The sequence below is a fragment of the Scardinius erythrophthalmus genome (genome assembly GCF_964197995.2).
Source record: "Scardinius erythrophthalmus genome assembly, chromosome: 1".
NCBI lineage: Eukaryota > Metazoa > Chordata > Actinopteri > Cypriniformes > Leuciscidae > Scardinius > Scardinius erythrophthalmus.
The window spans coordinates 21,448,753-21,592,931 of record NC_138221.1 but is presented as its reverse complement, the minus strand read 5'-3'; the positions used below and the strand labels follow the sequence as shown (position 1 = coordinate 21,592,931).

Sequence of the window (144,179 nt, the reverse complement as noted above, 5' to 3'; positions counted from 1 at the left end):
ATTTTGAATTTTGACATTTTGAAATCGAAAGCAGCCGTCTGTCATTGAGTTTCATATTTTTAATCCCACTGCATTCTCAACGACATAAATGATGCCTTCGTAGAGCATTTTTAAGGAAAATACCGTCCGGGGAGACGGTAGACACTAAAACCTTGCCCTCTGTTCAATATTCCCTTTCACGGGGAAATACGTCACAATACTGGAGGAAACTCGTTTGCAACTTCCGGTTCACAAAGACTTTAATATGTGTGATTAACCCTTTTCATTCCAGCTAGTACTTTGTAATGTTGTAAGAATTCAGTTTTAAGTGCACTTAATACTTTGTTGGTCTGTCTTAGCATTTCTCTATTTATTTTACTTATTCCTTTTTTTACTCTTTGTCTTTTACCTTTTTTGTAATTAGTATTACTTATTTATACCTGTTTATTTATTTGTTTGGTTGTTTACTTGTTTTCTTTTCATAGAAATTATAAATAAATCATAAAAAAGAAAAGAAACAAATTCAGTGACCATAACTCGTTAGTCAGCTAACAATTAAAGGGGCAGTTGAGTATGATTTCACTGTATCTCACAACAGTTCCTATACAGCGATTTATAGATTATCATGACAGAATATGCTCATTGAAGATAGTTAATTCCACATCAGCAACATAAGTTTATCAACTAACCATTAAGAGACGTCCTGTTGCATTCTACGTGAGTCTCTCTATATTTGTCTGACTATAAAAGGCAGAACAGTTTCTGTCATTGTAGTGTGTGTGTCAGCATGAGGTAATCGGAACTGCTAACACACACACACACACACACACACACACACACACACACACACACACACACACACACACACACACACACACACACACACACAGGAGCTATTGAAGCTCCGCCCTCTGTGTCGGGAGCAGCAGCTCATTTGCATTTAAAGGGCCAGACACAAAACGGTGCGTTTTTTGCTAACCCTCAAAAAGTGACAATTTTACCATGCTATATAAAAATACCTGTGAGGTATTTTGTGCTAAAACTTCACACACACACTCTGTCACATCAGAGATTTATTTTACATCTTGTGAAAAGGGCATTTTACCACCCCTTTAATTCTAGAGGAGCATTTTGATAATTATATGCACCACGTTACATATGCATTATAATTTTGTAAGGTTAAATATTTAATGCATGTTTGAATAAATCAGTAAAGTTTTTATGACAGCCACCATGTAAATGTTTATATTTAAAGTGGAAATATGATTATGTAATTGTAAAGTTAGTATAACTTTATTATTATAAAAAAAACATCCTTGAATGTAATTGAAGTGTTTGTATACAAATCAGTAAATGTTAACCTTCAATATTATAGTTTTTATATTATAGATATTATAGTTTCCTTGAGAACATTTGCCATGTACTTTATCTGATATATACAGTATATCCAAAACAATCAATATCGAATCGAATCGCAAGCTTGTGAATAGAAATCGAATTGAATCTTGAAAATTGTGTCAATACTCAGCAAACTATATTGAGTAATGTCAAGATGTTTGATAACATGGTTGCAAAAAAATGTGAGCCAGTTATAAATGTAAAATAAAACAGCTAAAATATTTAGTTGGACCTGTGGTTGACATTCAATACAACAGATTCTCAAACCTCCCTTTACAGACCATTTTCTGAAAACAAACAAAAAAGAAAATATTCTTCTATGTCATAGTTTACCTGTTTATGTAAATGTGGTGAAGTGCTTGAATGTTTCTAACATGAATGTTCTTCAGCATCATGAATGAATGAAGTAGAAACACTAACCTCTTTGTTCTTCAGGATCTTCAGTGTGTTTCATTCTGCAGGGTTCTGGATCACTCATGTTCTCACTGTCCTCTTTAATAAACTCAGTCTTTACAGATTTCAGCTCTTCCTGATGCATTGTGCTCGTCTTCACTTGTAGCTGATGGGAATATTCCAGCATGTATTGGAGAATTGCAGTGGGAGGAGCTTCACTGACCATGTGACTGATGTGGGAGGAGCTTCACTGACCATGTGACTGATGTGGGAAGAGCTTCACTGACCATGTGACTGATGTGGGAAGAGCTTCACTGATGATGTGATTGCTCTGGGACGGGCTTCACTGATGATGTGATTGTTGTGGGAGGAGCTTCACTGATGATGTGATTGTTGTGGGAGGAGCTTCACTGATGATGAATTTCACTAGGAGAAGCTGATCTGCAAAAATCAAAGTTATCAGTTGCTTAGTTTATTTTAATTCTAAATGTAAGCATTTAAGTCTGTATCTCTATATAGCAACCAACAATTACTCTCAGTCTATTGACACCAATGAAATGAGCTTTAAGTGTCAATGTACAGGAGATCTGAAGACATCAGCATAATAAATGAGGTGAAAACAGGAACTATTGTCATGAAATAAAGAGTGTTTTCAGCAGATCTGTTAATATTGATGAGCCTCAGACTATCAATGACTATGCTGTTAGAAACACATTATTTGAGATAGATGGATAGATGACAAAGGATAGATGACAAAAGACTATAAAACTGCTCAATTGAAAGATGATACAGTTATTTCTCTCAATATGACATATATAAAAAATCAATAATACAAAAACAAACACTAATGGCACTCATCTTCAAACACTACAGCTACATGACTATGATCTGAAACATGGTTTTGCTTTTATGATAACTACATTCATAGTATGTAGGTATTTAGATCTCTAACATAACAGTTTTTATGTGCAGAGACTGAATCATTAAATGACAATTAGATTATCTTTGCTTAAGGTGAGACACTACAGGTGAATGGGGTAAATTTTTTAACTAGCACCAAGAGAGAGATCAGCAAGCAAGGTAAATATATATATACAGGATATATACCTCATTTAAAGTCCAACAAGGAGATCATATATAGTTGTATGAGAAAAAATAAACAAAGTAAAATCTGTTAAGGTAGCACTAGTATTAAGTGCTCAACCATCTCAGTCTGTAACGGGCGCTGGCGTGTTCATGGAGTGTTCATGCCTGCCTATGGCTACAACAAAAAGGAAGATTAATCCAAGTCTAAACGACAAGGTAGCCTAGCTACATACGTTGTATTAAATCTCCAAAACAAAATAGACCATTGAAGTTATTTTCCAAAAATGCCACATGAACAGTGGGCTTATGTGTACTTTAATACCTTTGGTAAAAGAAGATGCTCAGCCAACGAGGCTATTCCGGACAGTCAATAACTTTTCCATTGATGACAGCCGAAGCACCTCAGAATGAAGCCTTTTTCCCTTCATCATTGATCAAAGGCCAGAGCTTCTCCCGAGCCGCACTGTCCTCCGGAGAAAGAGCTTCAGTAATCCTGAGACGATTCTCTTGCTAATACTGAGAGTTTTTAGCTTCTTTCCAGACGGCATCACGAAGGCGACGCAAGGCAAACAAAACTATAGTTGATCTCGCAGCGCCGTCATCTCTCAGTTTCCCCACGCGATGGACGATGTCAATGCCTTGTTTCAAGTCTTCACGAAGCTTTGGTGCCATTTTCCCAAGGATGTCGATTATCTTGCCTCTGATGTCTTCATCTCTTGACTCCCTTACGCCGTGCATCTTAAGCGACCACCTTCTACTGTAGCGTTGACACTCAGCAACAGCTTCTCTCAGGTGCTTATTTTCTTTTTGGAGCTTTGTATTGGCAACTTTCATTTTCCCCAGTGTTTGCTTGTGTTGTTGAACATCCAGTGACAGCTGTTTGACAGTTGTTGTCAGCTCCTCAACACGTTTGGAAGTAGCTTCAGTAGTTATGCCTATAGCAGAGACTCTCCGGAGTGTTTCATCCTGCTTGCTGATCATGGCTCGTATTGCCTCCATGAGTTCAGCATTAGCCGTCTCCCAGTTTTGCCCACCTGATTGAGATTCACGATTCCTTTTCTTGGCAGGCTTCTCTGGTGTCTCCACCGCCAAAATGGGAAATAAACCGTTGTCTGACAATGGCTCTGGGGTGGTTTCATACCAGCACATTTCGTCTCCACTCAAAGGATTCTGGGCTACCGACTTTTGAGACTGGTTATCTTCCATGTTTAGCGGCACGTGTTGAGAAATCGTTAAGCTTTCAGTGTTCCTCTTTTTCTTTTTAGACTTGGGCATTCGTGGTAGCCTACAATTACTACGTCTTGCTATATGTTAGTTTTTTTTTTTTTTGGTTCTGCCATCAAATTATTTAAAGTGTGCGACAAGCACACGTCCTCCTACAACACTGCCATCTTGGGAGCCCTCGAACCAAATATATTGTAACAACGGCATGAGAGAGCGGTGAGGTCATCGGCCTCCAACGTACGCGCATACGGGACAGCCAATCAGGGCACGCAGATTCACATATTTACTAGTAGCCTTCGATTATTATTATTTTAGAACTGAAGTGACTCCAGTCCATTTACTGAATGTGAAAGGAACATTTTCAAGTGAAGCACAAAATAGGCAGAATAAGCAGAGGAGGATCACCTCCATCCACTCTGAAAAGTGTTTTCGCCTGTAAAGTCTGGTATGGTAATGGTAATGGTAATGCAATGTTGGTAGATATGCACTGTAGAATTTCCTTTTGTTGAAACCCCAGATAAAAGTAAAAAGCTACTATTATGTTTAGATCCAGGTCTGAGACAGTTTAACTCAGTGGTCTCAAACTTGCGGCCCGCGGGCCTCGTTTGGTGATGATATTTTGTGGCCCCCTATTTGACATCAAAATGTAATGTTAGTGCGGCCCGCGCGTTGTTCTGAAACACACTTTTTTTGCTGAGTCGTTGCGTGCAGCGCGTTTTTTTTTTTTTTTTTTATCACTTATGGGCTACCATAGATAGTCTCGTGACAGCTTCCCAGGGCATTTGTTGTCAGCAGTTGTCATAGCCAACCGCGAACGGAAAATATATGCAATCACCCAGTTCCAGTCATGTCTCTCTCAAAACGTGCCGTGAAGAGAAAGGTTGGCGACGAGCACAGGCAATTTCAGGAAAAGTGGGAGACGGAATATTTTTCTGTCGAGCACAGGGGAACCCCTACGTGTCTCATATGCACAGAGAAAGTTGCGGTGTACAAGGAATACAACATCAGATGTCATTACTCAACTAGACATGCTGAGAAGTATATAAAATACCGGGGAGATGAGAGAAAGAACCGGGTCGCCAATCTTAAAAAATGTCTATTGAGGCAACAAGATTTATTCAAGAAAGCAAAGAAAGAGAATGATGCAGCAGTCGAAGCTAGCTACGTGGTGAGTGAAATGATTGCGAAGGCCGGTAAGCTGTTCAAGGATGGCGAGTTCATCAAAAAGTGCATGTTACTGCAAGTAAAGTCTGTCCAGAAAAGACGGGTCAGTTTAGCAACATCAGCCTTTCAGCTAACACAGTGGCAGAGCGCATTTCTGACCTGTCAGAAAACATATATGACCAACTGAGTGAGAAAGCCAAACGTTTTTGTGCATACCCGGTTGCTCTTGATGAGAGCACAGATAACACTGACACCGTGCAGCTCGCAGTATATGTCCGTGGTGTTGACGACAATTTTGAAGTGATCGAGGAGTTGCTCGCTGTGATTCCAATGCATGGTCAGACTGTGGTGCTATTGAGGATGCAGGTTTGCTGTGGAAGAGTTTTGCTGGAATAACGACCGACGGAGCGCCATCAATGACAGGAATGAAAAATGGACAGGTGGCACTTGTTCAAAGAAAACTGGAAGAGGAGAATGTGGAGGAGGCCATTGCTCTGCACTGCATTATCCATCAGCAGGCCCTTTGCAGCAAATGCCAGAGGTTTTACAATGTGATGTCTGTTGTTGTGAAATGCATCAACCATATCAGATCTAGGGGCTTAAAGCACCGGCAGTTCCGTGCCTTTTTGGACGAAATAGAGTCAGAATATGAGGATGTGCTCTACTTCACAGAGGTACGCTGGCTCAGTAGGGGAAAAGTCTTGACGAGGTTTTTTGAGTTGAAAGCAGAAGTGAAAGCCTTCATGGAGAAGGATGGGATGGCTGTTCCTGTGTTAAGTGATCCCAAATGGTTCATGGACTTAGCTTTTCTTGTTGACATCACACAGGAGCTGAATGTAGAAGTTACAAGAACAAGAACAAGAAGTTACAAGGCCAGGGGCAGCTTGTGAGTTCTGCCTATGACAATGTGAGGGCATTCTCCACAAAACTTGTGTTATGGAAAGCCCAGCTCTCTCAGACAAACCTCTGCCATTTTCCAGGATGCAAGGCACTCATGGATGTGGGCACATTGGTGAGAAGTATGCTGATGCCATTATGAAGCTACAGGAGGAATTTGATCGCAGGTTTGCAGACTTCAAGACGCACAGAGCCACTTTTCAAATTTTTGCTGACCCCTTTTCCTTCGAAGTGCAAGATGCTCCTCCTGTCCTTCAAATGGAGCTCATTGACCTGCAGTGCAATTCTAAACTCAAAGCCAAGTTCAGGGAGGTGAATGGAAACGCTAACAAGTTTGGACATTTTTTGAGAGAACTGCCACCCACCTTTCCTGAGCTCTCCAGGATGTTCAAGCGGACCATGTGAAAAGCTCTTCTCCACCATGAACTTTAATAAGTCAAAGTACAGATCCAGACTTACTGATGAGCATCTTCAAGCCACACTGAGGGTTTCAACTGTTTCCTCCCTCAAGCCAAATGTGTCTCAGCTGTGTGAGAGGAAGCGCTGCCAGGTCTCTGGCAGCAAGGAGTAGGCAAGAGAAGCCTATGTTCATGTTCAGAAGGACAGCTCATAAAGAACTGTTCATGTTCAGAAAGGATTGTTCCAATTCAGAGGGACAGTTCATGTTCAAAAGAAACATTCATGTTGAAGAACTGTTAATAATAAAGATTGAGAAGATTGGAACACCTGTGCTCCTTTTTTTTTTTTTTTGTGGAATACATGATGCGACCCAGCCTGACCCAGACTCTACCTCCAGCGACCCCTGGGTAAGTTGAGTTTGAAACCCCTGGTTTAACTACAACATGTCTTTACTAATTTTTTTATTTATTTTTTTAAATCCTATAGACTTCTCGTAATTTTGACATTATTCTACTAAAAGCTTATAATTACAATTTCAACACTGTAATAAGATTACTGTAGGGTGATATCAGGTAAAATGGGCCATCAGGTAAAATGGGCCATTTAAGGTTTAGGGGTCCCAGCCCCTCTGGAATTTAGAGCCAATGACTGCAAGGGATTTTAAACTGTTGTCATAACTGTGCTTGACAAGTAACATGTGATTTTATTGGTTTATGGTTGCTATGGTGGGCTAGGCAATAATTCATATCAAGACTGCACCAGAAAGCTGCATGGTAAGTAGCCTGGCATACCAAATCTAACTAAACTATTATAAGGATGATAAATCTATAAAAAAACAAACATGCACATAAAAAAACTATGCATAATATCTGTCTTGATGGCATCAATCAGAAATAATGTTGTTAGTTTGTTATATGAACATATTTGTTGAAAAAATTATGTTTTTCTTGGTGGCCCAATTTACCATAACCCACTAAGGTAAAATGGGCCATATGGTTTCAGCTAAAATGGGCCATCATCTGTGTCACTCACAAACACACATACACATGTGTTTGAGTGTGTGTGTGTGTGTGTGTGTGTGTGTGTGTGTAACTAAATAACTATATTTAATTAAATAATAATAATTATAATAGTCACACGTTTCCATTTATGTCCCCTAATTACATACATACATACATTACACACACATATATGTGTGTGTGTGTGTGTGTGTGTGTGTGTGTTATGTATGTATGTATGTATGTATGTATGTAATTAGGGGACATAAATGGAAACGTGACTATTATAATAATTATTATTTAATTAAATATAGTTATTTAGTTACACACACACACACACACACATATATACATGTGTGTGTATGTATTATATATATATATATATATATATATATATATATATATACACACACACACATGTATATACACATGTATATATACATACTGTATATATACACACACATATTGATACATCATCATCCTCTGCTAAACTCATCTTTAAATATATTACAATTTAACAGCTAATGCACACTGTCTTCAAGAGTGGCATATTACTACATCTTCTTACCCTGCTTAATGCATCTAAGGTGTTTTACATAGATATATTTTTCCAACCCAACCCAAGCCAACCCAAAAATTTATATTTTTAATTAAATATAGTTATATAGTTACACACACACACAACTGACAGCAGTTCACTGATCTATGCTGTTCCAAAATGGACTTTTTTAATTGCACATTTGAATAAGTGTTCTACTCTATAATTGTCATGATTCCTGTCCTGTGTTTCCCTTGTCTTGTGTGCCCTTTTGTTATTTCCTGTTCTGTGCCATGTTTTGTAGTCCTTTGTAGTTTTTCATATTGATTAGTCTCCCCAGGTGTTTCCAATTAACCACACCCCCTTGTTATCTTGTTTAGCTTGTTTAGCTTGTTATCCCTGTGTATTTATAGCCCCTGTGTTTCACGTGTTACTTTGTCAGTTGTTGTACATGTAAGGGTTGCTTCTAGATCTTGTCTTGCTCATGGTTTTGTTTCTTTGTCCTTCGTGTTCTTTATTATATGTACTACATGTTTCTCTATTAAAATCCTGCAAATAGATCCTCGCTTTCTCCAGCATCATTACAATAATGATGTTCTAGTTAAGGTCATTTGTAGCATACACTGAGAAAACGGGAAAATGCTTTTTGTCTGATTTACTAAAACATTCTAATTTCAGTCTACCTAACAAAATTGTGCTCCTCTTCTAAACTTGTTTTCTTTGTTTAAGATTAACATTATTTACTTAAATGCATGCTCTACTAGACTCGCTTATGTAGTGCCAGGGCCGTCGCTAGTGGCCCCAGACCCCTCAGTTTTGCCCTGATTGTATTTATTTGTGCTATTGTTTGTAATTTGTTACTTTGTTCTTTTTCTTTGCACTGTTTACTTGTCTTTATATTTATTAAAATACTTATAATATTATTATTTATTTGTAGTGAGTCCAGTGAAAATGTTTGCAGGGAAAGTAAAAATCTGAACCAGAATGAACCTGTAGAAAAGCTCATTTGTGTTGAGCCCTGCAAATGTCAAGACCTGCCTCTTTTGTTATAAAGTTTTGTTTTGAAAGAATTAAAACTAGGAATTGTACTTGGTCCACCCCACATCTCAAAGCTGTAGTTGTTTGACATTAATAGTAATTGTTCTGACTTCATGAAGCCTCATAGTGTGAATGAAACATCAAACTGACTAGAACACATTTGAAATGTATATATGATACTGGATATCAAGGGTGAGACTGTTAATAATGTAGACAGACAGCAATCTCATTCAGTGTCAGTCATGTGTGGGTGAAATATAATTTATTAGGCATTTAAAAGCTCTATTGAAAAAATTATAACATGGGAAACTCAAAAAGCAATCATATCAGGATACTTCATGACTTTCAGAACTAAAATTATTCCTGATTCAAGCAGAATCTGCAGAAAATAAGAAGATGGACAATAACAATGAGGTGTTGATAAAATGAATCAATAGTTTAATTAATAATTACATGAAGCAAATACAAACATTAAAAGTGAAAGGGAATTAGACAGATCTCTCTCTTTACTGACTTATAAAAGCCATAGCATCTCAAGAGAAGAAGGGAAGAAAAGTGTCCAGTTTAAGAGGAACATGAAAGTATATCTTGTGTTTGTATGGAAATCTCCTTTAAGTGATTCTTCAGGTGTTTCTTCAGGACTGATGCTCAATGAAACTGTTTACCGCACTGATCACAGTTAAAGGGTCTTTCTTCAGAATGAGAAGATGTGATTTCAGAGAGAAAGCCTGAGCCGCTTCTTCCCAGTGTGAACTCTCATGTGAATCTTCAGACTTGATTTTCATGTTCTGTTTTTCCTTTCTTGTTCATGTCCATCGGGTCTAAATGAAACATTAAATCAAGTGGGTTTTAATGGACTATTTTATGCAAACAACTTGCTAATCATGTCTTACTCATGTAGTTAAAGTAGTGATGGGCGATTTCGAAACACTTTTTCACGAAGCTCGGAAACCTTAACGAATATTTTGTTTCAAATCAGTGGTTCAGAGCGTGTATCAAACATGTGTTCTGTAAAATACAGGTTTGTTTACATATTTCGTATTGGCAAAATATTCGAAATTTTAGCCAATATTAGCCAAGTGTGCTGGGAATTCAGGGCCCAGAACGGTTTGTAATTTTGTGTAAACACAACTGGAACCTTTTCCGAATGTGGAAAAGCAGCTTTTGCCTCTCAGATGAACTACTTACCGTGATCTCAGACGGGGTGATGTGGTTCCTCCACTGCATGGATCTTCATGTGTATCTTCAAGTGATATATCACACATTCATGTTCGGTTGAACACGAGTTAATCGAAACCAATCAAAGAACAAAATGTCCGTTGCTCATCGTGGCTGTTAAGAAACTAATGAATGAGGCATTTATATAGCGCTACTATTTACTACTGTACACACCAAGCGCTTTACAATCACATCAGGTGTCTGCCTCATTCACAACCTGGATGATTCAACAGCAGCCACTGTGAAACAGCGCCAACTATAGGTGGAGAGGAGATATTTGACTGTGACTAACTTACACAGAAGAGATTTTGTTGCTCAGCACATAAAGATGAACTTCTTACCGTGATCTCAGACTTTGGTGATGTGCTTTCTCCACTGTATGGATCTTCATGTGTCTCTTCAGCTGACTTTTAATAGAGAAACTCTTTTCACACCGATAACACGTGTGCGGCTTCTCTCCAGTGTGGATCCTCTCATGTGTTTTCAGATTTGATGGCTGACTGAATCTCTTGACACAGTGTGAACACTTGTAAGGTTTTTCTCCAGTGTGAATCCTCTGGTGCAGTTTTAAACCGTTCGCTGTAATGAAAGTCTTCCCACACTCAAAGCACATGTACTCTCTCACACCAGTATGAGTTTTCTGATGTCTTTGTAAACTTTGCAGCTGTGAAAAACTCTTTCCACATTCAGAACATGAATGTGGCTTCTCCTTTGTATGAACTGTCAGGTGTGCCTTCAGGTTTGATGCCCTGAGAAATGTTTTGCTGCACTGATCACATGTGAACGGCTTCTCTCCGGTGTGGATCCTCATGTGTTCTTTAAGGGATGATGATTGACTGAAACTATTCACACATTGATCACATGTGAACGGTTTCTCTCCGGTGTGGATCCTCATGTGTTCTTTAAGGGATGATGATTGACTGAAACTATTCCCACACTGATCGCATGTGAAGGGCTTCTCTCCGGTGTGGATCCTCATGTGAGCATTAAGGGCTGATAATTGACTGAAACTATTCCCACATTGATCGCATGTGAAGGGCTTCTCTCCAGTGTGGATCCTCATGTGAACATTAAGAGATTCTTTGTCTGTGAATCTCTTTTCACACTGTTCACACATGAACGGCTTCTCTCCGGTGTGAATCTTCATGTGACGATTAAGGTTTGATGATTGACTGAAACTATTCCCACATTGATCACATGTGAACGGCTTCTCTCCAGTGTGAACTCTCATGTGAAGCTCAAGACTTTGTTTGGCTGTGAAACTCTTTCCACACTGAGTGCAGGTGAAAGATTTCTTGTCTTTTCTTTTATTTAAAAATTTATTTTTAGTCTTTGAGCAACTCGAAGGGTTTTTTTCAGGTTTGACATGATGTTCCTCCTTCACTTCACTCAGTTCTTCCCTCTCCTCCTTCACTTCCATCAGGTCTGACACGAAAGAAAAACTCACTTTCAAATTTTCTAAATAAAATAATTCAAAGAGGGAAATATGTGAATGGAGATTAAAAAATATCACAGATGTAACAGACAATTGCAATGAAATATGACAATAATTTGTCTTTTTATAAATTAATTAAACACTTTTCATGAATGATCCTCCAGTTATTATGTTCTTCAGCATCATGAATGAATGAAGAATAAACACCAACCTCTTTGTTCTTCAGGATCTTCAGTGTGTTTCAGATCTTTACAGATTTCAGCTCTTCCTGATGCTCTGCACTTGTATCTGATGGGAATATTCCAGCATTTATTGGAAAATAACAGTGGGAGGAGCTTCACTGATGATGGGACTGCTATGGGAGGAGCTTCACTGATGATTAATTACAGTGGGAGGAGCTTCACTGATGATGAATTACAGTGGGAGGAGCTTCACTGATGATGAATTGTATGGTGAGGAGTTGATCTGCCAAAATCAAAAATATATCTTTACTGAGTTTGTTTCTATGCTCATGGACAACAGAATAAAATAATGTAAATTCTTCCAAATATAAATAATGATAAGAAAAACAGTTGAAAGCATAAACAGAAATAAACATAGGCTACTTATAGTGACCAACATCTGTTTAACACCAATGAAATGAGCTCAAAGTGTCAATTAACAGGAGATCTGAAGACATCAGCATAATAAATGAGGTGAAAACAGGAACTATTGTCATGAAATAAAGAGTGTTTTCTGCAGATCTGTTAATATTGATGAGCCTCAGACTATCAACACTCATTCAACAAGCCATTCAGGATCATCAGCAGATCATCTCACTTTACTCTGAGTGTTTGCTGTTAGAAACACATTATCTGAGTCAGGATAGATGATAAAAGCCTGTAAAACAACTATATTGAAAGCAGATAACATGCTTTCTCACAATATAACATGGACAAATCATCAATAATAACAAAATAAATAACCTATCTTTACGAACCTTTACAGGCAAATAACCATAATATGTTAATCTAAATTTAGTTCTGACTATATAATAACTATTAATTCCACTAAATTAATTCAACATGTTACAGATTTGTATAAACTGACAATGATCATAAAAAATGTCAATAGCAACACTTGATATCAATTCCCCTCACAGATCTCAAACTTTGACTTGACATTCAGTAACAGAATGTCACTTTGACAATTCAGACACTCCAAAAATCTAAACAATCACACAAATGTACACAAAATCGCTCAGTTCTGAATGAACTCAACAGCTGTTTCCCAATGTGCATTCTTCGAAGGACGCGCCATGTAGCCTTCATAGGATTTCTTAATTGCCCAACCAGGTGTTCCCGATTACTGCTCCTGGCACCAATAAACGGTGCGAAAGGACAGCTGCCATCCTGATAATTAATTTGATATAACTGTGTAAACAGCTATGGAGCCCAAATTGGCTATTGTCATTTTTATGTTTTACATTTTACTGGAGGACATGGTGAGGATGTTTCAGCCTCAGCGCTGCCGGGTCATGTATTTTTGGCTTAGCCAATACCATGGCCAGATAAATTAAGCTGGTTTGCTGCGCCCCTATTCAGAGGCTGTGTCCTGAATTGGCGGATTACACTTTGAACTGGATTACATGTGTACTATTTATGTTTTAGTTTAGTTTCCGCCAACCCTGGGTTTTAGGTACTATGAAAGTAGCTTGGCTTTAATCGGTGTTCGTTGCCATGGTATCTTACGCTGCACAGCTAATCAGCTGAGAGCAAAGAAAAATATGGGTGACGTAACTTATTCCCAGTGTCTGTTGCAATGACTTCACCTTTTCTTCCAAATCCGGTGGACATATCAGCGCAAATTGTTGTACGAGCACTTCGTAGAGAAAGAGTTTTTAGCCAGACAAAATCCCCTTGCCTTTCCTGATAGTTATTATACTATTTTCCTCGGAAGGAATGTCTAGGAGACTTTGCTTCCTGCTCAGCTACTGTTCGGACGCTCTTGCTTACTGCTCCGCACTTTGCTCGAGAGATTCTAATTATTGGACTGTAAGGGTGTGGCCAAGAACAGGCAGGAATGGATTCAATTTATTTCTTCCAAAAAATAAATTATATACAGGGGCAGATATAATGAAAGTAATTTCCAAAAATAAAGTCCATATAAAAATCAAAGACTTAAGATGGAAGATAACTGAAACTAACAAAAATAAACCAGACCAAGAAAATAAATAAAAAATCTCCCCTGTAAACAAACAAACAAACAAAACAAAACAAAACAAACAAAACAAAACAAAACAAAACAAACAAAACAAACAAAACAAACGAACGATCTACAGCTCTTGATGTTATTGCAGACATCCCAACCCACACAAAGTCATTTCCGGGAGTCAAGAAATATCCAACGGGGGGGGGGGGGGGTTGTATTCGGTTCGAGAAATCTCCAACGGGGGGGGGGGGGGGGGGGGGTTTGGGGGTTCTGATAAATTCGGTTCGAGAGTAGAGATAAAATCCCGAGGCACACACGCACACACGCAAGGTCTCTCGCTCCGATATCTATGTCTCGCTCCCTTTCTCTGCCGTGCGCGCGCTACGCTTGCGCGCTCTTGCTTCCGGGAGATTTTAACTGATTTGCGGGCATCAGGGAGCCGCTATCAATATGCGGGAGACTCCCGGAACTTCCGGGAGACTTGGGATGTCTGTTATTGTGGCTGGACAGAACTGACCCCCTGGTATTTTCAACATTGCTACATATACCCCTTAGCCTCTACCAAACAAAATTAGAGGTAAATATCAAAAGAAAACGTTCCCCAATTAACAATAATATTTACCACAAAACATACACTGTATTGTACATAACATAATGCAATCAAGTACTTAAAGCACAATACAAAACTACTCCAAACAAACAAAATGAAATGAAACTGAATGAAATTAAATAAATAATCCCCCTCTGATTTGGATCATAATGGTACAGTCCAATTTCCTCTGGAACGGTACAAGTTTGGAGGCTGATGCCCCGCCTCTCCCTTTGTTTGCTGACACATGGAATGCGGCCGTTCACTCCATGGACCAGAGGAATCTAGGACTCAGGTAGAGTTTAACAGCAAAGAAGAATATAAGTAGTGTGCACTAGGGATGGGGAAATGAAGCCTGAATCACTGAGGCTTTCCCATGACTGTTCCGGGAAAAGATTCAAAGCTTCGAGAGTGTCGAGAACAGCGCCACCTGGTGCTTATTTAAAATAAAGCAGCCAGAAGCCTGTGTTAGAAGCTCTGGCCGGATGAAGCAACCACAACACACTCCATAGTTTCAATGTTATGTGTACAAATAAAAGCCTTACATGTTTGTGTTTGATTTGTTCATTAAATAAATTCATTTTCCCTTTAAAGTGTGACAATAAAATATAATAGCTTATAAGCTTATATGATTCAATAAGATTTAATGTAGGTCTCTCTCTCTCTCTCTCTCTCTCTCTCTCTCTCTCTCTCTGTGCGCATGTGCGGAGTGAGTGTGGAAGGAGCCGTTTGTTGGGAGTGAAAGTGTCTCCTTGGTTGAGTGAGATTTATTTATTTATTTTCTTTTCACTTATTTATAGTTATTAGGTTTAGGTTAGTTTTTGTTTTGTTTGTTTTTTTTTCCCCTGACTTCGGTCAGAGAGGGCGGATCTCTCACAGTTAACCATCAAACATGGTTGTAAGTGTATGCCTGAGGCCGCGGTGTCAGTGGAGGATTGTCTGATAGCTGTGAGTGCGGCGATCGGTGGCGCAAATATCAAATCTGCCTCCCGTATGAACAAAGCAATTGTGTTTTTTCTCAGTGAAAGCCGCATGGTGAACGAATTAATTGAAACAGGGTTGATAATCAAAGATATCTTTGTGCCTGTTTTGCCTTTGTCAAGCCCAGCCAAGAAAGTCATTTTATCAAACATACCGCCGTTTGTAAAAAATGAACAACTAGAGCAAATACTCCAGAGGTGTGGAAAAATAGTAAGTTCAATTAAAATGATTCCTCTTGGGTGTAAAAGTCCGGAGATTAGACACATAATGTCGTTTCGGCGTCAGGCTTTAATGATTCTGATTTCTCAGAGTGATCCATTGAATCTGTCAGCGAAGTTGAGTATTGAGGGAAAGGATTACACTGTATTTATAAGTTCAGAGTCAATGAAGTGCTTTGTGTGCGGTGAGTTTGGACATGTCAGACAAACTTGCCCGAGGCGAGATAAACCAGCTCCGGCTCTGGTACCGGCTGTCGGTGCGGAGAACAGTGAGAGGGCGGCCGGCGCGGATGATGCTGCGACCGCTGTGGCGTCAGAACCGCAGCGGGACGGAGCGATCTCTGCGCCCGGTGATCTGCCCGAGGGGACTGGGGTGCTGGAGGCCTCTGGAGACGGCCTGGAGGAGGCTGTTGAGGAGGAAGCCGGCCCGAGTCATGCTCCCGCCGCAACGCAACCGGAGACGAGCTCGGGACAGGTGGGTTTGCAGCCCATGCCCGAAACCGAATTGAGTTGCGATGGAGGACAGGCGCAGCCTGGTAAAATGGAGAGTGATACTACTACTGAGGAATTGTCTAAACAGGGTAAAGATGACTTCATCTCAAGCCTCGTTGGATTTAATGGATGACTCTGAAAATGAGCATGATGATACGGATCTAATGAGTAATTACGGGGAGGATTCGGAGCTCATCTCTGGAGGTAAGATCAAACTTTATTCACTTCAGCAGATTAATCACTTTTTAGATACTACAAAAGGACTGCGTAAACCGAGAATTGATTAGTTTTTCCCTGATGCAAAATTGTTTTTATTGTCCGGCGCCTTGGCTATGAAGAAGGCTTCTTTTGATGAGCTTGATAAACCAAAACGGTACCGTCTCAAGAAACTTCTTAGCAACGTTAGAAGTTCTTTGAAATTGCAAAGTAAAAAATGAGTATGTTTTGGTTGTCAAATAACCCTTGTGGAGTTTTTTTATTGTGTGGTTATCTTTTACTCTTTTTCATGGCACCTTTGAAATTTAGCTCTTTAAATGGGTGACGTGAGGCTTTGAAAAGGACTAGTCTTTTTGAGTATATTTTTATGAAAAAGAGTAGTGTTCTTTTTCTACAAGAAACTCACACGGATGTTAATAATCAAATCCAGTGGCAGAGTGGATGGAATGGACAGGTTGTTCTGAGTCATGGTTCAAGTAATAGTGCAGGAGTGGCTATTCTTCTTGGAGCTGAGTTTAAGGAACAAAATGTGAACGTTTTTGAAGTTCTACCAGGTAGAATGCAGAGAGTAGATGTTGCGTTACATGGGCTCGATTTTTCACTTTTCAATGTATATGCCCCCAATATTGGGACTGAACGTATACTTTTCTTTGGGAAACTTCATACAGCATTAAGCAGAGTCCCACAGGGGAGAATTATTGTTTTGGCTGGAGATTTTAACTGCACTTTAGATCACACAGTGGACAGAAATCATGAAGAACCTCATAGGCCGTCAGCAGAAGTTTTTAGAAAATTGATAATTTATCATGATCTCGTGGATGTTTGGAGAGAAGCTTTTCCTGATGTAAAACAATATACGTGGACAAAAGTAAATTCAAATAGGGTTTCTGCAGCAAGACTTGACAGAATTTATGTTCAAAGAAGTTTTTGTGAAAAGTTTCTTGATAGTTCTATTATTCCTACTCCTTTTTCAGTCCATCATTATGTGTCTGTCAATATCACTTCTGCACAGAGCACATTTAAATGCCCCTATGGCGCTTTAGCAATAAGCTTTTGCAGGATCACCACTTTGTGCACTCTTTTACACTTTTCTGGGAGATGTGGAGAGAGAGTAAGTCTCAGTATAAATCCCTGAGTCAGTGGTGGGATATTAGTAAAGTTCAAGTTAAGATGTTTTGCCAGAAGTATACTGCACATAATAAGAATACTCTTGGAAGTGAAATGAGAAAACTTGAACAGGACATTTTGCAGCTGAACATTGAACAATATGATGGAAGTACTGTCGAAGTGTTGGAAACTAGGAAAATTCTTCTCCACAATCTCCTGGAAGAGAAAGCAAAAGAGACTCTGGTCCGGGCAAGGTTTGCATCCTTTAATTGCATGGATGCCCCAACATCTTTTTTTTCAATTTGGAGAAGAAAGTTGTTGATAGAAAAACTTTAAGTCGTCTGAAACTTCCTGAAGGAGGTGAAACAACTGATGAACATGAAATAATTGCTCAAGCACTGCTTTTTTATGAAAACCTTTACAAAGCAGAGCCATGTGATGGAGAAATAACAGAAACACTTCTCCAGGATCTGCCTCATCTGATGGAGAGTGATAAGGCCAAGCTTGATCAGCCTTTGCACTTAAGTGAATTGACTGTTGCTATTACAGACATGTCTGCTGGAAAGGCTCCGGGATTGGATGGCTTAACGGCAGAATTTTATAAACAGTTTTGGTCAGTGATTGGAGAAGACTTGTTCTAAGTTTTCTTAGAGTGCTTTGAAAGAGGCACCTTACCGCTGAGTCTACGAAGAGCACTTATCACGTTGCTACCCAAGAAGGGCGATCTTGCGGATATAAGAAACTGGCGACCAGTGTCTTTGCTTGGAGTGGATTATAAGATTCTGTCAAAAGCATTAACTAATAGATTAAAACTCCATATATCGACAATAATTCACCCAGATCAGTCATTTTGTATTTCAAAACGCACAATATATGATAATTTGTTTCTGCTTCGTGATTTGATCTCATTCGCCAGAGACAATAATGTTAATGTGGGTTTTTTATCTTTAGATCAGGAGAAAGCTTTTGATCGTGTGGATCATGAGTTTCTTTTTAAATGTTTTGAAGCTTTCGGTTTTGGTTCTGTTTTTAGTTCTTATGTTAAATTATTGTATACTGATGTTTATAGTTTCTTAAAAATAAGTGGTTCACTTACAAGACCTTTTTCAGTTGGCAGAGGCATACGGCAGGGATGCAGTATGTCAGGTATTTTATATGCCATAGCCATTGAACCATTGCTAACTGTTCTGAGGCGTCAACTTTGTGGAGTTTCAACGGCGGGCGTTTTTACATCAGAGATGGTATCCGTTAAACTCAGTGCTTATGCTGACGATGTCACTGTCATAATAAGATCCAATGAAGATGTGCGTGAGCTGGAAGTGGCTCTTGACATGTATCAAAAAGCCTCCTCAGCTCGAGTCAACTGGGAAAAAAGTGCATCGTTGTTATTAGGCCAATGGGAGGAAGAAGGTAGACCTGTTCCTAAACTTCCTCAGCGCTGCCCCTGGAGTTCAGAGGGGTTTAAAGTGCTGGGGGTCTTTCTTGGAACAGAGCAATACATGCAGAAAAACTGGGAAGGTGTTTATGAAAAGGTGGCTGGTCGTTTACAGAAATGGAGATGGATTCTTACTCAATTGTCATACAGAGGGAGGGTTCTTGTTATTAATAATCTAGCAGCATCTATGCTGTGGCATCGCTTGACTGTTATCGACCCCCCGAAGGAACTATTACAAAAACTACAGAAAGACTTTGTGGGTTTTTTTTGGGATGGTTTCCACTGGCTTCCTTCAGGAATCCTATATTTGCCAGTAAATGAAGGAGGTCAAGGACTGATTGAACTATCAGCTAAAATCAGAGCCATGAGACTAAAATCTGCCCAGAGACTGCTTTTTTCTAGAGATTTTATCCCTTGGGTGTCTTTTGGACTAACTTTACTAAGATCCCTTTGTAGTGGTGATCTTGATAAGCAACTGTTTTTGATGTCACCGTTTATTGAAAATGTCACATTTGGTGCTAATTTTTATGCATCGGTTTTGAAATCTTGGGAAGTGTTTAGGTTGTATAGGTCTGAAAATGATCATTATGGCTTGAATGAACCACTGTTTTTTAATCCTTTTTTAGGAAATGTTTGCGTGTCTAATAGTATAGTTAAGTTATGCATGAAGAAAGGCTTTACTAAAGTGGGGCACTTGATTAATGTAGACTCAAAAGAGTGAAGATCAGCAGAAGATATTGCCAGTCAGGTGGATTTGAGGTCTGTGAGGGTGGTAGAGCAGCTGATTTCAGGGTTGAAAGCTGCTCTTCTTTTTCCTCTTTTGCAGTTTGTAGAGCTTTCTCTAGAGGGTGGGCCTACACATCTTGATTTTCCTGATTTAGGTGTGTGCCCTGGAGTTTGTCCTGAAACCAGGCAGATTGGAAAGCTGCTAAATTTTGAGAGATTAAAAGGGCTACTTTTCCACTTTGTGGGGAAAAAAGACATGTATCAGGTCTGTGTAAAAACTGCGTATTTTAAGGATCTTCATGACAGAATTGATACAAAATGGAGAGAAAAACTCACAGTTGCAGATGATATTTCTCCTTCTTGGAGGCTCTTTTATAAAAGTCCTCTTCCAAAACGTTCAGGTGATTTGCAATGGAGAATATTACATTGTGTGAGAGCCACTAATGCTTTTGTGTCCAAACTCAACTTGAATGTTCTGCCCTTGTGTCATGCCTGTAATAGTCATGAAACGGTCTTTCATGTTTTTATTGAATGTCCAAGGTTAGTGCCACTTTTGGAAGTGCTGGAAAGAATTATTGATGGGCTGGGTTTTGAGTTTAACAAAGTAATTTTTATTTATGGCTGTAAGTATTCTAAAGTGAACAAGGATCGCTGTACTGTTGCTAATTTTATACTTGGGCAAGCAAAATTAGCTATGTGGAAGACTTGCAGACTTGCTCTGGAAGGAAGAATTGTTAAAGTTTTGACTCTGTTTATAGCATTTGTTGAATCAAGAATAAGGGCAGAATATATATTTTTTAAAACTACTGGAAATATGGGTGAATTTATGAACAAATGGTGTGTAAATAGCGGTTTGTTTATGTTTTGTGAAGAAAACTCTTTATCTTTTGTTTGGTGAATACTTTTGAACATTTATTGTATTAATGTTGAGTGTGTAATGTAATTTTTGATTGAGTAAAGAATTTTAAACGTCTCTCTCTCTCTTTCTCTCTCTTTCTCTCTCTCTCTCTCTCTCTCTCTCTCTCTCTCTCTCTCTCTCTCTCTCTCTCTCTCTCTCTCTCCCTCTCTACACACACACACAATGAATAAGGACATTGTCTGATAGGATCATCTGTTATTAAATGTCTATCAATAATTGTAAATATCAACCAGACTGAGGCAACAATGACTCGTTAAATACGATCTGAAGTTCGAGCCTTCTGACACCCAAAGTGAAACGCGCATGTGACTGGACAGAAAGTGAGGCTTCGTTTGTCATCGATCACGTGACTCTAGTAAACCAATAGACGCCTCGATACGGGGCTTCGCTACAAATTGTGTCGCTTATGTGATACACGCATCGAAGCTTCAGTGTCATGTAACATCACTAGTGTGCACTCTTCTATACCTTCAAACTTTAATAAACTCTTAACTTGATAACTGGTCCTGTGGTTATTTCTTTTACTAGGGGAATTTAAAATAATGTAACAAACCATATTAAATTAAACTTCAAAAACAATTTAAATCATGGTAGAGGTAAATGTGAGGTGAGCTACGCACCCGTCACATGGACAAAAAACGTCCTCACGTAATAATCTAGAATACTGTCTAACACTTGATGGCTGCTCTGTTAAGTCTTCGTTGTCGGTTAGGAACCTGGGTGTGCTCTTTGATATCTTTCATTTGAAAGTCACGTGTCTAGTATCTGTAAAACCGCATTTTTCCATCTTAAAAATATATCTAAATTACCTTATATGCTCTCATTGACAAATGCGGAACAATTAGTTCATGCTTTCATGACATCAAGGCTAGATTATTGAAATGCTCTACTGGGTGTTTGCTCTGCACGCTTAATAAACAAACTACAGCTAGTTCAAAACGCAGCAGCTCGAGTTCTTACCAGAACCAAGAAAGTATGACCATATTAGCCCAGTTCTGTCAAAACTGCACTGGCTCCCTATTAAACATCGCATCAATTTTAAAATATTGCTGATTACTTACAAAGCACTAAATGGTTTAGCTCTGCAGTACTTGAGCGAGCTCTTAACGCATTATAGTCCGTCACGTCTATTGCAATCTCAAAATTCCGGCCAGTTGATAATACCTAGAATTAGGGCTGGGCGATATGGAGCAAAAAATATATCTCAATATATTTTGCTATATCTCGATATACGATATATATCTCGATATCTTTACAGGAAAAATAACCCCCCGAAAACTACTGCAAAAACAAATATGCCAAATACCACAAAGTCTTTTTTTATTGAAGTGCAAATAGGTAGGCAGTTCATGTAGGAACAAAGTGCTTCTGCGACATTTAAAAAAAAAAAAAAAATCCCTGTATACAAAAATAATAATTTAACTGTAAAATAAAGGAAGAAATAATACATATTGCACTATTTTTAATAAACCTGTATAGAAATATCATTACTAATTTTGGCAAATAAATAAAAAAAAAATGCCACATATCCCCCCAAAACTGCACAACTGTAGAGTAAAACATTAATTTAAAAAAAAGTGATAAAAATGCATCTAAAAATTGACATGATTGTTACAAAATCACACTGTCTGGGGCCTCTGGGGAACTCAGAACAACTGCTAGCATAAAGTTTAAGGTAAAAATAACTGCCATTAAATTACAGTATCTTACTACTATGCACTTAGATAAACTGTTCATTCATTACATCACTTTACCTCTGTCTTTATCCACCTTTATCCTCTTCTCTTCTTTTTGACACTGTATATAGCAGAATAGGTAACTTAGGCTAATGCTAATTTATAATGTGTCATGTAAATTCGGCCATCCGTCACAATCAGGAAACGTTCACCGTGTCTAGACCTGGCGCGAGCTGCCAGGCCCGTTTCTACAGGGGAGCATGTTAAGTGTGAGTGTTTTAAGCGCCCTCAAACAAAAGCAATGCGGCGAGAGGCGACGCTACACAAAAAATTACCAACAACAACTGATCGCGCGCGCGCTGTTTCTGACGCACTTCAAGCACTCGCTGGGCGGGGAAAGATTGATGTGCCTGACCGAACTCGGGGGACTTGGTTGAATGAGACAACACGCGAGGGGAGGGGGAACAAAAGCAAGGAGGCGGAGGAGGGCGAGGGCGAGGGCGAGCGCGAGCACAACACAGAGAAGGCAAACAAGCAAATTGGCGAAATCAGAATTAAATATAAACAATATATCGATATATACGATATGTCAAAATCCATATCGAGTTTAAAAAATATCTCGATATATCGTAAATATCGAGATATCGCCCACCCCTACCTAGAATATCAAAATCGACTGCTGGCGGTAGATCCTTCTCCTTTTTAGCACCAAAACTTTGGAACAGTCTTCCTAACATTGTCCAGGAAGCAGACAAACTCTGTCAGTTCAAAGCCAGATTAAAGACACATCTCTTTGACCTAGCTTTCACATAATACATTACAAACTTCTATAATTTAATGTTAGGCTGCATATAGTAGGTCAGCCGGAACCGGGAACACTTCCCATAAATCCTGATGTACTTGTTACATCATGAGAAGAATGGCATCTACGCTAATTTTAGTGTCTTTGTTTATCCCGAGGTTCTCCCGCAGCCTGCCGGATCCAGGCCGTATCCAGATCTGACGAAGGACCTTTGCTTGGACCCGATGTCAACGCAGTGCTGCAGAGCCAATTAGTCTCTCCCTATGGAGGATCCCACTACCACTCTACAGATAAAGTGTCGTCGGGAATACTCCATTTGCGTATCTACCCCGAATTAATAAAATAAAATAAAATAAAATTCTGAATCAAAAGGAAACACCAGTAATTTGTTTAGGCTTAGTTTGTAGGGAATTACAAACCTGCACACATATATTCAAACGCACATAACTATGGAACCAATTCTTAATGCGCATGTGAACGCCATCAGCGTTTCTCACAGGATCGCGTTTAAAGTTTGTGTAGAGAGAATGGTGTCGTCTTGGTGGTCCCTATTTAACAACAAATGATCGTTGCGACGGAAGCGAATCAATCAAAACTAACTTTAGCTGGAAAATAACTTTATTAAAGAACCGCTATAAAGCCAAAACAGTCGTATATTAAATGATACGTTTTAGATACGTTTATACGTAATCTACATTGTTAAAAGTGCTATATAAATGAAGATGACTTGACTTGACTTGACTCTATCGCTTTTACATTTTATCTCCTATATTTTTATATTTTATTTCCTTTTATCACCTAATTTTAACCTCAGCAAATCAGCACAGTGCTCAGACGACAAAGTTAGGATTACTACAAAAACGCAGAATTCTTTTACCCGACCAGCTTACATTTCGGGGAAAGGAAAACACAACTGCCTACTGTTACGTCCAAGGACGTATTCATTTGTGTATTGTATACCAAGAGTGTTATTTGCCAGTGCATATGTTTCTTTCTCTCTCTCTCTCTCTCTCTCTCTCTCTCTCTCTCTCTCTCTCTCTCTCTCTCTCTCTCTCTCTCTCTCTCTAACTGTGTCTGATTAGTAGAATTGATGGCTACCACCTGTGCTCGTTACCTATGAGCGCTGCCCGCGCACTGATTGGTGCGTGTCCTAAGGAGTCTAATATAAAACCGCAGAGAGAGCGCTGAGGAAGGAGAGAGACAGCGCAGCGTTTGAGATTGTTCCGCTCTCCAAGTCCAGACGAGCGAGTTGCGCTCTGTGGTGTATGTTCACAATGTGTGTGAGAATGTGCCTCTGTAGCTTTCGTTATTTATGATTAGACAAGTTTTTATGGGTAATGTAGGGGGGAGAGGATACCCATTACTTTTCTCCTGTTTATGGATTAGTTGGGAGTAGGGAGTGAGGGAAGTTATATGTTTTGTTTTGCTTTTCGTTTTGTATAGGTAAGTTAATGTTATCCCCTTTGTAGTTAGAGGTATTGTTTTGTTTTCTTTTGACTTGGGCCCTCCTCCCGAGGTAATACTTTTGTTTGAATTTATTTTGTAATATGTTTCTCTACTTTATATCTTTCTTTTTATAAACGCCTGCTGACATTAAATAAAAGGCAGACACGCCATGATAAAATAAACTTGTTTTATTAATTTTTCTGTGACTCTGGGACTGGAGAGCTGGAGATTCTCAAAGTCTCTCCACTTTTTTTGTTCGTCGTTCCCTATTTACCCCTAGATTAAGGGGAAGACGTAACACTACACTCATAAGGATAAGAGAGAAAATGCCTCTTCTGGAATCTGCTTGCGTCACTAACTGCCACAGACTTTTACAAAGGATTGCAGTTCTTGAAACAAAGTTACTTACGGGACCACCAAACCAGACGGAGCACACAACAGAGTTTCGTCATGCCCTCAGCATACCGGTGAGTCCCATGAAACTAGTGCTCCTCGACAGGTAGAGAAACAAGCCGATTGACTTACAAATCGATGGCACAAACAGGGAGCGAGACCCAAAGGCACTCGAGACATCAGACTGTCATGAGCCTCACATATTACCGCAATAGCATCCTCTACCACCTACCACCGCCTATACTTCTTGAGAACAGATTTGAAATACTAATGAATGTAAATGAGGAATCCCCAAATGTGATGAATGTGATCGAACACAGACTGATTGGGCCAGTAGCTAACACTGATGCTAACTGGCGCTCAAGGTCGAGCAGACAGCGGCACTCAGCTCAGAGCGCAGCCGAGCCCAGGACTCTGATAGTGGGGGACTCCATAATCATAATAATACATTAGCGGCAGGGATACAACTACGTGCTGCCTTCCACAAGCAAGAACTTCTGATATAAACAGGGAACTTCAGAACATTCTGATGAAACATAAGACTGCAAATCGACTCATCATACATGTGGGGAAGAATGATATTCATAAAGAGCAGTCAGAACTCCTTAAGAAGGATTTCCATGAACTTTTTGAAACACTTGAAAGACTGAAAGTTTAAACATTCATCAGTGGACTACTCCCAGCAAGAGGAACAAACAGGTTTTCACGACTGCTTGGGCTTAGTACATGGCTGCAAAAAACCTGCAATATAAAAGGAGTGAACTTCATTGACAATTTCAATCTTTTCTGGAGTCAGAAACAACTATTTCATCGGGATGGCCATCACCCAAACAAACTTGGCTCAAGAGTGTTAAAGGACAATATCTAGTTCTCCCTCAATCATCCTTCTGCAGTGTGAGTGTTTGATTATAGTGTAAAACATCCACGTTTGGTAATGCTGATCAATAGTATTGTTGATTGATTAAATTAAGTATCCCCAACTGAGCAAGCCAAAGGCAACAGTGGCAAGGAACCGAAAAACTCCATCAGGTGACCTAATGGAGAAAAAAAAAAAACCTTGGGAGAACCCAGGCTCAGTCGGGGGCCAGTTCTCCTCTGGCGTTTATGAAGTAGAGACCGGATTTAACTGTAAGATTAAAAATTATATAAATGCCTGGCTGAAGAGATGCGTCTTTAATCTAGTTTTAAACTGGGAGAGCGAGTCTGAGCAACGAACAGTATCAGGAAGGCTATTCCAGACTTTTGGAGCTAAATGTGAAAATGATCTCCCTCCTTTGGTTGATCTGGATATCCTAGGTATGACCAAAAGCCTCAAATTTAGTGATCTTAAAGAGCGTGATGGATTATAGGGCGATAGAAGATCCGTTAAATAAACTGGAGTTAAGCCGTTTAGGGCTTTATAAATCAGAAGCAATACCTTGTAATTAATACGGAACTTTATAGGTAACCAATGTAGTGATGATAAAATTGGTGTTATATGATCATATTTTCTTGATCTAGTAAGAACTCTAGCGGCGGCATTTTGGACTAACTGTAGCTTGTTTATTGAGGATGCAGGACAACCAGCTAATAAAACATTACAGTAATCTAATCTCGAGGTCATGAACGCATGAATAACTTTTCTGCATCAGAAACAGATAGCATATTACGTAGCTTAGCAATATTTCTAAGGTGGAAAAAGGCTATTTTGGTAACATATGAAATATGATTTTCAAAAGACAGGTTAATATAACACCCAGGTCTTTTACTGTAGAGCAGGGATAGACAACTCCGGTCCTGGAGGGCCACTGTCCTGCAGAGTTTAGCTTGAGCCCTGATAAAAACTCGCCTGCCTGTATCTATTTAGTAATCCTGAAAACACTGATTGCCTTGTTCAGGTGTGTTTAATTAGGGTTGGAGCTAAACTCTGCAGGACAGTTTAAAACTAGATTAAAGTGGCTATCCCTGCTGTAGAGGATAAAGTAACAGGACACCCTACTATGTTAAAGTTGTATTGTAAGAGGTTTTGTGGGCGATTTTTTGAACCGATAAGTATAACCTCTGTCTTTTCTGAATTTAATAAAAGAAAATTGCGCATCATCCAATCTTTTATATCTTTAACACACTCTGTCAAATTGGATAATTTAGCGTTTTCATCCGGCCGTGATGAAATGTATATTTGAGTGTCATCAGCATTACAATGGAAACTAATTCCATGTTTCCTTATAATATTTCCAAGTGGCAGCATATATATTGAGAATAATAGAGGGCCTAACACAGATCCTTGCGGTACTCCATAGTTTACTGGAGTTATGATCGATTTTTCTCCATTTAAATAGACAAAATGGTAGCGGTCAGGTAGGTATGATCTGAACCAGCTTAATGCTTGTCCTTGAACACCGGTATAATTGTGTAGTCGATCTAAGAGTATTGTGTGATCTATAGTATCGAACGCAGCACTAAGATCAAGTAAAACTAATATTGAGATACAGCCTTGGTCAGAAGCTAAGAGTAAATCATTTGTGATTTTAACGAGCGCAGTTTCAGTGCTATGGTGCGGCCTGAATCCAGACTGAAACTTTTCATAGGTGTCATTTTCTTGTAAGAAAGAGCCTAGTTGGGCAGACACAACTTTTTCTAGTATTTTGGACATAAAAGGAAGATTTGAAATGGGTCTATAATTTGCTAGGTTATTTGGGTCTAATTGAGGTTTCTTAATGAGTGGTTTTATAACTGCCAGTATAAATGTTCTTGGAACATGACCTAAAGTTAAAGATGAGTTAATAATATTGAGGAGAGGCTCTTCCACTATAGGTAACACTTCTTTCAGTAGTTTAGTTGGAATGGGATCTAATAAACATGTTTTTGTTTTAGAGGAAGTGCTAAGTTTATTTAACTCTATTTGTTCTATAGTTGTAAAGCACTGTAATTGTTCTTGCTGGGTGATAATCGAGGCTGAATTATAAAGCGCGATTGAGGATTGAATGTTTACAATTGTGGATCTAATGTTTTCTATTTTCTCATTGAAAAAATTCATGAAATCATTACTACTAAACTGTAACGGATTATTTTGTTCAGGTGACGCTTGTTTATTTGTTAGTCTAGCCACGGTGTTAAATAAAAATCTTGGATTGTTTTGGTTATTTTCTATTAGTTTGCGGAGGTGCTCAGCCCTGGCTAATTTTAGGGCCTTTTTATAACGTGACATACTGTCTTACCAAGCGATTCTAAAAACCTCTAAATTAGTTTTTCCATTTACGCTCTAAATTACAGGTTTCTCTCCTTAGAACACGCGTAGTATTGTTGTACCATGGTGCTTTAATTTTATCTCTGACCTTTTTTAGTCTCATAGGTGCAACAATATCCAATTTTCCAGAGAGAATGGTGCTTATAGTGCTGGTTAGTTCCTCTAGTTCATCTGTTTGTTTAGGTTCAGGCAGCAGCTGAGACAGATCCGATAAGCAATTTGAAAAATTATCTATGGTGGATGGAAGGATTGTTCTGCCTAATCGATAACGCGGCGCAGCATGATATATTACCGGGGTACGTAATATGCAAGTTACTATGTAATGGTCAGTTACGTTTTGAAAGTTGTGAAAACACTATGGAGGATTTTTTTCTTTTGCTATTTGAGCAAATTGGAACACAAAATTATTTTAATATATTATCTCATTCACCGCTATAGAATTTAAAAATATTTTTACAAATATTATATACACACCCCGAGGGCCTGTGGTCTTTCCCGACTCCGCCCCTGGCATTAGTTCAAGTGTACTTAGGCCCCGTTTGCACAATGGGAAAACGCAGATATTTACCTGCGTTTTGGCCTGTCATTTATACGAAAACACCGTTTTTATCGCAGAAAACGATTATTTCTAAAAACTCCGGCCAAAGCGGAGATTTCTGAAAACGCCGGTTATGTGTTGCCGTGTCAATTGGGAGAAATGGGGTTTTAAGTTCTCAAACGTCACATTATGCGCCAGAAAATGCTTACGTCATGAACCTCGCGCCATGTCTGTTGTTTTGAAAGGAACAGGAAGTCACTTGTGCTATTCGTTGTTGTCGACTTTGAGGATTCTGATTGGCTTGCATGGCTGTATCCTTCTCCCTACACTGCCGCCCATAGGTTTGGCATAGTTATGATGGCGCTCGACGGCGTATTTATGCGGGTTAATGTAAACGACAACTTTTTGTCGTTTTGTCGGGGGGGGGATCCCCCAATTTTGCGAGCCTCTGCCAATTTGCTGTTGGCTGATTAGAAGTCAAAAGTTAATTTCAAAACCATAATTAAGAAATGTAACAGGTTGGATTAGATAACATTTAATTATGTGAAATAAGCATTAGACTTCGTCAGGGTTTCTCAATAGGCGGCCCGTGGGCGACATCTGGCCTGAGAGGAACAAGTTTGTCCCGCGCTAATTTAAAGGTTGTCATGGTAACGTCAGAGTAAGCACATCACTGGCGCAAAAATTAAAACGCAGTATCTGCGTCAAAGCTGTCAATGGTTGGACATCACAGAGGCCTGATAAGCAGGCTAGCTGTCAATCCAAGACCCGTTTACATGTTCATGGTTATTTTGAAAAAAAGACATTTCCCTTTGTTTGTGTCCTCCGTTTACACGCAAATGGAGAATTGCCTCTAAAAACGATTCTTTCTAAAAACTCCAGCCAGAGTGGAGATTTTGGAAAACTTTGCATGTTTGCATGCGTCAAAAGTGTGACCTATGTTTACATATTCATTTGGCTATAGTGATCATGGATGCATTCAGAGTAGCAGTCGCATTTATGTTGGTGCAAACCCTTTTCGTCTGTTTGCATTTGCAAGCAGTGTTGTGTGTAACGCGTTACAAAGTAACGCGTTACAGTAACGTAACTACTTTTTCGGGTAAAAAGTAATGTAACGCGTTACTACAAAAAATTTGGTAACGAAACGTAGTTCCTTTTTCAATTCGGCGCAACGTTACTTTTCCCATGGATATATTTGACAGCGACACTGCCTCCGCTGCGCGCTTGAGAGAAGAGAGCGGTTGAGATCTGAAGAGAACGATTTAGTTTCATATTTATGTTTAAATTAAATAAAATAACAATTTTGTGTGGAGACATGATTTTGACCACTTTATTAAGTTTGTTTTTGTAGAAAAGCTGTATTTAAAGTGAATTTCGTTTTGTATTAATTGTATCTTAATTTTAATAAATGTCTTATCAATCAATTGCCTGAATTTAATAAGAAGTAAATTAAAGAAAACTATTTAGTTTCATATTTATGTTTAAATGAAATAAATAAATAAATAATTTAATCTATGTTGATTATATGAAAAGTGAAAAGCATGAGTAAGATCATAATTTTGTGCAATATATCGGGAGATAAATGGAGTGGGCAGACATGATTTAGACCACTTTATTAAGTTTGTTTTTGTAGAAAGACTTTCTTTAAAACGAATTTCGTTGAGTATTAATTGTATCTTAATTTTAATCAATGTTTTACCAACCAATTAATTGCCTGAATTTAATAAATAAGTAAATATGGCATGCAAAATAATCATGACGGCACCAGCGCGTGAACTGGAGCTCGTCTCCATACTGTAAATGAACCGAAACTCAGATAAGCTATACTTGTCTCACAGACCTGAGAAATATATAGAAAGCTTGAATATGTGTACTTTTAAACAAAATATTTTTTTTTTCTCTCAAAATCTCTTTTTTTTCTCCTACTCCCTTAGAGTGAGTCGTATGTCTGAAAACTAAGCTTATGTCTTCTATATCATTTTGTCCTATGCTATCAAGACGCGATTCTGTTGCCGAAATTTAAAGTTCGGTGGATAGGGAGGGGGAGCGGAGCGGAGAGAAGTGGTGCGGGCGCGCTGCTCATCGCGGAGTGTCGCACTCTACCCCATGATGCAGAGCCGGCTGAGAATAAAAGTTGCCGCACACAGCAGCGCCAATGAGAAGGACTTTTTTTCTTTCGAAATTGATACTATTTTTTTATAATAAAGAGCACAAAATAATTACCTGTTATGTCCTCCATTGTATAACTTTATGTCTACATATTTAGGAACAGATATTGGGTTCTGCCCAAAGTCAAGCAACATAAAAGTAACGTAATAGTAACGAGTACCGTAAAAAGTTACTTTCCAAATGGGGTAACTAAGTAAAGTAACGGATTACTTTTTTAAAAAGTAACGAGTAACGAGCAAACACTACTTTTTAAAAGTAACTTCCCCAACACTGTTTGCAAGTACAGCTGCTCTATTATGTCAAGGAGCAGAGACAAATGAGTGCTCGGAGGTCAGCACACCAATCAGAATCCCTAAAATAGCAACAACGGCATATGTAAACAAGCACTTTTCTGAAAACTGACAGGTGTGCACAATGTTATTTTTAAACGGAGAGGGTGAAATGACCGTTTATGAAAATAGCCAGCCACGTGTAAACCAGTGGGGATTTCTTTAAGACTGCAAGGGAAGCTCGGCTTGTCAAAAAAATTCATGGACAAATATGTACTGTGTTAACATTTTATTGACTAAAAATGCGTTAGAACACATTCATCTCAAAGACGAGATCGTTCAGAATCCGCTACATACAGCAGGTCGACTGACACGATTTACTTCTCATACATTCCCGTAGCGTCACAGACAGCGCATTTCCCTGTTGAAGCCCAGCGACCACTGACTTCAATGGGGCTGCTCTCGGGTGCGTTTCCCGAAAGCATCGTTGGCCAACTATGGTCGCAAGTTCATCGCAATGTCCATTGAACTCTATTAGTAACGACGGAACTTGCGACCATAGTTGGCCAACGATGCTTTCGGGAAACACACCCCTGAACAGTTTTTTTCAGCGCTTCGAAACTAGACGGTCATTGGATAAATGCTGCGATTATGTCCCGCCCACTCTGGGGGTGAATAGAGAGCCTAAGTCCCGCCCCTCCGCTTCCGGCTCATGGGACCTTATTTCGGAAAAAATATGTATGGAAGTCAATGGCGAGAGATAACTTATCTTTTTATTCCGTCTGAACTGTGCACTGAACTACACATATGATGTTTGTCAATTCAAAAGGTAATTATGAAAGTCAAGAAAGTCGCAGTTTGTCATAAAACAGAAGAGTAACGTTTAGTTTTATGTGAAAATCGCTCAATGAACTACATCTCTCGTCTCTCACTATGTACGTCACAAGATCCGTTGCTCGTATGTGTGTATTCTGGCTCAAAACACTCAGGCATGACGGCGTAACGTTACGATTATAATGTAAGACTATAGAAAAAATTACAGACGTTAGCTTCAGTAAAGTTAGCTTCATTTATTGAGAGAAAAGGTATGACGTCGCATGTGCGCCTTCTGGGTTTGTAGTCTTTGTAATTACGTATTTTCACAGTCTTATACCTCAGCAGTTTTACATCAAGCTGCGACTTTCTTGACTTTAAAATGTATCTTTTAAATTGACAAACATCATATGTGTAAATCAGGGCACAATTCGCCTTTGGCTAAGCCACACCCTAGAATGTAGATTGACCAATCACAGCGCAGCCAAGAACGAGTTCCGACAGAGGTCCGACACTTTTTCACAGCGCTCCATTGACTTTAACGCAGGCGTCTCATATTTTTGGTCTCGGCAAGCTATTACCGTCGTAGTTATATCAAAAATATGGTTAAACGTTGTGCCTGGGGCATTTGTAACACAGATACGCGTTTCTTAAAGGTAAATTTTGCTTTTAACCTTAACGTTACTGTGAAGTTATACCAGTTAGACAGTTTTAGGCTATGATTTCGGTTCTCTACCCTAATTAATGAAGAATCAAGGTGCTAGCAAGCAAGTGTAGTAGGTTGAAAAAATGTAGGTATATGTAGGTATATAAAATAAAAAGAGGAAAAAATGATACCCCTTTAAAATTTTGTTTTATTCATAAACATTCACCTATTGATGTGTAAATTCACCAGTACATTCTCTGTTGTGGGTAATTAAAATCTTGATGTTATTATTTTCTCCTGTAGAGGGCGTTTAGCGCTGTTGAATTAAGGTACTGCTTCGGGGGCTTTAGAGTTAATTAAACTTTTCCAGAGCTTGCAGCAAGTACTCCTGTCTCACAGCGTGTCTGTTATCATTCTACAGGAGTGGTTAATTCACATCACCCATTCAGGCTTCCCAGTCCTGAAGCGGGTAACAATTTGGGGGCTCGTCCGGGATCAGCGCCACCTGGTGGTCGGGTGCTGATCAGTAAAGAACCACAGTGGTTAAACGTCATTCGTCCCAGACCAGCGAGTTTGAACGGCAGACACCAGCAGTCCAGTCATGGCTACTCTTCGAAAACTACGGTGGGAGATCGAGAAGCAGCTCCACCTGCTGGTCAGCTCTTCAAACTGCAACGCACTCTACAAGGTAGCCCGGTGTTGCGCGGAGGAGGAAGGAGAGGGGGTCCCAGACGCGGATGCAACAGAAGTGGAACTCTACGACTACATCGTTGATTTCATGCGAGGAGAACAACTGCAGAGTCTAGAGGACCAAGGAATGGCCCGCTTGCTGACCCTTCATGACCTCGTTCGTGAGATGACTGCCACAGAACCAGATTTTGCTACGGATGTCGCAGAAAACGAAGAGAGTGTGGGACTGGTATCGCAATCTGCATCGACATCAGCGGCTGCAAGGGTGCAGGTAGCACAAACTACAGGTCTGACATCACATTCAAGAGCTGAACAAACTGTTCCACTGCCTAGAGTGTCTGAACAAATGACTGGTCTGATCAAATTCTCTGATGTTGCATCATATCTGCCACGTAGAGAGTTCAAAATTTACGGTGGTCAAATTTCTGATTCAAATTCAGACTTGAGTTTCAACAGCATTTGTAAGCAAATTGATGAAGGTATAGCAGAAAATTTCTCAGAGTCAGAAGTTATTAGAACAGTGTTAAAGGTTATCAAACCTGGTACCTTCAAAGAGATGCTTATTACAAAAGACAGCCTTACCGTAGCTGAGTTGAAACGGTTCCTTAGAGCTCACCTTAGGGACAAAAGCATTACTGAATTATTCCAAGAACTGAGCAATGCAAAACAACAGGACAGGGAATCCCCTCAACAGTTCATGTATAGGTTAATGGGGCTTAAGCAGAGGGTGTTGTTTGCTTCAGAACAAACAGAATCTGAGTTTCAGTATGACCGTAAACTGGTCCAAGGTGTTTTTCTACACTCACTGTATCAGGGTCTGAATGAAAAATACACTTTTGTCCGGAGGGACATTAAAGCAGCAATAGGTACACAGGAAACCTCAGATGATCAGATCCTAGAACTGATTACACAGTCTGTTAGTGAGGAAACTGAAAGACAAAAATGAATAGGTCACACCTACAAATCCAAAGCTACAATTGCAAGTGTGACACAGCAGGAGGATGTGAAGGGGCAATGTTCTTCCCTGAATCATGCCGAAGTTAAAGCCAATCGTGATGCCATTCATGAACTTTCTGTACAAGTATCTGCATTGACCAAGAATCTAGAGAAAGTTGTCATGTCAATGGGCCCTGGTGTTCAACAGCAAACCCAAACAGTCACTGCAAGTGCACAACAACCAGTAAAGTCAGAAGCAAAGGGTAAATGCCAACAGTGTATATCCCAAAATGTTGAAGTGTGTACTCACTGTTTCTTCTGTGGTCAAGCAGGGCACCGAGCTGTGGGCTGTCTCATGAAAAGTCGGGCGTTAAAAGAGAGGAGGTCACTGGGGAGGGACCACCAGTGACCGAAGAAGATCTTGTGTCCCAACCTTCCTTCCATGCACCCAGAGGTGAGCAACCTGTAACACAGAACACATCCAACAGAGCAGAGGAAATTGGAGGGAAACGTGTCGCACAGCTGATTGGCAGTCGCTGCATGATAACTTGCCATTTAAATGGTGTCCAGACTCAAATGCTTTTGGACAGTGGAGCTCAGATCAGTATGGCTGGACAGATGTGGCTAAAGAAGAACTTACCAAACATCGAAATCCAACCACTAGAGTCTCTATTAGCAGATAGCCAGCTACACGTCACTGCAGCAAATGGGACAGCTGTACCGTTTGATGGGTGGGTTGAGGTTTTATTAGAGATCACAAGTGGCAAACAAAACAAAATCGCCATCCAAGTGCCCCTTTTGGTGAGTCGAAAATGCATGGACTGTCCACTGCTTGGGTTCAATGTAATTGAGGAGATCATAAGGGAGAATAATGACTCTGCAAATAACATGAGCCTAATTGATCTTCTGTCTGAAGCCTTGCAGATGCAAAAAAGTGCCGCTGAAACCTTGGTGTCCACAGTGAACTCTAACCTCCTCCAAGAATGTACTGCCAGCTGTATAGTAAAGACTGGGAAGTCAGGAGCCACCATCCTCTGTGGTCAGGTCCTAGAGGTAAAATGCAGAGTAAGAACATGGCACGAGGGTGGGACCATGATGTTCGAACCAGCATCAGAAAGCTTCATCCCCGAAGGGTTGGAGTTATTTCCTGCTGTTGTAAATGTGCCTCCTGGCTCCTCAAAGACGGTGAAAATTCCAGTTCAAAATTCCACAAACCATAACATTTACCTGCCTCAGAGACTTGTCTTAGGTAATATCGAACCCATCAGCGAAATTAGACCAGTTTGCTCTTCCTCCAGCATTTCACATCCAGATCAACAGATCAATGGTGCGTTTTTGTGTTCATCCCAGCTCACGTCAGCGGACGATGTCTGTAAAAGGGAACATCATGAGAGGAGAGTTGGAGAAAAATGGCACCCACGTGTTGATCTTGAACACCTCAATAACCAGGAACAAGATATTGTGAGGAAAATGTTGTTTGAGGAGTCAGATGTGTTTGCTCAGGATGAGGGAGACATCGGGTGTATTCCTGATCTGCAGCTGAAAATCCGTTTGTCAGATAATGCACCAGTCCAGAGGTGTTATAATTCCATCCCAAAACCCCTTTATAAGGAGGTCAAAGACTATGTGCAAAATCTGTTGAACAGAGGTTGGATCAAGAAGTCATCCTCATCGTATTCGTCACCAGTGGTATGTGTTCGAAAAAAAGACAGTAGCTTGCGCTTGTGTCGATTTTCGAGCTCTTAACCGCAAGACCATCCCTGATCGACATCCCCTCCCCAGGATTCAAGATCTGTTAGACAGCCTTGGGGGAAATTCATGGTTTTCCATTCTGGATCAGGGAAGCGCATACCATCAGGGATTTGTGAGTGAGGACTCTAGACATGTCACTGCCTTTAACACTCCATGGGGACTATACGAGTGGGTGCGTATTCCCTTTGGGTTAACGAACGCCCCAGCTGCATTTCAGCGATGCATGGAAGGAGTATTAGAGGGTATTAGAGATGAGTGCTGCGCACCCTATTTAGATGATGTACTGTGTTACTCAAAGTCCTTCAGCGACCATGTTGACCATCTTCGAAATGTATTTAGTAAGATGAGAGAGCATGGAATTAAACTTTCGACCAAAAAAGTGTGAGCTATTTAAAAGGCAAGTGCGATACATTGGTCGTTTGGTGTCAGGAGATGGAATCCAGATAGACCCAGCAGACTTGGAGGCTGTCAGGGCCCTGAAGAATAAGGAACCCCGCACAGTGGGAGAAGTGCGGACGCTGCTGGGATTCCTGAGCTATTAAAGGTCTTACATCCAAGACTTCTCGAGATTGGCCAAGCCACTCTTTGAGCTTCTCCTCACGCCACCTGGAACAAGTGAGAGTGCGCAAAACCCCCAAGTTCCCAATCGTCGAGGTGCACTAAGAAAGAATGAAAAAGGGCAGCTTAACTCGAGAACCCCAATCGTTTGGAATGCAAAACATCAGGCTGTTGTTTCCAAATTTGTCGATATGTTGACAAGCCCGCCAGTGCTAGCTTACCCAAATTTTGACCTGCCCTTTGTATTACACACTGATGCTTCGAATGAAGGGTTAGGAGCTGTGCTTTATCAGCAACAGGGCAATAAACTCCGTGTCATTGGGTATGGGTCCCGCACATTAACCCCGGCTGAAAAGAACTACCACCTACACTCGGGTAAACTGGAATTTTTGGCACTCAAATGGGCCATCTGTGATAAGTTTAGAGACTATCTCTACTATGCCCCAACATTCACAGTTTACACCGATAACAATCCGCTGACCTATATCCTCAGCACAGCAAGGTTGAATGCAGTAGGGCAGCGCTGGGTGGGTGAGTTAGCGGACTTTCACTTTGACATCCGATACCGACCTGGTAAAGCCAATGTCGATGCTGATACACTGTCCAGACAGCCCCTGAAACTGATCGAAGTCATGGGTGAACACACAGAAACCTTATCACCTGAAACTGTGTCTGCTGTTTGGCAGGGTAGTAAAGCTGTGGCCGACAGTGATGTTCCGTGGGTTGCCGCCTTAGAGCTCAATAGTCCAGGGGAAGATGTAATATGCACTGAAGGTAGTATCTCCACAGTCACCCCTGAAAACATCAAAGCTGCACAACGAGATGATCCAGCAATATGTGAGATAATCACGTTGAAAGAACAGGGCTGGACACCAAACGGAAAAGACAAGAGTAACATGAAAAAAGAAACAAGGCGACTTCTCTTTGAATGGACCAAATTGGAGCTAGAGGACGGGATCTTGTACCGTAAGACAGGACAGACCAGACAATTAGTTCTCCCTCCACGGTTCAAAACCACAGTACTTAAAAAGTTGCACAATGAAATGGGACATGTAGGAGTGGAGAAAGTGCTCCATCTTGCTCGTGAACGCTTTTATTGGCCCTCAATGAGGAAGGAGATTGAGGAGTATGTAACAACTAAGTGTGCTTGCATAAAACAAAAGCATCCACATGTCCACCAACGAGCACCCATGGGATCCATTACATCTAGTTCCCCATTTGAGCTGGTGAGCGTGGACTACTTACATCTTGAGCCAAGCAAGGGTGGTTGTGAGTATATTCTTCTGCTGGTAGACCACTTCACCCGCTTCGCACAGGCGTACCCTACGAGAAACAAGTCCGGTAAGACTGCTGCAGAAAAGATTTTCCAGGACTTCATTCCTCGCTTTGGGTATCCCGAAAAACTCCACCACGACCAGGGTAGAGAGTTTGAGAACCACCTGTTTCAGAGGTTACAACAGTTGTCAGGAATAGCCCACTCCAGAACCACACCATATCATCCTCAGTGTAACCCCGTGGAGAGGTTAAATCGGACAATTCTGCAAATGCTCAGGACTCTGGAGGAGGAAAAAAAGAAGGAATGGAAGGATTATTTACCTCACATTGTGCATGCTTATAATTGTACCAGGCATGAAGCAACCGGCTACTCTCCATTCTTCCTTTTGTACGGCAGATCACCCCGATTGCCTGTCGACTTGCTGTTTAACCTGGAAAACAAGACAGAGGGTTCAAATCAACAAACTTTTGCACGGAAATGGGAAGACAGAATGAGGCAAGCATATCAGATCGCGAAAGAGAACAGTCAAAAATCTTCAGCAAAGGGGAAGAAATACTATGACCGAGCAGTAAGAGGTGTCATTCTGCAACCAGGAGACCGGGTGTTGGTAAGAAACCTTTCGGAAAGAGGTGGCCCGGGAAAGTTACGTGCATACTGGGAAAAGGACGTACATCGTGTCCTAGAGCGTATCGGTGATGGCCCGGTGTACAAGATACAATCCGAGACAGGTTCCAAGACCCTTCGAGTGCTTCAAACGTGGATGTTTTACACCAGAAACATACACTGATGTACTATTTTATTTAATACTGTGAAGCTGCTTTGATACAATCTGTATTGTGAAAAGCGCTATATAAATAAAGTTGACTTGACTTGACTTGACTTCATCGCAACCTCTTGCTCGCTGTCAATGATTTACCTTTGGAAGATCCCATGGCTGAAGCTAAGGAGAAAAGGAAAGGAAAACACAGAAAACAAGTGAGAAATCAGCTGGAGAATGAGTCAGACTCAGATGCCTCAGATGAGGAGGAACATACTTACCGGTATAACCTTCGTACGAACATACCTTGCTATAGATTTGTGACAGTTCCACCAACAGAAAGTGAACTTGAAACTCAAACAACCCAAAACCATTCTTACCTCCGTCCAACTGCAACAGAATTTTATCCTGGCGAAAGAGGTGAATAACCAAGGAACCAGGGTCAGGAGTTGGAACAAATTCTTGAGTCTCCATCTGTTCCTGGGAAAAATCAAAGGTCTGTGATGCCAGATGAGGAGAGGCGAAGGAATGAAGGAGAAACAGTTGCAGAAAATGAAATAGAAAGGGGAACTACAGTGATGGAGGAAGGAAATGTGAGAAGGACACAAAGAGTGGGAAAACCAAGAGAAATGTTCACATATGACACTCTGGGTGTTCCATCTTACCAACCCTGGAGAGCAGAGTTACTCTCACTACAACTCACACAACCCTATATATCTCAAAATGGGACACATTACTTTCAGTATATGCCCACTAACCCTTGTTGTCATTGTTGTCATAAGGTGTACTGAGGTAGTGATTCAAAGAAGAGAATGAAAGCAAATAACACATTTTCAGAGGTTATTCAGATGTCAGGAGTCATCAAAAAAAAAAAAAAATAGGGGAGAGTGTAGTAGGTTGAAAAAATGTAGGTATATGTAGGTATATAAAATAAAAAGAGGAAAAAATGATACCCCTTTAAAATTTTGTTTTATTCATAAACATTCACCTATTGATGTGTAAATTCACCAGTACATTCTCTGTTGTGGGTAATTAAAATCTTGATGTTATTATTTTCTCCTGTAGAGGGCGTTTAGCGCTGTTGAATTAAGGTACTGCTTCGGGGGCTTTAGAGTTAATTAAACTTTTCCAGAGCTTGCAGCAAGTACTCCTGTCTCACAGCGTGTCTGTTATCATTCTACAGGAGTGGTTAATTCACATCACCCATTCAGGCTTCCCAGTCCTGAAGCGGGTAACACAAGCTTGGCGATAGTTTAGTTATCACGTAAGTTAAGTCAGGATTGTATGTTTTGACTAGCGGCTGGATGTTAGCTAACTTTGTTATTCAAGATACAGAAACATAACGTTAACGTTATCCTATCTTGAATAACAAAGTATCTTGAATAACAAAGTTAGCTAAAACAAACAGCATAAAACTGTCTAACTAGTATAACTTCACAATAAGGTTAAAAGCAAAATTTACCTTAGAGCACACAAAAGTGCGCTTGTTGATCCTAGAGGGGTTTAGCTGACTGTGAGGACGTCCACACACACAGTTTAATCCAAAGACGACACTTGTCAGGATTTGACTTCGGTTTTGGGAAGGGAAAAAAACGGACACCCCCCTCCAACCTCTCTGGGAAACGCGTATCTGTGTTACAAATGCCCCAGGCACAACGTTTAACCATATTTTTGATAAAACTACGACGGTAATAGCCTGCCGAGACCAAAAATATGAGACGCCTGCGTTAAAGTCAATGGAGCGTTCTGAAAAAGTGTCAGACCTCTGTCGGAGCTCGTTCTTGGCTGCGCTGTGATTGGTCAATCTGCATTCTAGGGTGTGGCTTAGCCAAAGGCGAATTCAAACGAGATCAAAATATTTGTTGTCTCTCGCCATTGACTACCATACAATATTTTTCCGAAATAAGGTCCCATGGTGGTCGACCGGAAGGGGAGGGACTTAGGCTCTCTATGAGGAGTGGGCTGGCCCGGACTCCGGGCTTCCGCGTGATGATTGGAGGGGCTGCATCTCCTTTTGATTGACAGCGATTTCATACAGTAAAAAGTCGCTGCCGCTGAAGCTATTGGAGAGCTCAGTCCCATCGTGGATTTTTCAAGTGATAGTCAAAAGAAAAACTGCTGCTACCTCTTTCTTGGTATTTGCTTGTCGAAATTGCTAGCCATTTTTCATAATACATTTCACACAATTATACATTTATACCTTTATTATATTATTACTTATCCTATTATATTTTTATAATATTATTAGTAATAATTAAAACAATAATTATGAAAATAATTAAAAATAGCCTATATATTATTAGTAGTATTATTATTATTATGTTTTTTTTTTTGAATATTTTTTATTTTTTATTTTGACCAACACAGAACAATACAAAAAAGCAACAACAACTTATAAGGACAAAGAAGGAAAAAAAAAAAAAAAGGATTTTAAAACCATTGTTACATCAGTTCCTCCAGTTTTATACATGGGTTAACTATGTTACACATATATTTCTGGGCCAGTGGGCACAGGCAATATGATTATCTCACGAACAATGAAAAGGTCATAACTTCAAACTGTTATCCTTGACATTTGACAGGTAATTAACCCTCAGACGGTCCTCGTCATTTCTGACCGAACAATTTTCTGTTTTGAATTTCTAAAAATCACAGCTTCATCAGAATGTTATGAAACTTGGTGACTTTTGTGGCATTAGGTATGTGAATACAAAAAAAAGTTTGGGTCATGATCCGAGCATGCTAAGTGGTCGTAAAAAAAATAGTCACACTACAGGCCTTCGTTCAAAAATGACCTACCCATAGGAAATGAATGGGAATTTGATAAAAAAATAAATAAATCTCCGAATTTTTGTGTGTACAATCTACAAATCGGCCACAATTTTTAAAAAAAGTACACCGCTGTAAAGGGGTGACACTCTACAACATCAAGAGTGCAAAAAAGACACACACACTCATACAAACACACTTTTATACACATACACACCAATAATTTTGATTACAAAAAAACTGTTTTGAATTTTTAAAAATCACAGCTTCATCGGAATGTTACAAAACTTTTTGACTTTTATGGCATTGGGTATGTGAACACATAAACAAATTAAGGTCATGATCTGAGCATGCTAAGGGGTCGTAAAAAAATAGTCACACTCATGGTCTTCGGTCAAAAATGACCCCCATAGGAAATGAATGGGAAATTGACCAAAAATGTAAAAAAAAAAAAAAAAAAAAAAAAAAATTTTAAGTGTTATAATTGAATGAATTGCATTTTTTGTTACAAATTCTGTAAAAAAAAAAAAAAAAAAAAGTAGTAAATGTGTCCACAAACAGCTGGGGAATTCACATGCCTCTCCATAGAGAGCCATCTAGTGGTTACACCATGGTTCTACGCTTTCTCTCCCTACTCTCACCAGATGGTGTTAATCTGCTTAAAACATTTTTTTTTGAAGGCCTAGACTCTATATTAAACAAAAATACTGCATTTAAAAAAAAAAACATATATATATAAAAAATGGTTTATTAATTTCAATGGCAAAAATAGACCATAAATATTGCATAAATATTAATAAATTCAATCAAATTCTCTCAAAATACAAAATTAAAAAGAATAAATATTATAGAACAAAAATAAATTGCATTGGTTTTACTGGGATGGAGGAAGTTTCATTTTTAGGTGTCCGGTCACTTCTGACCGAGAAGGCCCAGGGTGTGACTCCCAAAGGAAGACCTTCTGAAGGTTAAAAAAGGGTTCCCAGGTGGATTCGAAGCCAGCAATGCTATCAGAAAAATTGTGTCTAAGTCTCTCTAAATGCAAAGTGCTAGAGAGTTCAGAAAGCCAGGATTTAAAAAGTGGTTTTGATGCCTTTTTCCATAGACAAAGAATATTTTTTTTAGCTATCACCATTCCATATTGGACTGCTTTTTTAATTTGATGACTGAACCCACGAAGTGAGTCAGACCAACCAAAAACAGCAATTGCTGGATCAGGGGCAAGGATACAAGAATAAGCCTTAGAGTAGAATCTGAAAATTTCGCTCCAAAACTCATAAAGTTTTGGGCATGACCAGAAAAGATGTCCCAAGGATCCCTCTGCAGATTCACATTTGTTACAGTTAGAGGAGATGGGGGGGGGGGGGGGGGGTAGAATTTGTTAAACTTAACCCGAGAATAATGAAGCCGATGGACTACTTTATATTGGATAAGTTGGTGTCTTGAGTTAATAGAGCATTTATTTATGACCTTGATAGACTTTTTCCAATCCTCATTAGTAATTTGAATACCTAAATCCTTTTCCCAGGAATCTTTCGAATACAGGGTAGATATGTCTAACTGACCAATAAAAACATCCATAAAATGAGAAATCAAATTAGAGGCATCAGGGGAGAAAGAAAGTAATTTATATATATCATGTTCATCTGCTAATAGTTCAAAGTGGGAGATAGATGTACGAACATAGTTTCTCAGCTGTAGATATCTAAAAAAGTGTGATGGTGAAAGATCAAATTTCTGTTTCAGCTGAGGGAATGTGGCAAATTTACCATCCATGTACAAGTCTCTGACAGTGACCATTCCTTTACTGGACCAAATCGAAAATGTGGAGTCAATGAGTGATGGCTTAAAGGCTTGGTTATAAGCAATAGGGGTGGACAATGAGGTTGATGGCAACTTAAATGCCTTCCGGACCTGACACCATATTTTGAGAGGGCTGCTTACTATAAAGTTTGTGTTGACCACTTTTATGGATGGTACAGGCGTAGTATTATTATTATTATTATACTTTATTATATTATTATTTATACCTTTATTATATTATTACATTTATACAATTATAGCTAACTCTGCTGGCCATTGAGAGGACACTGGTCAAGTCACTGGAAAAGACGCCTAGTTGGAACGATATAGGGTCACAGAGCATTTTCTTGAAAAGGAACGTTGGGAAGAATTTACGTATAAATAAATGGACAATTTTTATGATGTAGGCCGAAAATGAGCTTCCCCCCTTTGAAAGACCAGCAGCCGCCACTGGTGTAAACGTAGCCCAAAACTCATAGCATTTCACTGCATAATTCATGAATTGTGCGGCAAATTGTCTGGAAAATGAAAGAGACAATGGATACTGTGACTTTATTTGCGCAAGTTCTGGTCTGCAACATCGCCTTTTCTTAGCCTTCATGGAGGAAATGTCTGCAGAACGGCATGATCTTTTGCTGCACAATAATGTCCGATGGCTGAGCAAGGACCGTGGCGTGTGCTGGAAAGAGTGTGTGAACTTCAAAATGAACTTTGTTGAGGAACCCTGGACTACGTGGAAACAGATGCTACACATTGAAATAGACGGAATGATATTTATTTAAAGGGGTGCTATCATACTTTTTCAACTTAAGTTAGTGTGTAATGTTGCTGTTTGAGCATAAAAAAGATCTGCAAGGTTACAGAGCTCAAAGGGAGATATTTTAATTAAAGGTGCTCTAAGCGATGTTGGGTGACGTCACTTCTTGTTGACGTTCGAAGTATTGTCAAACAAAACGGTGGCTAGCTCGACCCTCCCCCCTCCTCATCCCGTCCCCTCCCATCCCTTCCATGCTTCCTGAAACAGACATGAACCATTTAGATAAAACAAACTGGATTTACCCACCTGTAAAAACCAGCAAAAACAGAGCCACCTGCATGTCGTATTGGATGTGGTCCAGGCTGGGCCAGTTTGTTTTTCTTGCCGTTTGTGAAGCCTGGGGTGTCTACAGAGACCACTTTTTTTTACAGTGTGTTCAGGTGACAGGCAGCGGATAGTGATGTTTGCTGGATGTGAAAAAAAAAAGTTTTGGCCTAAAAAACGTGTGACATCACTTAGAGCACCTTTTAACAGAGTCCACGTCCCAAGAACTACAACGTGATTTTTTTGGGACCTTATGAAGTCTGGATGTTCCTCATTAAAATAACCCCCGCCCATGGAATATGCAAAAAGACTAAAAAAAAAAGGTACATTTAACAAAAAGTTAAAATGTTTATCTGTTTGCTTCACATTTCACGAAGGACAGCTTCCTGAACCACAATGCAGGCTATACACACAAAAGCTTCTAAAAACTTGGTGTGTTTCCACCGCAGGAATCAGGGTCAAAATGAAGTTGTGGGTAAATATTTCTCCCTCAGAAAGTCCCTGCTTGTGATGTAGTACTTTTTCAAAGTTCAGGAACTTTCAGGGGTGGGACTTTGTTTCCAACATGCTGATTGGATGAGTTCATCCCGCGTTTTGATTGGTTGACTCCATGCAGCATTTTATTTCAACCACCATTTGTTTTAAATCTGTCGCGGTGCCTTTAGTAACAGTTTGCTATTCAAATCAACAATGGAGTTTAAAAAAATCACCGATTGACTGAAGACGAGGTTCAGGGTTTTTTTAAGCTTAGTAAGGTTTTGTAAGGTACTTACAGTGTGTTTTATGTGGGTCCCATCTCACGTGAAATAGAGGGTAATGAAGCAGCTGATCGTTTGGCTAAAAAGACTCTTAAGTCAGACCTGCAATGGACAGTTCCATTGAGTAAATGGACATGAAAAGTGTCATTAAAACAGGAATCAATAGGTTATGGCAAGGACAATGGGAAAAGGAGACCAAAGGTCGTTTTTTATATAAAGTACAGAAACAAGGGTGGTTGGAAGCGAAGGGGAGAACGATTACAAGGCTTAGAATTGGACATGCAGGTCTCAATCATCATAATCTCAGTCGTTTAGGTAAACACGAAACAGGACTATGCTGTGACAAGAGAGAAACTGTAGATCATGTATTATTAGAGTGTGAAGCAGGACAGGAAGAATAATACTGTTAGAACAAGTTATCGAATTTAAGAACAACCAAGAATATACAAATGTATTACTCATTTTATATATATGTGTGTGTGTGTGTGTGTGTGTGTGTGTGTGTGTGTGTGTGTGTGTGTGTGTGTGTTAGCTTATAAATCCGCATTGAAGCTCCACACCCCAAACAGTTGGTGGCGGTAATGCACTAAATTGGTATGCCAACCGCCAATAAATTTAAAGAAGAAGAAGAAGAAGAAGAAGGAGAAGGAGAAGGAGAAGGAGAAGGAGAAGGAGTCGTCTGAGGTGAGGAGAGCGGTTTACGGTATTTCTCATATCTACACGACCATCAAACACACTTTATACAGTTTGATTAAGCGACAGACTCATTTCTGTATTATTTTTATCGATCACAGCGATACTTGTGCGTCTTTCCTGGCGTCTTCCTACTGAAATAAACATTTAGTGCAGCAGCAGCGAGCATGAGGAGAATATGTGGAGTTCATTCAGACCTGAGCGATTTTGTGTTCGTACGCGAGAGTAAACCTGTATCGCAGATGAATCATCCACTTGGCATGCTACGCATATAGGCCATATTTATGTGATATTGTGTCATAGATTCTCTCCAACGATGTTTCTCCTCTCTTATGTCTGAGCTTAGTTTTATACGTGATGACTTGTGTGTTTTTTAAACAACCGTATTCTGCTTGCTTCTAATTCATCTCTCTCTCTCACACACACACGACACCACTCGTACCTTACGAAAAATAATATTTAATAAAGTTCGGTCAAGTTGAAGCGAATTATAAAGACATTCGCAGCCTTCATTGCACAAGATAACCCAGTAAACACAGAACGTTCCCATATGGTTCCCATTTGGTTATTTTTTTGGGAACCAAATAAGAACGTGGAACGTTCTCTGTAGGTTTTATTTTTTATAACCTAAAGAGAACCTTCCCAGAACGTTTCCTGCAGGTTATTATTGTAATATACGTTCGCAATACATACATGATATGGCATAAATCCAGCAAAAAGCGCTCCCTAGTGGTTTACATCTCGTAGAAAACACTTGTGCTGAATATTATTACTATTTCTAAACATTTTGTTAACAATTACTACATTAAATATAAAAACATTAGACATCACAGTAGTTTGAAACACCGAAACAACAGCACTTAAATAGCCTATTAATAACTGCATATTAATATATTCACATACTGTATATGAAGCACTGTTAAATATTGAAATACATTTTGTATATTTGAAATGCATTTAAAAAATACTTAGAACATATAAGCTTATCAATTGTTCCTTGTGTTACTGTAAATTTGTGTATGAGAAAATGTTTAAAATCATATGTAGTTTTTGCTGTTTTGTTTCTACACCACGTTTAGCATTTCTAAAGGTAGACCTATATTATATTATAATGTAGCCTATATAAATGACTTCATTGTTTTACATTTTCAATGCTTTCATATTCTCATTCCATTTACAGTTTGCGATGGCCACAGACCTATCCACTTGATAATGTATCAAGTTTCAGGATATTTTAGCTGATTATCAAATAATTCACTCCATCAATTAAAAAATTTATGCTGCGTGACTCCTACCCCCAGATAGCAAATAGTAATTGAAACGATGTTAAATCAACGTCCCACTGTCAACGATAAAATCATTGAATCAACGTCGAACTCTGATGTTGATTCTTCATCATGTTGCACCCTCTATTATCATTGAAACAACGTTTAAATCATACCTAGAGATCAACAGAATTTCAATGGTATTTCGATTACAATGGATATTGAAACAATGTTGAAATCCCAGCATATCAACAAAACTTCAATGGTGTTTTAGCCTAGTATACCACAGGTTTAATCTGAAGGTCTGTAATTTTAATAGCCTATAATATTAAAAACATTATTATTAGGCTATAATCCTGCTTTATCGACAGCCATGGGCTAGCAAAATATTGAAAATAGAAACTATACCTTTAGGCTATAACCTAGACTAGCACAAATGACACCCCACGCATTCTTTAAAAATTAAACAATCATTTTTATTGTATTATTTCATTTTTTCTTTTTCTTTTAACGTGCTAAGTCCTGCTGCGTCTGTCTTCCTTCTTCCAGCTCCTCCCGCTCGGTCTGGGGCGTAGCGCAGCCACTTCTGTACAGCTTGAGCGAAGTCATAGTGTTTGCCGTTGTAAGACGTTGAGGCATCTAGAATACAAGTAAAAAATCATGTTTATTATTTTATTAAATCAGAACTAATTGTTAACTCAACAAATTAAATATAAATAACTGGATACGTATAACTAATTAAATAGCAAATGTATTGATTAGAGTTACCATAGACAAAAGATTTTTCTGGTTGACTAAATTGCACATTAATTTCTGCTTAAATACTGGTTGCATGGAGGAATATGCATAAATCTCACCGCAAAAACAGGCTAATAATAAGGCTATGTCTTTAAAATTAACGAGGCATTTTAATTTTCTAAATGAAGTATGTGGGGCTAAGCCCCCCCTTGACGCCGCCAGGCCTGGTTGTCAGGCGCTGTATAATAACAGTGCGCTTCCCCGCGCTCAGAAAAGGTGCAGAAGATCATCAAAAATCATGATATCGCATAAGCACTAGTATAAAACGACTGTTATCATCTCTGAAAACAAACACAATGGAGTTACAAAACTGTATCGCACGCATATCGCAGCCCTGCTCGAGGATTATTCATATTTTGGATTTGTAGGCTATTACGACGAGATGGTCTAATCGGCATTTCCAGTTAACGTTACAACTCGAGACAGTTCTGCATTGAGTAAAGTAAAGGTAAAACATGTATTTTGTGTAATTCTGGCCCGCCACGGTCACTGCTGTGGGTATAGCGCTAGATAGAGCACTATGCTAGCGTTGGTTCCGCCGGTGTTCTCCAGCGGTCAGAAGAAATAGCGGTGCTGTGTTAATAGATTTCACGACACTAGCAATGGGTACAGACATGCATTTTGAGCTAGCTGTCACAAAAATAGACTGGACCAGTGAGGTTTTGCTAACTTTATAACCTAGAAGAGAACCACAAAGTACTTTTGGCAGATTTTGACACATTGGTAAAACAAAAATCTATTTCAGTGACTGCAGCACTGCGTCGGTTACTACATTAACCATCATGTTAACGATCAACCTAACAGTATTTGATTTGGTACAATTCATTCATATCGAACATTAAGCAAACTTACCTGTACGCTTGTGCCAAGGTCCAGAAATGAGCTGTGTTCGGTGCAGTACGTTGGTGTTGATCTACCGGTCAAACAAAAATCGATGGATTTTCAATCATATTTCCCGGTCAACTATATGCGATGACTCTTCAACAACAGCATCGTTTCCCGGTCAACTATAAATCAATGACTTTTCAACACATTCAGCGATCGCCCGGTAAACCAAATATCAATGCTTAATCAATCATAAAGATAACTATAGATCAATGTTGTTCCAATATTGTTGCCATCAACATTAATAACATCAGGTTTTCATCGATATGGTAATGGTGATTCAACATTTATTTTGCATTGAAATTTCAACATCAACCATAATGATGATTCAGATGGAAAAACAATGTTTATTCAATGTTGGCTTGCTGTCTGGGACCGTGTTTTGATGGGCGCGCGCGCTGAAAATTCAAGCCGCATTTGAACTGGAGCGGACTGAGGGCGTTACCGTGGAAACGAGGCAGCAGCTCAACTGACAATCAGCAAAACTCCGTCTCTCACTGTTGTTTTAACTACTTTAAGGTAAGTTTAGTCCATAAAATTACACAAATAGTAGCCTACATACAAATGTTTCTGAGACTTTCTTTGATGTAAATTACTCGCTTCCGTTGAATATTTAGTTTATAGAAATGGTTTAGTGTCTTCGCAAAAGTATGTTAGCATCTCAACTGTTAGGCTAACTAAAGGTGACGTTAATGTAGGTAAACTAATAGACTTGAGCTGTAATTTTGGGCTTTTAATCACATCTTATGTGTAGATGAGAGATTTTGTAGTTTGTAGGTTTTGCTGACAATTGGTCAATGGATGAATGGAAATAAGCTAATTTATGTAACGTTAATCTAAAAGTAACTTATGCACTGTATGGTTAATTCATAGTTATCACGTGACGTCACACCATTACGCCCACCTGGAGGGCAAAATAAGGCTTTCCTCCACTGCCCAGTCATTTTATCAGGTTTGTAGTTAAAACAGTGTTATTTAAAGATCAAATTAAATATACCGCTTATTCATGATGCATACTTTGTACAGGTAAGCAGATGAACACAGAACAAATTATTTATAACATAATATTGTTTGTCTTCTCCCCTTTACAGAATTGTTTGCCATCTAGTCCTGATCACAGAGTTCAGCTCCAAACCCAATTAAGCAGACCTGAGCAGCTGATCCAGGATCACCAGAAACTCTGCAGGACTTTGGTCTGGACACCAGTGTTGTAAGTTCAGAAGATAATGCAGGAGATATCAACATTGTCTCTCAAGGTCCACTTACATGCAGATGTTTACTCCAACCTAGTCCAGCACACCTGAACAAGCTAATCAAGGTGCTAAACTCTGGGTGCATATCACTCAGGTCTCTAGCTCAGTAGTCAGTATGTTATCGGAAGTTCTGAAGCTCAAAACTTTAATCACACGAGACAGTTCGCTACAAAATGACATGTGATAGCTGATTTTAAAACACAAACCATATTTTATTTCAGCATTTATACGTCGCTAGACAGCTAATGTCTAATCAAGCAAACATTCACACTTTATCTATGACTTAAATCTTGCACAAATATGTAGAGGGAAAACTCAAGAAAACCATTGTTTTTTTACATTTACATTTTGGTTATTGTTTTCTTTCTCACTTTAGATGCTGGAGAAAAAACAGCCAGGCTAAAGCATTCAAAGTGGAAACTTCTGTCGTGGCTCAATAATCCAGGATTGGGACGGTGGAAGGAGCAGATCAGAGATCAGGAAGAGATCTACTGGTGCTCCTCAGGAACTGATTTACCTAATGCGTCAAACATTACCAAACATTTTCATCACTCACCTTCATGTCGTTGCAAACCTGTAAGACTTTCGTTCATCTTTGAAACACAAATGTAGATCTTTTTAATGAAATCTGAGAGCTTTCTGTCGTTCCATTTCACAGTTTATGCAACTACAACTTTCAAGGTGGTAAAGACATTATAACAATAATCAATATGACTAGTGGTTCAACCTCAACTTTATGAAGCGACGTGAATGCTTTGTGTGTGCAAAAAAAAAAAAACATTGCATCTTTATTCAAAAAATATAGCCTACATCTCTGACACGTGTTCACGGAGCACCACGATTCATCAGGGTTGTGTTGGCGAGAGAGCCGGCCATCTCATGGTGTAACATGCGTCGGAGATACATCATTTGTGAATAAATACGTAATTGTTTACGCACACAAGGCATCTGTTAAAAATATCTTCATTTGTGCTCTCCACAAAAGTCTTATGGGTTTGGAGCGACATGAGGGTCAGTAACTAATGACAGAATTTACATTTTTGTGTGAACTATCCCTTTACTGTTTTCTAATTTGGTTATAATTGGTCATTGTTCTGTTTTATAAACATTTTCAATATTTTTAAGATTTATTGTTTTGAAAAAATGTTTATACAGAAAAGAAAAATTTGATAAGTCACAATAAAAACTTTAAAATTGTTAAAAAAATTATGTTTCAAATAAATGCTGCTCTTTTGACAGTTCTATTCAAAGAATACTGAAAACTGTATCGTAGTTTCCACTAAAATATGAAGCCGTACAACTGATAGTAATCAATTTTTTTGAGAATGAAATCATATTATAATGATTTCTGAAGGATCATGTGACACTGAAGACTGAAGTAATGATGCTGAAAATTCAGCTTTGCATCACATGAAAAAATTACACATTACTATATATTTACATGTATATTTATGAAAAGTTATTTTTATTGTAGTAATATTTCACAATATAACTGTTTTTAGGGTATGCTTGATCAAATGCAGGCTTAAATTGTGATCAGGAGTTTTTTTATGTGAAAGATGTATCTGATGTGTCAATAAACGGTCTGCAAATATTTTATGAATTGTTTTATTATAAATATTAAATATAATAATTTATTCACGGTTGAAATTAGGCAAATTTTGAAATTTTTAATTTGTTTTTTATAACCTTCCTGGAACCTTTCGGCAACGTTCCCGGAACGTTCCCCTAACCTATAGGGAACGTTCTATTAACGTAAAGAAAACTTTCCTAGCTAACTAACAGGGAACGTTAGAATTTTTGTTCTGAGAACGTTCTGGGAACCTGAAAATAACTTTCTGGGAACCAAAAATTGTTAACTGGGAAGATACGCGCGGTCTGCATGATGTACTTTTGCAGTGCGCGGTCTCGCCCGCCAGTATTTTATTTACAAATGTTCTACAAAGGCATCATATGTCTTGGAATGCAGTTGGCTTAAGCCTATATTAAAAATATGAAAATCCCCGACAGAAGCTGCTTTCAATTTCAAATACTCACGCACGCTTTGCGAAGAGTGCTTGAGCATGCGGCTGGGAGTGACTCTGTCTGTGTGGTTAACTTGCATCTCAAAATGCTTTAATGATGCAAAATAAATGTGACACAGTCAGTTATATCTTAAGTTCTTAAACAGACAGGGCAAACCACATCTTATAATTTCAAAAGAGATAAAGACGTTCAGACAGCCTACTCTTAAATCCTGAAAACACTGTTTATTGCTTGTAATATTTTTTCCCCCCTCTTTATTTATTTTGAAGCTATATTTGTTAAAATTATTAACATGTAATTGTATTTATTTAGTTTTTTAATGTGTAATTATTGTAAGTAGGCCTACTCATAATTATGTAATTCAATATTTTAAGTTTATTAATAAGATCAATTAAAGAAAACAATGTGATCGGCTCATGAGATGAGCTGCCTAAAGATTCCATTTCCTATTTTACAATGATTGATTGCTTGTTTTTGTTGAATAATAGAAAAGATAAAGAGCTTAAAAAAGAATTGCATATTAAATCGCAATGTTGGTAAAACTAAATCACAATTTAATTATTTTCCAAAATCGTTCAGCCCTACTTTTATCATATCCAGACTCAAATAATGTGTTTCTAACAGCAAACACTCAGAATAAAGTGAGATGATCTGCTGATGATCCTGAATGGCTTGTTGAATGAGTGTTGATAGTCTGAGGCTCATCAATATTAACAGATCTGCTGAAAACACTCTTTATTTTATGACAATAGTTTCTATGTTTAGCCTATGTTTATTTCTGTTTATGCTTTCAACTGTCATTCATGTTAGAAACATTCAAGCACTTCATCACTTTTAGATAAACAGTTCAACTATGAAGTGGCTGCATAAGTTTCTGTTTTTTTATTATTATTATTATTCTTTTTTATTGAAATGGTCAGTAAAGGGAGGTTTCATATTGATTGTCAACATCAGGTCAAACTCAAATTTATTTTTTTAACTTACATTTTACATTTACATTTATTTATATGGTTGATCATTTGTAACAATTTTACCAACAATGTACCTGAATTGTGTGTGTATTTTTACAAACATGTATAACAAATGATAATAATTCCAAAATGTACAAATTTACAATCTACTCTGCTTTACTGCAAACATTTGTGTATTTTCTCGCAGTGAAATTCACTTGATCTTGTGTTTCTTGTGTCACACTTTTCACATGTGTGAAGTCAATGGAAGGAGAAGTTTAGTGTGAAACAGCCCAGCCCTTAATAATTAAAACGTTTTAGTAGTTTTTAACATAACTGTATATCAATCTAAAACTTGGTGTCAAAATGTGGCAGCATTGTGTATTTTAATGTTCATATCATGTTAGATAATTGTGTCATTGATGAAACATATTTTATAGTTCTCATGAAAGAAACATGGGATTGGTGGCTATAATGTTTAAAAAAATAATAACTGGAAGATCAGTGCACCTCATTCATGGAAAGTTTCAGGGACGTATAAATAATTTATAAAAAAATAAATAAATTGTAATATTTTAAAGCAGTTGTCGGTTACATCTGGGATAATTTGTATCTCCATTCACTCCATATTTCTCTCTTTTAATTATTTTGATTACTTAGAAATTTTGAAAATGAGTTTTTCTTTGATTTCAGACCTGATGGAAGAGAACAAGGAGAGTGAAGAACTGTGGGAAGTGAACAAGGAGAGTGAAGAACTGAGGGAAGTGAAGGAGGAGAGTGAAGAACTGTGGGAAGTGAACAAGGAGAGTGAAGAACTGAGGGAAGTGAAGGAGGAGAGTGAAGAACTGGGTGAAGTGAAGGAGGAGAGTGAAGAACTGGGGGAAGTGGAGGAGGAACATCATGTCAAACCTGGAGAAAAATATTTGAGGCGCTCAAAGACTAAAAAGACATTTTTAAAGAAAAGAGCCAAGAAATCTACAACCTGCACTCAGTGTGGAAAGAGTTTCTTACGCAAACAAAGTCTTGAGATTCACATGAGAGTTCATACTGGAGAGAAGCCCTTCTCATGTGATCAATGCGGGAATAGTTTCACAACCAAACATAGTCTTGAGCGTCACATTAGGATCCACACCGGAGAGAAGCCATATCCATGCAATCAGTGTGGGAATAGTTTCAGCCGATCTACACAGCTTGATATTCACATGAGAATCCACACAGGAGAGAAGCCGTTCACATGTGATCAGTGTAAAAAGAGATTCTCAGACAAAAAATCTCTTAAGATTCACATGAGAGTTCACACCGGAGAGAAGCCTTTCACATGCAATCAATGTGGGAAAAGATTCAGTCAACTCGCACACCTTAATGCTCACATGAGTGTTCACACTGGAGAAAAGCCATTCCCATGCCAACAATGTGGGAAAAGTTTCAGTAAATCTTCATACCTTAATTTTCACATGATGATCCACACCGGAGAGAAGCCGTTCACATGCCATCAATGTGGGAAAAGTTTCAGTAAATCTTCATACCTTAATTTTCACATGATGATCCACACCGGAGAGAAGCCGTTCACATGTGAACAGTGCGGGAAAACATTTCGCTGTGCATCACACCTGAAGAGACACCTGAGAGTTCATACGAAGGAGAAGCCACATTCATGTTCTGTGTGTGGAAAAAGTTTTTCACTGCTGCCATACTTACATATCCATCAGAAAATTCATACTGGTGTGAGAGAGTATGTGTGCTGTGAGTGTGAGAAGACTTTTACTAGAGCTGAACATTTAAAACAACACCAGAGAATTCACACTGGAGAAAAACCTTTCAAGTGTTCACACTGTGACAAGAGATTCGGTCAGTCATCATATCTGAAAACCCATGAGAGGATCCACACTGGAGAAAGACCTTACAAGTGTTCACACTGTGACATGAGATTCAGTCAATTAATAAATCTGAAAACGCATGAGAGGATCCACACTGGAGAGAAGCCGCACACGTGTGATCAGTGTGGAAATAGTTTCTCTAATAAAGAACACCTGAAACGACACATGAAGATCCATGCAGTGAAGAAATCACATCACCACAGTCTGAGGTCAAAGTAAGTAGTTCATCTTTATGTGCTGAGAAACAAAAGCTGTTTTTCCACCTTCAGAAAAAGTTCCAGTTGTGTTTCCACTTGAGCTGGTACGGCACGACACAATTTACAGTCTAAGGGCCAATCTCATTTCTCTGTCTTACCCCTTCCCCTTCCCCTTCCCCTACCCCTTCGTCTGCGTCTTCCCCTTGCCCTTCGATACCGAGTGAAGGGGGGTAGGGGGAAGAACGTTTCTCTAAGAAATGAGACACCACTCGATTACCGTTTGCGTCATCTTCCCTTTCCGCTAGCTGGCTGCTACGTCAACAGAGGCGATACGCGTTGATATAAACAAACGAAGATGCCGTCGTCTCGGGTTGTGATATCGATTGCCTGGTCTCCCTTTATCTTTGCTCGCTTGTGTGCCATCAGTCAAAGACATTGTTTTATTGTATTTAACGGCGGCGCCGGCGACACCATAAGCAAAACATTAGCAAACGGCAAACAGCGCATAGCTGCTAGCTAGCGGTTAACTAGTGATTCAAAACAAAAACATTACAATTAAAACCGCTTGAACGTTTTATTAAAGGTATCATAAAACACGAGTGTCATTGAACTGCTGAAAATACATACATTTGTGCGACTCACTTCTGGGAAATTCCTACCCCTCTCTTTCAAGTGTGGTCCTCCGCAGACTTCGTTTCAAGGGCTATGTAGCCCTACGCCTTGGCCCTAGCCCTTAGTCAAAATGAGAATTGGGACACCACTTCCCCTCACATGAACGCGCAAAACCGAGGGGAAGGGGTAAGAGTAAGGGGTAAGACAGAGAAATGAGACGCAGCCTAATTGGTAGTCTTATGTGTTACTGTATGTCTTAAGTCAACAAAAATATTAACTTGTAACAACAAAATTATTTGGCTTCATTAAAATGTGTGCCTAATTTAGTCATTAAAATAATCAAATAAGTCGAAATAAGTGGTTCAGATGACCAAAGCACAAGGTTTTCCTCAATAATTAACATTTTAGCTAGTCGTCCACAGAGCTACTTGGTTCACTGAGCTGCACATGCACTGCTAATATGTGAACAAGAACGATTCGTTCACCTAAAGATTCTTTCAAAAAGAACGATTCGTTCACAAATGAAACATCACTATTGTGTAGTGACATCGCCACTAAGGATTGGTCACTTGCCTGTTGCCTGGCTAAGCGACGTTAAAGCAATTTGAGCAACTTAAACACAAATGAACCCCTTGAGGTCGGCAAACGCGGGCGCATTTTGCTAGATTATTTTTCACATAGCAGCAAAATAAACTTAAAATACTCTGTTATTTATGGTCGTTTATACAGACTTAAGAAATATGAAAAAATAAACTGTTAAATGTCTACTTTTTTTGTGTGTCCACCTACAAGCGAAAAAAAAAAAACATTTTGTTTTTGTAAAATAAAGACAATAAACAGGTCTTTATGGTCGCCTGTCCGTCTCTGTGAACTTTTTTTTGGAGCACATCTTTAAACTTAAACAAAACTCAGCGAATACTATTCACCTAGGCGTGAGCAATATGTTTTTGATGATCATTCAAGTGTGTACTTTTAAATTATCTAATTCAAAACTAAATCAAATATTCTCTGTTTATGTAATCTGTACGAAAAGAGAGAGATGTCAGTCGTTCTCATCTCAGCTCATTATTTTTAATGTGATCCCGCCCACGGAGAGCCCATGCAAACTGTGAACGCCCCCAAATCAGCTCGAGAAAAAAACGTATAAGCAATGTATCAAACCTCAAATTAACATTTATATTCCCTATAATAATATTCAACCAATTGGTTCACAGTTGGAAGCATCTCAATTTATTTATTTATTTTTTTTTTTCACAAATTGTGCTCGCAAACTGTATAATATCCAAGATAAACATGTCCAGTAATTGTGTGTTAATTCTCATACTGTATTTTCAGTTTTGGAATATGTATCCTCTCCCAAAATTTGTCACTAATAAAACACAATAAAATTATTTCAAGAAAAGGCTTATATTTACCTTTTAATAGTTTGTTTTCATCTACCTTGTAAATATATTTTTGTATTAAAAATGTTACAATTACAACAACAATTCAAGTGTAATCTTTCTTCGTAAAAACTAAAGTATACATTTTATCATATTTAAAAGTTAACAATGCATTACTTCGAATATAGCCTACATTGGAACAAACACTATAATAACATATTATTTGATTATTTTTGACAAAACATACTATATTTAACTGAGCAAAAATTGGCAAACAAAAGCTTGTTCGATGTGGCAGTCTATAGAAATGTATAATCTATCCAAAACTAGTCAATGAAACTAGTCTCTCTCTTTTCACACAGATTACATAAACAGAGAATATTTGATTTAGTTTTGAATAAGATAATTTATAAGTACACACTTAAGTGATTATAAAGATATATTGCTCATGCCTGGGTGAATAGTGTTCGCTGAGTTTTAAGTTTAAAGATGTGCTCCAAAAAAAAAGTTCTATCAGTTGAACCAAATTTTTTTTTTCTTTTTTTTTTTTTGCTGCTGCATGGTTAAAAAAAAATACTATATATAGCCTATATTTGTTAACTCACTGGGTGCGTTGAGCCGCAACCACACGCCTACAAACATATTTGTATTGTATATTTGTACAAACGTATTTAGATGAGAAATCAAAATTAGGTGAGCAAAAAGAAGTAGGCTACTATGTGGGACCATTTCGACAGAAAGGGTGTAACTAGTAACGTAAGTAACTAGCAAAATATGCTATGCGGTATTAAAATAAAGCATTAGTGCAACGACGCAATCTCTTGCGATGCAAACATCAACAAGCAAATGAAAGGCGCTTCCCGAAGCTGGTCACTCCAGCGAGACGTTATCTCTGTTTTCCCGAACATCTGTTTTCTGCCTCGGGTAGAACTGTCCGCAGTGCTTCACTCCAAACTAATGTTTTTTAAATAAAAACTAGACAAGGTGTGGATTGAGGTAGGCCTGCTATTTTTATTTGACGAAATTTTTTTTCAAAGCTTCAAACTGAATATAATCAATACACGTTGCATGAACCACATTTGTGTGGCTATCATGTTTAAGATTTCTTTAAATGAAAACGAAAAGAGTTAGTGTGGTGTTTTATCACATATTTCGTTGTCTCTAAAATATACAGAGATAGCCGGAGTAGCAGAGCGAGCTGAGTGACTCGCGCTGCGTCTGAAGGTGGGCGGGGTTAGGATTTCCCAAGATTTTCCATGATGAAAGTGACCAATCATAAGAGGGTCAGTGCCCTCCTTGGTTTCCGCCCCCAAATTGTCAAAAGTCATGTAGACTCGAGCGAGCAGAAATCAGCTGAGCGAGTAGAAATCCACTGCGCGAGCAAAACAGCACTCCGCGAGCAGAAGCCCGCTGCGCGCGAGCAGGATTCCACTGTACAAGCATGAGAGTATGCCAGACGCTCGCTCGCAGCTACCTGTACACCTCTCGGTTGTTGAATTTGTGCGCGAGTACTTTTATCATGCCAGCTGAAGGTTCATTTTTGCGCGTGTGAAATAACATAATGTGCTCGTGAGCATGTCTTACACGCTCATAACATTTGACTAAAAAATGACGCCATAAAACTGATTCAGGGCCATATTTTAACAATCTGAAACGCAAGTGTCCAAGCACAAAGCGCAAGTAACTTTGTGGGCGGGTCTTAGCGCTGTTGCTATTTTCCCGGCGGGATAAATGACTCTTGCGCCAGGCGCAAATCTAAAATGGGTTGGTCTGAAGTAGCTTCATTATTCATAGGTGTGGTTTGGGCGTAACGTGAAATAAACCAATCAGAGCGTCATCTCACATTCCCTTTAAGAGCAGGCGCGCTTGTTCTATAGCGGATTCCTATTATAACGGCGGATTTGCTAAGCGCGCGCCAGGAGCGGTTCACAGCCGAGGAGAGCAACACTCTCGTCAGAGACGTTGGGGATGGAGAAACCCACCCAAATTAACTTCGGTTAAAAAGGCGTATGATAATTAATTTGGGTAAATGTGTAAGCTAGATGTATGCTTTTATAATAAATTATCTATCTATCTATCTATCTATCTATCTATCTATCTATCTATCTATCTATCTATCTATCTATCTATCTATCGTTCCTAATAATGTATGATTTGCAAAAATGAAAACTGCTGCTTCTGTGTAGATGAGAGAATCAAAGTGTATGTTGTGCACACGCTACATTGATTATGGCCAAGCATGCTGACTTTAAAATATTTTTTTCCTGGTTAGTGGCGCAATTGTTTTCTAAACCTGCAAAATAGCATGAGGGTTTTTTGCGCTGAACCGCCCAGGGAGCGCAAGTTCATTCCCTAGTTTAGCGACGTGCTTCTGTGGAGGGAAAAGCGCGCTTTGCGCGGGTACAAAATAGGAATGATACATCGGTGTAACAACATGATTAGCAATTTTTTTTGCATAAAATGGTCCATTGAAACTCACTTGATTTAATGTTTCTTTTAGACCTGATGTACGAGAACAAGAAAGGAAAAAACAGAAGCCAAAAAATCTGTCTCCTGCCCTCAGTTGTAAAAAGCACTTCACATGAAAATCAAGTCTGAAGATTCACATGAGAGTTCACACTGGGAAGAAGCGAAACGCAGGAAGTCCTTCACTACAGACGATGAACTGAAAGAGCACCAGAAAATTCACACTGGAAAAACCGTTGAAGGCACAGTTCAGGAGCTGAAGAAGAGGCCATAACATTTATGAGAGATATGAATCTGATGTTCATTTTTTACTCGTTTGTCATTGTTTTTCATCAGAACATCTAGTGTCTCTTCCACTTCTACTCTTGGAATCACAATAAATAGTTTCATGTATCTTTGAAACTGGACTCTTTTTCTTCTCTTCTTCTCTTGAGATGCTTTGGCTCTTATAAAGAGTCAGTAAAGAGAGAGATCTGTCTCATTCTCCTTCACTTTTACTCAATGTTTGTATTTGCTTCAATGATTGATTAAACTCTTTACTCATTTTTATCATCTCATTGTTATTGTCCTTTTTTGTTTTCTGCTGATTCTGCTTGAATCAGAAATAATTTTAGTTCTGAAAGTCATGAAGTATCCTGATATGATTGCTTTTTAAAATTCTCAATAGAGCTTTTAAATGCCTAACTAAATTATAGTTTACCCACACATGACTGACATTGAATGAGACTGCTGACATTATAAACAGTTTCACCCTTGATATCCAGTATCATATACACATTTCAAAGAGTTTGTTCTAGTCAGTTTGATGTTTCATTCACACCATGAGGCTTCATGAAGTCAGAGCAATTACTATGAACTTTAAACAACACTGGCTCCAGCTCCGGCTTTGAGATGTAGGGCGGGCCAAGTAAAATTCCTTGTTTTAATATTACTTTATTTTTTTTCCCCGTAACAAAACTTTATTTTATGATAAAAGAGGCAGGTCTTGATATTTGCAGGGCTTAACACAAATAAGCTTTTCTACAGGTTCATTCTGGTTCAGATTTTTACTTGGCCTGCAAAAAATGTCACTGGACCCACCAAAAAAAAAAAATATATATTTTAATAAATATGAAGACCCAACATCCCAAAAAAATCCCAACATCTATGCCACTTTTCCTGAATTTTCATCCAGATTTGGGCCTTAGCTTCTGCTTTACTAATTGAAATTGACATTTCAACAATTTCCCTTTTACTGGCTTGTTTTGCCAAACCATCTACCATTTCATGTCCTTTGGCGCCAACATGTGCTGGAACCCATGTAAACTATATTATTATGCGGACACCTCTTAGACAGCCAGCAATTCAGTGAACACAATCTACTAACTATCTCATCACACCTGCGAACAGGAAGGGGGACAGAGCAAATTACAGTGCCATTATGTGGCATTTCCTTCCTTATAATGACGGCCGTCAATAGCAACGCATTATAATACCACGCACATCCATTGTTACGGCCGCCTAGTGTTAAGTAGTGTTCATGACACTGATGTTGATGTGCCAGATTTGGGCCTTAGCTTCTGCTTTACTAATTGAAATTGACACTTTAAGATAACTACTTCTGTGGCGTGACGTTAATGTATGTGTGCTGTTTTAACCCTTATGCTGCATTTGACCATTTTTGGTCATTTTCAGTTTAATTTTCTTTGACCATTTTGGCTGTTTTAATGCCAATGGTATGTAATTTGGCAAAATTAACAGTATCATATACACATTTCAAAGAGTTTGTTCTATTCAGTTTGCCGTTTCACACCATGAGGCTTCATGAAGTCAGAACAATTACTATGAACTTTAAACAACACCGTTTTTACTAAATAAACTGAAATGATTGCTGTCTCCATCTCACCACAGCTTTACACAACCAGCAGAAAGAGGGCAGCTGGAATAAGTTTATGCACATTATTAGCACACTATATTAGTTTATAGACTTAAATGCTAATTTTATTGTATAATTTCTACCATTTTATGGTAGGGTGACCATATTTATGCTTCGAAAAAAGAGGACACTCGAGACACAAATTCAGACAGGATTCTCAGAGGTTAATGAACATGCTTTATTATGCCTCAATGGTACAAAAATAACTTCAGTAATAAAATAAAATAACCAGTAACAAAAATAATAGCTCTCTTTTTAAATAAAAAAAAAGAATATGAAACAATGTTCTGAATATGATTTCTTCTGCACTGTAAAAAGTGCTAAACCCACAAATTAGGTTTTATGTATTTTAAATAGTTGTAATCTAGTTTATTTTATTGGTTTTATACTAAAAAGTATCAAAATACTTCCTCTTTACTTAAAATATGTCAGTTTTTATATAACAATATATTTTAAATAAAACATGCAATTTATTTGGGTGGTTATTTGTATGTGGTTGTTGTGTACAAGAAATGTTATAAAAGTGAGTTGACAATGCACAATTTATTTGAGCAGCTGTCTATGTGGCAGGTGTGTTCATCAAACATAAATATTTAAAAAAAAAAATTATAAGTTGGCATTATCCATTTTTCACTGGCGGGGACTTTCCCAGTCAGATGCTACCTTCCTTTGCACTTCAACTGTTTGTTCGCTGCAGCGGATCTGAATTTCAGGGACTGATTAACACAGTAAGTTGAGCAAATTAAGCCTAATGACTGGTGATGTAAAGTCACGCAAAATCACTTACCCAACTAGGGAGCTTAGGTTAGATTTGCAAATTGTTATGTATAGCTAGCTATCCAGCACACATGGCAAGCTAAGATGTCTGCACAGTGCTAGGCAGTGTGGTCGATCGGCAGACAACAGCGATTTTTCTGTTTTTCTGAATTACTGACTTAATTATCTCAGAATTCTGAGATAATTAAGTCGTTAATTCAGAAAAACAGAACAAAATATTTTCTTATGAAAAATGTTCTCATAATTCTGAGATAATTAAGTCATTAATTCAGAAAAACAGAGCAAATATTTTTATTTCAAAAAAATTATCTCAGAATTCTGAGATAATTAAGTCATTAATTCAGAAAAACAGAACAAAAACTTTTTATTCATGAAAAATTATCTCGTAATTCTGAGATAATTAAGTCATTAATTCAGAAAAACAGAGTAGATTTTTTTTTCCTCAAGTGAATGCAATACGCTTCCGTACTAGTGTATATAAGACAATATCTATAGAACAAACAGGACAATTATTTTACCTCGGCAAATGTGCCAGTCTTCAGAGGTAGAAATAGTCAATGTCTGGAAAACCAGCTCTCTTCAACTAAAAACATCAATTGCTTATACAAAAAGCATCAAAACATTCAGATTATATGACATAATGGAACAGAAAGAGAGGGAGTATAATTCAACTTTTTTAAAGCAACACTCCTTAAATATAGTGATTGTCATGACTGTTAGTGTTGACAAGGACAAATACCACAAATCTTCCATTACAAATCTGACTCTGTATCAGGCTTGTCCTGTGTGTGATCCAGTCAGACTATCCCTACTAGCAGGGTTGGCGCCAGGACATACGGAACGAGGGGGCCTGGGGGGGCCTGGGCATACCTGTCACTGGGGGGGCATACCTCCACAATACACCCACTTTTAATTAAAACAACAACAACCATCAAGTCACCATTTAGGCTACCAGACGCAACGATACAGAGCAACGCAGCCTACAGCATTCTCGTAAATAACACGGACCAGCACTGGCTATAATCAATATAGTAACAAAGACAAAAAAGCAAAAACATATCCTACCTTTATAAAAGCTGCAGTCGACGAGTGGAAGAGTTAAACTTTCTCAGAACGAGGTCTTTCCATTCGTTACGCATTTTCTTTGTAAGGTCCCGCTCAAACGCAAGTTGCACAAGCTGAGACTTACGTGTGTGGTTCATTACGAGCAATGAACCACACACTTAAGTCTCAGCTCGTGCAACTTGCTGTTGTCCGTGAAAACGTTCTTGAGCACAGAAAATGAGTTCTCACACATAGCGGTAGAGGCCCCGAATGTGACAGCGAGTTTAAGTGCAGACAAAACGCTAGGCATTGCTTCGAGTACTTTGTGATGTTCAGAAAGAAGTCTTCTAGTAGTCATCATCTGCTGGCTTTCCTCCTCTTTGATTCTGGAGATATATTGCTTTGCAACAATGCACTCCGTTTCCATAATGGTAGAATTAGTTAAATCCATGATGGCCTTTATGGACTTTACATCCAAAAAGGTCTCATTTTCTGGGTCAAGAGCGGCAAGTGCTGCGGCAAACTTTAAATTACGTTCACTGAAACGCACCTCAATTTCACCAAGAATATGATCCAAAGCACTGAAGTACAGCCTGCGTAGCTCCACTTTATCAATGATGTTGGCTCCAGTTGTTTCTTCAACTACATATTCACTCAGGTTCTTGTTTACCTGTCGCCTCCGTTTTGCTGAGACAGGTGAATCTTTTGTGCTCTCTGTAACTGTGTCACAGAGAATGCAGAATTCATCTTCGCTGCGGAGATTGCGCACACATTCGGCAGCTGAAGATACAAGTTTCATCCCAGTTAAAAGGTCTGTATCCCCTCCTTGCAGAATGATATTGGCAGGATTGAGCAACAAAAGAACCTAGGGTGGCAACGATTTAATTAAAGGTTGCGTTAAATGAAATTGCTGTTTTTTTTTACATAAAAAAAAAAAAAATAGGCCTAAATAAAATCAGGCTATTTAAACCCATATTACGACTAGCTTTAGTCTGTTTTAACAGCCTTTTTAAAAAAATCCCTTTTCAAGTTTAAAGATGTCGATTATGGCTATAGTAAAATGTCATCAAATTGAATTGAATAATCCTTACACATTATTCATATTATGAAATAATTAGTAAAAAACTTGACCATTATAAAGCATTTTTATATTAAGCAAAAAGGGAATGGACCATTTAGTTTATGGGAGTTGTATTCATAAATTAAAATAGTTTTAAAATAAATAAAATAAAAAGTTTAAATGTAGGCTATAATTTAAGATTTATACAAAATATTTTATTAAGCTCTAGTGTGCTTCTCATTTAAAATTCTTGATTTGTAATATGTATGGATTATTCAATTAATTTTGATGGAATTGTTAATTGAAACACATATCTTGAAAAAGGCTTTTAAAAACTAAAAAAATATTAAGTCCATTCGTGCATTTAAAATTCATAAAATTCTATCAAACTGAAATGAGAATTGATTTATCAATTTTAAATGATTGAAATTCAAATAGCCTATATGCAAATTTTATTTTACATTTTTTAAAGAAAACTTTAAATGAAGCTTTCATCTATCACTTCCCTTAACAGTCCAACTGCCTCCATGCGAACTTCAGCTCCATAAGTCCTTGCAGAGCTGACATGCTCAAGAACTGATGTAATGTCCTCGAATGAACTGACGATGACGGCAACAGTAGCCAGATGGCCTGTCCACCTCTGGTCAAGTAAACGTTTGAGTCTGTCACCTCTATATTGCAGAGCAACCGTGGGTTTACGGCAAAAGTTATAAAGCGCGTTGCATATGCTGAAAAAATCTTGAATGGATTTCTCAGCAGATAACGCATGCACAACAACTAAGTGCAGCTGGTGATTTAGACAGTGTACGTACGGTATCTCTCGGCCAACTTTTTCCTGCAGAAGTCGCTGCACTCCACCATATTTCCCCGACATCACCGCGGCTCCTTCGTACACTTGACTCAGAATCTTAGACGCATTCAAGCCTGCCTTGGACAGCTCTGAAAGTATCATGTTTGTGATGGTTTGTGCATCACCCGAATTTGCGATGGTCATCACAAGCAGTCGTTCTGTAATTTCCAGTGTTTTTTCATTGAAGTAGAAATGTTTTCCATTCCAGTAGGGTCCCTGGTTCCGTCTACTTTCACAGTAAACCACGAATCGCCGATTTCTTTCACTATTGCGTCAGTCACAGTGCTGCTCATTACTGCAACGAGTTCATTTTGAATTTCATGGCTTGTGTAAGTGGCATTTTTTGGAATTGTTTTCATAATTTCAGCCAACTGGGGGTCCTTCCTGATGCTGAATTCCAGTAATGACATGAACAGTCCACTCCTACCTTCATCCATATGATCAAAGGCCTCAATTTTACCCCTAAAGGGTAATTGATTGGACACCAGAAACTCCACAACATCAATAAGAGAAGACGTGTAGTATCGATTTCTCTGTATTTGTTCTGCATACAGTAGCGTCGAGATACCTTTATCAATTCGGCTTACTTTTTCTTTCCACATATTTTTTTTTTCTTTTTTTTTTTATTTATTTGCACAAATTAAAAGAAGTACAACACCAAGGACAAACTGATGCATACAGTGCCGGAGAAGGCAAAAAGCCAGTATGGCTTATCTAAAGCCTCCACCAAAGAAAGATAAAAAATAACCAAAGAATGCAAACACAATATAGTACAACTCATGCAAACATTACTATAAAAAAAAAAAAAAAATGTCATGATAATACTGATGATAAAACAACAAGCACTTCTCAGTAAAATAAAAATACAATGAAAAATATAGAAACAACCAAGTGCACAAACTAGTTCATCAGCAGACCTCTTAAAACTCTTTTAAAACTCTCTACTGAGGTGCATTGTCTCGCCACATGAGAAAATCTATTCCATATCTGTGTGCCTTTAAATCTTATTGAAAATTGGCCTCTACATGTGGTAAAGTTTGGAGGATGGAGATCCATTACCTGCCTGGTATTATGAGTTAGCTTTAAAGTATAACATGAACTGACCAGGAATCTTTCCTTCCGAAGAAAATAATTTGTACATGAAAACACATATTTGGAAGGTGTTAATGTCAAAAATTGAAAAAAACTGCAGTTTCTTAAATAACATAGCTGAAGATGTGTAGGAACCTGAACGAGCCGCTATCCTGACAAACCGTTTCTGGAGAATTAAAATTGTATGTAGCTTTGTAGGAAATGTGCTCCCCCACACCATGTTAGAATAAGACAAATACGGATAAATTAAACTGTAATATAGCCAGGATACAGAGACATTTTGGAGTAACAAGATGACTAATCCTCCTTATTATACCAATTGACTTGTTAATTTTGCCACAAACATAGTCTATGTGTCCTCTCCAACTCAAACTTTCATCAATAATAACTCCTAAAAATGTTGTTGTTGTTGTTAACTTACTATAACAAGTCAAATGTTGTTTGGACATTTCATGTCTGTTGAATCCTTTATTTGTTTCCACAGCGTGTTTCCAGTCATGGAAGCCTTTGGTTGTAAATACTGGGTCAAGTCCGCTCTACGGCTGCCCGATCTTGATCTGCGTAGCACTTCTAGCGCTAAATTTTCTGCAAGGGTAGCAGAAGGCCGCATCTGCTTTAACTGAATACTCGAGCCAATCTCTTTTCTGAAACCACACGTGTAAAAATTATCTGTTTCTGGTGCCAAATAAGCGTATGGGATACGAATTTAGTCTTATTTGCAAAGGCTCATCTTTTCCCAAATCATCTGGGCAAGAGTCATCATCTGGCCTCTGTCACTGGCCTGTCGACATCACTGATGGTGGTGCTTGTGCTAGGCATGACAGTTTTCACTGTTGTCGAGGTGGTCGTGGTAAACCATTTCCTTAAATCCATGATTGATTGAATGATCAAGCGCGTTAGGTGTCTTAGATGAATACAGATTATTATGAATAAAGAGTAGAAGTTGACTGAAAAAAGAATACTTAACGTCATGACGTACAGTCATATTTCAACCAATTACATACAAGCTGCTAGTAACGTAATTTAGTTAATCGCCTGTCGCGAGTTTTTCATGCAAAGTTGCAAAGCTGATTTTATTCTAGTAAAACTAAATTAATTTACAAAATATATATATATATATATTTTAAATATATATATATATATGTAATTAATTATATGTGAGGAATAAGAGGGCAGAGTGGAACCGTCACCGTGCCTGTTGCTGAGTCTCAGCGGCTGAAATCGCGCTCCGAGACAGAGTGGTGTGTTGACTAGAGTTAAGTTATGCAGAACTTTATTTCTTGCAAGAAAGGCAGTTCACACATAAGTCAGAGTCTGATATGGAAGGGCCCCGACTTATCGTTTTTGCCCAGCTTATATACACAAAACTCACAACACTTAGTCTAACACCCCATGGTTATATGCACACACTTACACACATATGTAATTAAAACAACTGAATATAGATTTTCCAATGCAACACCTTTGCTCTTAGTCCAAGCGAGCTTATCTGTATTTGGAAAGAACAAACTGTCCTTTCTGCAAATGTCATTTTGACCTCGTTCTTCAGCAGTAAGGAAGAAGATGATATGCAACTTGAAGTTTCTTTAACAACATATATGGTATAAGCTGGCTAGAGTAAATATTTCCACATGTATTGTATTATGCTGGCTGGAATAAAAATGTATATCACACCATGATAACAAGAGAGCTGCAAGCAGCAATTAAGGATCAAAGCACAAAAAAGGCACGGTGAGTTATGCGAGGATGGCTGGGAGCTTCAGAGCAACTGCAAAAATGAGTAATAAAAGACATTTTTAGATTATTTTAGTCAAAATGCTTTAAAAAAATCACAAATACAATCACTTGTAATATGATGAAATTTCTTATCACTTTTGACCAATAGGCGGTGCTGTTACCAAATTGATGTGGTGTGGTTAGAGTAAGGTGACAATGAAAATATACAATATACCAAGTATTGCAGAGATACAGCCTCAGTCATTTTGGCATCATGCCATTAAATTGGTTGATGTCTGAAGTCTAAAGACAACAATGTAGTTTGCAGCATTCATCTGTGATTGACAGCTTCAATCATTAGAAGATCGCTCTTTGAACACTCTCTATAATATTTTCTCAATTTGAATAAAAGTTTTATTTTTCATGCTGCTAACAGGACCAACAGCCACATAAACACTGCTTTCAGGAGAGATAACCACAATTTAATGAAGAGTGAATCTGCTAAATACTTTATTTATGGTATAAAATTATGACAATGTAGGCTCATTTGGCTATATGTTCTTTTAATAAATGGAGACCTCTAAGCATCAGTTTATTAGCCTGACTACGTCAGACTTCGTACTTCCGCTCAATTTCATTTCGCTTCTGTACTCAGTCTGAGACAGCGTAATAGCTTTCCGTTTTCCTCCGGCCTGAAAACAGCCGGCCAATCAACAAACAGAGGGCGGGCTGAGAGCCGTGACGTAGACGCTGATTGTACCGTGGATGCGTAGATTTACTTCACATAATCTGCAAAAGTCATTCACAGCCATGTTCACTCCGGTATTTTGCTCGATAGTTTTTGTTTTCGCATCATACATGTGTTTACAGTGGAAGTTAGATGCGGCTGAGATGCGCATAACACACGCCATAACCAAACGTTATGCGATTGGCTTACGGGTAACCAATGATTTTAAACTTCAGACAAGCGACCCCCCGCGAGAGAGAAAACACATCTCTATTATGCTATTCCAGACTCTGTCTACGAAGCAAAGCGAAGTAGCAGAGTTTGGTATTACCAGGTTATCAGTTTATAGCCTATTTATGCAAATGTGTTCAAAATAGCCTGTATGGGCAGATTGTTCATATATAGGCAAAAGTGTATTGTTTACACAATGCATCAACTCAGAATGTGTTACATGAGAAAATAAATCAAGCTTTGGACAGTTGGTGCTACACTAGAGCCCATGGAGAAACAAAAATGAGTTAAAACAGCACTGATATTCCATTTAAAATATAATTACCTCTTGGTTAAGATCCTCCCGAGAGCCAGTTGCAATGATGTCTGATTCATCGTCCTGTTGAAGAAACATTGAAATGTCAAAGTGCATCTACAGTGCTGTGGTATACGCTGATTTCACGCAGCCGCCATTTTGAAATCGAAAGCGAGGCTCCGGTGGGAAAAACCCCGGAAGTAAAGATAAACAACAATGCCTTTGGACTACCAACCTGAAGCTGCTGCCGCGATTTACACTTTTGGATGTTAATATCCAATATAGGATATGTATATAGTTCATTCCTGCTTCTTTTTTTACTTTCTGAATTATATAAAAAAAAATATTTTATTTATAAATGAATTTCACTATATATAGTCTAAAGTATGAAAGAAATGTATGTACAGTTTTAGAATTGACACAACATCATTAAACACAACAATACGCCATCGCATTCACGACTCTCCTGTGATTAAAGGCGACACTTCCGGTTTTCTTCCCACCGGAGCCTCGCTTTCGATTTCAAAATAACGGCTGCGTGAAATCAGCGTATAAACACACACACACACACACACACACACACACACACACACACACACACACACACACACACGTACGTATACCTATAGGCATTTTTCCCATATGTCTCCAATTCACCTGGCCTAGATTTGTGGATCATCATTTATTAGTCACTACTCACCAATTATCTTTTTCTTTATAAGTACATAAAGCACTAAAGCTGCAACTGCCAGCACAAGCACAATCACTGCTCTAATCACAGCTCCAATCCAACCAGTGGCAGCCTCAACCGGGCAATCCTTGCATGGTCCATCTATACAAATGGAAACAAATTAAAAATAGTTTTAATTATTTAAGGATTTCAAAAACAAAAAGGTGAGAACTGGAAGTCACCATCTTACACCATTTACATATCAGATGATATTTCTGTCTCTAAAGCCCTATTCGGATGGGATTAACTTTACAAGGGTAGATTGAGTAATGTAACTTTATGTAATGGCCAATTTGCACCTGATAAGATATCTCAGTAAAACGTACTGGTTACTTTCGTAACCTCAGTTCCCTTAGAGAGTACTGCGTTGCAAACGCTATGGGAAAACTCCTTTTCTCGAGAATATTGAAGCCTTTATTTTAAAACGCATTTGCTACAGCACAGGCGAGAGCATCAGACCCACGTGAGTGAGCTGATAGGCTGTGCTGTGGGCAACTGCACGAACCAATGGCGGATAGACAGAAGCGCGCGAGCCAATCAGGGCGCTTGGCGCTCTGTCACTGTCAAGCGCGCGAAACTACACGTGACCATAACATATAAATACAGATAGAATCCGCCATTTGACAGGTATAATCGACTGAAGCGACAAACCTGCCATAAGAAAAATAGCACGGCAAGGCAACGCAGTACTCGTTCCCTTATCTCTAAGGGAACCGAGGTTACGAAAGTAACCAGTACGTTCCCTTACGATAACGTTCTCTCGTACTGCGTTGCAAACGCTATGGGAACGTTTCCATTTAAAACGCCGTGCTATTAATCTTTTGGCCGCTCTGACTCACCAGAGTTCCGGGAAGTACAGAATAGCCAGGATAAAAAGAGACCGAACATCGGGCCCATCAATTATCCGTAATAAAGACTGGCCAGAGCCAGTCATTTAACCCACAAGGTGATAGCCGTGTGTTTAATATCAAACTAGTCTGGGTCAGCAGAGCCAGAGTCTAGACTGAAAAGACTGTAACTGCAAAGCAGGGACATTAAAGTTATAATTCATCGGATCTGGCCAGAGCCAGTCACTTAGCCCACAAAGTGAAAACCGTGTGTTCAATATCAACTAGACTGGGTCACAGAGCCAGTGTCTAGACAGAAGAACTGTAGCTACAAGCAAGGGCATTAAAGCTATAATTCAACAATGTGGACGGAGCGGATATCCGGCCGCCGCACATATGCTATAGATGGGAATACCCAAGTGACCATGGTTCAAAACTAGTCTGGATCCACAGAGCCAGAGTCTAGACAGAAAGAACGCATGTCTGCAGAGCAGGGACATCCAGCTTATAGAATCTCACAAATGTGGACGGAGCGGACCAGCCGGCCGCCGCACAAATGTCTTCAATGGGAATACCACTTGACCAAGCCCACGAAGAGGCAACACCTCTCGTGGAATGAGCTCTAACACCTATGGGACAAGAGAGGCCCAGTGAGGTGTAAGCCAGGGCAATGGCGTCAACTATCCATCTGGACAGTGTGGTTTTAGTGACCGGGAGGCCCTTGGATCGGCCCCCGAAACACACAAAGAGCTGTTCAGACTGTCTGAAAGAGGCCGAACGCTCCAGATAAATTCTCAAAGCTCTGACTGGGCAAAGCATGAGAGAATCGCTATCCTCCTCGGAGGAGGGGAGAGCTGACAGAGAAATAACCTGGGCTCTGAACGGAGTTGAGAGCACCTTAGGAACATATCCATGTCTTGGCCTAAAAATGACCTTGGAGTCATTAGGACCAAACTCCAGACAGGAAGCGCTGGTAGACAGCGCCTGTAAATCCCCTATTCTCTTTACTGACGCCAGTGCTAGAAGCAGGGCGGTTTTCAGAGAGAGAGACTTAGGATCAGCTGACTGAAGTGGTTCAAAGGGAGGTCCCTTAAGAGCCCGCAGGACCAAGGAGAGGTCCCAGGCCGGAACAGACGGTGGCCGAGGCGGGTTAAGCCTCCTGGCGCCCCTGAGGAAGCGAACTATAAGGTCGCTTTTTCCTAAGGAGGCCCCGGCTTCCAATACGTGAAAAGCAGCAATGGCTGCCACGTACACTTTGAGAGTGGAGGGGGAGCGACCCGCGTCCAACATCTCCTGTAGAAAAGACAGTACTCTTGGTACTTCACAAGTGTATGGGTCGAGGTCTCGAGCTAAACACCAGCTGGAAAACACTGACCATTTACTGAGATAGAGGCGTCTGGTAGACGGAGCTCTAGCTTCCTTTATAGTATTCAGGACGCCCTCTGGGAGGTTCTGGGGTACCCGTTGAGTGGCCATACATGTAGGGCCCATAAGTCGGGACGGGGATGCCAGATTGTCCTGTTGGCCTGAGTCAGGAGGTCGCACCTCACTGGGATTGGCCACGGGTCTGCTACAGACAGCTGCATCAACTCTGGGAACCAAACCTGGGTCCGCCAGAGAGGAGCTACTAATAGCACTGCGCTTTTCGTGTTCCTGATCCGTTCGATGACCTGAGGGAGCATCGAGACCGGGGGGAACGCATAGAGAGGAAGGTTGGGCCAGTCGTGGGCCAACGCATCCCTGCTCTTTGAGAAAAAGATTGGGCATTGACAGTTGTCTTCTGAGGCGAAAATATCTACTTCTGCCTTCCCGAAGACCTCCCAGAGTAGGAGAACTGTCTGAGGGTGGAGAGACCATTCCTCTGGGGGAACTCTGCCCCGAGAGAGCATGTCTGCTCCTGTATTCAACGTGCCTGGCACGTGAGCTGCCCTGAGCGAGCGCAGATTGGTGTGAGCCCATAGCAAGAGCTGTGAGGCTATGGTAAACAGGTTGCGGGACCTGAGGCCGCCCTGGCGATTTATGTAAGAGACCACCGACATGTTGTCCGTCCGTACCAACACGTGGTGTCCCGCCAGGTATGGGAGGAATGTTTTTAGGGCTAGAAAAACTGCTCTCATTTCGAGGCAGTTTATGTGTAGGCGTTTCTCCGAGCTCGACCAGAGGCCGGAGGCAGGCCTGCCCTCGTACAGAGCTCCCCAACCGGAGTTGGAGGCGTCTGTTGAAATCATCCTCCTCTCTGAAACTACCCCCATGCTTACGCCCTGCTGGTACCAGCTGGCGTTTTTCCAAGGGGCCAGGGCTTGAACACAGCGCTGGTCCACCTTGATAATCAAGTGGCCTGAATGCCAGGCGTGGGGTGGCACCAGAGGAGCCAGCCACAGCTGAAGAGGACGCATACGCAGTAGGCCTAGTTGGAGTACTGATGATGCAGAGGCCATCAGGCCAAGGATCCTCTGAAACGTTCTGAGGGGTACAAGAGAGCCCTCTATGAACGATGCCGTGAGCTGCTGAATCGTTAGAGCACGGGCCGGTGTGGGCCATGCTCTCATAAGTACGGAGTCGAGAACTGTTCCCAGGAACGTGATACGTTGGCTGGGCAACAGAACACTCTTTGCAACATTGACCCTGAGCCCTAGACATTCTAGATGGCTGAGGAGCCAGGCTTTGTGAGTATGTGACTCCGCCTCTGACTGGGTCAGTATGAGCCAGTCGTCGAGGTAGTTTAGGATGCGCATTCCCCGCTGTCTCAGGGGGGAGAGAGCTGCATCCATGCACTTCGTGAATGTATGAGGCGCTAGTGCCAGTCCAAATGGAAGAACTGTGTACTGGTATGTCTGCCCCTCGAAGGCGAATCTCAAGAATGGCCTGTGGTGGGGGTTCACTTGAATGTGAAAGTAAGCGTCTTTCAGATCTACTGAGAAAAACCAGTCGACTGGGCGAATCTGCGTCAGGATATGTCTGGTCGTGAGCATTCTGAACGGCCGTGACATGAGAGCCTTGTTCAGATGTCTGAGATCTAAAATGGGTCTCAGGCCGCCGTCTTTCTTTGGAACAAGAAAGTATCGGCTGTAAAAACCTGACTCGCTCAGAGAAGGGGGGATCTTCTCGATGGCCCCTTTCGCCAGCAGACTTAACACTTCGGTGCGGAGGACATGACTCAATGTGCCCCTTACCGTGGTTTGTATAACCGCGCGAAAACGCGGTGGTCTGCGGGCGAACTGAAGCGAGTAACCATGCTTTATGATGTTCATCACCCATACTGAAACTCCGGGGATAGCTTGCCAAGCTAGAGCCCGCAGAGCTAGAGGCATTATCATATCTGGAACACCCAGAGTGGGGGGCTCGGACTGACATGTATGCATGTGAGAAATTATGCTCGATTTGTGCTTTGTGTGGGTCGCTGTTAAAACAGCGTTTGTTTGCAGGGGTGCGTGACATGTGACGGGCCCATGAACTGCATTTAGAACTGCTGCAGCCGCCTGAACTGAAGAGGGAGCCGTGAGCAGTAGTCGAGCGATTTTTGGGGCTGGTCCGGCCGCAGCGGGACAGTGACCCCTCTTTGTGCCGGTTAGGACGGCTTCTTGGGCTCGTGATCGAGCGTCAGCTTCGGCCGCGGGCCCTGGCGCTTAGGGAACGGGAACCGTTTCGCTGGCTTCATGTGCTTACTGGTCTCAGCCGCTGGGCGGGGCTGGAGGACCTGGGACACCACTTTCTCAGGTCGCGGCGTGCTCTTGGGGCGCCGTTGGACTGAGCTGGAGCGCTTTGGTAGAAAGTGTCTCATGGCGCTGGAAGCCTTCTGAGCTTCAGTGAAGCGATCGGCGAAGCCGCTGACAGATGGGCCGAAGAGACCTGAGGCTGTGACGGGCGAGTCGAGGAAGGCAGATTTATCCGCGTCCCTGATCTCGGTTAAGTTTAGCCAGAGGTGGCGCTCCATTACCACTAGGCTGGCCATATTGCGGCCCAGGGCTTGAGCGGTGGTCTTCGTGGCCCTCAGTGCCAGATCCGTGGCACTCCTGAGGTCTTTAAATGTGTCTGGGTCCGGGCCTGACTCATCCATGGAACGGAGAAGTTTGGCCTGGAAGGCTTGAAGCGTCGCCATGGCGTGAAGTGCAGAGGCGGCTTGACCGGCGGCAGCGTATGCGCGGCTGGCAATGGCCGAAGTAGTTCTGCACGGCTTAGAAGGGTGCACCGTCTTAGACCTCCAACTACCTGCAGTGGGGGGGCATAAGTGTGCAGCGACCGCTTCCTCCAGTGGGGGGAGAGACACATATCCTTTCTCTTCAGCGCCGTCAACAGTGGAGAGCGTAGAAGAGGCAGATGAGCGCGTTCGCGCTGAAAAGGGCGCGCGCCAGCATTTTGTGAGCTCTTCGTGAACCTCAGGCATAAATGGAGCGGCGCGCTGACGAGGGGCCTGCTGGCGCCCCGGCAGGTACCATTCATCGAGGCGGCTTCTGGCGGGCTCAGCTGGAGAAAGCCAATCGAGTCCCAACTCGTCAACAGCGCGAGACATGACACGGAGAAGTTCGGCGTCAATGCTCGCTCGAGTATCAGAAAACTCTAGCTGAGAGGGGGGGGCGGGGTCCGCGGAGCCCGACCATTCCTCGCTCTCAGATGCCGCCATAGAAAGTGCGTCATCGACGTCATCCGGAGATGCGCCGAAAGAGACGAGTCCAGCCACTTCAGACGAGGGGCGCTGCTCGCTCCGAGAGAACAGGACAGGCGAAGAAGGCGTGGGCGAGGCACGAGGAGAAAGGCCCGGCGTGCACTCGCTAAACTCACCGCGCTCAGGACGCCTCTGATCGCGCCGCTTCTTCCTACGGGGCTCGTGGGGCGCCGAAGACGGAAGGTGGGCGGAATCGGTCACCGTCGAAGACAGCCTTGAACGGAGAACGGAGACAGGCATCCCGTCGCAGAATTGGCAGCCGCCTTTCATGAGCGCTGCCTCGGCGTGCTCAGGGCCGAGGCAGGCCGCACACTGGGTGTGTCCGTCGGATGCATGCAGGGAGACCCCGCAGCTCTCACAGATGGAGAGAGGCATTATGCCGCGCTGTGAAAACAGCGGTTTGCTCTTTTAGATAAATATGCAATGAAAAGGATATAATTTTTCGTCGGATGCCACAGGGAAACGCTCAGCTGGCGAGATGCCGGGATGCGAAGCTGTTCCGCTGGACGGCTTTTCCACGACGAGGGCTTCTTACGACCGGAGAAAATCAGCGACGAGGTGAGTCGAGCTGAAGGAGATTAAATCTGTCAAATGGCGGATTCTATCTGTATTTATATGTTATGGTCACGTGTAGTTTCGCGCGCTTGACAGTGACAGAGCGCCAAGCGCCCTGATTGGCTCGCGCGCTTCTGTCTATCCGCCATTGGTTCGTGCAGTTGCCCACAGCACAGCCTATCAGCTCACTCACGTGGGTCTGATGCTCTCGCCTGTGCTGTAGCAAATGCGTTTTAAAATAAAGGCTTCAATATTCTCGAGAAAAGGAGTTTTCCCATAGCGTTTGCAACGCAGTACGAGAGAACGTTCTCGTAAGGGAACTAGCAGAAGTGGGAGGGGTAACTCGACTTACACACCGCCGTCACTCCTGTCATCATGTGTGCATTACGTTGCATCCTGATATCACATGCACAAAAACATTACCGATATTTATAAAAATAAAACAGTTATGTCCTGTCGAACGATGAATTAATTAACTTCAGATTGAATTGTGTTGATAATAGGCACTTACCTAACGCTAAAAGATATTTCGTGCCTCTAACAAGTGCTTTCGATCTTCTTTTTTGTCTGAATGTTATGTAGAAAATACTTGTGTTTTGCCACAGACTTGTCCCAGCGTCTAGAACGCAACTGAATGTTTTTTCAAGTGCCTCCATACTAGAAAAACTGAGGAAAATTACTTTTAAACACGAAATGACGGAATATTTACGTACATTTTTACAGTGGGTTATTTGCACGGGATTAGTATATTCGGACGGGACTAAAATCACTGAGAAGCTCTGGTACCAATTACTTTACTCCACCTTTCCATGTTAAACTAGTCCCGTCTGAATAGGGCTTATGTCCAACGTCTCGATTACTAATATAGCTCCCGTTCCCTTAAGGGGAACTGACTCAAGAACTGACACAATGGGATCTCGCCTGAGAGCTCAATCACCTACAATCACCTACAGTAGTAACAATACAGGATTTGCATGGCAATTAAGGGTATGGTATTTGTATGGCAATTAATTACATAAGGGTATATAAGGCAGCGTGCAAAACTCACTCAGTTGAGTTTTGCGCTGAGGAGCCAAGTGTCACGGAATCGATGAATGTGAGACGAGGATACAGATGCAGAGGAAATTTATTAGTAACATGCAGACAAGGTACAAAAACTCAAAAACTCAGGACTCCAGGAACAGGAAACTCAGACACGAACCAGCACAAGACTACAAACACAAGGAGGCTAAATAGGGGAACAAACAAAGGAGGGTAACGAGACAGACAGGTGGGACAAATTAACCAATAATCAGATAACTAGATGGGAGGGGCTAGACAACAGACACGAGCACATGGCCCAAAATAACAAAACACCCATGTGCAGCACAAGACAGGACAGGCATGTGACATTACCCCCTCCCTACGGAGCGGCTACCAGACGCTCCATAAGACCAGGGTGGAACGGGAGGGACAGACCAGGGCGGGACGGGAGGGACAGACCAGGGCGCGACAAGGGGAATGGACAGTTCAGAAGACCCGGGAGGCACACAAAGTTCGGGAGTCCGGGGCGGAGCAGACAGTCCATCTGGTGGCCAGGGCGGAGACGACCGTCCATCGGGCGGCCAGGGCGGAGACGACCATCCATCGGGCGGCCAGGGTGGAGACGACCGTCCATCGGGTGGCCAGGGCGGAGACGACCGTACATCGGCGCACCAGGGCGGAGACGACCGTCCATCGGGCGGCCAGGGCGGAGACGACCGTCCATCGGGCGGCCACGGCGGAGACGACCCCTCGGCGGCCACGGCGGAGACGACCCCTCGGGCGGCCACGGCGGAGACAGCACCACCGGCTCAGGAATTGGAACTGGCACCACCAGCTCAGGAACTGGGACTGGCACCACCGGCTCAGGAACTGGAGCTGGCACCACCGGCACAGGAACTGGAACGACCGATTCAGGAACTGGCACCACTGGCTCAGGAATTGGAACTGGCACCACCGGCTCAGGAACTGGAACAGACACCACCGGCTCAGGAACTGGAACAGACACAGGCACCGGCTCAGGAACAGACACAGGCACCGGCTCAGGAACAGACACAGGCACCGGCTCAGGAACAGACACAGGCACCGGCTCAGGAAGAGACACAGGCACCGGCTCAGGAACAGACAAAGGCACCGGCTCAGGAACTGGAACAGACACCACCGGCTCAGGAACAGACACCACCGGCTCAGGAACAGACACAGGCACCGGCTCAGGAACAGACACAGGCACCGGCTCAGCAACAGACACAGGCACCGGCTCAGGAACAGACACAGGCACCGGCTCAGGAACAGACACAGGCACCGGCTCAGGAACAGACAAAGGCACCGGCTCAGGAACAGACAAAGGCACCGGCTCAGGAACAGACACAGGCACCGGCTCAGAAACAGACACAGGCACCGGCTAAGGAACAGAAACAGGCACCGGCCCAGCGGTCATCTTGTCCGGAGACACAGGCTCGGCAGTGGCCATCTTGTCCGAAGACACAGGCTCGACGACGGCCATCTTGTCTGGAGACACAGGCTCGGTGGCTACCATCTTGCCCTGAAACACAGGCTCGGTGGCGGCCATCCTGTCTGGAAACACAGACTCGGCGGTGGCCATCTTGTCCGAAGACACAGGCTCGGCAGACGTGACGTGAACAGGCTTGGCTGCGGCCATCTTGTCGGAAGCCACAGGCTCGGCAGACGTGACGTGAACATTCCTGGGAATTTCTAGGATCTTGAATAGCGTCGAAAAATAATCCAACAACGTTTCAGCAGGCGTCTTGTCAGGGGACACAGGCTCTGCGGCGGCCATCTTGTCTGGTGACACAGGCTCGGCAAACGTGACATGAACAGTCTCTGGCTGGGCAGACGTGACGTGAACAGTCTCTGGCTGGGCAGACGAGACGTGAACAGTTACAGAGGGAGCCTTTTTCCTCCTCTTGTGTTTTGGAGCTACCGGACTCTGGACCACCGGCACTGGGACCACCGGCACTGGGACCACCAAACTCGGGACCACCGGAACTGGGACCACCGGAACTGGGACCACCGGACTCGGGACGCCCGGAACTGGCATGGAGGAAGTCTTCATTCTCCTCCTCCGTTTCGGGACCACAGGAATTGGGACCACTGGACTCGGGACCACCGGAACTGGGACCACCGGAACCGGGACCACCGGAACAGTCACAGAGGGGTTCTTCCTTCCTCTCCTCCGTTTCGGGACCAGCGGTGAAGGCTTGCCTTTCTGCTGATCACCGTCTACCATGGTCCCCTCATCCTCCATAGTTCTTTGAGCGCACCATATTCGAACAAGGAAATTGAAGATTCCTTATCCTCCCCAGAAAAAATTTCACTCCGCTGAATCCACATATCTGGCTGGTTCGTTCTGTCACGGAATCGATGAATGTGAGACGAGGATACAGATGCAGAGGAAATTTATTAGTAACATGCAGACAAGGTGCAGACAAGGTACAAAAACTCAAAAACTCAGGACTCCAGGAACAGGAAACCTCGGACAACGAACCAGCACAAGACTACAAACACAAGGAGGCTAAATAGGGGAACAAACAAAGGAGGGTAACGAGACAGACAGGTCGGACAAATTAACCAATAATCAGATAACAAGATGCTAGACAACAGACACGAGCACATGGCCCAAAATAACAAAACATCCATGTGCAGCACAAGACAGGACAGGCATGTGACACCAAGACGTGGTCCCAGCTATTCATGCGGTGGTACATGGTTTTGTGGTGGTGGGACTTAACGTGTCCGTTCCCTCCTTCAGGGAACCGGGGTTACATTAGTAATCAATACGTTCCCTATCAGTCAGACGTTTGACGTAACATCAGAACTGACTGACGCAATGGGATCCCCATGGAAAGCACCACAACCGCTGCCCCTGCCCACGGTGGGACAATGCTGTTCAGAATTCCCCACGCCGAGATACCAATCGTCCAACCGCGAGCGTTCGGGACAAGGTGGAGGGGGTTCCACTCGAGCCGTACGCTCGTGGCGGCCCGGGAAAGCATGACATTCAACTCTGGGTCAGATTCAAACAGTGCTAGTCTCCCCAAAGGGGGCAGCACAGCTGAGTCTTCCTCCCCAGAGGAATCAAGCCCGCCCTCCGATGCAGCAATTGACATCTGGTCCTCCTCGAGAGCCCCGAATGAGATGCTAGTTCCCCCATTGCGATGCAATACATGAGTGGAAGAGCCAGGCACATCACCCTGTTTATTAACTGAAGTGGTTCTCTGTGGTGACCATGGTGTAACAGATTTAGGCTAGTAAGAGTTGTGTGTGTAAACCTCAATCCCCTGGTCTCAAGAGCCGCACTAGTGGCTGCGGTCTTTAGCGTCTTTGTAAGTGCTCCCACCTCCCACTCTGGAAACCATGGTTCGAATCCCGCTCTGAACGGGTCGAGTAGGACCAGTTACATTTGGTGTCGTGACCTGGATGGGAGTGAGGTTTAGGGGGGTGAGTGTAACAGACATAGGCCAGTAAGAACTGTGCATGTAAACCTCCCTCTTCTGGCCTCAAAAGGTGAGCTAGCGGCTGCGGTCTTTAGCGTCCTTGTCAGAAAAAAAAAAATTTTTAGAGTAAAGTAGGACCGGTTACACCAGGAAATTACCGTAACCAGAAACTTACTGGTGGAATGACATCTTGAAAAAGATGCACCATCACCCATGTTTACTCTTTTAGGGAAATGCTCTTGTAATGCTGTTCATTTTAATTTTAATATTCAAATTAGTTAATTCGCTGCACTTAGCTGTGCAATTGCTCTTTCAGATTTTGACCTCCGCTGATATGCCGTCACACCAATACACAAAAGTGCTTCCCTCTTGTTCAGCTCACACAAACGATGATTGTTAAGAGCAGAGTGATGATGACTGCTCGGCTCTGAAGCGAAAGTTTTACTGAGTGAGTGTTGCATGCTGTCTTATATACTCATATGTACAGAGTGTTACATGTTTTGTTACCACTCAAAGGTGATTGGGCTCTCAGACGAGATCCGATTGTGTCAGTCCTGACGTAATGTAGAACGTGACTGAGGGATATGGAACTGCTTTAATTACCCAATTTGAAGACAGTTGGTTTTTCAAGGCTTCTGTGGGACACAAAACAATCATATTCATATTTTTCCTCCTCCTTGATCTCCACACTCTTCCTCAGCTGATAGGATCCATCATGGTTTGTTCTAATTCCTGTGGATTCAATCTCATCTTCAGGAAGAGATGTGTTATTTTTCCTAATGATCATCGTCACGTCTTTGGGGTAGAAGCCAGTGGCCAGACAGGTGAACTTGGTTTTGTCATTGGATTTCCTTAAAAATACATGAACATCTGGAGGAGCTGGAAACAAAGGGACCGGTTTGTAAATCAGTTCCATCTCAATTAAAGCTTCATATAATCAACAAATACAAACACATTTACTCACATGTTTTTCTGAGCTCCTCGTCTCCATATTCTCTGAATTTGTTGAGCCAGTCCACACACTCTTTCTCCAGGTAGCCTTTGGTGTATTGGTTTAGGATTGGCACATTGTCCCACTTTCTCTTGGTTGGTAGAGCTGCGTCAACTGGGGCGACCCATTGAGACTCTTTATCATCAAAAGACAAGAAGTCCTCTCCGTCATAGCCGTACTCAGAAACACCTTTGAGAAACTTCACTTCATCTCCCTGCTGATCTACTTCACAACCAACTCTCCTCTGAATAACATGAAGTTCTGACATGGACATAAATGTTTGTGAGATTAGATAAATAGTTAAAAATAATAGCTGCAAGCATCAATCATTGTGGTACAAACAATATTGGCTCATGTGGATGATTTAAATGTATATTATGATGTGGTTTTTATAGCAAAGTCCATCTTGAACCTTCAGTAATAATAATAATGTTACTTTTTATAGCGCCTTTCAAGAACCCAAGGTCGATTCACAAAATAATACAAACAGTTGACAGACAGAAACAATCAATCTGCTTATTATAACAATCAGACGAGCAGACAGAGACAACCAATAACTACAAATAATTAACAAGTTATATAATCAAAGAAAACATACATTTCGATAAAGTAAGCATATAACAAAAAATGAAAAAGTGGAAGACATAGAATTAAAGAGGAAATTCATTATTTACTGAGCATGGTGAATAGATGAGTTTTAAGAGATTTGAAGGTCTGGAGGTTAGGGGTGGCATGGAGATTAGTGGGCAGCTTATTCTGTAGCTTAGGGCCTACAACACTAAAAGCCCTACCACCCACAGTAGAGAGTTTATACTTGGGTACGACAAGCAAATTATTGCAAATTATCTAAGGGTCCGGGCAGGAACATATGGTTGCACTAACTCAGCAAGGTATTGAGGTGCGGGGTAAGTAATAAGAAAATAAGTATTGAACACGTCATCATTTTTCTCAGTAAATATATTTCCAAAGGTGCTATTGACATGAAATTTTCACCAGATGTTGGTAACAACCCAAGTAAGCCATACATACAAAGAAACAAACAAAAATAAGTTCAGAAATTAAGTTATGTGTAATAATGTGAAATGACACAGGGGAAAAGTATTGAACACATGAAGAAAGGGAGGCGCAAAAAGGCATGGAAAGCCAAGACAAGTGCTGAAAACTTACAGTAATTAAAAAGCAATCCAGCCCCCTGTCAGTGGAGTATTTTGGAAAATTTCAAATTTTGGCTGCAATATTTTATAGTCAGAAATTAAATGAAATACATGAACAAAAAATTAGATACATGACTAAAAGATTCAAGAAAAAAATATGTTTGTATCTAGCCCTTAATGTTCTGAAGTTATGATCCATTAGAAGGAAAAGAAGAAAGTCAGTACAAACACATTAGAGTTCCAGCACTTTCAGTGCTTTGACCCCTACTGAATTAATATGTAAGCAGGTTAAACAGCATGAATGTTTCTCACCTGATTCATTGTGTCTCATGCGGTTGATCAGAATGTGGACATTCACGTTAAACCACTGTTCTTTGCTCTTTCTCGACTGAGTGCCTTTTTCCCAGTAATCCTCCTGCATTTTCTCTTTCATCCAGGGCTGTGTGGGAATCTTTCTCTTTTCTTTACTATTGTAATAGTCAATCTGTCTGTCGTCTAGCAGACCCATAGCAGTGAATTCAAAGATGCCCGGCAGATCCACAGGTTTGGACAAACCAGTGTAAATGTAATACAGAGAGTGTTTCTCTGTGATGAAGAGCAATAAAATATGCATGAAATAACTATTCACTTAAGTGTAAATGTGATAAAAGTGGTACGTTTCTGAAGGATAGTCAGGATAGTTTCAAAACATTTCTGTTACAGAAATACAGAAATACAAATAATCTTACAATCTTTTAAGAAAATATATAAAGCCAGACCTGTAAGTCTTCGAGAGACATTATCAATCACAAATCTGAATCCTAACATAATCAAAAAAAATCCTACTGGATAAACCTCTTACATTTCATAAACAATGTTTGCATAAGTTTGTAATCAAATTTGAATTATGTCGTCACTAAGCCGTTTATGATCAGGAAGCGCAAACGTGTTACTTTCACTTTGGTTCTCTGATAAATGCAGCAAAAGTTCGTCCTTTACCTGCTTGAATTGAAGGAAAAGTCCCATAAAGAAGAAAAACACAAAGCAGAGCAGAAACCTTCATTGCAACACTCCTGTCCATGATCGAAACGCCTTGAAGGGTGAATTTTACTGATGTTTACATCGTTCCTTCGCCAACGCCTGGAGGAAATAATTGCCAACAGCAGAATTAAGTTTTTGCCAACAAGCAAATCGAACGATGACTTTAGGCAGAGCGAGTTTAGGCAGTCAGTGAATCTCTTAATCGTGCCCAGTCTACAGAGTGGTTTATTACTTTTAAAATCAACAACAATGATGTACAGTTCAATGTTCAGTGAATAAATACATTTATCAAAAATATATTTACAACAAAAAGACTTCCACAGTTACATTTCGTTAGATGTTGGTTTTATTTAATGTTCTCAAAATGTTCACAAATAAGAGTTAGTGTATATTTGTCAGTTACTCATTAGTGAAGACGAGCAATTATTATGAGAAGCAAAACCATGCACTACTGTGAGTATAATTGTCGACTGTTTTCAACTTAAAAAAGAAAGCTGACATTTCCGACAGAAGAGCTTTTTAGCAAATATTTACTAAATATTCAATCCTCCACTGACCACTTTGTAAGATGTGAGATTTTCGTAAGACGCACATTTGTAAGACGTAAAATGGATGTAAACATACACTTGACGGCACTGCACAGTTGTGCAAGGTGTTTTTGAATACGACTGAGGAAAAGATATATTCAAGCCTTTACATGCGTATTTTTTCCTGTTGGTCTTCACAAAATTTTTATTTGGATCGAGCTCAATTGGATCCATTGATGCGTTTACATAAAGGCTTTTCAGTCTGACTGAGACATCAATACAATTATAAACTGATTATATGGGTACATGTAAACTAAAAAACACACTAAAGCCAGGAGTCGCAAACAATACATAGGCAGTGTGAAAATTATTTAAAGTAGAGCTTAAAAAGCATGTTAGACCAATTTGCACTGCATCCGCTTTTAGGGTGAAACGGTGTACATCCAATCTGTCACAGCAGACTAGTCTGTTGTCCATCTGTACAAATGCAAAAACAAAAAAAAGATAAAAACTTTAATTAAGGATATCACAAGCAAAAATCACTACTTAAAATATATATATTTTTACTACAATATCAGGTGATATTTCTGTCTTTCTTTGTAACTGCTTTAATTACCCAATTTGGTGATAATTGGTTCTTTGATGCTCTTGTGAGTCACAAGACAATCATATTCATCTCTTTCCTCCTCCTTGATCTCCACACTCTTCCTCAGCTGATAGGATCCATCATGGTTTGGTCTGATTCCTGACGAATCAAACTGATCTTCAGGCAGAGATGTGCAATATTTCCTAAGGATCATTATCACGTCTTTGGGGTAGAAGCCGGTGGCCAGACAGGTCATTTTCAGCTTGGTTTTGTCATTGGATTTCCTTGAAAACACATGAACCTTTGGAGGAGCTGAAAACACAGAAATCAGTTTATCAATTCTATTCATCATCTGTGGATGATCAACAAATACAAACACATTTACTCACAGCCGTTTCTGAACTCCTCGTCTCCATATTCTCTGAATTTGTTGAGCCAGTCCACACACTCTTTCTCCAGATAGCCTTTGTTGTATTGGTTTAGGATCGGCACATTGTCCCACTTTCTCTTGGTTGGTAGAGCTGCGTCAACTGGGGCGACCCATCGAGACTCTTTATCATCAAAAGACAGAAAGTCCTCTCCATCATAGCCGTACTCAGAAACACCTTTGGAAAACGTCACTTCATCTCCCTGCTGATCTACTTCACAACCAGTTCTCCACTGAAGAACATGAACATCTGAAACATGACGAATCAAAATGTTTGTAAGATGATAACAATATTAAAACTAGAATACATAAGCAGGTTAAACAGCATGAATGTTCCTCACCTGAATCATTGTGTCTCATGCGTTCCATCAGAATCTTGACATTGACATTAAACCACTGTTCTTTGCTCTTTCTGGACTGAGTGCCTTTTTCCCAGTAATCCTCCTGCATGTTCTCTTTCATCCAGGGCTGTGTGGGAATCTTTCTCTTTTCTTTACTATTGTAATAGTCGATCTGTCTGTCGTCTAGCAGACCCATAGCAGTGAATTCATAGATGCCTGGCAGATCCACAGGTTTGGACAAACCAGTGTAAATGTAATACAGCGAGTGTCTCTCTACAATGAAGAGGAAAAACATATGGAGGAAATTACTGTTCACTTCAGTGTAAATGTGATAAAAGTTGTGTGTTCCTGAAAGAGAAAGCTGCTAAAACATCATGTGGGTCAAGCTCATTAAACACGATCTCAAAACATTTCAGCTACAGATACAACCAAATAATTAATCTTATAATCTATTTTGATCATTTATAGCCTAAAGCCAGACCTGTAATTTTCTGAAGAAAACTTTAGTCAAAATCCCAAATCTGAATCTCAAAATCCTTCTGGTTAATCAAAAACTCTATTTTTAGGTTTAACTTGTCATAATTTCCATACACCTCTTATTCTTTTGATAAATTGATTTGATGCCGCTAAAACATAATCTTGTTAAATCTGTAATAACCTCTAATATCAATCATAATAATGATGTTGACAAAAAGTTATAGTGGATAGTTAGTTGTCGAAAACTCACATATATTTAATTATATGAGTATATACTTTTGTATTTCATATATGATGCTAGCCTGAATTTGTAATCAAATTTCATTTCTCTTTGCAAAGACGATTTAAATCACGACGAGTACTCATTACTTTCACTTTCGTTCTCTGATAAATACATTGAATTAAATTGAATTTTGAATTGAATTTGAATTGAAAATCTTTATTTCGAACTACTAAAAAGAAAGAAACATAAATGAAATAAAGGTAGATAAAGATAACAAGAAGGGGTTCAAGATCCATCAGGGCCGGAAGAAGTGCCTGAGAGAGCTTAGCGAGGGGCCTCGCATTGTCCAATACTTCCTTAGAGGTAAGGAAAATAAGTCAAGTAAAGTCCTGTGGCAGGACAAGTACCACAGTCCACAGGGCATCAGAAACCTAAACGAAGCTACAACTAGTACAACACCACCTTCAGTCCTAAGCCCAGTGCCCAACCATTCACAAACAGCTTTAGAACGAAGGATGGATGCGTGTAAGCCTCAAATCCTGTGGCCTAAATCATGCCAGAAAAAAGGGTGGGTAACCATCTACTCAGACCTTGTCCGCCTTCTAGAAGGGCTGAAAGGAGATGTGGAAAGAAGGTTGGAGAGGATGGGGGAGATCATCTAGAGATCAGAGAGGAGGAGAGATATGGAACAAGAAACAAGAAACAGAAGACCACCAAGAAATCACCAGCTCACTGCAAGCAGTGGAAGAAGGCCACAGATGTAGAAAAGGCTTGTCTCGAAGCACTACAGATGCAGAAAACCCACTAAAGACAGGTGACATCTAGTCCTTATTATGTCATTTGTATCTGGCAGAAGTGGTGAAGAACAACTAAATAAAGCAGAAATTGAAACCCTTAACAGTGCACAGTCTAGTGTGCTTTAATACCTTTAAAAACGTCCACTATGACAGACCATTCATTGTTCCCTGAATAAGTAACTTTGATAACTGCATGTTTACAATAAACAAGCCGCTCCTGTAAGAAGCCCTGAATGTAAATGAATGTCTGCTGTGCTACACTTGAGCCTTTGGAGAAACAGAAATGAGTGAAAAAAGCACTGATATTCAATTAAAGCATAGTTACTTACCAGTTAGTTTGTCTTTCTCCAGAGTCGCACTGATGTCTGCTGTTTCACCGGCACACTCTCGTCCTGCTGGAGAAAAAGTGAAAGGTCAAAGTGCACCTCCAGGACTGTAGTATGAATCTACTTGAAATTTGCCGTGACAAAGCAACAGCTCAAACATACCATCAGATTCTTTCTTAAGTGAAGATTCTTCAGCATTAGCAGCACTTGTACTCAGTGATTCTGTAACTTGTCCTGGAAAACCACGATAAATGAATTAAAGTGGAAGAGAATTACTTTTCTCAGATAGAATATTTCATACAGGTTTAATGTTAATGTGTCAGGCCACATAATATTTATTCACATAAATAAAGCTAAATTCTGAACAATATCTGAATAAATCATTATGATGCATATGATTTAATGTTTACTAATTGAATAAATGATTTAAGGGCTGTTTTCACCACTACAACTTGTGAGACTTTTTATGCTTTTTGTTAATTTACACAACAATGAATTTTGGGGGACTGAACGCAAAGTTATAAAAACGGGTTTCAAAGTGCAAGTTTTTTAAAATGACACCATGATCGTCTCTATGTAAACTACAAAAAACACAAATTTGTCAAAACTGTGACATCATGGACAATAATGCATTCAGTCTATATGTGTGCAGTGTATCTTTACAAAGTCACATTGCCATCTACTGGCCTCGCAGCAGAATAATTGCCTGTTATCATAAAATGCAAAGAAAAAACGGTAACAATTTTCAATAAGGTTCCATTAGTTAATGTTAGTTAATGTATTAACTATGAATGAACAATTAAAAAATATATTTATTACAGTAATCTTTGTTGATGTTAGTTAATAAAAATACAGTCGTTCATTGTTAGTTTCATGTTAATTCAAAGTGATAATCGTGATATTCAAAGCATGAAATATCAACATCGTGTTAGTTTAGAGTGTGACAATATACCGGTATTGGCGATAACCATGATGTTTAAAATGAACAGGACTCTTATGATACGGAAATACTCCAGCGCCAGTACCTGGTTGACCTCTGAGGTGTCTGTAGGCTATTGCACCCGCGGACACCTACACTGAAAAAAAATGATTAGTTGAATTTACTAAATTTTTTCATAGTAAGTGGTTCCACATAATTGATTTTAGCTACATTTAAACAAATGCATTAAGTTGAACTAAAATGTAATAAATTCAACTTAATGCATTTGTTTAAATGTAGCTAAAATCAATTGTGTGGAACCACTTACCATATTTTTTTTTTAGTAAATTCAACTATAATTTTTTCAGTGTATCAAATAAGAAGACGACGCAGCGCGCGCCTGCACAGCTATAATCTGAGAAGAATGTCGTCTGAACAAGAGAGTGAAACACTCTTTCCACACCCGAAAAAAATAAGCTCACAACAACACCTAAAGAAAACATCTCCTTAAAGGGGGTCGCACACCGGACGAGAAGCGCACGTCTTTAAAATTCGAACGCATTATTCTCTATGAGTGTACACACATCCGGCGCCCAGCAACGGCTCAAAATCCGGCTGCGACACAGAGTGCCATTTACATAGTTTTATATTAAATTGACATTATATTTGTCTCAAATCATCGTTAATGACTTCACCCTGTGCTGCAATATACATTTAATTACATTCATTCACAGAAATCAGCTGCTTGAATGAGAATTGTGTTACCGGATTATCAGGTGAGAATTTCTCACTTCATTCAGTTAACGGATGCTCTGAGGTAAAGTATTCAGATCGCAGACTCAGCAACTATTATATTTAATTGTACAGTACAATCATAACATAGTACAGACAGGCATTATCTTCATTTCATAATGTCCTTAAATGTTACAATGCTGGCCATAAACTGGCGCATCTCGTCGGGTGTGCGGCGTGTGCGATGATCGATCCCCTTAAACCCAATCTGCAGAATGTGTAGCCACCAACCTTTTCACCCATCTCCGTGTCCATCACCCTGCGGATTACGCCATTTTACAGAGAGTAAATTGCGATTATTTTACTAGTCATGGAATGGGAAACGTGACATTAACCTGTTAACAGTGGGTTTCTGTGATCATATATCCCACTTCTTTACTCATCTTATTTTTGCATTTGTATTTGCACTTGATTTTTTTGTTCAAATCTGCTATCTGCATGACTAGCGCCAGTGCAACAGGTTTAAGAGCTTTTCAGTTCTTCAGGAAACATTCAGACAGTGTTTCGCTTCAGTTTGAAACCATAAACTTCACATGCTTGTCTTCCTTTACAAAAATTTGCCATAGATTGAGTATACAAGAAGTAATGCATGTGCCTTGTGTTTATCAGTATCCTTATGTTTGTGTAAAAAAGAATAACTATAAGCAAAGTAAAAATTTATTTGAACCAGAACTCTGCTCAAGCTTATACTTATTTTATGTATTAAAGAAATCTAATACATTGGCGAGCCACCCAAACAATCGCTCGGCCAAATGCAGCAAAAGCTAACAGGTTCCAAAATATATGGTCACATGACACTAAAAAGTGAACGGTTGCCAAGATAAATGGGGTGGGTCAATTTACCCACTGGCTCATCTTACCACACTTTGCCCTAATTGGTTCTTTGATGCTCTTGTGAGTCACAAGACAATCATATTCATCTCTTTCCTCCTCCTTGATCTCCACACTCTTCCTCAGCTGATAGGATCCATCATGGTTTGGTCTGATTCCTGAGGATTCAATCTGATCTTCAGGCAGAGATTTGCAATATTTCCTAAGGATCATTATCACGTCTTTGGGGTAGAAGCCGGTGGCCAGACAGGTCAGTTTCAGCTTGGTTTTCTCTAAAGTGGATTTCCTTAAAAACACATGAACCTTTGGAGGAGCTGAAAACACAGAAATCAGTTTATCAATTCTATTCATCATCTGTGGATGATCAACAAATACAAACACATTTACTCACAGCCGTTTCTGAACTCCTCGTCTCCATATTCTCTGAATTTGTTGAGCCAGTCCACACACTCTTTCTCCAGATAGCCTTTGTTGTATTGGTTTAGGATCGGCACATTGTCCCACTTTCTCTTGGTTGGTAGAGCTGCGTCAACTGGGGCGACCCATTGAGACTCTTTATCATCAAAAGACAGAAAGTCCTCTCCATCATAGCCGTACTCAGAAACACCTTTGGAAAACATCACTCTATCTCCCTGCTGATCTACTTCACAACCAGTTCTCCACTGAAGAACATGAACATCTGAAACATGACGAATCAAAATGTTTGTAAGATGATAACAATAATAAAACTAGAATACATAAGCAGGTTAAACAGCATGAATGTTCCTCACCTGAATCATTGTGTCTCATGCGTTCCATCAGAATCTGGACATTGACATTAAACCACTGTTCTTTGCTCTTTCTGGACTGAGTGCCTTTTTCCCAGTAATCCTCCTGCATTCTCTCTTTCATCCAGGGCTGTGTGGGAATCTTTCTCTTTTCTTTACTATTGTAATAGTCGATCTGTCTGTCGTCTAGCAGACCCATAGCAGTGAATTCATAGATGCCTGGCAGATCCACAGGTTTGGACAAAGCAGTGTAAATGTAATACAGCGAGTGTCTCTCTACAATGAAGAGGAAAAACATATGGAGGAAATTACTGTTCACTTCAGTGTAAATGTGATAAAAGTTGTGTGTTCCTGAAAGAGAAAGCTGCTAAAACATCATGTGGGTCAAGCTCATTAAACACGATCTCAAAACATTTCAGCTACAGATACAACCAAATAATTAATCTTATAATCTATTTTGATCATTTATAGCCTAAAGCCAGACCTGTAATTTTCTGAAGAAAACTTTAGTCAAAATCCCAAATCTGAATCTCAAAATCCTTCTGGTTAATCAAAAACTCTATTTTTAGGTTTAACTTGTCATAATTTCCATACACCTCTTATTCTTTTGATAAATTTATTTGATGCCGCTAAAACATAATCTTGTTAAATCTGTAATAACCTCTAATATCAATCACATATGATAATAATGATGTTGACAAAAAGTTATAGTGGATAGTTTTATTAGGGATCGTTCGGTATTTATGGAAAGGACCACCGGAGGAAAATAGGGGAGGGTCATGTCTTTTTATTCTTTGTTGAGGGGAGGGTCATCCAACTTTTTTTAGTCTAGGGGGAGGGTCACCCAACTTTTATAATCATGAAAACAGCAACATTTCAATATGAGGTGCCCCTAGGGACATTATTCAGAATTACCATGCATATGCACGTACTTTTCCTCGTACATACACATATGAAACCAAATTCATTCACATACTATAATGAAATGCTCACACACATACAAGTGAAATGCTTTTACAAACACAACTGAAACGCTCTCATACATACAACTGAAAATATTACGCTCACACACACACAACTGAAACGCTCACACACACACAACTGAAACGCTCACACACACACAACTGAAATGCTCTAATACATACAACCTTAAATTTTTGAAAAAAAAATATTTGTTGAAAGAAAGCATAGTAAACTAGCGCAAGTTGGCAATAAATTGACAGATTCGAACTTCCCGGGTCAATAACTTGTGAGCTAAACGTTGTTAATACACAAATAACACCTCGTTTTAATCGTAGTAATGTAGACAAGCAGCTACAGCCTAATTTTCCTCAAAACGATATTTCCCTCGCACTGGACAAAACACATTGAACACTATGCGCAGGCGGCAGAGAGGCAGATCCGCAGGGACCGGTTATACTAAAACACTTATTTTGAATAAATATATTTTTGTGATCATTAGTTATGAAAAATATTCAATAACTGCACTGTAATTCACTGTATTGTTGCCAAATTCAGTTCGCACATTACTTGCCCTGATGGTTATACTACAACGCTTATTTTGGATAAAATATATTCTAATTTTATATAGGCTACAATTGTTATGTAGGCTATGTTGATGATTTTTATTATGAAAAATATAACTTCACTGTAATTCACTGTATTGTTGCCAAATTCAGTTCACACATCGCTGATGCCCTGATGGTTATACTACAACACTTATTTTGGGGAAAATATATATATTAAATTGTATATACAATTGTAAATGTATAATTTTTATGATTTTTATGAAAAATATTATTGTAATAATAATAACTTCACTCTAATTCAAAACTTCACTGTATACAATTAAATTTTTTTTTTTTCCAAAATAAGTGTTGTATAACCATCAGGACAGCAGTGATGTTTGAACTGAATTTGGCAACAATACAGTGAATTATAGTGAAGTTATTGAATATTTTTCATAAAAATTATAAATTTACATTGTATAATTTAAAATTCATTTTTCCCAAAATAAATGTAGTATAACCATCAGGGCATCAGTGATGTTTGAACTGAATTTGGCAACAATACAGTGAATTACAGTGCAGTTATTGATAGGGCTGTCAACTTTAGTCGTTTTTTTTTTTTTTTTTTTTTACCAATAAAGACATTTTCATCGATTTACTCCTTGATATTTATTCCTTTATAAGCAGTTATATATTACTGTATTCTAAATATAATTAGCCTAAGTTTTATCCCCAACTTTAAATGCTTTAATTTAGGCTATTTTGTAACAGCGCCACAGTTTAGCAGCGCACCACGTAGAACACTCGGGAACCGCACCTGTCCCGGAGCGCAGAGGAAGGGTGGATCCGGCAACTCAAAACGGGGGTTGGAGGTAACGGAACAAAAAAAAATTACACTGCCTATAGCTTCTCTGCAGGGGCGGCACCAGATAATTTTTAACGCATGTGCTGAAGGGGTGCTAGATCACTGACACGGGGAGCTGCGCAAAACTTGGCCACTAAATATTTAATATTCAATTATTTTAATGATCACAATTAAAGTTTTAATTTTATTAAATTGAACAAGCGTAACATTCAGCATTCAATCAAATATTTTAAAAGATGTATTATTAATAGGATGAGATGACCGCGCGGGCGCCCAATTATATTGTCTGTTATTTGCTTCTTATTTATTACAAAACAAAACGTTTCGGTTACTCACGTAACCTCTGTTCTCTCTAGAAGAGGGAACGAGTATTGCGTAGTTGCTTACGCTACGGGAAAGCCTTTCTTTCTCGAGATACTGAAGCCAAAAATTATCCTTAATTTTTATAATCTTGTCAACGCAGTGCGGCAGCCTGCAGACCTAGGGCAGGCTTACTAGCGTGCCCATTGGCTGCCCTGCGGCAACTGCAGCAGCCTACCGCTGAGCCCTTGGCATGACGTCACGACCAATGAGCGCGCTTGGCGCGCTTAATGCGTCACAGCCCGCGAAAAAAGGGGTGTGGCCTAGCGTATATAAACAGGGCTCGGAGGCTGCTTCTCTGGTTTCTGTCGCATGAAGCGAAATGAGCTCGTGGTGCGAGCACGGCGGGCTACGCAATACTCGTTCCCTCTTCTAGAGAGAACAGAGGTTACGTGAGTAACCGAAACGTTCACTTACGAGAGGTTCTCTCGTATTGCGTAGTTGCTTACGCTACGGGAACGCCCTTGTCAACGCCGTGCGCGCCCAGCATCCACTGAATGAGTCCCAGGGAGAGCCCGGGGAACGTGATAGCAGAGAGCCGAGCGGCCCGAAGAGGGCTAGCGCCGTACATAAGCACACACTAGGGGGTTAGGAGCGGCACGGCCGGTCCGAACTGACAATTCCCTGCATAGTGCAGCTCAACCAGTAGAGCTAAATCACACAACGTAGCCCGCGCACAGATAGTGGGCTGGCATACGCGAGACTTAGACTGATAACACTTTCGCCTGCAAGGCGGGAACATCCAGGTTGTAAAACCTAACAAATGTGGAGGGGGAGGCCCAGCCTGCCGCTGCACAAATGTCATGAATGGGAATCCCGCTGGACCACGCCCACGACGAGGCCATGCCTCTGGTGGAGTGAGCTTGAATGCCCAATGGGCACTGCAGGTCTTTAGACGCATAAGCAGCAGCAATAGCGTCCACTATCCATCTGGACAGGCTGTGTTTCGAGGCGGCGAGACCCTTGGTGCGCCCGCCAAACGAAACAAAGAGCTGTTCCACCACTCGTTTGACTGAAGACAGTGCTATCAGAAAAACGGTTTTGAGCGTGAGGTATTTCATATCCACAGTTTCCAAGGGTTCGAAGGGATGCGCTTTCAGGGCCTCCAAGACCAGTGAAAGATCCCACATAGGAACCGAGGGGGGTCGCGGGGGGTTCATCCTCCTGGCTCCTCTAAGGAAGCGGATGACGAACTCGTTCCTTCCTAATGCGCGGCCCAGCTCTGAAACAGAGAGCGCTGAAATGGCCGTGACATAGACTTTGAGCGTGGAGGGGGACCTGCCCGCGTCCAGTAACTCTTGAAGGAAACACAGTACTCGCGATACCCCACATGTCTGTGGATCGAGCCCCTTAGCAGTGCACCATCTGTTAAACACTGACCATTTCGACATGTAGAGCCGCCTCGTAGAGGGGGCTCTAGATTGTATGATCGTGTTCATGACCCCGTCTGGCAGATCAGCGTGTAATCGTTGAGGCTCCACGCATGCAGAGACAGCGCTCTGGATGGGGATGCCATATCGAGCCGCGGGCTTGAGAGAGAAGGTCTCTCTTCACCGGTATCAGCCAGGGGGCTGAGTCTGCCAGCTGTATTAGATCCGGGAACCAAGCTTGGTTCTCCCAGTATGGGGCTAAGAGGAGCACTGTGTGGCGCGCCTCCCTGATTCTCTTGATGACCTGAGGCAGCAGAGAGACCGGGGGAAAGGCATACAGCGGGCCGCTGGGCCAGGTCTGGGCCAGCGCGTCCTCGTTCTTCGAGAAGAACTCTGGGCAATGAGCGTTGTCTTTGACGCAAAAAGGTCGACTTTCGCTTTGCCGAAACGGCGCCACAGTGACTGGACTGTTTGGGGGTGTAGAGACCACTCCCCAGGGGGAACGTTGTCCCTGGACAGTCTGTCGGGGCCCTCGTTCAGGTGGCCAGGCACATGCGCGGCTCTCAGCGAGCGCAGAGAGTGCTGAGCCCACACTAGGAGGCGTTCCGCCAGGGTGCAGAGCGTCTTTGATCTGACACCGCCCTGGCGATTCACATAGGCCACTACCGATGTATTGTCCGTGCGGACTAGAACATGGTGACCGTGGAGGAATGGGAGGAAGTGTTTGAGCGCTTTCTCGACCGCGAGCATCTCTAGACAGTTTATGTGTAGGAGATTCTCCTGGTCTGACCAGCGGCCATAGACCGGTCTGCCTTCGAAGAGCGCTCCCCAACCTAGGTTGGAAGCGTCTGTCGAGACAACTTTCCGGTGTGAAATCACTCCCATAGTCACTCCTGTGTGATACCATTCGGCTGCCAGCCAGGGCTGCAGGGCTGAAATGCAGCTCTGATTCACTCTGACTCGCAAGCCGCCGGCCGCCCAGGCTCGGTGGGGCACGCGCGCTTTCAGCCAGCGTTGAAGCGGGCGCATGCGCAGTAAGCCCAGCTGGAGCGCTGCTGCAGCTGAGGCAATATGCCCCAGGATACGCTGGAATGTCCTCAGCGGAACCCGGCTGCCTATTTGGAGGGATGCGGCGAGGAGGCGGATGCGGCGCGCGCGCTGCTCCGACAGTCTGGCCGTCATAGCCACCGAGTCCAGTTCTATTCCAAGAAGGAAATTGACTGACGGGGCGATAGCGAGCTCTTGGTCCAGTGACCGAGAGACCCAGATCCTCCAGATGGCTGAGAAGCGCTGTTCTGTGAGACACAAGTTCCGTCTCTGACAGCGCTAGAATAAGCCAATCGTCCAGATAATTCAGTATTCGCATTCCCTGTTTTCTCAGGGGAGCAAGAGCCGTGTCCATGCATTTCGTAATGTACCAAAGACAGGCCGAAGGGCAGGATTGTGTACTGATATACTCGACCGTTGAAGGCGAATCTCAAGAATGGCCTGTGACGGGGAGTTATCTGGATCTGAAAATATGCGTCTTTTAGATCGAGAGAGATAAACCAGTCTCCTGGGCGAATCTGCGCGAGGATTTTTCTGGTTGTGATCATTTTGAACGGCCGTCTCATGAGGGCTTTGTTCAGATGTCTCAGATCTAAAATAGGTCTTAACGCTCCGTCCTTCTTGGGTACGAGGAAGTAGCGGCTGTAAAAACTCGACTCGCTCAGAGAAGGATGAACCTGTTCTATAGCCCTTTTGCGCAGCAGCTTCGCTATTTCGGCATGAAGCAGGTGCGCAGCTTCTGAACTCACTTTCGTCTCCGTCTGTGCTAGAAAGCGCGGAGGGCGACGAGCGAATTGAAGCGAATAGCCGTGTTTTATAGTACTCAGCACCCATTCTGACGCGCCCTGAATAGCTTCCCATGCTTCCGCATGCATAGCTAGGGGTGGAATGGTCTCTGGGTTCAGATCGCCGCGCTGCGCGGGATTGGGGAACCTGTATCAGAGAGGATGGAGCGGCGTGCGCGCCGCTGGTGCTCGAACACGGGGGCTGGTAAACAGTATTGGCCGGCTGTACAGCGTTCGGTAGCTCGGTCCCAGAGGATGGAGCGCGATTTGCTGACAAACACCCCTGGCGCGAAAGCGGCGTGGGGATTGTAATGTCTAAAAGTGAGAGCGCATGCACGTGAGCGGGCGCAGAGTTTACACTTATGACACGGCCAGTGTTTGGGAGCTTAGAGGGTGTGCGACCCGAGGTAACTGAATGGCAGAGCGAGCAGCGGGTAGGTGTGAGCACAAAGTTGTGGGCACATTTACTACACTTAGTACTCGAGCGGCTTGTGTCCGCTTTATGAGAGAGCGCTCTATGCGCGTTACCATGGGGACCATGTTTGTGTGAAGCAGTGAGCACATAGGAGTGGGCACATTTTCTACACTTATGACACCTTTGGCCAGAGCCGGAATGTATGTGAGCTTTAGAGGATCTGCAACCCGGGGTAACTGTGTGATAGAGCGGGCAGCAGCTAGGTGTGAGCACAGAGTTGTGGGCACATTTACTACACTTAGTACTCAAGCGGCATGTGTCCGCTTTATGAGAGTGCGCTCTGTGAGCGTTACCGGGGAGACCGTGTTTTGTGTGTAGCAGTGAGCACATGGGAGTGGGCACATTTTCTACACTTGTAACACCATCGGCGTTATAGAGCAAATGCTTTGATGGCTCATATGTTTAGACGCTCATAAATACTCAAGCACCATCCTGTGAGATGCGGGTTCGCTTTCTGTATGTAAGAAAGCTGGCCGCGAGCTCGGGGAAGCCAGCAGAAAAAATATTTTTCTGCCGCCAGAGCCGGATTCGAACACGGGTCTCCAGTGCAGAAGCGAATATTCTGCCACTGAGCCACAGGGGCACACATGAGCTTCCAGTTGGTGCGAGCATATGACCGAGCGTCGTGTTTCGGCGTTTGTTTGCAGGCGCGCGTGTATTAAAACAGGCCCGTTTACTGCAGCATTAGTATTTCCAGCCGCCTGAACTTAGAGGGGACTGAGAAATATGTATCCCGTGAGATGCGGGTTTGCTTTCTGTATGTAAGAAAGCTGGCCGCGAGCTCGGAGAAGCAAGCAGAAAAAAGTTTCTCTGCTGCCAGAGCCGGATTCGAACACGGGTCTCTGGTGCGGAAGCCTAATGTTCTGCCACTGAGCCACAGGGGCACACATGAACTTCCGGTCAGTGCGAGCATATGACCGAGCGTCGTGTTTCGTTTCGGCGTTTGTTTGCAGGCGCGCGTGTATTAAAACAGGCCCGTTTACTGCAGTATTAGTATTTCCAGCCGCCTGAGCTTAGAGGGGACTGAGAAATATGTATCCCGTGAGATGCGGGTTTGCTTTCTGTATGTAAGAAAGCTGGCCGCGAGCTCGGAGAAGCAAGCAGAAAAAAGTTTTTCTGCTGCCAGAGCCGGATTCAAACACGGGTCTCTGGTGTGGAAGCCTAATGTTCTGCCACTGAGCCACAGGGCACACATGAGCTTCCAGTCAGTGCGAGCATATGACCGAGCGTTTGTTTGCAGGCGCGCGTGTATTAAAACAGGCTCGTTTACTGCAGTATTAGTATTTCCAGCCGCCTGAATTTAGAGGGGACTGAGAAATATGCGAGGATTGGATGAAGTCCGGCCTAAGCGGGACGAAAACACCCTCTCTTCCTCCTTTCGCCGGTGCTCGTGACGTCCGCTCTGATATCCCTTGAGAATGGCGCAGTTGCGCGGCTCGAACAAAGGGAGAGAGAGCGGGAAGATGTCATTATGTGCTGTGACATCGTTTGTTTGCAGGCGTGCGTGTATAACAACAGGCTCGTTTACTGCAATATAGATATTTCTAGTCGCCTGAGCTAGGAGGGGACTGAGAAATGTGTGAGAAACGGAGGTGGCCGGAGAGTGACGCGCGCGACCGAGACGCGGGGTAGCTTTCTTATAACGTAAAGGAAGCCAGCCCGTGACCGTCTACTTCTGACATCCCTTGTGAGCGGCGCCTTGCGCAGAGGGGGAGAGGGCGTGCGTCATCCGGGGGGGGGGTAGCTTCCTTGTAACGTAAAGGAAGCTATAGCCCGTGACCGTCCGTTCTGACATCCCTTGTGAGCGGCGCCGTTTGCGCGGCTTGACAGAGGGGAGTAACCAGCTGGTCTGCTTCATCCCCTGAGGCGACGGCAGTGCGGGCAGAGGCCGGCCGCTGCGCGTCGGTGAAGGGCGGGGGAGAAGGAGAGAGCGAGGCTCGCGGGAGGGGCTCCGGCGAGCGCTCAGTCATAACCACCGGCTCGGGAGGCCTTTGAGAGCGGCGTTTTTTCTTACGCGGCCCGGAAGAGGCAGCTGGAGAAGGTGGAGGATCGTGAAACATGGCGAGTCGAGCCCGCAGGGTCGACATCGGCAAGTCCTCACACTGTTCGCAGTCGCCCGTGAAGGGCGCGGGCTGCGTGGTCGAAACCCAGGCAGAGAGCGCAGATCACGTGGCGGTCTCCGTCGCTGAGCCTCTGCACGAGCCACAGGATGAGCGAGGCATTTGCAACAACGCCTCGCGCTCTTTTAGATGCAAAGTGTGTCGCGGGGCGAACACACAAACACATACAACACAGAGCAGTAAAAGGATATATTCGCCGGATAGCGAAGCAGGCAGGGAAAGCTGAAGGCGGCGAAGGCGGCCGGCGTCCTCAGGCTGAGATCCTCGGCGTGCTGGTCGCTTGATTCGACGGCGGCTTCCTCAGAGAGCAGCGATGCGTAGAGCTTCGCTGAAAAGACAGAAATCAGAGAAGCAGCCTCCGAGCCCTGTTTATATACGCTAGGCCACACCCCTTTTTTCGCGGGCTGTGACGCATTAAGCGCGCCAAGCGCGCTCATTGGTCGTGACGTCACGCCAAGGGCTCAGCGGTAGGCTGCTGCAGTTGCCGCAGGGCAGCCAATGGGCACGCTAGTAAGCCTGCCCTAGGTCTGCAGGCTGCCGCACTGCGTTGACAAGATTATAAAAATTAAGGATAATTTTTGGCTTCAGTATCTCGAGAAAGAAAGGCTTTCCTGTAGCGTAAGCAACTACGCAATATGAGAGAACCTCTCGTAAGAGAACGAAAATAAACCTATAGCCCTTCCTTCTATACAGCCTATTATTGTTAGGATTGTTTTTTAGGCTATTTGGGGTTTTTGTGTGTGTGTTTTTTAAAACGCCTAGATCGGCTGGACAAAAGTTAACCCATAGCTTTGAAAGTAAATAAGAATATAGCCTACAGCCTGTATAAACGAGAGCTTTTGTTAGGATTTTTCATTATTTGGCAGTTTTAGCAGTTATATTTTTTGCAGCGTGTGGTGTGGTCAGGTGCGCGATTGTGACTGTCAGGACAGAGCTCCTCACTTTGCAGTTAAAAAAAATCACTTAATTTTCAAAGAATTGTATAATTATTATAGTTTAATGTATTATTGATGTTTTTTCGTTGTTTTATAAATGCTCTATGACAATTGTTTAATAAATGTTCAATCAAAATGCAAAACATCGCGTCTTTTTATTTTTATTGTAGTCGACTGATCGTTGCGCAGGACAGGACTTTGGTCGACTAAGCATTTCTTTGGTTGACTAGGCCTACAGCCTAGTCAACCAGCCCTGATAGGCCTACAGCCTAGTCAACCAGCCCTACTTGAATATTTTTCATAAATAATAATCATAAAAATTATGCAAAACTATATTTATTAAAAATAAGTTTTGTAGCCTAGTATAACCATCAGGGCATCAGTGATGTGTGAACTGAATTTGATGACACTATAGTGTGTGACAGTGAAGTTATTGACTGTTTTCGTAGTGACGCTTTTCGGGTTTTGCACTTTGCAGACGGTCCCTTCGGATCTGCCTCTCTGCCGCCTTAGGCTATAGATGGGTTTCCGTTTCGCGAATTACCCATTTTCCTCTGCGGCACGCCACCTTGTGGTGTGTCAAACCTGTCAGTAAGCCACTGTGCTGCATTAATAGAAAGCCAGTTAATATAAAGTATTTTTGACTCTTTTGTGTTGAGATAACGATGACAAATTCCTCCAAACCTGGCGACAAGGTGAAGGTTATTTACAGGGACACATTAGACAAGGCAAGATATGATGAGAAATTGAGTTATATCGATGGAAAGGATCCTTACACAATGTCGAAAGAGGACTGGTTATGTAGCTAATTCAGGAAATGGACATTGCCAAGTATCTCATCCACACCGTTAGTGCGTACACTTTTGACGAATTAAGAGGAAGAAAGTCTCTAGAAGCATACAATTATTTTGTTAGAATGTGCGAGTTAAAATTGTATATGGTCACATTTGTGCGAGTGCATGGTCATGTACTACTCAGTTAAATTCACGCATGAATTCTCCTGCATTGAACTTGTTTAAGCGCCCGCCAAAGTGAATTTTTGTCCCGCCAAAGTCTTATTTGATTGGTAAATAATGTAGATGAACTGAGCGCATGTTTAACTGAAAGAACGAGCAGAGAGAGAGAGAGAGAGAGAGAGAGAGCCGGTCGCACACGCGCACTCTCTCTCTCTCTCTTCGGAGCCAGGCGAAAGTGAAAACAAAAGTTCACCGTCTCCAAACTAAGCGCTGTCTTGCTCTCTCTCCCTCGTGGAAATGTTAGTCTGGAGCCCTGCATTGGCGGTTCACATCGCTGTAGCCAGACGGCTGATATCTGCACAGCCCTTATTATACGGTACATTTAGACTCCGTGTCAAGACAACACTCTCTGGGTAAAAAAACAACAACAACACAACGCTCCGAACTAATTTAGTGTAGGAGAGAGATGGAGAGCAGAGGCACGGAGCGATGTGCTCCAGGTGTAACGTTAGCCTCTGCCTCTGGCTCGACCAGCTGATGTGGCCACAGAGAAAGTGATGAAGGTGGACAATCGTCAGAGTGTGCTTCTGCCCAGCCAACACCTCTCAAGGGCTGTGTCGATAGTAGCAGCCTGGGTACAGCGATTTGACAGCCGATGAGAGCTAACGTTAGCGAATTTAGCTAGCCCATCTTGGAAATGATTAGATAAAGTGTCACATCTCCAGAGCACAAAAACTCTAAATGTTCACAAGAGCAGCACTGAACATTAACTCCAGCCAAACGGAGAATAATCGTATGATTTTCATGTTCAGAATAATGCCGATTCAGGAATTTATCATGCTCCGTAACACAAACGCTTGACCCACTTGACACACAAGATGGCGCCGTAAGGAGTTGCGGGAGAAATGTGACGTCATCGGAAATCTATCTATACTCTTCACGTCACATTACTACGATTAAAACGAGGTGTTATTTGTGTATTAACAACGTTTAGCTCACGAGTTATTGACCCGGAAAATTTGAATCTGTGAATTTATTCATCTTATTCCGCCCCGCCCACTTTTACTTTTGTCCAGGACTTCCGTTGTAAACCAACTTCCGGTTTAGCGGACCCTCATTCAATTTCGAGGAGAACTGCAGAGAAGTCTCACTGATAAAATGTCACATAAGATAAGCTAATTTGTGCCAAATGTGCTATGTACGTGTGTACCAACAGCACAGCAATGCACTGTTTCTCGGGGTAATTTTTAAACGACTTTTAGGTGTTTATATGACCCATCTGCCTGTCTGATCGCAGCCCGGCCGATGTGTAGTGTTTAGCCTACATTAGCCACAAACATCTAATGTTGTAATGGTCTCACTACAGGAAACATACACATGCTATACCTTGTTTGAAAGCTATGGTCCTCTAGAATTTAGTCGCTGGATTTATTTTACAGCCATTACTTGTGTTAGAGATCAAACCATAAGAAATTGCAGCTAGCAGTTAGCTAAGCTAACGTTACCCTCTTGTTCATCTAGTTGAGGCTCTACTTTCTTTCTACACCAGTTCGTGGCTATTTTTTTCTCATCTGTTGGCTATACACTGCAAATGTATCTGGTGATTAAGCAAACAAACTGTGGTGTAATAATGTTTCAAACTTTACATGTAGTAGTGTTTGTGCACATCTTCATAACTAAGTAATAGCTATTAGAAAGACAGCTATTAAATAATTTGATTGTGGCATTGTTTCAAAAGCTTCAAGTGAAATGTACTTTAGTATGTTGCAGCAGTTGTTAATAACCATAGGCCAACACATTTGGCTATAATATTATAGTCTATCTACTTATATCAAGACAGATAACAGATTGGACCAGGGAAAACAAAGCGCTAAGTAGCTAAACCAGGAAGTGAGATTACGCGGATGGCGCCACCCAGTGCTACTTCCGAAATAAGGTGAATTGCCAACTTGCGCTAGTTTACTATGCTTTCTTTCAACAGCTTCTAGTTTTTCGTCTTGAGGTGCACTACTGGCACCAACTGGACTGGAGACTTTAACCACCTTCCGTTTCAACTGAAATGCTCTCACACACACAACTGAAATGCTTGCATACAACATTCTGAAATGCTTTTCAGTGTGTGAGTGAGAGTGTTTCAGTTGTGTTTGTAAAAGCATTTCAGTTGTATGTGTGTGAGCATTTCAGTTGTGTGTGAGCCTAATATTTCAGTTGTATGTATGAGAGCGTTTCACTTGTGTTTATAAAAGCATTTTACTTGTATGTGTGTGAGCATTTCAGTTGTGTGTGTGTGTGTTTCAGTTGTGTATGTGAGCGTAATATTTTCAGTTGTATGTATGAGAGCATTTCAGTTGTGTGTGTGTGAGCGTTTCAGTTGAGTGTGTGTGAGCGTTTCAGTTGTGTGTGTGTGAGCGTAATATTTTCAGTTGTATGTATGAGAGCGTTTCAGTTGTGTTTGTAAAAGCATTTCACTTGTATGTGTGTGAGCATTTCATTATAGTATGTGAATGAATTTGGTTTCATATGTGTATGTGAGAGGAAAAGTACATGTATATGCATGGTAATTCTGAATAATGTCCCTAGGGGCACCTCATATTTCAAAGTGGCTTGTTTGCTGCATATCTTTTACATGTAGCTCCATGTTGCTCTCGCGGTATCAGCCCCCCATCTATATCAGATGGGTCTAACCCAACAAAAATCCAGTTTGGCGCTGTTTGACAGTGCGCGCGCACTTCAGTACGCGCTCAGAAAAAGTGCATCATGTCAGAACAGAACGCCAATGAAATGTTTACCCATCAAAGCTTTAAAGCACGAGCAAATAATGAACTTATGTGATTGCGAATAATTGCACAGTGTCCTGTGAGTGTAAGTCTACCGCTGCATTAACATGTGATGTGAATGTACATCGAGTTTTACAGTATTGAGACCAAGCGGCAACCTCCCCGTCTCTCTCTTGAAACCAACACGGAAGTGAGTTAAACTGCAATTCGTTGACTGGCCGCTTGAGGCTGATGTCAAAAGTGAGTCAAATCTGTATCTCCCCCATGTTAAAATGCCAAATTTTACAGCAGAAAAAAACGTGTTTACAGCCTGGTGTCTGTATGTTTTTTTGGTCTATACAGCTAATTTTGCCCTTCATGACAACTGTGAGGGGGGTGAATTTTTTTATAACTCATCCGTTTAGTTGATTAATATTTAAAGTTCTGCATAATTAAGGGTGTGTCCACTTTTGAGTGACAGGTGGATTCCCGCTGATGTCAATGCTAGCCGTTTGTCTGCTGTTAGCCGCGTCACTTCACCTCAGCAAATTTTAGCTGCTGAACTTGCTTTCTCTGCAGTGTTTGTGCTTTTTTCGGGATTATTTCATATAATTTAATACACCCATTACTTAGCCCACGGCTTCGGATTCCGTCGTCGTCGTCGTCGAGTATCGTTCGAGAGAACAACCAGCGCTATTCAGTTGTTTTCCTCTGTGAACATGCACTAATGGATGTCTGACAATTTCGTTGCTTTTTGGAGTTTTCAGATTTAAAAAAGGTCTATAGATATATAGGCTCGTTCGTTCTGCTCTCACGGAACAGATAGATTATAATATGCTTATTTACCGTCAGATGAAATCCTGCAGGCGTCGGCGCTTTCTCCGTCCATGCAATAAATCCTTGAATGAGCGCGGATTTCTATCGCATTTACTTGAACTTCATAGGTAATATATCTATGGTTTAACCCATTTGAGAGGCGGCCAAAATCAGAATTTAAAATGGACTGAAGCTCTCTACGAACTTGACGAGCGATGCCGCGCTGATGGAGACTATAAAGAGTGACTGACATGTAACTGTTATGCACATAAATCACTGTCACACACACTCTCTCAGAGTAATAGTTACTGCATAATACATTTTCAACTAGCAGAATAGTACAGAATCACGATACACAGTCTCACTTGTAGCCATGTCTTTTAACTATTATAATATTTCGAAGGGCAAAAACAGGAACTTTTAATTGGCTTTTCATCATCAACTGTCACTTTAGTGCGAGGCCCTGTGCAGTCGCAGACTTGGTAATTCGAGCTAACTCGATCACGTCGAGGGAGTTTCAGCTCCTCAGCTCCACACACGCCCCGCCTCTTTGCCCAATTTCTGTTATCCGGGAGTGACGCAAGGTGACGCGAGGCCAAGATGGCGACGGCCAACTCCGCCCACTTTAGGCTTCAAAAATGCTCTTCAGAAACCTACGGGTGACGTCACGGACACTACGTCCATATTTTTTTACAGTCTATGATTGAGACTGAGGCGCCAGAACTGCAGCTGATAGAATGTGCGCTGTAGTGCGATACTACCATGTTTTGTTTCCACAATAATGTTAGAGAGTAAAAATACTGAAATTGCCACCATAACAGTGTGTGATGTGTAAGATGTAGGCCTACCACATCTTTAAATTACTATTAGTATTATTTAAGTTAACATAATAAAATACGTAGACCTACTACACCAAAAAACTAGTTGAGGATAAATTCGTAAAAATTGGGCAATTCCAGCCTTATGGACGTGACATTTGCAGTCAAAACTTGAAATATAAATTCTCAGAAAATGCATTTAATACCAATATATTGAAACGTCTGCTAATATATCCATACTCCCTTAATAAAGGCGTCAAGACATTAGAAAAATATCAGTCTACACATGCGTTTTATATTTAATATGAGGGAAATACATATGTGACGTGACACAAAAAATCTTTTACTTTTAGGTGGCAAAATAATTTTTAGTAATTCTATGAATTACATTGCGCAAATCAAAAGATGTATACCCACGGGACGAAGAAGGGTTGGCCTCCACAGAACATAAAATATTCGTTTTATTTTATTTTTTCGTGTTCGCATTTATGTGAAAAAAAAAAAAAACTAAAAAAAAAAAAATGTTAAGGGCGTGACATGACTTCTCCAGTTCTCCATTACGGACATGACTGCACTGAAAGCGACTTTAAAAAAATCACAGAGACCTCAAACAGAAAGCACAAAGCCTGTCTTTAAAGTGAATTTCGTTTTTTATTAATTGTATCTTAATATTAATCAATGTTTCATCAACCAATTGCCTGGATTTAATAAGAAGTAAATATAGTAGAAAAGAAGTAAATATAGTAGAAAATAGATAATCATGACACGGAGGCGCCGGCGAGTGAACCGGACTCTCGTCTCATAAATGAACCGAAACTCAGCGTAAGGTAGGCTACTTGCCTCACAGACCTGAGAAATATATAGAAAGCTTGAAATGTCTACTTTTAAACAGAACAATTCAAAACGAAAGAAAACAGACTGCTCTATTATGTGTATGAAATGTGCATTTCTCTCTGGCGTGTTCTGCGAAGATCACGGCGCATCGTCAACTTCATCTTTGCAGTCGACACAGAAAACACTTGTTTATTAATAAACAATTAAAATGTCTCCTTGCTATTTTTGACATATTCATAATCATTACTTTTGCTGGTTCTTTGTGACAGCTTTTAGATGCTTTATTGGCAGCGCCACCCACATGTTGAACGCGTCACACCGCATCAGCATGAGATGACATGATTTTTTTCTAATCGAAAATCAAAAATCGTGATACGAACCGAATCGTAGGTTTGGTCTATCGTTACAGCCCTAGTAAGATGAGAAAGCAAGAGGTTATGGTTGTAAAAAAAAAAAAAAAAAAAAAAATCAAATCTGAACATCTTTGCCAAGCGCAAACCAGTACAGAAGTAGGCTAATCAATAAATTATCGGGGAGGGTCATGCGTTTTTTCACAATCATTTTGGAGGGTCAGAAAAATGTATTGCTGGTGAAGGCAGGGTCATGTATTTCTTGACTACAGATCTCAAAACTCCTCTGGTGGCCCCTTAAATAAAAAACGAACAGTCCCTTAGTTGTCGAAAACTCACATATATTTAATTATATGAGTATATACTTTTGTATCTCATATATGACGCTAGCCTGAATTTGTAATCAAATTTAATTTCTCTTTGCAAAGACGATTTAAATCACGACGAGTACTCATTACTTTCACTTTCGTTCTCTGATAAATACATTTTGAATTGAATGAATTTTGAATTGAATTTGAATTGAAAATCTGTATTTCGAACTACTAAAAAGAAAGAAACATAAATGAAATAAAGGTAGATAAAGATAACAAGAAGGGGTTCAAGATCCATCAGGGCCGGAAGAAGTGCCTGAGAGAGCTTAGCGAGGGGCCTCGCATTGTCCAATACTTCCTTAGAGGTAAGGAAAATAAGTCAAGTAAAGTCCTGTGGCAGGACAAGTACCACAGTCCACAGGGCATCAGAAACCTAAACGAAGCTACAACTAGTACAACACCACCTTCAGTCCTAAGCCCAGTGCCCAACCATTCACAAACAGCTTTAGAACGAAGGATGGATGTGTGTAAGCCTCAAATCCTGTGGCCTAAATCATGCCAGAAAAAAAGGTGGGTAACCATCTACTCAGACCTTGTCCGCCTTCTAGAAGGGCTGAAAGGAGATGTGGAAAGAAGGTTGGAGAGGATGGGGGAGATCATCTAGAGATCAGAGAGGAGGAGAGATATGGAACAAGAAACAAGAAACAGAAGACCACCAAGAAATCACCAGCTCACTGCAAGCAGTGGAAGAAGGCCACAGATGTGGAAAAGGCTTGTCTCGAAGCACTACAGATGCAGAAAACCCACTAAAGACAGGTGACATCTAGTCCTTATTATGTCATTTGTATCTGGCAGAAGTGGTGAAGAACAACTAAATCAGGGCAGAAACTGAAACCCTTAACAGTGCACAGTCTAGTGTGCTTTAATACCTTTAAAAACGTCCACATTATGACAGACCATTTATTGTAAGTACCTTTGATAACGGCATGTTTACAATAAACAAGCCGCTCCTGTAAGAAGCCCTGAATGTAAATGAATGTCTGCTGTGCTACACTTGAGCCTTTGGAAAAACAGAAATGAGTGAAAAAAGCACTGATATTCAATTAAAGCATAGTTACTTACCAGTTAGTTTGTCTTTCTCCAGAGTCGCACTGATGTCTGCTGTTTCACCGGCACACCCTCGTCCTGCTGGAGAAAAAGTGAAAGGTCAAAGTGCATCTCCAGGACTGTAGTATGAATCTACTTGAAATTTGCCATGACAAAGCAACAGCTCAAACATACCATCAGATTCTTTCTTAAGTGAAGATTCTTCAGCATTAGCACCACTGGCACTCAATTCTGTAACTTGTCCTGGAAAACCACGATAAATGAATTAAAGTGGCAGTAAATTACTTTTCTTAGATATAATATTTCATACAGGTTTAATGTTAATGTGTCAGGCCACATAATATTCATACACATATGTAACCGGGACAGGAATAGCCTGAAATACGATTAATTTCCCTGGTGATTTACCCTTATGTTTGTTTTGACTCAGCCGCCCGCTGTGACTCCTCTTTAAAGGAACACTCCGACTTTTTGGGACTTTAGCTTATTCACCGTATCCCCCAGAGTTAGATAAGTCCATGCATACCTTTTTTCATTTCTGTGTGTTCTGTAAGTGTTATTTGACGCACCCACCGCTAGCCTAGCTTAGCACAAAGACTGGATGTAAATGGATAAGCTAGCATACTAATCCCAATAAGTGACAAAATAATGCAAACATTTTCCTATTTACATATTGTGATCTGTATAGTCACAGCGTGTATAAATAACAAGGCTATATGAGACAGAGACCATTTTTAATCGTATAGATACTGGGAACTATATTCTCACTAGGCGTAGGAGCACAGCTACTTGGGCGGAGGGGCTACTTGGGCGGAGTGATTAGCGCAGCACACGAGACGCCCTGTTGATGGTTCCATAAACAAAACAAACGTGACTAACTAGCTAGTAGCGAACGCGACTCGTGATCATGGCTGACTTTGAGGAATTTTACTGTGTATCAAACCAAGATCCAGAACCATATAGTTTTGAGCCAGAATACACAGACGAGGAGTTACAAACTTTGAAAGCTGTAAGACAAGATGCCGAACAGACTGAGGTCGAAGGGAGAATCAGAACGAACACGGACTGGTGGTGTAAATGTGGAACATGCCAACCTATGCAGACAGAAACTGAGTGCCTTTGTTGTAATGAATGGGACCGGGTATTGCCATCAATGTCAAGGCTTGATGACAATCAAAATATTTGCGTCACTACCACGGAAGATTTCTCTGCCCTAATACACCCGGCAGTTGTCGTTTTTTTTTTTTTTCCATTGTGACAAGATCAACTGGAAGAAACGCCCCATGCCGAGTGAACCTAATGGTCAGCTGTCCACCAAGTAAGTGATTTTGTTATAATGATCATTCATAGTTCAATGAAATTGTAGTATAGCCATTGCATACAGTGTGTCAATACACAAAATATGCACGTCAACTGACATAGCACATTTGATCATCATGATCACCTGTTTACTTGTAATTAGCTTAGCTATTCATACAAAGTTTTCTGTGCTTCCAAAGTTTGTAACTCCTCGTCTGTGTATTCTGGCTCAAAACTATATGGTTCTGGATCTTGGTTTGATACACAGTAAAATTCCTCTGACAATTCCTCAAAGTCAGCCATGATCACGAGTCACGTTCGCTACTAGCTAGTTAGTCACGTTTGTTTTGTTTACGGAACCATCAACAGGGCGTCTCGTGTGCTGTGCTAATCACTCCGCCCAAGTAGCTGTGCTCCTACGCCTAGTGAGAATATAGTTCCCAGTATTTATACGATTGGTCTCTGTCTCATATAGCCTTGTTATTTGTACACGCTGTGACTATACTGTACAGATCACAACATGTAAATAGGAAAATGTTTGCATTATTTTGTCACTTATTGGGATTAGTATGCTACCTTATCCATTTACATCCAGTCTTTGTGCTAAGCTAGGCTAGCGGTGGGTGCGTCAAATAACACTTACAGAACGCACAGAAATGAAAAAAGGTATGTTAGACTTATCTAACTCTGGGGGATACTGTGAAAAAGCTAAAGTCCCAAAAAGTCGGAGTGTTCCTTTAAGGGTGTGCACATGCGCAAATGAGAAACAGCGCCATCTACTGTTTTAGAAGAGGAAGTTGCTCAACTGCATTTATCAGAAAATCTGCCTGGACACATGTATGAGAAAATCGAGCAGAGATATCTCATAAAGAGCCAAGTGTCTCACAATCATAACAGACAGATATGCATTTGTATGCACTAGATTTGGTATTTGTTCAAAGGTTACATGCAATTTATTGGATGGTTTGTATTTATTTGTGAAATATTATCTTGGCTCATTTATTTATATTTGTAAAACACAATAAATATGTGTTACTCCACTGCATTTTCACTCAAACTGACCTTTGTACTTGCACAATGCTTTCTGTTTGTTTGCGAGTCGAGTTTTCCTTTGCAAAGCAGATCGAGTTTGTTTGCAAAATGCTGGATTTGTTTGTTTAATTATGGCACAATATAAACTCCATAAACCTTTATTTAATTTTGAGATTATCAATGTGAAAACACCTTGTAAAACTCTTACTACTTTGTTTGCTGCAATCATTGTAGTCAATTTGATAGATTTGTTATACTGTTTTATAAAATGGTTAGTTCCAACCCTTGATTCTGATTGGTCAATAGCTGTGCTTTATTCACAATAAAACACGGCTAACGACCATTTCACCCAACGGTTCTATTTATCACTGCGCCCTTAGCAAAGAATGAAACAAAGTTTGAGAATGGTTTGTTGTTTTTATTTGAGCTTTCATGCATATTACACATTGGAACGTTGTTCACGGTCAGGGACTATTTTTTTCTAGCGAAGGAATGCTTTTATTGATTTAACTTCATGAAAGTTGCACTAATACATTTTTTTTTAACTTTAATATTGTGTGGTAACCGTTTTATAAAAGCAATAAGGTACTCGAGGCAAGTGATGTATCGTGAATAATTTACAGCTGAAGGGGTTGCAGGCACTCAGCTTCGAGTCGTGCCTAACAACGCCCTTCTGCCGTTACTTATTCACGATACAGCACAGCCTTTCGTACCTTATTGCTTACATATGCCAGTTTCTCTTATTAATTGGAATGGTTTACTAAAACTGATTTTCTCCCTGAACAAAGAATACATTAATTCTGTGTCTCAGTCTGGAACAAAAGAATCCTTTTTCTTTAGATGTTTTGGCTGTGTCTTATTCCCTGACATAACGTTGAACGGCCACACATAAATAATGATTTATTCAGATATTGTTCAGAATTTGGCTTTATAACGCATATGATATAATGTTTAATGATTGAATAAATGATTTTAAGGGCTGTTTTCACAACTACAACTTATGATACTTTTTTGCTTTTTGTTCATTTACACAACAATGCATTTTGGGAGACGGGAGACTGAAAACGCAAACTTATAAAAACGTTATAAAAGTAAAAACTTATAAAAGTTTTTAAAAATGAAACCATGATCATCTTCATGTAAACAAACACCGATGAAAGTAAAAATAAAAGTATCTAAAGTAATTTCAGAATGTCTCCTATCATTGTGAATGATCAGAATACATCTACTAGCTTATCTATTCAGGGTAATATTTAGCTAAATAATTTGGATGGTTTACATTGCTAAATCAATAATATGCATAGTAAATATTTTTAGAACTGGACAAATTTGCTTTGATCTAACAATCTTTTATGCTAAAATTTTACTTTGACAAGCCAAAAACAATGTTTTATTTTTGTTTGGGCCTTTTTGTGCTTTAGTAGGCAGGACAGTAGAGATTGACAAGAAATCTGGGGGGCAGAGAGAGAGGGGAATGGGATCAGCAAAACAATTCACAGTCGGGCAGAAATTATGTGTAGTTCACAAATATATGGTCACATGACAATAAAAGTGTACGGTTGCCAAGATAAATGGGGTGGGTCAATTTACCCACTGGCTCATCTTACCCCACTTTGCCCTAATTGGTTCTTTGATGCTCTTGTGAGACACAAAACAATCATATTCATCTTTTTCCTCCTCCTTGATCTCCACACTCTTCCTCAGCTGATAGGATCCATCATGGTTTGGTCTGATTCCTGAGGATTCAATCTGATCTTCAGGCAGAGATTTGCAATATTTCCTAATGATCATCTTCACGTCTTTGGGGTAGAAGCCGGTGGCCAGACAGGTCAGTTTCAGCTTGGTTTTGTCATTGGATTTCCTTGAAAACACATGAACCTTTGGAGGAGCTGAAAACACAGAAATCAGTTTATCAATTCTATTCATCATCTGTGGATGATCAACAAATACAAACACATTTACTCACATGTTTTTTTGAGCTCCTCGTCTCCATATTCTCTGAATTTGTTGAGCCAGTCCACACACTCTTTCTCCAGGTAGCCTTTGTTGTATTGGTTTAGGATCGGCACATTGTCCCACTTTCTCTTGGTTGGTAGAGCTGCGTCAACTGGGGCGACCCATCGAGACTCTTTAATATCAAATGACAGAAAGTCCTCTCCATCATAGCCGTACTCAGAAACACCTTTGAGAGACTTCACTTCATCTCCATTCTGCTCAACTTCACAACCGTGTCTCCACTGAAGAACATGAACATCTGAAACATGAACAATCAAAAAGATGATAACAATAATAAAACTAGAATACATATAAGCAGGTTAAACAGCATGAATGTTCCTCACCTGATGCATCGTCTCTCATGCGGTCCATCAGAATCTTGACATTGACATTAAACCACTGTTCTTTGCTCTTTCTGGACTGAGTGCCTTTTTCCCAGTAATCCTCCTGCATTCTCTCTTTCATCCAGGGCTGTTTGGGAATCTTTCTCTTTTCTTTACTATTGTAATAGTCGATCTGTCTGTCGTCTAGCAGACCCATAGCAGTGAATTCATAGATACCCGGCAGATTCACAGGTTTGGACAAAGCAGTGTAAATGTAATACAGCGAGTGTCTCTCTGCAAGGAAAAGGGAAAAATGGGGGGTATTCACTTATGAGGCTGTCATGGCTTGGTTGCAGAAATGAAGACAAATGGATGTAACAGCAGTTTTGTATTTATTTAACAAAGAAACTCAGAGCCAAAAAACAAACAAGAAAAGAACAACCAAGCACAATGCAACACAGACAACTGAACTGAACCAAACACAGAGCTTAAAGTCCTGTTGAACTAGTGGTTGCAGTGGACATTTACGTCAAAGTCCGCTCTGAAATGCCATTCAGTTTAACAGCTTGGGTAGTATATATCCTTAACCACTCCACTCTACACTGTAAAAAAAAAAAAAAAAAATCAGCAATTGCTGCCAAACAAAAAACGTAAAAATAAAGTAAAATATCCTAATTTAAATGAAGTGCAAAAAACTTTAACAGAAATTTTCTTTAAATGTTTTACTGAAAAAAAAGCTATTTTACAGCTATTTTCCTGAATTATTACGATCAAACACCTTCACTGTAACAAAATCCCATAAAAAACAGTCAAATGACTGTCAGCAACGGCTGCCATACAAAAACCATAAAATTAATGTAAAATATCCCAATTAAAATAAGTGCAAAACACTTTTACAGAAATCTTCATTAATCTTTTTTAACAAAAACACACAGTTAAAACACAGTTATTTCACATTTATACTCTGAATTTTTTACTGAAAAACATGCAGTTAACTACATGCATGATTTGCTATGACTATACGTCATTGCATCAGCAACTACACAGTTACTGTCTGTTAAAAAAAGCAACATGCAGCATTTCATCAGTGTTTGTCTGCTCATCCTGGACTGAAGCTCAGGCTCTACTCTTCAACACAATGGTGACACACGAAACACATCATACAGAAACACTTTAAACCCCAACAGAACATTAAACACTATCAGGATCTCAGCATCTTCACTTATTACAATCCAGACTTTATTTCTTTCATACTAACATTCTTATTGAGAATTAACAGAGGTTTAGAAGTTGAAGTTTTATTGAAAAGAATAAAGTTTGATGCCACCATACGGTGACCGGGAGGGGACATGTTCGATTCACTTATTTTTGTCGTGGCCACAAACTCGTGGGAACGTGATATTAAGTCATGGGAACGTCATAATATCTCGTGGGAACGTCATATTAAGTCGTGGCCACGAGATCATTTTGTTGAGGTAACAACATCATTATGTCGTGGCCACGCGATGCAAAGTCGTGGCCTCAAGATCGTATGTTGAGGGAACGATATATTTTTCTCGTGGCCACGAGATCATTTTGTTGAGGTAACGACATCATTATGTCGTGGCCACGAGTTGAGGGAGCCACAGCGGCCAATACTGTACCATAGACTGGGCTACAGCAGAGATGGAGATGACAGAAGAAATAACATTTTACTTTAAAGTCCCTGTAAAGGCAATTCAAAAAAAAAAATCTAAACACATTATAAATGTTAGAAATGTATTGCTAAATCATATTACAAAGACTGTGAACTGTGAAGTACTTAATTGTGGAGTTAGACCGTTAAACGGTTTTTCACCGTTGCTGTGTTCCGGATTTTTTTGGGCGGGGCTAAAACGGGGGCTCGATGACTCACTGGAGCCCCCTGAGCTATTGGACACGCCCCTACTTGATGACGCACTGGAGCCCCTGAGCTCCTGGACACGCCCCTACTTGATGACGCACTGGAGCCCCTGAGCTCCTGGACACGCCCCTACTTGATGACGCACTGGAGCCCATTCACATCAGTTTGCAACTCAATCGCGAGTTACTGTCAGTACTATTAGTTATTACATCCTACAGTTTGCTAGCTAGCTATGCCTTCGTCACGGAAATGCGTATTACCTGGATGCGATCACGTACAAAACAGATCGGTTTCCTTATTTAAATTTCCGAAAAACTATCATATCAACAAGAGGTGGATTAATTTTGTGAAGAGCCACCTCAATGGAGAGCTGAGGATCACCGCTAAACCCCGCCTCTGTAGTGATCATTTTACACGGGATAGTTTTATAAACTTTCGTCGGAGACAACTGGGATTCATTCACTGATAATCCGCAGTTACTGGTGAATGTGGCCGAACCGACTATCTCCCGCCTCAGCCTTCATCCTCCCGTAGAGCCGACAACTGGTGCCATCATCGGCAGTGCGTGCCCACCAATGAGTGTAAGTTGCCTTGTGTGCTTATGTTATAATTATAGTAGGTAGTCCAGGCTCGAACATGTATGGCTTTGTAAAACAAATTAAGCTGCCAGGAGCATCCTTTCCGCTGTAGCGGTGACAGTTGAGTGTGGCGAGTCGACGGCAGCGAGCTTTGCCTCGAGTGGGCGTGGTTTCAGCGCAGCCAGCGGACACGCCCCCAGCGTTTGAGAGCAGAGACTACTGCTCATTTTTTCAAGATTTTGATCGCTTATTTTATGTACTTGCCGGATTTTTTTTTTTTCATTAAAATTTGGCTGGGTGGCTAATAACACATTTTTTTTTTTGGTGTGACAAACTCAGAACACATACTTAATTTTGACTTTACAGGGACTTTAAATTAGGAATGTCATATAAAGATATAGTGCGGTCTTTGGCATTAAGACATGGGTACGTTAATTGAAAGACACATGAAGCGCATTCTTAGACTTTGTCGCACGCATATTTAGGGACCGTCTCAAAATTACATGCGACATTGGCATAAACATTTCTAACTTCAATAGCATTTGAAGACAGTGACTTACAGTCATAAAACAACTGTAGGCCTACACTGTTCACCCGGGTCTCATGTATGATGCACACCTTTTATATTTTTTATATTTATGACAATAAACTGCTAAATCATATGCAAATATTGTAGGCCTATTTCACTACTGCCACATACCTGACACCTAGATGAACAATGTACAGTTGGTTTTATGACTGTAAGTCATTGTCTTCAAATTGTGACGGAGGAAAAAACTACAGAACCCATAATGCACTGCAACAAGTAGGAGGAGTCAGGAGTCAGTAGCCAGAAGGAAATGGAATCAGGTTAATTTAGATGCAGGTGTGTGTGCATGTGGTGGAAGGCTTTTTCACACTACACCAAGAGCCAAAGTTGAAGCAATTTGTACTGCCTGGAGTCTTTAGACGTTTAAAATGTGTTAGAATTTAGTCAAGACTTGAGATTACTGTGTTTTAAAAGCTTTGTTGCTGCACTGCGGAAGAGTTTCAACTACGAAGGTTCCAGCGAGCTGCTCCTTTCCATAGCAGTGTTTGGAATATACAAATGCTTAATCAACAGACAGTAAGCACTGTGAAGTATGACGCCGATCATGAACCAACGAGACTGAAAGTTTTCGTGTCACAAGACTTGCACCAGCTACACAGTGAACGAGTGTTCGGATGTTCGCGATGACATTCGTTTATCGGCTGTGTTTTGAACTGCGTGGGGTTGGAATGCTGTGACCGTGAGTGAATTTCATCTAGTTTTGGACAGGCCTACTGATTGCACGTTGGACTCCAGGTAGGCTTTGAACAGTTCATCCTCACTCCGAAATGGAGCCTTAAATCACAACTGACTCTTGGAAAAGATGGGTTTGGCGAACTTTTATCCCATACTTCACACAGCACATTCACACACATCTACACAAGCCCACAAACATCAAACATCCTTCTCTTGAACCCTTTGCTTAAGGACAAAACTTTCAAAAGCATTTTTGTTTGGGTTGCTTCCCTGATGGACTTTGAACTGAAAATGACTTGATACCTTCACAAGCATTGTGTCTGAATATTGATCGACAGTGTTTAGATCTGTTTAGGTCATTTATCTTTGAAGACTCGTAAATTCTTCTATCTGTTCTGAAAGATGATTGTGATCTAATGATTGATCATTTGATGGTTATGTCATAAGATACATTTTTTTTTTGTTCTTGTAATTGTTTTTGCACTTTGATATGCTTTGAATAAGCAAGATGTAGGAAAAAAGGAAACAAGTCCCCATTTTGAGTTAAATTAAAAAAGAACGTTTTTCAATTGTAAAAGTGAACTTATTTTGGTATTTGTATTGTTCTGTGAAGCGTGATTGGGGTTACAGGCCTATCTAGAATCACTACGTCACAAAATGCTATTGAGCTTTAAATGTGGTCATATTCTGTATATGATCCCACACAGTAGTGACATACATAGCATTATTTGCATATGATTTAGCAGTTTATTATCATAAATATAAAAAATATTAAAGGTGTGCATCATACATGAGACCTGAACAATATACAGTTGGTTTTATGACTGTAAGTCACTGTCTTCAAATGATATTGAGCTTTAAATATTGTCATATTTTGTGTATGATCCCATACAGTAGTGAAATAGGCCTACATAGCAATATTTGCATTTGATTTAGCAGTTTATTTAAATAAATATCAAAAAACTAAAAGGTGTGCATCATACATGAGAACTGGGTGAACAATGTACAGTTGGTTTTATGACTGTAGTCATTGTCTTCAAATGCTATTGAAGTTAGAAACGTTTATGCCAATGTCGCATGTAATTTTGAGACGGTCCCTAAATATGCGTGCGACAAAAAAGTCTAAGAATGCGCTTCATGTGTCTTTCACTTATAACGTACCCATGTCTTAATGCCAAAGACCGCACTATATCTTTATATGACATTCCTAATTTAAAGTAAAATGTTATTTCTTCTGTCATCTCCATCTCTGCTGTAGCCCAGTCTATGGTATGGTTACAGTATTGGCCGCTGTGGCTCCCTCAACTCCAGGCCACGACAAATAGATGTCGTTCTCTCAAAATATGAAGTCGTGGCCACGAGAAAAATATATCGTTCCCTCAACATATGATCGCGTGGCCACGACATAATGATGTCGTTACCTCAACAAAATGATCTCGTGGCCACGACTTAATATGACGTTCCCACGAGATATTATGATGTTCCCACGACTTAATATCACGTTCCCACGAGTTTATATGTTGCGGCCACGACAAAAATAAGTGAACCGAACATGTCCCCTCCCGATCACCGTACCACCATGATGGAGATCGGTGTTTGATTTAGTTGGGCTTTTGACCTTTTACTGTTTAAGTATATCTCTGGCTGCTTTAACTGTGTCTTTGACAGTGTTGTGTGTAACGCAACTACTTTTTCGGGTAAAAAGTAGTGTAATGCGTTACTACTAAAAATTTGGTAACGAAACGTAGTTCCTTTTTCAATTCGGCGCAACGTTACTTTTCCCATGGATATATTTGACAGCGACACTGCCTCAGCTGCGCGCTTGAGAGAAGAGAACGGTTGAGATCTGAAGAGAACGATTTAGTTTCATATTTATGTTTAAATTAAATTAAATAACAATTTTGTGTGGAGACATGATTTTGACCACTTTATTAAGTTTGTTTTTGTAGAAAACCTGTATTTAAAGTGAATTTCGTTTTGTATTAATTGTATCTTATTTTTAATCAATGTTTTATCAATCAATTGCCTGAATTTAATAAGAAGTAAATTAAAGAAAACTATTTAGTTTCATATTTATGTTTAAATAAAATAAATAAATAAATAATTTAATCTATGTTGATTATATGAAAAGTGAAAAGCATGAGTAAGATCATAATTTTGTGTAGGGATGGGCGATATATCGCATGCGATTGTTATGCGCATCTCATCAGTAAAGCCGGTTCCTTGATTAGTAGTAAATCACCTTCACCTGCTTTCAGATGGAGCGGCATTTACTACAAAGAGCCGTAGTTAACTGACAAGCTGAGCCAAATCACATCAATATCGCGGACGTATCGGCAGCAATAATTAATGCGATATGGCTCAGCTTGTCAGTTAACTACGGCTCTTTGTACACAGCAAAAACTCCAGTAAATTAACACTGCTGGGAGTGTATGAGTCCACACTCAAGAGTGTTAAAGTTAATGAGATAATTAAGTGATTAATTTAGTGATGATTGAACATTATTGAAGACACCTGATGTTAACAAGCAGAATCACTGAAGGAGAAAATCACAAATTGTAAGATACCATTGTGGTGATTGGTGTTTGCTTTAGTTGGGCTCTAGACCATTATATGTTTACTTTAGATTTTGTTTGGCTGTTGTATCTGAATTGTAACTGCCAGTTGAACAAAGAAAAAAGTGATCTGTTGCTGTTGGTTACATTATAACATTCATCATTTGAACTTGATCACTGAACTCATTAAGATCCTTCATTCTGACTTCGATTTATGTTGTTGGTTAGAGAATCTGCAGAAAATGGCCAGAATTTTTTATATAATTTAAAGGATTTCTTAAAAGTTGGTTTTTTTTAAAAATCGTTTTTTTAGGCACACACAGATGTCAAGATTCAGTCTATGCATCTCAACAATGGTGACGAGCAGAATATTCAATTAGGAAAAGTAAATTACATAGACAATTCAGATCATAATTTATTCATACCGCAATGCATGATGGGAGCCATTAATGAGTTGTGATTGGTGGCAGCCACTGCAACATGCTTTATTATTGTCACCATTGTTGAGATTCACAGGCTGATTATTGATGTCTGTGTTTTAAATGAATTTATCTAAATGTCTTTTGATCAGAACAATGTTTATTAAATATTTTGAATTATAAGTAAAGTACTGATAATCATAGGCTGATGAATCACTAATTTGCTGCTAACAAGTTAAACCAAACTATCTCAATAAGTTTGCTTTTTCAGATCACAGCATGATTATGTCATAACATAACCAACACTATAAGATAACATTTTACTTTGTTCATTTAACTGTTATAAATCAAAAACAGCAGACAAACAACAGTAAATATTAAAGTAAACATATAATGGTCTAGAGCCCAACTAAAGCAAACACCCATCACCTTAATGGTAACTTACAATTTGTGATTTTCTCCTTCAGTGATTCTGCTTGTTAACATCAGGTGTCTTCAATAATGCTCAATAGTCACTTAATTAATCACTTAATTATCTCATTAACTTTAACACTCTTGAGTGTGGACTCATATACACTCCCAGCCCCAGGAGTGTTAATTTAACACCGCTCCATCTGAAAGCAGGTGAAGGTGATTTACTACTACTAATCAAGGAACCGGCTTTACTGATGAGATGCGCATAACAATCGCATGCGATATATCGCCCATCCCTAATTTTGTGCAATATATCGGGAGACAAATGGAGTGGGCAGACATGATTTAGACCACTTTATTAAGTTTGTTTTTGTAGAAAGACTTTCTTTAAAACGAATTTCGTTGTGTATTAATTGTATCTTAATTTTAATCAATGTTTTACCAACCAATTAATTGCCTGAATTTAATTAATAAGTAAATATGGCATGCAAAATAATCATGACGGCACCAGCGCGTGAACTGGAGCTCGTCTCCATACTGTAAATGAACCGAAACTCAGATAAGCTATACTTTCAGATAAGCTATACTCTCAAAGACCTGAGAAATATATAGAAAGCTTGAATATGTGTACTTTTAAACAAAATATATATTTTTTTCTCAAAATCTCTTTTTTTTCTCCTACTCCCTTAGAGTGAGTCGTATGTCTGAAAACTAAGCTTATGTCTTCTATATCATTTTGTCCTATGCTATCAAGACGCGATTCGCACCGGTGTTAGAGAGCAGGAGCGCTTTATTGGCTGTTGCCGAAATTTAAAGTTCGGTGGATAGGGGGAGCGGAGCGGAGAGAAGTGGCGCGGGCGCGCTGCTCATTCGCGGAGTGTCGCACTCTACCCCATGATGCAGAGCCGGCTGAGAATAAAAGTTGCCGCACACAGCAGCGCCAATGAGAAGGACTTTTTTTCTTTCGAAATTGATACTATTTTTTATAATAAAGAGCAAAAAATAATTACCTGTTATGTCCTCCAATGTATAACTTTATGTCTACATATTTAGGAACAGATATTGGGTTCTGCCCAAAGTCAAGCAACATAAAAGTAACGTAATAGTAACGAGTAACGTAAAAAGTTACTTTCCAAATGGGGTAACTAAGTAAAGTAACGGATTACTTTTTTTAAAAGTAACGAGTAACGAGCAAACACTACTTTTTAAAAGTAACTTCCCCAACACTGGTCTTTGATACATATTAGATATGGTAAGAATCCAAGAGAAACTCAGATCAGATGATGTTGGTCACTTTTTAGTGATAATAATCATCATGTCCTGCTTCATTGATACCATCTGAAGTGAATTATCTGATTAAGTCAATAAATATTAGTTGTTAATTTTGGATGCCAAAACTGCTATAGAATATCTGTGATACTGCTGTGATACTCTTATTTTATGAAGTCATTACACAGAAAATAATCTGATCTTTATTCACATTATCAAAATTATCATCAGGTGAAACAGATGATCAAACAATAAATGACTCAGGGGGCTTTCACACTGGCAGTTGTATTGAAAATCACTAATGTGAAAGCTGTGTAACGACTGAGACAAGTCAGACACAAGTATATGTTAGAGCTTAACAACTGATATTTAGAACTCACTCTGGGAATCTGAGGCTCATCCCCCCAAACAGGGCAAGAAGATCTCAGTTACCCCGGCAATGATCAGATAAGGAGTTTTATGACTTTTAGCAATGTGGACAGAGCCTCTGCTGCAAGACCCATAGATATTAGAACAGACTCTCCTGCATTCATTTATCGATGGACTGATTAACATTAAATTAACATGCATTCCAGAACATTTTGTGAATGATTTACTGGTTGTGTCTTGTAATACTATTATCTGTTAATACTATTATTTCTTTGATACTATATCTTATTATAGAAACCACAGCCAACGTAACCCCATGCATACCATGTTTGGTCTCTATAAATTGGTACTTTGAAGATCGAAATGACTGTGTACATGATATGCCGATATCTGTGCAACATATCAGTATTACAAGAATCTTTCTTAGTTTCGCCTTCAGAAACCAATCCAAAGCCATTGCAAATGAGCATGCTTAGAACATAGCGTCATAAATCTTCTCTACAGAGGAAACTCCCGCCAGAAAGTCCACCCGTCTCATTGGTCAAGCAAACCCAGAGAGGTGTGGCCATTCTCAGGCTTTATTAGAGACAGTCCAAAGTGACCGCCCTCTTTCTTAGCTCGTCTCATCCAGCTACAACACTGCTTCTGCTGATACTGGGGGGGGGGGGACGACCCCTCCCCCCACTGGGGCCAAGGGCCCTGAGCCCAGCAGGCTGGAGCACCGCCTGCCATGCTTTCATACTACCAAAGGGAGACAGAAGGTTGTGTCTCCAATCCAGAAAACTGTAACTTTACCATCACTGAATGGACAACGATCAATTCCGGGCCTTCTCTGCACTTCAGGATGCCGTGCTGTCCAGCGTGCCCTCAGCAGGCCAGGGCCGCAGGCTTCGACTCACAACAGCCATGTGCTCGTCGAAACCACCATGCAAGCTCATCATCATCTTCTCCATCAAGCAGAGAAGAAAACGATGGCAACTTGCACCAGTGACCCACTTAAGCCGCTTTTCCACCGAAATTACCCGGAACAATTTGTCCCAGGAACTTTTTTCCCAGGAACCTTTTTTGCCCCAGACCGGTTGCTTTCTGCGTTTACACCGCGGTCTAAAGTACCGGGAAGGTAAACTGCGCGCAACTGCTCCTCCCAGTCTGCGACGGACAGTAATCAGTTTTGAGCGCCACATTTATAAGTATGGAGGAGATTCAAACTGTGCTGCAGTTATTGGTTTACTAACGAGGTAATTAACATAACAAAATAGACGAGCACTGATACTAAAGCGTGTTCAGAAAGCTCGTATGCGTATAAAATTAGACAAGGTATGTTGTGAGATGACTGGGACGAACGCGCAGAAATTTCCTTTTGCGCAAATACGCTTAAAAAAAAGCCTGAACCCCGTCTATCAATCATAAATAGTGACAGTCTTGTAAATAGTTGTTTGTTACCAACCTCAAAGCGCTATTTCAATCCTGTTATAGTAAATTTGAAACATGGTTTGCCTTGCAATAGATGACAATGTGTAAACATAATGACTAATATTAAAAGCTGTGGCAGAAAAGAGACGAGCACTGATAAAGCGTGTTCAGAGCTCGTAATGCTAACGTTAGATATAAAATTGTATGTTATCAGCTATTGCGGACATTGGCCGTGAGATGGCTGTGACGAACGCGCAGAAAGTTTTCTCTTCCACAAATACCCAAATAATAAAGCCTGAAACTCGTCGCCAGTCCCCCAGTTTTTTTTTATTAAATTCCATATTTGCAGACAGACAACTTTACTGCATGAAGCCACTTTTTAAAAGGGAGGTTAAAAATAAAGAAAATGCTGCGTGGAGTCATCCAACCAAAATGCGGCGTGAACACAACCAATCAGCTTGTGCAGCGCACAAGTCCCACCCCTGAAAGTTCCTGAACTTTGAAAAAGTACTACCTCATGAGCAGGGACTATCGGAGGGGGAAATATGTACCCGGAACTTCATTTAGACCCTGGTTCCTGCGGTGTAAACACATCGAGTACCAGCCCAAAGTTCCTAGTTCCTGGGGAAAGTTCCTGCGGTGGAAACGCGGCTATAGCAACATTGTTTGGCCCAGATCCGGCCCACATCTGGCACACGTGGAAAGATGATTTGGCCCACATGCAGCGTGGACTTACCGCACTTGGGTGGGCCGCTCCTGTTTGCCAGATCTGGGCCACAAGCAGGCCATAGCAATGCCACATGTCAGCCAAGAGCAAAGAAATAAACCACAACTGGACCTTATCTGAGCCACAAAATCTGTGTATATTAAATATGGAGTCATCTCAGCCTTAATAAGTCTGTTAACAAGCAGAATCACTGAAGGAAAGAAGAGAACAGAAAAAGAGACGAGCAGAAACACAAGAACTACAACTGACTTCAGACACAGCCTCAGATGAAATCAACTGAAGAGAAAAGAAGACATTCAATCTGTGAAGATCTCAGCAGAGGAGGATTAAACAACTCCACAAACACACTCAAAAAAAAATTGTGTCTAAAAATAAGATTTATGTATTTGAATTGCAGAACAAATTCCCATGCATTTGGTTTACATAGTTTTAACAAAAAACAATCAATACTCCTGAATGTGATTCATATGTTTAAGTCATACATAAATGAAACAGATAAGATTTATGTAATTGTATTAATAAACTGAATGTGATTTATATTTGTCAGTCGTATGTAAATGAAACAGGTAAGATTTATGTAATAGTACACAGAAAAACGCCCATGTTAAATTAACACTGCTCAGTGTTCATATGTGTGCACACTACGGAGTTAAAGCGGTGTTGAAGTTAATGAGATAATTAAGTGATGATTGAGCATTAATGACGAACACCTGCTGTTAACAAGCAGAATCACTGAAGGAAAGAGAAACACAAGAACTACAACTGACTTCAGCCACAGCCTTAGATGAAATCAACTGAAGAGAAAAGAAGACATTAAATCTGTGAAGATCTCAGCAGAGGAGGATTAAACAACTCCACAAACAGCATTACCAGCTTCACTTATTACTAACCAGACTGACTTTATTTCATTTCCGTTTTAATGAAATCAATAGTTGTATTTTAAAGTCACCATGATGGTGGTTAGCGTTTGCTTTAGTTGGGCTCTTGACCATTGACTCTTTAATATAACATTTTCTCTGGCTGCTATAATTATGTGTTTATAAAACACGTTTGTTGAAGCAAAAAAGCAAAGAGAAAAAGAGATCAGGTGATGTTGCAGCATTACCAGCTTCACTTATTACTTATTACAGAAGTTTTTATTGATAATTACCAGAGGTTTGCTATGGCCTGCTTGTGGCCCAGATCTGGCAAACAGGAGCGGCCCACCCAAGTGCCGTAAGTCCACGCTGCATGTGGGCCAGATCATCTTTCCACGTGTGCCAGATGTGGGCTGGATCTGGGCCGAAACAATGTTGCTATGTGGGGACTTTTGCCACTCACGGACCCATCAACAAACTTAAATTTCAACCACTTCAAGAATTGTATCCACTGCAGACCCTGCAAGTATCAATTTAATGAGGTGCTCTGAAAATGTTTAGCTGATGGTTCTTTTCATAGTTAAATAGACCTTTTCCATAGTTCTATTTCCTGCTTCTGGTTCCACATCACTCACCTTTTTACCTATGCATTTCTGTATGTATGTATGTATGAATGAATGTTTGTATGTATGTTTGTTTAGTGTTAATTATGTTTGTGAGTTAGTTAATAAAACTTGTGCACAATATGGATGTGGTTTCTAAGGGCGCTTTCACACTGGCAGTTTAGTGCGGACCGGGGAACGGTTCGCATGAAAAATCGCTAATGTGAACGCTGTCATCGGACCCGGGTGCGCACTAGAGTACCGAACCCGAGACTACCTGGAGGAGGTGGTCTGAGCTCGCTGCTCCCGAACCGTGGCGCGGTTCGCGTTAATGTGCAAGCAACACGGACTCGGGTGCGCGCTTGTTCAGAAAGTATAGTATCCCGCGCATGCGTATCACTGTCGATATCATTGTTTCCTCACACACGACAACCATGAGTGTCAGGGGAACGTTGTGGGACACTGAAGAGACACTATGTTCTGCATAATAGCACCAAAAAAACATACAAATTACAGCTATGCTCAGTCGAGTTGTATTCTCCATGCGTTTTCCGTGTGCGTTTGCGATGACGTAAGATCACTGCAAACGCACCTGGGTTCGATACAACTAATAGTGTGTGAAACCAGACCAACGCTGCGGGGGGCGCCGGGAACTAGCACACTCGGGTTCGGACCGCAGCAAACGAACTCAGTGGAAAAAAAACCTTAAGTGTCTCTGCTTGCATACAAAGTCCCTTTTACGATCTTGATCTTGTTACATGCTCTAAGCGCTGTACATGCTTAGGAACAATTATTTTTCGGTGGTCATGAAAGATACACTTTTCTTAGAATAAATGGATAATCAAAGAGTTCGTTGGAACTGATTAATTGATTGTAATATTCATTTAGCTTACCTCAAAGCTTAATATAATTAACTGACCCAAATATGAATAATTAATCATAATTGGTAATTATGGATATTTATTAATATTTCCCCTTTGAGCTAATATCATTACATCAGTTAAAGTCTTCCTAACATTGTCAGGGAAGCAGACACACTCTGTCAGTTCAAAGCTAGACTAAAGACACATCTCTTTGACCTAGCATTCACATAACACATTATAGACTTCTGTAATTCAATGTTAGGCTGCATAGATTAGGTCAGCCGGAACCAGGAACACTTCCCATAAATCCTGATGTACTCGTTACATCATGAGAAGAATGGCGTCTACGCTAATATTAGTCTCTCTGTTTATCCCGAGGTTTACTGCAGTCTGCTGGATCCAGGGCGTATCCAGATCTGATGAAGGACCTTCACCTGGACACGATGACAACGCAGTGCTGAAGTGTCTACTAGTCTCTACCCTGCTAAGGCCTCCTTCCCTTCCCTTTACCTCTGTACAGATAAAGCGTTGTCGAGATAATTCCGGCTAGCGTGGCTACGCGGAAGCAATAAAAATTCTGTATTATACATTTTTAGGCCAGACAAGTAGTATGTTGAGGGTTGATTTGTAGGGAAGGACTACACGCCTGCGCACATACAGTATATTCAAAGGCGCATACCTATAGACTGAACTCATAATACGCATGTGCACACCATCAGCGTTCTCACTGGTTCGCGTTTTTGAAGTTTGCGCAGAAAGAACTTAAGAGTTTTCTGTTAAAACGGTGTCGAGTTAGAGGCCCCTATAACTAATGATCGTTGTGACGGAAGTGAATCAATCAAACTAATTTTAGCTGGATAATAACTTTATTCTAGAGCTGCTATAAAGCCAAAACAATCTCTGTTATTTCAATTTCCTATTATCAATGTAAAGCGGCTTTGGAACAATCTACATTGTTAAAAGCACTATATAAATGAAGATGACTTGACTTGACTAAATGAGGGCAGACATTGAAACCCTTAACAGTGCACCGTCTAGTGTGCTTTAATACCTTTAAAAACATCCACATTATGACAGACCATTAATTGTTCCCTGAATAAGTAACTTTGATAACTCCTGTAAGAAGCCCTGAATGTAAATGAATGTCTGCTGTGATACACTAGAGCCTTTGGAGAAACAGAAATGAGTGAAAAAAGCACTGATATTCAATTAAAGCATAGTTACTTACCAGTTAGTTTGTCTTTCTCCAGAGTCGCACTGATGTCTGCTGTTTCACCGGCACACCCTCGTCCTGCTGGAGAAAAAGTGAAAGGTCAAAGTGCACCTCCAGGACTGTAGTATGAATCTACTTGAAATTTGCCATGACAAAGCAACAGCTCAAACATACCATCAGATTCTTTCTTAAGTGAAGATTCTTCAGCATTAGCACCACTGGCACTCAATTCTGTAACTTGTCCTGGAAAACCACGATAAATGAATTAAAGTGGCAGTAAATTACTTTTCTTAGATATAATATTTCATACAGGTTTAATGTTAATGTGTCAGGCCACATAATATTCATACACATATGTAACTGGGGCAGGAATAGCCTGATATTTCATTAATTTCCCTGGTGATTTACCCTTACGTTTGTTTGCGCTGTCCCTTTTAATTTACGTGGAGCATGTGCAGCATGTGCATGCGCAAATGAGAGATAGCGTAAGTCAGACTGAAAGAGAACGCAGTTCGAAACAGTTACACAGAGGGAGAAATAGTTGATAAAACTGTTAAAGAGAGAACATTTCCAGTTTGATATTATATTAATACTTATATTAATATAAGTATTTAAGCCAGCGCAAATTCCTGTGTTTACATCCTGTTTTTCGGTTGAAGTCCAAAGTAGTCGATTGCCGAGTTCACGCGCATAGGTTTAGTTACCAATGCTCACGCGCGTGAACTCGGCAATCGACTACTTTGGACTTCAACCAAAAAACAGGATGTAAACACAGGTATTTGCGTTGGCTTAAATAACATCATTTTTATACATATCTTTCACATCTACTGCAGTCAGATCCACTCGTGTTCACTCTGAAGGAATCACTCACATGACCTGTGCACTTTTAATGACACATCAAGGATGTTAAGAGGCTAAAAGCAGGTTTAGTACTTGTCCCATTGAAGTCAACAGGGTGCAAATTTTAAAAATAGAATAACTCGGTGTAGGCAACACTGATTTTTGATTTTTTTCAGCAAAAAAATTCACAGTCGGGCAGAAATTGTGTAGTTCCAAAATATATGGTCACATGACAATAAAAGTGGTACAGTTGCCAAGATAAATTGGGTGGGTCAATTTACCCACTGGCTCATCTTACCCCTAATTGGTTCTTTGATGCTCTTGTGGGTCAAAAGACAATCATATTCATCTTTTTCATCCTCCTTGATCTCCACACTCTTCCTCAGCTGATAGGATCCATCATGGTTTGGTCTGATTCCTGTGGATTCAATCTGATCTTCAGGCAGAGATGTGTTATTTTTCCTAATGATCATTATCACGTCTTTGGGGTAGAAGCTGGTGGCCAGACAGGTCAGTTTCAGCTTGGTTTCATCAGTGGATTTCCTTGAAAACACATGAACCTTTGGAGGAGCTGAAAACACAGAAATCAGTTTATCAATTCTATTCATCATCTGTGGATGATCAACAAATACAAACACATTTACTCACATGTTTTTTTTAGCTCCTCGTCTCCATATTCTCTGAATTTGTTGAGCCAGTCCACACACTCTTTCTCCAGGTAGCCTTTGTTGTATTGGTTTAGGATCGGCACATTGTCCCACTTTCTCTTGGTTGGTAGAGCTGCGTCAACTGGGGCGACCCATCGAGACTCTTTAATATCAAATGACAGAAAGTCCTCTCCATCATAGCCGTACTCAGAAACACCTTTGAGAAACTTCACTTCATCTCCATTCTGCTCAATTTCACAACCGTGTCTCCACTGAAGAACATGAACATCTGAAACATGAACAATCAAATGTTTATAAGATGATAACAATAATAAAACTAGAATACATATAAGCAGGTTAAACAGCATGAATGTTCCTCACCTGATGTATCGTCTCCCATGCGGTCCATCAGAATCTTGACATTGACATTAAACCACTGTTCTTTGCTCTTTCTGGACTGAGTGCCTTTTTCCCAGTAATCCTCCTGCATTCTCTCTTTCATCCAGGGCTGTGTTGGAATCTTTCTCTTTTCTTTACTATTGTAATAGTCGATCTGTCTGCCATCTAGCAGACCCATAGCAGTGAATTCATAGATGCCCGGCAGATTCACAGGTTTGGACAAACCAGTGTAAATGTAATACAGCGAGTGTCTCTCTACAATGAAGAGCAATAACTTAATGGAGGAAATTACTGTTCACTTCAGTGTAAATGTGATGAATGTGCTGCGCATCATGTGGGTAAAGCTCAAACACAATCTCCAAACATTTCAGCTACAGATAGGCCTACAACCAAATAAAAATAATCTTATAATCTATTACGATAATATATAAAGCCAGAAATCTGATTTTCAGAGGTAAACTGTAGTTTAAACTTTAGTTTGCTGCTAAAACATAATATGTAATAACCTCTAATATCAATCACATATGATAATAACGGTGTTGACAAACAGTCAAGTTATAGTTGATTGTTTTTTAGTTGTCAAAAACTCGCATATATTTAACTATATGAGTATATGCTACTTTTGTATTTAATATTCGATGCTAGCCTGAATTAATCTGTAATCAAATTGTATTTCTGTCTTTTTCAAATACGATTTAAATCACGACGCGTCCTCGTTACTTTCACTTTCGTTCTCTGATAAACGCAGAAACTTTTAGTCTTTTAACGTTACCTGCTTGAATTGAAGGCAAAGTCCCGCAAAGAAGAAAAACACAAAGCAGAGCAAAGATCTTCGTCGAGACACTCGCGATCATGATGATTGAAATGCCGTTCACAGGTTTTTTTTTAAATAATATATCGTTGGATACAAATTAACACTAGTGTCAACAACAAAAAACTGCAGAAAATAGAAAAAAGAAAATAGCTGATGTTTTAACCAATAAGAAAACAGAACGATGGACATCATCCGTATATGGGCAGAATAAGCAATACATAGCCTAATTCTTCCACAAAATGATTGCTATTTAGACATTGATTTTAGAGAATTGGTTTTAGTTCATGTTGGATTTAGTTAATAGTTAAAAGGTATTTCAAAGATACTGTACAAAGCTCAATGGCATTTAAAAAAAAAAAAAAAAAAAAAAACCTTGTTTTTCAGGCTGGACCAGCCAATGCGTACAAGTAGTCATCGCGCTCAGAACACTGTTTCTATAGCAACCGCTTTTAATGGCAGCTGCAGTGACGCAAGCTATTCTTTTATTTAGAAGGCGTGACTTTTTCCGAAATATTGGCGTTGCACTTTCTCCCATTCATTAGTAATATTAGTGTACCATGTTTGTATCTTTGGTCTTTGGCGTCCTGACCTGTGTAAGATTTAACAACTGAATAACGATCATTGGAATCCCATTTTAGCTAATTAGACTAAAGTGGTAGAGCACAGAGTGGTTTTATTACTCTAAAAAACGACAAAAATATCCCAGACGGCAACATACAGTAGTGTCGGCCCAGATCTGGACCGCGTGGAATCCATAGCTGCGTTTCCACTGTCGAGCCAGTGCGAGCCAGGGCTTTGAATGGGCCGTGCCGGGCTAAAAGCCCCGGGCCTGTAGCACCGAGCCCAAAACACACTGCGTTTCCACTGTCGGGCCAGTGCGAGCCAGGGCTTTGAACGGGCCGTGCCGGGCTAAAAGCCCCAGGCCTGTAGCACCGAGCCCAAAACACACTGCGTTTCCACTGTCGGGCCAGAAGCTCCACAGCGCTTGACCCCTGATCAACTTTCTCTTGACTTTTACTTGCCATAACAAATGTGTTTTATAAACTCACAGTTACAGCAGCCAGAGAGAAACTTATAGAAAAAAGTCAAGAGCCCAACTAAAGCAAACACTGATCTCCATCATGGTAACTACAAACTTTATTATATTCAATACAACATCAACAACTAAATATCTGTTAATTCTCAATAATAACTTATGTACATGTATGAAAGAAATAATGTTAAACTGGTTTGTAAACTTTTTTACACACTCAGTGTGGCTGGAAGTCAGTTGTAGTTCTTGTGTTTCTCTTTTTTCTGTTCTTGTTTCCCTGTCCTTCAGTGATTCTGCTTATCAGGTGTTCATCAGTTTCTCAATTCGCTCACTTCTTTTCATTCACTCTGTCAAGTGTCAAGTGGACTATATTAGTGAACTAATGTAGGGATTAGTGGGTATAGGGTGTGATTGGGTTCATCGATCCATGTGTTCATTTTGTGTATCTGTTGGTTATGGGTGTGGGATCTGAGTTGTTGTCTTGTTTGTTGCTTAGTAGCTGATCACTTAATCAGCCCGCAGCTGCAGCTAGTTACTTCTGTTGTGAGCTGCCTATATCTAGCAGGAGTGATTATTGCCTGGTGTCGGTTCACCACTCTTGTTTATGCTCTCTTACCCAGTTCCGGTGCCTGAGTTTCCTTACAGAGTTATTTCCTCGATCTCGTCTGTGTTCCCAGACTTCTGGAGATTGTTTGGAGTTCTCTTCATTCCAGTTCCCGTTTGGCATCCACACAGGATTATTCATATCACTCATCCTCTCCGGTGTATTTGTATCCTGGTCGCCCGCCTGATATACGTGGTGTTTTGAGTCATTCATCTGTACAACCTGCCTTCAATAAACTGTTTGCTTGCATTTGGACTCTCATTCTGACACTGAGTATCGATTTTGAGCGCTGTTAATTCACGGTATATTCCTGTAGGCTACTTTCTAGAAAATTACAAATATTACCCAGAATGCATTGTTTTCTATGGTATATTATGTTTTAATTTCAGATGGTATGTTACTGTCAGAATTTTCTTTTACAGCAAGGCTTAACAGTGCAGGGATGTGATGGTGAGGATGTTTTTCCACCGGTTAATCGACATTTGACAACACCGGTATCACAGAGCGGGACATTTGAGTTTTTCCCTCTTCTTCCACCTCACTTTTAATTTTGCTTGTGGTAAGTGTCCACTGGCACAGAGCAGAGCAAGCGTGTGAGTGGTGAAACACCGTTATGAATGCCTGTGTGGCCTTGCGGACTTTACTTTCGAATTAGCCTGCTGGGTTCATTATAATTCTTAATGAAAAACACAACAATAAAAAAGTACAATGACAAATTACTGTTCACTTCAGTGTAAATGTGATAAAAGTTGTGTCTGTCTGAAGAGGAATAACATGCATAAAATAACTGTTCACTGCTAAAAATGGTTTCTGAAGGAGAGAGGAAATAAATGAGGTGGGTGAAGAACAGATTTAAAACATTTCAGTTACAAAAATACACAAATTTAATTAATCTACTATAATAAAAATATAGTAGACATTTTAGTCGAAATCACAAATCTGAAAGCAATCCTACTGGATAAACTGAACTTTTGACCAAATAAACTGAATAGTTCATTTCAGTTTATCTACTAGTATAGGCCTAGTATGATAAAGTGTCTTACATCAATTAGTTTAGGTTGCTGAAACAATACTATAAAACATAATAACAGCTAATATCAATCACATGGACATGGTTAATAATGTGGAAGTTTATGCCGTTTTATGAACAGGACGTGTAAAAAATTTAAAATGTAATCTTTTACTTGCTTGAATTGAAGGCACAGTATCATCAATAAGAAAACCACAAAGCAGAGCAAAGATCTTCGTCGAGACACTCATGATTGAAATGCCTTGAAGTGTGTGAATTTTTACAAATGTTTGTATCGTGGAAAAACTGCCCACGACATGAAACCATAAAATACAGGATGATGTTTTAACCAATAAGAAAACAGAACAATGACTTGAATGCAAAATGGGCAAAATGAGCATATCTCGGCATCCACTGAAAAATTATATTGAGTTACATGTTACTACTTGGGTTGAAAAAATAGTAAAGCAAAACTCACTAGGTCTCTATGTGAAGCTTTTATGCTATTTATATGATGATCTCATACCTAACTTTTTTCTGTTTATATTATTTCCTTTCTTTTGACTTGCATTATTATTATTTTATAAATGAGTCTGACACAATCAACAATACTATTGATCAGCATTATCAAACATGGATGTTTTACACTAGAAACAAACACTGATGTAGCCTACTACTTTATTTAAAGGGATAGTTCACTTTGAAATTAATTTTTGATATGTTTTAGCTTACCTCAAGGGCATCCAAGATGTAGGTGTCTTTGTTTCGCAGTAGTTTCAATTTTGATATTTTTAGGTCAAACCGTTCTTGTCTGTCAGTCATATAATGCAGGTCTATGGTCACTGTCTCAAACCCCAAGCACAGAGTCCAAATTAAAACAATTCCCCATCGTCCAAATGAAACAATTCCCCATCATAAGTACACATTGATGGCCTAAGACACGAAACGAGCGGTTTGTGTGAGAAAACGAACAGTATTTATATCGTTTTTAGCTCTTGAAAACAGCACACGTCCAAATGGTCTGACGGCGCGGGCAGGTATAGATGTATACATAGATGTCGCCTTGGCTACGGTTTCGTTCCAATGAACTGCAGTAGCGAAGGCGACATCTAGTGTATACATCTATACCCGCATAGATATATACACTATATGTCGCTTTGCTACGGTTTCGTTCCAATGAACTGCAGTAGCCAAGGCGACATCTATGTATACATCTATACCCGCCCGCACCGTCAGATCATTTGGACGTGTGCTGTTTTCAAGAGCTAAAAACGATATAAATACTGTTCGTTTTCTCACACAAACCGCTCGTTTCGTGTCTTAGGCCATCAATGTGTACTTATGATGGGGAATTGTTTCATTTGGACGATGGGGAATTGTTTTAATTTGGACTCTGTGCTTGTGTTTTGAGACAGTGACCACAGACCTGCATTATATGACTGACAGACAAGAACGGTTTGACCTAAAAATATCAAAATTGAAACTACTGCAGAAACAAAGACACCTACATCTTGGATGCCCTTGAGGTAAGCTAAAACATATCAAAAATTAATTTCAAAGTGAACTATCCCCTTAATACTGTGAAGCTGCTTTGATACAATCTGTATTGTGAAAAGCGCTATATAAATAAAGTTGACTTGACTTGAAGTTGATATTATCTTTTTCTAATTGTTGTACTCTATATTTGTTTAATATTTGTACATTATGTTGGATTATTGTCATGTTTTCTATCTGTATGTGACTGGCATTCAGTAGAAAACAATCTCTGCATCCATCCATTTATAATTTTTCTCTTAAAATTCTTCCACATATGTATAGCTTTTAGACGTTGGATTTAGTTCATGTTGGATCTGGTAGTGATTTCCAAGTGAAATGGAACTTACTCTTTGGTTTAACGTGAGAACATATTGTTAATACATGTTATATATTGCATACAAAGTCATAAACAAGTTATCTCTGTATGTTTTACGAGGAAAACTAGAGTAAAAAAATAAATAAATAAAAAGTAGAGGTTTAAGCATTGTTGGATCTGATTGGTTAATGGGTCTCGTGATATCGCTCTGATTGGTCAGACCGACTCTCATTCGCGCTCGTTTACATTAGTATCGTGATTGTAGTCTTTTAATCGCGTCAAACTGATATAACGTTAAGTTACCGCACTCAGAATTATCACGTCAATTTCGTGTCGAATAACCCGAAACATGTCGAGTTCAGACGCGATCTGTGAGAAGATTCACGACGCACACGGGCCGCGGTGGGAGCGCGGCGGCATTTGCGTCGCGTGCGTCCTGGAGATGATGGACAGGTCGGATGTATCGGTAAGAACAGTAAAATTTGGATACATATGAAATAAAAAGCGCGTTTAACGAGCGTCATCGTGTGGAAGTTCATGATTGACGTTCAAAATCATATTGCAGGCGGTGCGCAAGCGCGCGGCGCTCGTGTCCGTGATGCGCGTGGCCGCGGTTCGCGAGCTGTTGTATCGCGAAGAAGAAGGAAGAATAAACTTCATCTCATCATTACTGAGTAAGAGAAACACGGTCATGATTAGTGTACAGCCTACAAAATACCACTAAATATGACATTTCTGTTACTCTCCTCTGTTTATTGTGCGATATACGAACAAAGTCTCTAGATTATATTAGATTTGTCATTTGCTTATTATGACTATTGTAGAAAATAAGCTCTGTGACCAACACAAGTTTTTGATTCTTATGTATTTTTGTTGATGATAATCTTCACAAACTTTACAATGAATCACTTTGACATTGCAAAACAACATAACTAACTTCAGAATATAACTCATATGTTTCAGGAACGCTGTTCAGCGCCGTGGACTCATCACTCCTGGATCAGACCGTACAGGGTGAGCAATATTTATATATATTTAGATTTTGTGTACATTTATGACATGTACAATCAATCTCAACATATTTTTTTTCTTTTTTGATAAGCCGTAGAAAGTTGTTGTGAGGTTTTTTTCTTTAGCTGTTGGAGCAAATATGAACACAAAAATCATATTTGCTGTCGTCTCCCGTTCACCACCTCGGTTCACACAACTGTGACCCAGGAAGTGTGGAAAAGAGGGTCTATTTAGCAGTTTTTGCTCAGGATGTTTTGAGGTCTGCGGTGTCTATGAGATTGAGAAGTGTGTTTGTGTTTCAGTTCTGCTGCAGGTGACGCTGGACGTCCCGAATCAAGCGCTTCTGCTCTTCATCCTGGACCAGATCCAGTCACGGGTGTGAACACACACACACACACACACACACACACACACACACACACACACACACACACACACATTCTTTAACACTAGTTCAGCCGGTGTGATTGTTACCAGTGTCTCTCTCTCTCTCTCTCTCTCTCTCTCTCAGTGGACTGATGTCGGCGGTCTGAAAGCGTCTCTGTCCTCTGTCATGTTCCTGGGAAAACTGCTGGACGCTCATCCTGCTCTGAGCCAAACACTCACGTCCAGCCGCTGTAAGACTGCCTGAACACATTCACACTTAATGCATCGCTTAATGCCTTTGTAGACTTAGCCTAATTTATGGCAGCGATTCTCAAACAGGCTTTCTCAGCCAAATAACTTTGGACTAAAATATTAAATGGATCATTAACTGAGTTATTTTATTGTTTTATAATGTTGCCTAGGGTTCCCTTATATAATGTTAGTATGATTTTTACATGAAAATTTGTCAAAAATTCACCCTTCGCAAAGACCCGCCCCCCTTAGTTACTGTCGCTATGCCCGACAAGCTACGCTGCTCTCACGCCACACCATGTTCTCACGCAGTGAAAAATACATCGCAGAGCAGAGAGGAGACTGACAACACGCTGACAGACAGGACGGACCAGGTTACTTTTCGGTTACTTTTGATATTAGACATATTAAACAAAGTCTCACCTTTCAAATTTGGTCATTTTTTAAAAGAAATTTAAACGATACATACCGTTTTGTGGCTCTTAAATGTGTCTGACAGATCGCTGTAGAGCATCAGTTAAAGCTGCTCGTGAACCGATCATCTCTTCCTTCTAGTTAATTTATAGCATCAAATAAACATGAATGAGCATAAGAAGGAATGTTGTTTTAACCGCGGAAAGGCGTCAGTACACTCCGTTTTTCAAGTTCAAATTCTCCCATGTTAATCTGCTATCTCTCCTGACTGCTTTGTCGGACAAAATGGCGGATGGTGGATTATGATTGGTTATATCGCCTGTCAATCAAGCTCCCTGCGAAGGGTCAATTAAGAAATAAAAGACATTTTTCCTAGCCTGATTTAGAATGCTCTGTTTGAAGGGGCATGTCTGTGTGAGACTTCAGTGTAAACGCCCAGTGCTGTGATTGGCTGAAATCTTTGCATATGAAATAGCTAAGATTACTACATGTGGAAGAACTCTCTCGCAAACTTTTACAAAGTTTTAACTATAATACCTATTGAGATTAATGAATGAAATGAAAAGTGTTGATTATATATTTAGATCTATTCCCAGCACATGAAAGGTTGCAGTGATGAGCTTTGAGCAGATGACAGACAGTCTATTGATCGCGTGAATGAAGTGATCTCATCATTGCAACGCAATTTATGCACTCTCACAAATGTTTTCACCAAATAACTGCAACCACAACGTAAATACAGTAAGTGCTTTGTTGTGCAGTGTAACACCGTCACTGATTTCATAATGAGTCTTGGCAAGTGTCCAGATAAACTCATGCTGTGTGATTGACAGCTTGGGCGATTGGAAAGGGATCGTTCTTTGACCGCTTTCTGTTTTTAATTTACTAATCACAGATCAGGCATTAGAATAAACATGGTTACTTACATGTTTGTTTACATGTTACTTACAACACTTTCCTAGCATCAGGATCTTTGGAAGGTAATGGTATTGATCTTGTGTCGACCTTCTCATGTTCTCATGTAATTATGTACTAACGCTCCAGTGGGCGGGGCCAAAGACGCTGTGATGTAGACGTAGGCGTTGCTATTCTTCTAAAGGCCGGTCTTTCGCTGCCCTGTGACGTCACAAGTCTCCACTTCTCAGATCCTGTCGTTTTCCGGCCATGGTTTCAATAAAAGCTGTTTTTGTCAAAACTGTCAAAGGAACAAGGAAAATTTGAATTTTCAGTTCATAACCCCTTTAATAATATATATAAGAATAATATAACAACAAATTCACATGATAGCGGTTCTCTGGTGTCAATTAATTACATGCAGGTAAACAAATAAAATATTTAATCTTTCTGTAGTAAGTGATTTATTTTGATTGTTTTTCTTTTTAATTTTTTTTTAATTTTAATGATTTAATAATTATTGTTTTATTTAAAATGTGTTTATTATAAGGATTTTAATATTATTATAAGTTTTTATTTGAATTTTTTTTCAATTAACTGTTATTAATAAAAAAAGTTTTATTTAGATTTTTTTATGTATGTGTGTGTGTGTGTGTGTGTGTTATCGTGTGATGTGATATGTGATGTGTGTGTGCAGCGCGTGTGCTGGAGTGTGTGTGTGCCGCTCTGCTGCTCTCGGATGAGGACGTGAAGGCCGGTGTGTGTTACGTGTTGTTGAGGATCTGGAGCTCCGCCTCCGCCGTCCAGATGCTAACAGACGCTCTCCGTCAGCGCATGTGTGTATTACTGCTGCACACACTCTCAAACACACACACCACAGCGCTCACCATCAACTGTCTGGGTAAGAGTCCCTATCAGAAATCTGCACACACTTACAAATAAACACCCGTTTATGAGCATGTTTAGCTAAGGACTATGGCTGGGCATTGACACATACGTTCAATGTTGATTCACAATCTTGATATTCGATTCAGTTCCTCTCTTGATTTGATGCAATATCGATTAATTTGGATATATATCAGGTACAGAACAGATGAAAGTTTTTTCTCAAGGAAAACAATCTCTCTGTCTGAACTAATGCCGTAAACTGTAGAGGATCCGTCTTTTTTATTTCTGTGACTTATCCATGCATGGCATCTTGCAAAACATTTATTGTGAAATATGAGTGATTACCTGTACATGTGTGTGTGTTGCAGGTGTTGTGAAGCAGATGTGCCAGTACTCTGAGGTGGTGTGTGTGTTGATGAATCTGAAGGATGGCGCTGAAGATCCGCTGCCGTATCAACCACTGCCGCTCATCCTGAAGAAGGTCTGAACACACACACTTACACTCACACTCTGATTATTGAAAAAACACTGATTATTGCAGAAGTAGCTTCAAAAAGTGAAAGCGTTAAAAGTTTTTAACGCGTTAAGAGATGCACAGCACTGAACAAAACATTTATTTTCTACAAAATATGCTTAACAAAATAATTTGGACTTTAATTTTGCTATATAATCAACATCTAGCCAATTCGTGTTCCACAATTTTTTTTCCCACAAAAATTGAGGTTCCTTATTCTGTTCATGCGCTGTATCAGGAACAGCCACTGGCTGATGCGTTCTCTTGTCACCGATTAATACATTTCTCTCTCAATATCACATTCATCACAAAACAGCAGCCAAATATGGAACCTTGAGAGCTTTCCAATGATTTTACCAAAATTAGAGAAAGATTTGATTGTGCAATAGTGCAGTAAACTGTATAACATGACTCCACCCACTGGGGGAGGAGCCTGCGGAAGGTTTTAAAGCACCACCAAAATATGTGATAGGGGAAAAAAGGCAAGTTAGATAACTGTAATGTATTGATATTGATTGTTGTTGATGTAAATGTGTGTGTGTGTGTGTTTTAGCTGTTGTTGAGCGCTCAGGACTCTCTTCAGGTGGTGTCGGTGCGCTGTGTGTGTGCCGTACTGATTCACGCTCCTCGACGCTTCACTGCCGCCTTCATTCAGGCCGATCTACCCGGTGAGATGCTTCACTAACTACAACATCAACCAAACTGATCGCACTGCAGAACTAGTGTAAACATGAATAAATTAAATCATAACATAGTTAACATACATAAGATGCAACATATGTAAGACGTAACATACATAAGACGTAACATACGTAACATGCATAAGACGCAGGACATAACATACATAAGATGTAACAGTTTACATACAATAGATACAACATACTTAAGATGTATGATGTAACATACATAAGATGTAACATACGTAAGATGTAATATACACAAGGTGTAACATATATAAGATGTAACATAAGATCTAGCATGTAACATAAGACAAAACATACATAAGATGTATGACGTAACATACATAAGACGTAACATACGTAAGACGTAATATGTAACATACATAAGATGTAACATGCATAAGATGTAAAATACATAAGATGTAAAATACATAAGACGTAACACGCAACACACTCAAGACGTAACATATATAAGATGTAACACGTAACATACATAATACTTAACATTACACACGCTGATGTTGCACCATGTCGGAGTGTCTTTCATTCATTCCCACACATAAACAGGACAGCATATGAATGTGTGTGTGTGTGTGTGTGTGTGTCAGAGTTCCTGTTGGAGGTGATGAGCAGCGGCTGCACTGACGTGTTGCTGTGGTCCGTCTTCAGCTGTTTACTGCTGTTGTCCGAAGACCCGCTCTTCTTCTCGCAGTGCCACGCCGTCTACGGTGAGATCCAGCAGCTGCTGAGCCCAAACTCATTCCTCTCCGTTCATCAAACACCAGATCAGGAGCAGATGCACACCACCAGCCGCATTTCCATTACCCTTCAAATTGCGCAAACTGAAATTGCGAATTGAAAATATGCCCAATGGAAACACGTCAATTTCGCAAAAACTCCCATATATCGCAAAACAAGTATTTACTCTCGCATGAGGTGGTTTTCAGGGAGTTTGAAAAAGGAATATTTTGCAAAACTGCAATGGAAACAGTTTTTGCACATTTACAGGTCACCTGACGTAGATGACGCAGTGTGTTTGGACAGAATACGAGACAGAGTTCTTCATTAAACTCATAAAAAATAAAAAGTATCACGGGAATACTGGATTCTAAACCACAAGGAAATGCCACAATTTATCAAGATCTTGAAGCAGAAATGAGGCAGAAACACCCAAAAATATGTGCCGCTCTCAGTATAAGAGTCTGTCCTTGCCATTAATGCTTGGATACACGCCTACGTCTCCTTCCATAATAATAATGGCTAGTGCGATGGCTGGGATATAGCCTAGCCTCCGTAAACCTACCAACATCAGTCGCCATGATTTTTGTAATGACTTATTGCGAGAGAAAAAAATTATGTTTTAGTCGCATATAATCAGTAAGTGGAAACGCCATAATTTCTAAATTGATTTTTATCGACATTTAAAAAAATATCGCAAAAGTTTTTCGCAAATCTGTAATGGAAATGCGGCTACAGAGAGTTCATTGCCATTAAAGGCTGCTCTTTAAACATTAATATTCATCAGAATCCATCATTCTTCAGAAGTGTAAATGTTTGTGTGTGTGTGTGTGTGTGTGTGTGTGTGTGTGTGTGTGTTGGAGGTATGGAGCCGTTAGTGCGATGTCTGAAAGAGACTCTGGGAAAGTCCAACACTGAGGTGCAGAAACAGGGACTGGAGCTGCTGTCGGCCATATTGGACAGGTCAAACATCACACATCTGCTTTTCTCTTTCCTCTGACTTCTGTTGTCTTTATTAGGATCATGGAAACCAGGAGAAACATTGTGCCATGAACGAACAAGTTATAGAAGGCTTCTCAATCCACAAATCAACATGGATTTAATGTAGTAACACTAAATGTAACAATGGTATTGTGGCAGAAATAGTTGAATGTTTTTACATTATTCATGTCAGGGTTCGTACAACCTTTTGAGAGTGAAATTCAAGCACTAATCAAGGACTTTCAGGTCCTTCACACTATTTCCAGCACTGCAGAAAGCTCTAAATATTATCCAATTTAAATGTTATTTTTAATGTGATGACCAAAAACATTATTTGTTCATCTATCAAAGATTGTCCCCATTTGTAAAACTAAAACGTTTCAAGATGTAGGAAAACTTTCATGTGTAAAAATAAATGCTTTTGTTTAAAAATAAAAAAAGATGTGAAATTACCACTATAACCAGTAGATGGCGGCAGAGGAGCACTTAGATTCATTAGCCATTTCCACTCCCTAATATATATTTTTCCACACATTTTGCTTTTATATTTATATTTGATAATATGGAAACCCTATTATACAATATCAAATCCTCAAGAAATCTATTTTTGTCAAAGACAAAAAGACACTTTTTGTACTGAAGTAAGAAGTAGGAAAAGTCTCATGAAAAACAAAGTAGAGTGGAGTAGAATATTTAAATGTTCCCAGTATAACTTGGGTTGTTGTTATCTGCATCTCAACTCTCAATGTGCTTTTCCAGGAAATAAACATGTAATATTATTTAGTAACTGCACTTAATGCAAAACAATATGATTAAATTAACTTTATGATTAAAACACCCCCAGCGCTATCAAATCAGGTGCTGGTTCCTCCATCTGTAGGATCAGTGTGTGTGTGTGTGTGTGTGTTTAATCAGTAATGGTGTGTGTGTGTGTGCAGGCAGCCTGCAGCTGTGCGCTTGTTCCCGACCGCCTCTGAGTTCACAGGTGTGTGTGATGTCATCGTGGAGGGTGTGGCCACTTCCTGTCCGCAGGTGTCCATGTGTGCAGTCCGAGCCGCCAACGTTCTGCTCAGGTCTCACACACACACACACACACACACACACACACACACACACACACACACACACACACACACACACCTGATACTGATGTATGCACTCATGATATCATCTGTAGAGTAAAACAAACACTCACTGTTGCTTGTGTGTGTGTGTGTGTGTGTGTGTGTGTGTGTGTGTGTGTGTGTGTGTGTGTGTGTGTGTGTGTGTGTGTGTGTGTGTCTTCACAGGCCGAACCACCAATCCAGCCCGGTTCAGTTCTCAGACGTCAGGAGAGTCGTGGAGGCTGTGATGTCCAAGTGCAGAGTGAGTGTGTGTGTGTTCTTATCAGTGGTCATGTGATCAGTCTGATCCACTCATGATCATGTGTGTGTGTGTGTGTGTGTGTGTGTGTGTGTGTGTGTGTGTGTGTGTGTGTGTGTTCAGGAGATCAGCTCTGGTCCAGAATCAGTGTCATCAGCAGGAGTTTTAATGCAGACGCTCACGTGCTTCGATGCTGCTTGCAGGTCAGTCACACACACACACACACACACACACACACACACACACACACACTGATGAGCTCAAACTCTCTGACAGCAGACGTCATGTGTGAGATTAACCATTCACACTTTTTTCTTGAAGTTCTTTTGAGATTTGAAGTTAATATTTTAATTATTTATTAACCAGGTTCTCTGATGCGCATTTTTATGGTTTAAAACATATTTTTTTAAATATTTTTTTAATATTTTTTTTATTGTTTTTTATTTTCAATTCAATTCACGTTTATTTGTACAGCACTTTTCACAATACACATCATTTCAAAGCAGCTTTATAGAAAATGCATGACTCATGAGTCCACATTACAATTTAGAGTGATATTGCTCTGTTATTAGAGGAAACTGTCTAAGTATTTTCAGAAATGTACATATACAAAGTAACAGTTAGATAAAAATGTGTTAATTTAAACAATGTAATAATTTAATTCAGAAAAAATGAGCTCATTGAAGTAAAGAATACTTGTATGGCTTATTTTAATTGTACGTTTTTGTAATAGATTTTCTATTATGATCTTTTTTAAATAATTTATTATGAGGAAGCCTAGTTTGTGAAAGCCTGTGTTAGAGAATCTGAACAGATCTCTGTATGTGTGTATGTGTGTGTGTGTGTGTGTGTGTGTGTGTGTGTGTGTGTGTGTGTGTGTGTAGGTTGCTGGAGGTGTGTGTGTGTGAGTCGGCTCTGACGGACGGTGTGTGTTCAGCTCCAGCACAGCAGCAGCAACAGGAGACGCTGGAGTCGGTGTGTGTGTTTCTGCTGCACTGCTGCGACACCACCTGCATCCCTGCATTCACTGTGAGTCTCTCACACACACACACACACACACACACACACACACACACACACACACACACACACACACACACACACACACACACACACACACACACACACACACACGTGCTGAACTCTACAGGTACACTGACCCCTGTGTGTGTGTGTGTGTGTGTGTGTAGGGCGTGTGCGAACGGCTCTCGTCTCCACAGACGCTGCAGCTCTTCCTCTCGGTTCTGTCTCGTCAGTTCGCTCTGTGTCCCGCTCACATGACCTCCTTCTCCAAGAAGCTCGGTAAGACCAGGGGTCAGAGGTTAAAGGTCACGGCTACTCTGAATCAGATGTTTCTCCTGCTGGACGATAAATCTGTTTTAAAGCTTCATTTTGGGCTGGACAATAATTCAATATCAATATACATCTCTGTATAATTTTTTTTTAATAACGGTGATATGATTTTTAAACACATTTACAATATTTCAATATACATTACAGCATTTGTCACTGGCTTCTTTTACATGCAACCAAATAATCCGTTAGGAGTCGGATTGACGGCTCAATTGGTTTGAAAATGTAAAAGCTACATCAATCAGAATGAATTCAGTGTCATAAACACTCAACAGGGCCCTATCTTGCACCCAGCGCAAATGTACTTTGTACACCGACACATGTATCATTCCTAAGTCTCACCCGACACACAGGGGACTTTTCCCTCCACAGACGCACGTCGGTAAACTAGGGAATGAACTTGCGCTCCCGGGGGCGGTTCAGCACAAAGAGGAGGCGTGTTCTGGCGCAAACGTTCCCTGGTGCTATTTTGCAGTTTCAGAAAACAATTCCTCCACTGACCAGG

General features: G+C 40.5%; 4 protein-coding genes across 8 annotated transcripts in view; 1 reads left to right on the top strand and 3 right to left on the bottom strand.

The window, feature by feature from the left end:
* Positions 1 to 10,669: 10,669 nt before the first annotated feature.
* LOC308695288 (uncharacterized protein) lies at positions 10,670 to 12,045 on the bottom strand (the record flags this gene model as incomplete). The annotated part of the gene is made up of 2 exons (XM_081373386.1): positions 11,979 to 12,045; positions 10,670 to 11,790 (listed from the first exon to the last, which is right to left on the bottom strand). Exon 2 carries the CDS (start codon positions 11,750 to 11,752, stop codon positions 10,670 to 10,672), a length of 1,083 nt encoding a protein of 360 aa, XP_081229512.1. The 5' UTR covers positions 11,753 to 11,790; positions 11,979 to 12,045.
* A 47,504-nt stretch (positions 12,046 to 59,549) lies between these two features.
* Positions 59,550 to 83,597, bottom strand: LOC308695282 (H-2 class I histocompatibility antigen, Q10 alpha chain-like; the record flags this gene model as incomplete). Its single annotated transcript, XM_081373379.1, has 8 exons — positions 83,482 to 83,597; positions 82,816 to 83,088; positions 81,323 to 81,610; positions 80,962 to 81,237; positions 69,809 to 69,940; positions 65,010 to 65,136; positions 63,688 to 63,889; positions 59,550 to 59,657 (listed from the first exon to the last, which is right to left on the bottom strand). Exons 1-8 carry the CDS (start codon positions 83,561 to 83,563, stop codon positions 59,550 to 59,552), a joined length of 1,488 nt encoding a protein of 495 aa, XP_081229505.1. The 5' UTR covers positions 83,564 to 83,597.
* Positions 83,598 to 83,730: 133 nt separating this feature from the next.
* Positions 83,731 to 129,874, bottom strand: LOC308696832 (uncharacterized protein). 5 transcript variants are annotated; one of them, XM_081375732.1, is made up of 20 exons: positions 129,682 to 129,874; positions 128,892 to 129,164; positions 128,512 to 128,799; positions 128,162 to 128,434; positions 127,198 to 127,266; positions 127,039 to 127,104; positions 112,620 to 112,892; positions 112,247 to 112,534; positions 111,888 to 112,169; positions 108,124 to 108,192; positions 107,965 to 108,030; positions 90,540 to 90,812; positions 90,161 to 90,448; positions 89,799 to 90,083; positions 87,390 to 87,461; positions 87,231 to 87,296; positions 85,405 to 85,677; positions 85,026 to 85,313; positions 84,667 to 84,948; positions 83,731 to 84,527 (listed from the first exon to the last, which is right to left on the bottom strand). In XM_081375732.1, exons 1-20 carry the CDS (start codon positions 129,761 to 129,763, stop codon positions 84,502 to 84,504), a joined length of 3,882 nt encoding a protein of 1,293 aa, XP_081231858.1. In that variant the 5' UTR covers positions 129,764 to 129,874; the 3' UTR covers positions 83,731 to 84,501. The 5 variants fall into 5 exon arrangements, with proteins under 5 accessions (XP_081231858.1, XP_081231860.1, XP_081231859.1 ...); XM_081375734.1 differs by having other exon boundaries at positions 87,231 to 87,293; XM_081375733.1 differs by having other exon boundaries at positions 127,039 to 127,101; positions 129,682 to 129,859.
* A 4,696-nt stretch (positions 129,875 to 134,570) lies between these two features.
* Positions 134,571 to 144,179, top strand: part of mei1 (meiotic double-stranded break formation protein 1) — a gene marked incomplete at both ends in the record, with an annotated part of 24,490 nt that continues 14,881 nt past the window's right edge. Inside the window, 15 exons of the mRNA XM_081373365.1 lie at positions 134,571 to 134,687; positions 134,787 to 134,895; positions 135,185 to 135,235; positions 135,535 to 135,608; positions 135,744 to 135,849; positions 137,856 to 138,059; positions 138,415 to 138,527; positions 139,114 to 139,228; positions 139,849 to 139,968; positions 140,842 to 140,941; positions 141,898 to 142,032; positions 142,249 to 142,336; positions 142,445 to 142,524; positions 143,206 to 143,350; positions 143,512 to 143,623. Coding sequence (XP_081229491.1) covers positions 134,571 to 134,687; positions 134,787 to 134,895; positions 135,185 to 135,235; positions 135,535 to 135,608; positions 135,744 to 135,849; positions 137,856 to 138,059; positions 138,415 to 138,527; positions 139,114 to 139,228; positions 139,849 to 139,968; positions 140,842 to 140,941; positions 141,898 to 142,032; positions 142,249 to 142,336; positions 142,445 to 142,524; positions 143,206 to 143,350; positions 143,512 to 143,623 — 1,669 coding nt within the window. The remainder of the gene's footprint in view (positions 134,688 to 134,786; positions 134,896 to 135,184; positions 135,236 to 135,534; positions 135,609 to 135,743; positions 135,850 to 137,855; positions 138,060 to 138,414; positions 138,528 to 139,113; positions 139,229 to 139,848; positions 139,969 to 140,841; positions 140,942 to 141,897; positions 142,033 to 142,248; positions 142,337 to 142,444; positions 142,525 to 143,205; positions 143,351 to 143,511; positions 143,624 to 144,179) is intronic.

Bases quoted from the DNA above. Each gene is read 5' to 3' on its own strand.
- LOC308696832 (XM_081375732.1), bottom strand. From the start codon at position 129,763: ATGATCGCGAGTGTCTCGACGAAGATCTTTGCTCTGCTTTGTGTTTTT. The intron at 128,435-128,511 runs GTGAGTAAATGT...CTGTGTTTTCAG, and splicing joins CGAGGAGCTAAAAAAAACAT to CTCCTCCAAAGGTTCATGTG. The intron at 90,084-90,160 runs GTGAGTAAATGT...CTGTGTTTTCAG, and splicing joins CGAGGAGTTCAGAAACGGCT to CTCCTCCAAAGGTTCATGTG.